Raw genomic sequence first — 116,369 nt, 5'->3', positions numbered from 1 at the left:
GAGACACCAGGCTGGTCCAACCCCTCTGGGGAGCTTCAGGATCACCCTGTGTCCTCTGCCCCAAGGAAGCTCAGGTGTCTGAGTAAATTTCTTTTAAACCCATGCCTCTAAATCCATGTATTTGGTCTATAGGATTCAGTTTACTTCCCTTCTCAGAGGCACAGCTTTGTCAGCTCTCCTGATGAGCTTTTGTTTGACATTCATAATATTGTACTTTGCTGCTTATCTGGTGGAGCTGTGCGGAACTGTTCGGGGGGGCTCTGAAATGTGGCAGCCCACATGATGCTTTTTTAGGCTTCGCAAGCCGCCTCCACGAGGCACAGAACACGGATGGGAACCGCCGCCAGAACAACACCGGTACGAATGCCTGCCGTGGTGTAGCTGTGCTCTTCAGGAGTCTGTGCTTTTGTTGTATGCTGGCGCAGGGAAACTTACAGCCTGGAAGAAAGGCAGCACCGTGGATGTAGACTGTTCATCCCATCTGGCTCTGGAAACAGCATAAATACTGAAGGAAAATATGGCAGAACCTGTTCAGTCCATGCAGAGACAGTAATGTTCAAGGGAGAGGAAGAGATGCCCCTTCCCTGCTGTCCCACGCTAACAGAGAGCAGCATTCGCCCTATAACAGACTTCTGCTCAGCATCACTGCTGAGCTTCTTCTGGACAACCTCTGGGTTATGGAGAAAAAAGCCAGACATTTCTGACTTCTGCTTACAGATGAGCAGCTAAACAGTAGGCAGTGTTTTGGATGATTGTCACTCCTCTTAAATTCAGATTTACCGTGATGCTCGTCTCACTTTTCCATGAAAGCAGAGTGCAGGGCTCACCTTTGGCATCTTTTCCATGCAGAGCAAAGGAAGCTGAGTAAGTGGTGCATTCTTCTCACTTCCTCACGGTGGGCAGGTTCTTTGTGACTGCTCTGTATTCTCATCCTTCTTCAGAAGGGGCTCAGATTACCCACGTTACCAAAGCAGCTTCGTCTCCCAGATGAGATGCACTGCAGACCCTGCTCACTTGGCAGTGTCTGCCGCTGGGACGTGGCTTCCCCTGAAGCTGCCTTTCTGTAAGACGAAGGCAAACTTCAAGTTTATTGCTCGTTCCATTCATAACGAGAAGTTCCCCTGACTTGCCAAGCTGCTGAATCAGCTCGGGCACCTCACCCTTGAGTCAGCAAAGCCCGAAATAGAAACTCGCTCTGTTTCCGAGCACAGGAAGCACCACTGTTGTCTGCAAACACAGCCACATCCAACATGGTTTTTTATAACTCCAGCTCCTCGCTGGAGGAACTTGAATGACATCCTTAAAAACAAAACAAAGCGAAACTGTTTTCTTACTTGCAGTGGGGAAGTTCAGATCGGTATGAATGGAACTGCACGGGGTGGAAGCTCTGAGGAGCGAGCAGTGGGAGGACAAGTGGCAGGCAGGGAGGCCAGCCAGCATCAACCCCCAGCGTGGCTGCAGCTGTTCTGGATGGTCAGAGCTGGGGACAAGGGACAGCCAGGCCAGAGCAAAGCCCCAGGCCATTGAGGAGTGGTGGCAGAAACTGAGGAGCTACTTGGAGCTCAGCTGTGCAGATGTCCATCCGAGATGCCCTGAGCAGAGCAGAGTCTTTCCCTACCAGGCCACGACGATAAAATAGCTAAAAGCAGTGATCATGACCAACACTTGCATTCAAGGGGTGTGGGCTTACTTACCTGTAAAGTCATCAGCAGGACTTCCATGAGTAGGTGGCAGGCAGTGAGAAGCCACGTACAACCAGTCTGTGTGTGCTGCACTGGGGAGGAGTTTCTATGACTCCAAGTCAGGCCACTGAGAAATATAATCCCAGTGTTAATTCACATGTTTTCCCTTCTCAAGAGGCTGAGCTCATGTTTTACTTTGCAGATGCACCATTAACCATTTCCAGCACACCACAAGAGAAAAATGGCAAACAACACCTTTCTGTTATCGCAGCTCGCAAATTTGAACAAGCTGCCGTCACAGAATCATCATAGAATCGTCACAGAATGGCCTGGGTTGAAAAGGACCACAACGATCATCCAGTTCCAACCCCCTGCTACCAGGGGGTTCCAATCCACCAGACCAGGCTGCCCAGAGCCACATCCAGCCTGGCCTTGAATGCCTCCAGGGATGGGGCATCCACAGCCTCCTTGGGCAGCCTGTCTTCACTACACGGTTTCTGTGGGAAGAATCCGAATGGGTAAAGGAGCTCTGCTGCATGGGGAGGACCTCAGAGGGCATATCAACCATTCACATTCCCAATAGGCAGTTTCCTCTGAGCGTGGCACTCAGGGCAGAATTTTCCTGTATTACTGTGGAAGAAATGATAGGGATTTGGGAAAAAATATTGTCATTTCTGCAATGCGGTGTGGAACTCAATTCTGTCATTTTCTGTCTTCTGCAACGGCACGACTGCAACTTGCAGCGCGTCTTGTGTTTGATGCTTTGGATTATTTGGCTGAAAAGAGGTGGGGAAGAGAACGTGCAAGCACAATTATGGCCTTATGCAATCCTCTTGTGCACACTGCATGGGTTTTGAAGAAAGACCTGCTACAAATCCAATGAAAATCCTAGCTCCGGGCCTGAGTGCCACAGGGAATTACACAGCTTAAACCTCGGTGCAACATTTGCTGTGTGCACTGAGCCCTTTTCAGAGCGCAGGTTTCTGAGGATGAGGGAATCACGACGTGCTGCTGTTCCTGAGCATTCCCATCTCCTCGTACGGCTGCTTCATCCTTCCAATCTCTGAATGTCACAGTGTATTTTAACTGCAAATCTGTTCTGCTGTGGCGTGGGTGCCAGAATCATGGGGAAAAAAAACAACGAGAGAGAGAGAGAGAGAGAGATCCGTGGCAATTTTCTGTATCTATTTTGCTCAGAAAAGATAGGAGAGAGGCACCTGCTCTGCTCTGTGCAGGATTTCATGGGCTGGCTGTGGTGTTCTGGGCACACAGGTGGCACATGATGTCCTCTGCTCCCCTGGGGCAGACAGGTCTATGTGGCAGCGCTGCGTGCTCTGCCAGCCCACAGCGCTGATGAACGCTTATTGCTGTGACCGTTTCTATAGGCAGACATTCCATAAGCTTGGAAAGAGCACGTTTCTACTGTCCTGAAACAGTTTATGTTTGCCCAAAACTTCACTTCATTGCATCTGAAAGCAGAGCAGGTGGGACACAGGTGTGTCTGTGTCCACAGGGCAAGGTGGGAAGAAAATGATACTGCAAACACGAATGCACAGAGCTTTGGTGCAGATGGTGACCCTTGGATGGGTGAGTTGGGGAGCAATAGGTACTGAACTTATACTGAAAAATGGTGGAGTGAGAAGTTACAGAGTCTGGCAATGACTAACCAGATGCAGGTAGAATCTCAGAATGGGGCCCTAATCCTTTTATAAACAGGGAGCTGGTTAATGGCAGTACTGACAGCCACACGTGATAAGGAATCATCAAATAATCCCCGTGCTCAATGGCACGAACCCAGCTCTGAACGGCACAGTCAGAAAGCCCATCACCTCCACAGGCTTTGGGGACACCGAGGGGTTCCTCCAGCCTGCAGCTCTGGTGGCTGCATGGAGGATTTGCACCCACAAGCAAGGTTTGGGCTGCGTTGGCTGGGTCAGGACAGCTGTGCTGATGGCCGAGGGCTCGTGCGCCCTTCAGGCCCTATGCTCCAGCCCAGGCTGCCCAGCCCTGCTGCGCTCAGGCTAGTGGTGCTAAGTGGCTTTTTCCTGCCTGCTGATTCCTCCTCTTTCACCCTCCTTCTTTCAGTTTTGGCTCTGTGGAGGAGCAGTGAAAATATCCTGTTCCTCTATGCCAGCCGTTCAAGTAACACAAATTTATTAAATCTCATTTTGCGATGCCCCAAAGGCACAAAGGGTAACGAGTTCCGTGTTTTAATTTCAGATACCCCTCGTTAGCAGAGCAGGAGTTTCCTATGATCTTTCTGGCTACTGACGGGACTCCAAGGAGAAGCGGGCAGGTGATGGTGACACCTGGACCACGCAAGAAAGAAGTGCACCTCACGTCAGCCCCTGAGCCATGAAGCACTTAACGAAGAACCTCCCTTAGTCAGGATTCTCACTTCCCCTCCTCAAAGCGCCCAGCTCAAATCCCAGGACTGGGCTCATCGCAATGGAGGTGTGCTGGGTTCTCACCAGATGCTCCATCGTGCCCTGTCTCCTCCGTGCAGAGCAAGGAAAGCTCCAGGAGCCTTCTGAGTAAGTGGGAGAGTTGATCCATTGATTAGCAAAACGGCAGGATCAGCTGGACGGAGGTGTCTGAGGGTCTGAAGAGCTGCCTTTAAGCAGCTTTGTGCGCACAGTAGATTCTGAGCTGAGTTAAAAGGGCAGAATGTCCTCGCTGAGAAATGCAATTTAGAAGCCCGACAGCTTGAAAACAGCTGGAAGGCTTTGGGACTTCCTGGGGAGAAAAAAAAATCACCTCTGGCTCAATGAGACGTGGAGGATTTCAATCCCACAGTGGAAGTTTTTGGAGAAAGTTAGGACTAATGAAAATGGAGGATTACAGTTTCAACTGTTTTGCAATCGTTGGCCTCGGTCCTTCAGACACTTTCACACATGCTTAACTTTAAATGTGTGGTTAGCTTTGCTGACCTGAATGGGATTATTTACACGTGTAGATCTGAGGACATGCGTAAATGTTTACAGAGTGGCGTTCAGACTGTAGCATTTGTCACCAGAAGTGACACCAGGCCAAGGTCTCACCATGGGCTCACAGAGATCCTTCGTGCTGGAAAAAAACCCCACAGTCAAAAGCTGGGAAATCCAGGAATTCCAATTCCTGAGCCCATCTTAAATCTGCTCTCATGTGAATGGGACCTTTTGTTGTGCCACATCAGGGCGCCGTGCCACCGACTTGATTTGGCTGCTGTTAAACATGCACCCTTGTGCGTTCTGACTCTATAGGAAGATGCTGCGTGCCCAGATCTGAAGGATGTCAGGGCTGGGGGCTGGGAAAGGACACCTGGCCACTGGTGGGGCACAAGGGGTTTCCTCCCTGATGGTTCCCCTCCCTGATGAAAGCAGAGCATCAGAAGTGTTTCTTGGAGCACAGGAGCACGTTCTACCTGCTGTGATGTGATCTGCTGAGAGCCTCCGAAACACCCATAAATCACCTCTGCAAACTGCGCCTCTAACATTTATCGGCTTGTTTCTGTCTGCAAGCCAAAGTGCCATTAGACTGACTCATATTTTGGCATTTTGTGTTTGTATACAACAAGATGATGTTTGCAAGCAATGGGAAAAAAGAAAAGAAAACACAAGGAAACCCTTCTTGGGCAGCACTGCCATCCCTGCAGGCCTGGCCTTGCTCTGCAGTGTCCCCAAGGAGCAGAGCTCAGCACCTGCCCCTTCTTTTCTTTCCCTTTCCCTTTCTTTTCCTCTTCCTTTCCCCTCCCTTTTCTTTTTTTCCCCTCCCCTCCCCTCCCCTTCCCTCCCCTCCCCTCTCCTCCCCTCCCCTTTCCTCTCTCCTTTCCCTTTCCCTGTCTTTTCCCTTTCAGTTTCCTTTCTTTTCCTTTTACTTTTCCCTTTCCCTCCCCTTTTACTTTTCCCTTTCCCTCCCCCTTTCCTTTCCTTTCCTTTCCTTTCCTTTCCTTTCCTTTCCTTTCCTTTCCTTTCCTTTCCTTTCCTTTCCTTTCCTTTCCTTTCCTTTCCTTTCCTTTCCTTTCCTTTCCTTTCCTCTCCTCTCCTCTCCTCTCCTCTCCTCTCCTCTCCTCTCCTCTCCTCTCCTCTCCTCTCCTCTCCTCTCCTCTCCTCTCCTCTCCTCTCCTCTCCTCTCCTCTCCTCTCCTCTCCTCTCCTCTCCTCTCCTCTCCTCTCCTTCCCTTCCCTTCCCTTCCCTTCCCTTCCCTTCCCTTCCCTTCCCTTCCCTTCCCCTTCCCCTTCCCCTTCCCCTTCCCCTTCCCCTTCCCCTTCCCCTTCCCCTTCCCCTTCCCCTTCCCCTTCCCCTTCCCCTTCCTTTCTCTCTCCTCTCCTCTCCTCTCCTCTCCTCTCCTCTCCTCTCCTCTCCTCTCCTCTCCTCTCCTCTCCTCTCCTCTCCTCTCCTCTCCTCTCCTCTCCTCTCCTCTCCTCTCCTCTCCTCTCCTCTCCTCTCCGCAGGGCTCAGCCAAACGCCAGGCACTGTGGGTTGGTGCTGGGAGAAGAGCAGTGTGTGGGGCATGTGAAGGGGGAATGCAGCAGCCACCGAAGCGGAAACTCTCGGATGCAGATGTGTGTGGAAAGCCAAAGAGCTGACAGTTTACTCTTCCTTCCTCCCACAGCAACACAACTGCAATGATTTTTTAATGACAGGTAGGACAGGAGGTGGGCTTCTGGCTTGAAATCCTCTGTCCTGCTGAAAAACACCAGATTTAGGAGCAGCAACCATTAACCACGGCATCGAGAAGCATCGGGCAGCACCCTCGCTCCTTGGGTCACCTGCAGGGGATGCTGGCACTGCAGAAGGTCCCGCAGTGACTGCAGGAGCAGATCTGGTGGCTGCTGCCATGCTGCTGTGTTTTTCCTGTTCCTCCCACTGCTACTCCCGCTAATATTAGCAGCACTAATTGCTCGTCGCATACCATGCGTGTGCATGTTAGCGTTTCAGAACGGCTAATCGTTGCTTTCTGTAATTAAACGGCCACTAATGAACGTGCTGCAAAAGGAGCAGCCTGTTGGGTTGCACCCTGGCTCCCTGCAGGGCGCCCTCGATCCTGCTCTGATGCAAGGCACTGAGCCGCCAGCTCCCCATGCACAGCTGGCTGAGGAAAGGCAGGCACCCTTCCATGGGAAGCCATACCTGGAGAGCCATGGGGCTCCCTTCACTGCAGGGAAAAGTGTTGGCCTTGTGCTCACTGTGAGAAAAATAGACTGAGTTATAGGCGCTGCTCCTTGCCTCTGCAGCATAGAAACAGAAACGACATCAACCTCATAGCAAAAAGCCACTGGTTTGGGCTGGAAGTGGATGGCCCTTCGGTCCCTTCCAGCATAAGCCATTCTATGATTCTGTGATACTTTCATCCCTGAAATGCAGCAATGCCGGGGTGCACGAGGTTACAGGTGCTACTCTTCAACAGGCAAAATACACAAGTCTGAGGGAAGCTTGTTCTGGGTTCCCTTATGCAGGGAGCAGCCCATCAGCTCCACACACATCAGAGCAGGTGAAGGAGACCTCAGGGCACTCCACGGGGCCAACAGGGCAGTGGGACCATCGCCTTGTGCTGAGTGCCAGCAGTGCCACTGCTGAGCCCTGGGCTGCAGCATGGCGAGGCTGGGAGCAATGCTCGTGTTTTCCATCCAAGGGATGCGCCAGAGCTGCTGCCAGCACTGCGTCTCAGGGGAATCAGTTTTCATCCTGCCAGGAGCATTAATTTCTCATGATTCACATCTCTAAAGCAGCTTTGGAAAGAAAATGTGCTTTCGCTAGTCAGACCTCCACGCACGTCAAGATGCCACAGTTTTTTCCAGACTTTCCAAAGGAAGCCACGGCTGAGCGAGACATTCCTCCTCCTCCTCCAGCTTTCCTGCAACAACCCTTTCAGATCAGTGAGCTAGACAGATTGTTGGAAGGACACACAGACAGAGCTGGGCAGCAGGTCCCCAGGCAGGTCAGGCACCGACCCAGGCAGTGCTCCAGGGGCAGAAGCCACAGCCATGAAAGATGTTGGCTGGTCACACACATCCCTGGGCTTTGTGAGGGGGGACCCAATGCTTGGGGGATCCTCTGTGGGTCAGCACTCCTCCTAGCCCCTCGGAAGGAGACACAGCCCCCGCTGTCTGCCTACCTCTTCCTCAACCACAACAGTTAGAAAAACTAAGCAGGCACCCATGGGGAGTGAGTTTGGAAAAGATCAGGATTTATTAGACAGGCTGATGTTCAAACTGACAGTTTCATCCAAATGCACATGATCTGGGCATCTACACAGGCCTGTACCCCAGCTATGCCACTCCCAACAGCATCTGCCCAGCACCCTCTCAGGATAGACGCCTGCAGCCCTGGTACTGGGACATAGAGACTTGGGGTTTCTAAGCAGAACACCAAGGTCTCCACACTCCCCTTCCCACAGCTCCCAGAGCTCCCCTAACACAGCTGAGAGGGGCTGGGCTGACTGATCCCACAGCTGGGACCGGCTCAGTGTCACCTGCCCCTCCAGCATGGGGCCAAGGCAGTCTCTGACATTGGGTCTGTCTGCCATCACTCTCACGTGGAGTGCTGTGTGGGGCATTGCATGGAAACCACAACATTCCCTACTGGGGAGGGACATTGGAGGGACATGGAGGAGCCCCATCTGGGACCCTCAAGCTCAGGGGGTGCGTAGGGCGTGAGGATGGTGGAGAGAGGGGTGTAAATAGGAGAGAAGGCAATGAACGCCAGAGACAAGCTGGAGCAAAAGGAAAGGGTCTGGGAGAAGGATGGGAGCATCCTGAGAGCAGAGTAATGCTGCCTTCGGGCCCAAGGCCATAGGGAAAGATTGGGCTCCTTATGGGGCCTGAGGCACCCCAAACTGAGCCCACCAGCTCTGGAGGGCCAAAGACCGCAGAGAAAGAGATGGCACAATGCAGCACTTGCAAATAGAAAGTTTGCTTCTCTGTGCATTGCTTACCGTGACAACGACACACGGTGTGACAGCAGGAACAGCAACAACATCAGCACATTTCTGTCAGTGTTTCTACTCCATTAGCTCCTAAGAAAACCATGCAAATTCGCCTGGCCGAGGACAGTGAGAGGCGAGAAAGTGGGTGAGACAGAGAGGGACGATGATGAGCAAAGGGATCACGTATAAGAAGGAAAAAGGAACAGAGTGAAGGGAGGCAGCAGCTCTGGGCAGGTTTGAGATCTCACAGCACTGACTCATGAGTGCATCACTTCTCTCCAGGCTATCCTGGCTGCGTCCTCCAACACTTCTCCTTGCCTTCACTCATTACCTGCAGTCCCCTCCCATGAGACGTGCCCCTTCCCATGCCTGGATGTGGAGATGTCTCCTCGTAACCAGTCCAGCTCCAATCCCACCACTATGCAGAGGCAGGGAGCGTGGGAAGTCCCTGGGTGCAGTCCCACAAGCCCACCACAGTTCAAGGGACCTCCTGACAGCACCCAGCCCCACTGCCCAGGGACATGGAACCCCATGGATCTTCTCTTCACCCACATCCCATGGGGCAAGGGAAGACAAGGGGTGCTGCCCTTCACACCCTTCTCATCACAACAGAACCTTCCATGTCCTTCATTCTCTTTCCTTCATTCAGAGCCTTTGCCTTTTTCTTGCCTCACCTGGCACCTTCATGTCTTCTTGTTCCTAACAAAGGTAAGTCCTCCAGCACCAGAGCTTTCCTGGAGAGCAGCATTACTGGTCATCCATTGGCAGATTGCTGGAGTGCTCAAAGGCACCATTCTCCATCCAAGCCTGCCTCTTGGTGGCTTGCACTGGGCTCAGCGCCAGCCATAATCTCCCAGCCTTCACTGCTGGGTTTCCAGCTCAGCTCCCAGGGGAACATCACCTTCTTGAAGCAGTGCTCACTCTCCCATGGCTGCTGGGACTGAGCGTCGATGCACAGAGATGAGCCAAGAAAATCACGGCTAATGTGGGTGAAGTCTGGAGAACAAGCCACAGAAACCTGCCTGGATTGTCCTGGGGAGAACAGGTCAGCAGAGGGAGAAAAGAACACGGCTGGTGATCCTCCATTCCTGTTTCCCTCCGCAGAGCACAAAAACATGGGGGTTTGACTCAGAGAAAACGTTCAACATGGACTGAAAAAGGCCTGCTGACACTCAGGCTTTGCTCGCCAGTAAGGATTTTTGAGGTTAATGGCAGGAGCAGGCACTAGTGCCTCATCTCTGTGCTGACTCGGGGAAGGAAGAGCTTGCTCACAGCCCTGCAGGTCGCTGTGATTTGGGGTGCCGTCCCTGTTCCCCCAGCACAACTAGGCTGTTTCCAGCAGCTCCTTTCCAGACCACTCCTTGCTGTGACATGGACTTGCAAATCTCATCACGACAACCCGTCTGGAGACACAAATGCCCCTGCAAACACCCAGCGGGGGGGGACCGAATCCCTTCGTATGGCTCACATCCAGTGAAGGCTGCAGAATCAAGTTAAGCTCAGCTGTTACATGAAAGGAGAACTCCACCAGGCAACCTAAAAGTCTTGGAAGGAAAACCAGGGTCAGTATTTGCAGGGATTTGCAGGATGTTTGTGCTGTGCCCCAGGGCTCCTGCTGGTGCCTCCGGTTTCTGTGTCACTGCTGTGCTCTCACGTCGTGCCCTCATTCTTGCTCCCTGCCAGCTTCACATCTGCAGAGGTTGAAACTCCTGTTCGCCCATCTCGGCACCAGTGAAGAAGCATCTACAGTTCTACCTCACCACACATTTCTCATACTTACAGCCTAAACATTGCCTTCTACGCAAAAGAACAAAGATAAAATGTCAGGAGTTCACAGTTTTTATTCTCTTTCTTATGCCCACCCATCTTCCCCTGCCATTGATGTCAATGACTCAAAGTCCTCATCGTACAGTAGCCTTTGCCAGTGTGGCACTCAAGGGGTTAACAAACCATGGCCTCTTGGACAGATAAGACATAAGCTCATTCACCGGTAGGAACACGAGGATGGTTATGGTACTGAACACCTTATGGTTTCTTGTAGCGATTCTTTGGGGTTTCGCCACAGCCGGTGACGTCGCAGGAGAGAACGTTGGGCTTCTTCCCCAAGCCAATGCTTCCCAGCAGATCGGGAAGCTCACGAGTGATGGCCTTCTCGATCTTCTCTAAGTAGCACCCTCCCATGTAGGAACACTGCTGAGACAGCAGCTTAAAACCAGTGATGGGGTTGATGCCAAAGAAGTCCTTGTAAGCCTCGCGGTTGGGGAGGTCAAATTTGCTGACGTTGGTCTTCGCCAGAATGGACTTAAAAATAAAGAACTTGTCAGGATCTTCCACAATGTCTCTGAACACCAGTTCTCCATCGCTAAAGAAGGTCATTTTGTCCTTGTAGGTCTGCAGATAGCGATCGACCAACAGGGCGTGGATGCGCACCCGGATGGCGTGTTGGCGTATGAAGGCAATCTTATTTTCCATCCTGTTCTCAATCACCTGGTTGAGATCTTCCAGGAGCGATATCTCTTCTTTGAGGAACAGGTCTTTGTGGGTATCTGGGTGGTACTCGTGGGGCCAGAAGGAGCTGACGTACACCCTGGGAGGCTCCGTGACGTTGATCAGAGGAGCCAGGCTCCAGAACAAGGCTCCGTAGACCCTCATAAGCTCCTGGGTAGCCAGGCTGTCGGCTTTGTTCAGGATGATTCGGATCTGAGACTCGCGGCCCTTCAGCTGGCGAAACAGCATCTCCAGCTCCAGGCCCACGTCCAGCTTCGTAGGGTCAAAGACAACAAAGATGAGATCAGCTCTGTCAATGAACCACTGGCACACGTCGTTGAACGGGTAACCTTGGAGAGAGGAAAGAGAAATCCAGCAGAAATGGCCAGCAGGGGGGAGTCCCTTCTGATTAGGGGATAGATAAAGCTTGCTGTCTCACACCCTGTCTGGCTTAGACGAGGTGTGAGGCACAGAAGACCTCTCATGCAGCACAGAAACTGTTTCATAAGTGCTAAAACACTTCAGAGCTTTTTGGCAGGAAAGCTCATTCCCGTGTCTGAGCCTGTGTGCCTCCCTCAGCCTCACCTCTCCAAGCCCTTTCTCTCCAGGGAGACCTCGTAGTGGATTTCCAGTACCTCAAGGGAGCTTATAAAAATGATTTAGAGCAATTTTTTAACAATCTGATAGTGACAGGATGGAAGGAATGGCTTTTAACTAAAGGAAGTGAAATTTAGGTCAGATGTTGGTGGAAATTCTTTATTCACAGGGCAGTGAAGCTCTGGCACAGGCTTTCCAGAGAAGAGAGGGTGCCCCATCCCTGGATGGACCCATAGGCAGACTGACTTCTCCAGCCCCCACGGTGTAGGAACAGATCCCTGCTGTAGCCTAGGGCTCTTCCTCAGTGTGTCAGACATCTAGGCTACCCTACATATAACAGCATCCTTCCTGGAGCCCTTTAGGTGAAGGCAGAACACCCCTACCTCGTTCTTGCTGCTTGCGGTTTTCAATGATGCCTGGTGTGTCCACAAAGGTGACTCGCTCCAGGAGCTTGTGGGGCACCTCTATTCCAATCAGCTTCTCCAAGAAGTTCTGCCCGAACTTCTCCAGGGGAGAGAAGGAGCGCGCGCTGTCAGCAGCCATCACGATGCCCTCGATGGTCTTCAGCTTGGGGCCATGCATGATGACAGTGAATTCAGAGGTGGTGGGTTCTGCCCCTGTTCAGCACAAGAGGAGCAGCAGAGATGTGAAACCCATGCCAGGCCCTGGACATTGCAGGCCCAGGACGAGGTGGGGATCTTGGAAGCATCCCTTGCTTGACAAGAGATGCTGGAGGAACATGGGAACTGGGGCCATGACATTGTTGTCAAAGCTCTGGGGAACATTACAACAGGGCTGTTTTCTGCAGGGACAGGTCCTTCTGGAGGTGGCGTGGCTGAGAAGGGTGCCCTGGAGAAGCACTTTCTACTCAGCTCCCGTGGTACAAGTTGACATGGGTGGGAGCAGAGAGGATTGGGAAGGGCTTTTCTCTTGGGAGGCTGAGTGCATTGGCTCCTGGTGGGGAAGGATGGGGAGAAGATGGCGAGGTGCCCTTGCTATGACTGCAGGGTGGAGGGCTGTGGTGAGCGAGGTACCTGTGTAGAGCTGGTAGGGAGTGTCATCCAGCCCGAGGAGGTAGTTTATCATGGAGGATTTGCCAACGCTCCACGGTCCCAGGAATAACACCATCGGCTTGGAAGTGATCTCCCCATCTGCAGAGAGGGGAAATAACAAGAGGAAGTGAAGAAACAATGGCTGTGGCTGCTGTGCGCCGTGCATTCCCTGCTGTAATGAGCATCCCATCTGAGCAGCACGGCGATGAAGCACTTGGGGAGCCGTCTGCTCTCCCAGCACTGCTGCCACTGCTTGGTCACACTGAGCCGTGGCACTGCCCAGCGAGCCCCGTGCTGGCACTGCAGTGAGATCAAAGCCTGTCTGCCCTGCTCCAAGCTTTGGCCCTCATGCTATAGAACAGCTGGAAGGTCCTTTTGTTATGGTCTCGCTTCAGTTTGAGTTCAGTTGGAATGAGCACAAAGCTGCAGGAGTAGTTCTGGGGAGCAGGTGTCACAAAGCACCGGACATGCAAGGGATGTAGCCATGCTGCAGTCAGGTGGATGCCTTGTGCAATGGAGCTGGGGTGTTTGAAGGGTGCGGGGCTCCAGCCCAGCACAGGGAAGGCAAGCTCAACTAACAGCCCTATTCTGTGCCTGGGAAAGATGGGAGGAGAAATAAGCACGGTCCCCATTCAATCCTGCAGCTTGCTGGGAGGCTCAGAGAGCACGGATGAAGGCTGCCACGGGGCCCATGAGGACCTGTTCCCACATGTGATATCTGCCTACGACCAACCCCTGCTCCAGGGTGCTGGGACTGACTGCTACCATCAGCCCACGCTGCCCAGCCCCACCAAGCCCCTGTGGTGCCAGCCTGCAGGCTGTGTCGAGGGAACGTGCTGCAAGCCCAAATCAGGACAGAAATGGAAGTGAAAACAGAAGGGTGAGCTCCCATTTCTGGCAACCTTCCCCATACCCTCTTCATTTCCAGGGACCACACTGCTCCATGCTGCCACCCAGACAGGAGCAAGGAACCGCACCAGCAGGCAGAGCAACCATCTCCACATCAAGGGAGCCCCAAAGCCAACATGATGATGAGCTCTCACTTCCAACGGTGGTAGAGGACACTGCTTGGCAGCTTGGCACCCAATTCATCCAACGGCACCCCCATCACCACTGGAGAAAAGGAACAGGCTGGGGATGTCTCTCCATGGGGCACAGCCTGTGGCTATGCGACTTACCCCCTGCCCAGGACAAGGCATCCACAGTAGGACCAGCAGGACTGGCCCTGAGCCCTGCTTGTTCCATGAGGCTGCGCCAGCCAGAGCCCTGCAGTGGGGTCACAGCCCCAACCTGGGGCAGTCAGAACCAGCCTTTCTCTGCCAGCAAACATACAGCCTGCCCACTTCTGCCTCCCTGGAACATTTGGGATCTGACTTTCTGTTCCCATGAGGGATAAAAACAAGTGTTGAAACCTCAGGCTTTTCTTATTAATTATTCCTCCGTGCCGCTGTATCGCTGCTCCTCTGTTTGCTTGCTGGCTTTAATTGGGTTTCGGATTATTATTGTGATTATCCCCTGTGATGTTGTGCCAAAGTTTTGGGGCGGGTCCCCACGTGCTTTTTCATAACAGATTCCTGGCCAGGTGCGGCTACACGCAGGCTGGAGCCGGCAAGCTCCAGCTCCATGCATGGACCACAGGGTTCCTCCAGGTGCCATCCTCATATGCCAGGGAGGCAAGGGCTGTGCCAAGGCAGGCAGCCCCTCTGCAGGTCACCCAACCCCTCTCCTGCTTGGCTTTTGGAAGCTGCCGGGCCTGGAAAATGTCACCTCATGAACAGTCTGTCCTTGCTGCCTCCCTGGACATGGGAACAGGGAGCAAAGTGTGTGTCCCACCATGCTGGTGCTGGCCTGTCCCCCAGTCTGCCCCTCCCGTACGGGTTTGCGATCACCTTGAAGGGGCTGCCAGGGAAAAAAGGGCTCGGGCAGCTGCCAGCTCCTGCACATGATGACAGCAGCTCCGCCGTGCGGCTCTCTCCAGCCACCAAGTGGCTGCTCGCTCCCAGCCCAGCTCACACTGAACTCTGCCACTCGTCTCAGCTCATTGCAACTCATCCTGGTGACTTCTGCAGACCTCACACCGCTAGGTGATCAAGCCCTGCATGCAAGTGGGGGAATCCTTGTAGCCCTCTGCTTTTCATCCACAGCTTTGCTTAAATCACAGTAACCACTTATCTAAACCGATAGGTTTCTGGAGCACAAAGCATGCTGAGAACCACAAAGCACCCAGTGAACAGAGCTAGGGACCCTTTGCAGGGACTGTGCTTGCCCTTAGCCCACGTCCCGGAGCACTGTTGCCCCTGGAAGGGCTACTGCCCTAAAGAGGAGTGCAGAGAACTGCTTCTCTCTGTTATGGAGGGACCATTTTCTACAGCAATGGCTTTTTGGGAAGTTCTGTGCTGCTTCCAAGGCCAGAATGCCCTCAGGAGGCAGCCCTGATGCTCTGGGGCTGGGATCCCCTCCTCACTCTTCAGCCAGACAGAGGGATGGCTCAGCCTGTGGGGCAAGGATGACCCTTCCCAAGGTAAAGCAGAAGGACAAAGCCTCCCTGCTCTCCTCGCTCAGGTTGCCCCAAGCGCCTGCCCTCAAACCGTGTGGGTTCAACCCCCTGGGCAGGCTCTCCCAGCATCACTCCCTGCCAACCACCCCTGCGCCCAGACACCACCAGTCCCTCCTCCAGGGCAGGAACAGCACACGTGAACCCACAGCAGCCACCGGTCTGCGCGTGACACACATACCCCAGGATGCAGGGAAAGCCACGCGTGGATTCTCACCTCCATGTCATGCATTCACCCCCACGTGTGCACACCCACAGCAGCGCGTACGCATGTGTGCCTGCAGTGAGACGCAGCGAACGCAGCTATCTGACATGCTGTTTATACCTGCACTGCTCCCCACTGCCTGCACGCTGGCATCACAGTGAGCCAGCAGCCCCTGGGCTGCACCGGGGCTCTGCCGTGGTACGGAGGAGTCTTTTTGGGCAGGGGCTGTGGGTAGGGCACGAGGTGGGATTTCCCTGTCGTTTTGCCGCAGTACGTTGCAGCAGGAACGCAGGAGGAGGGCAGCGCTTCTCAGCCTCCCTCCCAGCCCCGCTCCTGCGGGCGCTCCTGCCGGGGTCCGGGCGGCTCAGCTGGGCACGGCACGGGCCAGCGGGCAGCACCAGCTCCCAGGAGGGCTGCGGCCGCCGCGCAGGGGCCGGGCGGTGTTACTGGGACAGCTGCTGCCGGGTCATCGGCTTAAACTGCAGCCAGGGGGATCAAGGGGAAGCATTCGGGGAAGTTTGTGCACGTAGCGGGGCCGAGGGTGGGAGGAGATCACCCCGCAGGGCGGGCTCTCTGCTCTGACCCACGGGTGTGAGATGGACCCGCAGGTCCACCGCAAAAGCTTTTGGGTCGTGCATCGGGGAGCTTACGCCTTCCTGAGGTTTATGCAAGAGGGAAAGGTTTTAAAAGCCCAGGGGAGGTGAGCGCTGCGGGCAGCGTGGTGCTGCTGAGCTCTGTGCTGGGTGATGTGGGACAGAGAGCTGCTGAACCACGGCTCTGCTGGGGTGAGGGAAGGGGAAAGGCTGCTGAGGAGCTCAGGCAGCGCTGGCAGCATGCAGGGGACGGGCAGCGATACCAACCTGTGGCAGAGGAGCCCAGGGTGCGTCCGGGGTAAGCTGTTAGCAGGGGACACGGGGAGAGAGAAAAGGTACCGTGAGTCGAAGAAGGGATGCGGCTGCCTGGGTCTGGCCCGGGCCGGAGAGGGAGCTGAAGAGCGGCCCTGGCCTTCTCGTGGGTGGGACAAGCCAGCAGACGGCCACGTTTCCAGCAGGAAAGAAGGAGTTACAGTTCGTGAGCAACGAGACCCGCAGCTACCAGGACGAGACTCCAAACCCAGCCTGCCCTGCACACAGGCAGCACTGCCACACCAGCGATGCGCTGCTCCCAAACCTGCCCCTCTCAGCTGCTGCCTTCCCTGGCAGCGCTCACCAAGCCAGCGGAGCTGTACAAGCCACGATCAGGACAACCAGCAGCCCAGACATGTGCCCCAGCCACGTGGCAGTGCAAGTGCATCCATCCCTGGTGATGGCAGCTGCCATTCCCCACACAGGCGTGCTGCCTGGCACACGCACAGCAGTCAGGGTCTCTGGAGCGCACCACAGCAAGCTGCCCATCACCGGGCTGCAAACTCAGCCAGGAGTAGGCATGGCACAGCAGCCCAGCCGTCACCAAGCACACAAAGAGAACCAGCACATAAGTGCAATGACAGAGCAGACAGCCTGCACCGGGCTGGGGATGGGATGGAACGTCCCTGCTGTGAGCACAGGGTGGGCGAATGCTCCGGGATGTGATCAGACCCCAACACATCTCAGCCAGGCTCATGGTGCCTACTGTGGGTCCATTAGGACAGGTAACATTTACTCAGTACCGCAGCAGGGAGACCCTCGCTGGGGCCAATGAGGAGCAAAGCTAGAAGAAAGCAGACAAAATGGAGGACTGCCGTGTAATGGAGGGGTGAAGGAGAGCGTGGCAGCACCCCTCTATATTGGCTTACACTTCTAAAGGTCAGGCATATTCCATGACACTGCTGCCCTACTGCTTACCCAGCTGTCCTGCTCTTCCCAGCCAACTCAGCCTGCAGCTTTGTACCCCCTCTACACTACAGGGGATTCCCTGCAGGGTGGCTCAGGGCATCTGGTTCACAGGGACTCCCCACCCTAACACCAGAACCCCCTTTAGATGATAGGCAGGGTTAGGGCTCACCTCACCACGCAACAGAAGAAGCTCAGAAGGCTCATCTTTGTCCTCACCCATCTCACAAACCCAAGAGGACTCCCTCAGCCAACCCTCCAATTTATCTGTAGGCTACTCTAATTACACTGTTAATGAGGGGTTGGGAAAAGCTGTATCAATGGTTATAAAAGGCAAACAGCTGGGGTTGTTTGGGGGGTAGAACAAGCAGCTCTGATAGAAAGAGGGCTCTTATAGCTGCACTCTGGCTGAGCTGGGGGGCTGCAGGCAGTGTGGTGTCCCTGTGCTAGGAAGCTCTGACTCCAGGTTACTGGCTTTGGTCATACCTGTGCAGCAGTGCATGGTGAGAGATCAACCCAGGGCACCTGTCGGCCTGCAGGATGCACTGGGGGTTGTTCCTCATGGGGAGAAGGAACAGGCTATGGAGCGGTGGGGTGAGATAAGGCTGTTGAAGAGCACCAGAAGCTGCCCTGATGAGACCTGCTGGGTTTGAGAGGGGCACTGCCTTATAAAGCGTGAGGTTTGGTGGGTCCCAGGGGCCCTCAGCAGGGACTGTTAGTGCTGTCCCAGAAAGGAGCAGAGAGGTGCCTGCTTTTAGCCATAGGATGGCTCTAGGGCACACTGAGATGTCCTGAGCAAGGAAGCAACCTGTACACTGAGAGCTGGAGGCTGCATCTTCTGGAGGTGAGCAACAAAGACAGGGTAGGAGGCTGAGAACCCACCACCTCCAGCCATCTCCTAAATGCAGTGCCCCACAGTGAGCTGGCAGCAGGTGCTGGTTGCTGTGACCCCCAAGCTGCCCTCCCACGTGGCAAGCAGTGTGAGGCAGGCCCAGGCAGCACAAAGGCAGCGACACAGAGCTGGCTGCAAGAGCAGCAGTGCACGCCTCATGTTGTATGAGCCCTACACCCACCCACCCCACAAAACCCACGGGTGAATGGTAGCCAGTGCCAGGGTGTGGGAGCAGGGCTGTTACTGAGGGCTCTGCAGCCCTGTTCCCTCCCCATCCTGCTGTCCCCCATGAGTATCCTGTTCTTGCTCCTGCCTCTCTACTGGGTTGGCAGATGTGCTGGCCTTCCTACAAAAGGCCAGAGGTCTGACACTGGCCTAAGAGTGGCATCTGGGCTATAGTGGGGTCCCCTGTAAAACAAAGGTTATTCTCTCAGGGGATGTATCCCATGGGTTTGCCCATACAGGCGTGGGACCCATAAAGCTTGGAAGGAAGGTCAGGGCCATTTCCAAGGCATGGGGATATGTGACTCCAGCTCAAGACAGGGCTTCAGCAGAGCTTTCACCTCAGTGCACTGGGGCCTCGGACTGAGCTGGAACCACTTGTCTGGACAATGTCCTCAGGATCACCAGAGCCGATGTCAGCCTGTGGTTGTTCACATCAAATGGGTCAGAAGAGCCTCCAGATCTGTGAGCATCCTGGGGTTGGAGCTGCACTTGCCTCTTCTGGAGGGACACATTTACCACTGGGGCTCAGCCCAAGCCAATGTCCGTAGCCGCAGGGACCTGCTCACCTGATCCAAAGTGCCTGTAGTTGCCAAGGGGTGGAAACTCTAACTCCCAGGATAAAAGAAGGCTTGAGCTTGAGGGATACCCAGCCCACATGGCTGTGTCCCATATGGAGCAGGAAGGATGCCAGCTCCAGCCACCACCAGGAGGCTCAACCCCAGCCTTGAGAGGTCCTAAGCTTCCTTGCCAAGCCTGTCTCACTGGGCCATGATCTCTGCTTGGCATGGGTACAGAGCATTGATGTTGAGCAGGTGGAGGACCCAAACTAGGCAGAGTTCAATGTTCAGCCTACACAGATGGTCCTGACAGCAGATGAGCTAAGGCAGGAATGCCTGCCTCTGGGTGCTGGGTTCACTAGGGCATGTCCTCCAAGCCCAGCATGCTCGTGGCCTTCTCGGGGAGCTGTAGAGGAAGCCAAGCCACCCGAGCCTTTCCATGACCTGCTCTGTGTGCTGCTGTCTGAATGCATCCCAATGACCTGACGGTGCCAGAGACCTGGGTGCCCACAGCATTACCTGTGATCTCGTGCTGCCTCAGCTCATTGTATCTGTAGGACTGCTCCAGGGGCTTGATGGAGGAGTGGTAGATCTTCCTCAGCCGCTGCAGTACTCCTGGAGGAGCAAAAGCATGCACACTGGTGACAGGCAAACCCCATGCACCCCTTCGCATCCCTTCTAGGTAAGATGCTGGACATTCCCCGCAGACCTTGAGGATGACTCAGCTGTAAATAAAGTGACGCATCTCACACTTGAAATCCTGCGCAAAATGATCCAAGTCACGCATCTTGAAGCCCCTGCCCTGCTGATATTTGTGCTGCTCTTGCCAACATGTGATGCAGGAACCTCCCTCGTTAATGCTGTTTAGCACTTAACACCCATAATCCCCAAAGCCTTCCACCACCGTGCCCAGGGACCTGGTGGCAGGCATTTCCCAGACAGTTATCTTTCTAGTTTTCACTGACAAAGGGACCAGCAGAAGCAAGCCTGATAAGAATAAACCACAATTCATAATCAGAACAAAAATCAAAACCTTTTATCACAAGTTGCCCCAAGCTTCTCTGAGCAGCAGGGAGCAGCGTGGCTGCCTTGGGCCAATACACCAGTTACCAGCCCCCTAGTTGAATGTCTCTGTGTGCCCTCGTATGTCAACGTGGGTCCCCTCACCTGAGAAGTCATCTGCAGGTTTGTCTTCGTTCAGCTTGAGGGTGTTCTCCAGGTGGGACCGGTCGCGCTTGGTGGGCTCGCTGGCATCCTCAACCTCTTCTGGAGGGAAAGAGAGAGAGAACTGTTATGGTGGGGGCTGATGGCGAGGGGCTGTGCGGGCGCTCACACAAGCTGTGCTGGGGAGAGGCTGCTGGGGAGCACGCACATCCCGAGCCCACCCTGCCCGGCACCCACAGCTTCGGCACACCGCTTGGTTTCTGTTCCGCAAATGCTCCTAAGGGGTTTGGTCAGAGCCGCCAGGGGAAGTGTTGTGGGCAACTGCTCTGCTCCGAGGAGGGGCGGTGAGGGAGAGGCGAGGGCCGGCGCCCATGGGGAATGCGAAGGACGTGCCTGGAAGGGGCTCTCGGGTGCTGGGAGTGCTGGGTGGGAACTGCGGCACCTGCTGCCCGCGGGGCCCCTGCCCAACCCGCTGCTCCCCGACAGCTGCAGCTCCCCTCGGCTTTGGGCACTGTGCTCTGCCTCTCTCCCTGTCCACTCCTCAAAAGGCTTGCAAGGTTCTCTCTTGCTTCTCCACCTCTGCGTCCTGCCAGGCTGCAGCCCTCCATGGGCACATGCTGTCCCTGCCTCCTTGACTTGGCAGCGTGTGGCAGGAGGTGGCCCTGGACTCGCTCCCCAGTGTCCCCATGAAGGGGGACAGAGGTGTCCCCAGTCCGAATGTGCTAGCAGAGCCGGTACACCAAGGGCCCCAAGGGCTGGGCTATGGGGGCAGCACCAAGCCCCACGCTGAGCCTCAGGCTGGGGTGCTGAGGAGGACCTTTTGACTTGCCAAGTACAGCCACCGAGACCAAACTGGGTTTTCCCTCTCGGCACAAATGTAAACTTTTTGAGCTTGGATGTTACAGAAGGAAGCAAAAAAGAATCAGCTGGGTCCAAAGGTTGCTGCCTTACCTACGGGGCCAAAGTCCGCAAGCATTTCTAGTAAAACATGGCAGGGGGGATCACTTTTCCTGAGCTAGCTGCCTTTGGCTGATTGGACACACCCTGCCCACGGCCAGGGCAACGCTTCAGCAGCTCAGCAGTCTGAATTAGCTCTTTGCATCTTCCCTACAAGGCAAGGGCTGAGGGCCAGTGGCTGATGGACGCGGGGCCCACCAGCCTGGGCAGCGTCCTGCCTGTGTGCCAAGAGAGCCGGGTGAGTGAGCTCTGCGGGCTGATAAATGTCCTCTAACAGCTTTGCAGCTGCTGAAAGGGATTGGAGGGAAGAGAGATTCTTATATGTGTCTGCAGATGAGAAGAGAAGTCATGGGCTTAAAGTGCAGTGAGGGAAATGTCGGCCAACCTCGGTATCACCGCAACGAGCGCCGACGTCTGCAGGCTCCCACCTCGCCATCGCTGCCCACGGCACGGCCGCCCACCCGTGCAGGTTAAGGGCAGGACAGGAAGCACAAGCATTAGGAGAGGGCCATGCATTAGGCGCAGTTTAATGTGCCAAGCTCAGCTCCGCCAGGTTTGATAGCAGGTCACTCTCGATGCCCTCTGCTCGCTATGTTACAGCACACGGAGAGAAAAAGACTCCAACCTATCTGGCTGCGCCGGGGCTCAGCGGCAGCGGGGCGGGCACTGGCTGGGCTCTCCATTTCTGCTAATGGTGCCTTGTCTGCCGGGGGGTCTCCCACTGCTGCCGGTGGGTCTTCTGCTGTTGGAGGGTCTTCTGCTGTTGGAGGGTCTTCTGCTGTTGGAGGGTCTTCTGCTGTTGGAGGGTTCTCCAGGGCTGCTGGTGGGATTTTGACAGCTGTTGGTGGGTCTTCTGTTGCTGCTGCTTCTTCCACTGCTCTAGATGGGTCTTCTGCTGCTGCTGGGCTGCTGCTGCCAGAGCCAGGCTCCACGTCCCCACAGGGTGGGTGATGGCAGCTGGCAGGGCCATTCCTCTTCTCTCCCTCACGGCCGGCTGCTGCCTTGCCATGGCTCTTTTCCCCTAATGTCTCTTCTTTGTCAGTTCCTTCAGCTCCATCCTCCAGCCCCTCTGGACTGGCACCATCCTCCTCAGACTCTCCCTCCTCTGACTCTGCTTTGCCTTCATCTTCCTCAGACTCCCCCTGCTCGTCATCTTCCTCTGAGCTCTGCTCATCCTCTTCCTCTCCTCCCTCGGGAGCAGACACTCTTGGCTCCTTTTCCTCTGAGGCCACTTCCTTGGTGTCGGCCTCCTCCTCCTCCTCCTGGCCACCATGTTGTGTTCCATGCTCTGGGGTGGCCTCTCCCTCTGCTCCAGGGCTGCCCAACGTGGTGTCCTTCCCTGATGACCCGTCAGGCCCCTCCTGGCCCTGTCCTGCAGCCTCGCTCAGGCCTCCCTTCATCTCTTCAACCCTCTCACCACCTCCCTCTGTGGTTCTGAGCACAGAGGTGTTGGCAGCTCCACCATCATCCTCCTCCTTGGGGCTGCCACTGACGGCCATCTCCTCCCCATAGGGCTGTGCAGCAGACAAGGGGCGTTGGGTGGCATGGCCGACATCTTCATCTAAACGATGAGAACAGCTCGGTCAGTCTCACCCACGCCCGCCCATGGCCATGGGGGACAAGAGAAGGCTTGGATGCCATCACCAAGATTTTAACTCCTGCTAAAGCATCTCTGGCTCTGGCTCGCTGTCCTGGCCATAGCAAGAAGCTGGGCACAAAGAGGCGTCTGCGGGTGGAAGCGCTGATGCTGCCTGGATAGGGGACGTGGCCCCACGGCTGCACACCACAGCCACCCATGGCCGTGCAGCCTGTGGGGTGCTGCAGAAGCTCTATGGGGTGGTGAAGCGGCTCTGAGAGAGGACCCAGCTGTGTGGGGAGCTCTGAAAGCTGGGAGCGAGAGGCCAGGGGTGCTTGGCAGGCAGAAGGGTCCTCCCCAGCCCTGCACAGCACGGTGGGCTCTGCCTTTCCAGTGCAGGGCCTGACCCCGCGGCGGGCATGGAGCTATTTATTGTGCACGTCCCTTCATTAGGAAAACATTTGCCACTCCGTGCAACTGGCTGGAACACAATGAATTTGTTCTGCGGGCTGGGAGCAGGCATCTGTATTTTCCATAGGCCTCCGACTGCAATTTAACATTAGTCAACGGATGCCAAAAATAAAATATCAACAGCTATACTGTCTCCGTTACAAACAGTTGCTGCTCGTCTAAATAATCCCCTGAAAACTCGAGTGCCTGCATACCAGGGAAGTGTTTCAGAGGAAAATAATGCCTTTGTACTCCAGCTGGCAAGCAGATGCCAACCGGGAGCAAGGCCACCGCTGCCCAGGCTGTGGTCACGGCCAGCAGCTCAAGCATTGCACACAGCATGGAGCCAGCCCTCTCTTGTAGCCTTGCACGTGGCATCCCACACCTCTGTGCTGTGCCAGGGACCCACAGGACCCTGCTTGCCATGACACCCACTGCTTTGGCAGCACGATGGCATGGGTGTTAAACCACCCTCCAAGCCACCTAAAGGGGAGAGCTGGCGTGAGGCGTGCTCTGCTCACTGCACCCCAAGGATCCCCATGGCGGATGAGGACAGGGATATTCTCAGCGTGGCCCCAAAATAACCAATGAGCCAAAGGGCTGAGAGGGAAGTGCTGCTTCCAGGGCAGGTGTTTGGGGAGGGTCAGGGCTGGTGAGGAGAGGCTGGGCAAGAGTATGCAAAGGAGAGCTCACTGGGGATCCCTACGTGTCCCTTTTGAGTGGATGCAGAGGACAGATGTGTCCCCTGGGCAGTGACATGCTGCATCCCCTGTGCCCAACTGTGGGCCACATACAGGGCACAGGGAGAAAGGAAATGTTCTCCATGCTCTCACACTGGGATATTCCCTGCCACGGGCTTCATTTCCCGTGACCTTCATGGAATTACATAAAGCCCCTCTCCCTCTCCTTCTCACTCCTGTTTCCCCTACATGGTCTCCAAATCCATCGCAAGGCAAATTGTGCTGATCTGCAGATGGCCGGCTGGTGAGCACCGGGTGGCTAAATGGGCCGAAGGTTACGGGCTTAACACCCTTCTCCCATCCTCTGCGGGCTAAAAATACATCCAGCAACTGTATAGTGGGGTCAGCAGCAGCTCAGCAGGGCAGGGGCAGCACCGGACCCTCACTCTCAGGCACCCACTCGCTCATCCCCGGCCCTTTGACCAAGGGTGACACCCTCAGCCAGGATCTGTCTGCAGCCCCGTGCACCCCAGGATGGAGAGGGACAGCAGTGATGTGCAAACCTGTTGCAAGGTGACATCAAGGCTCCCCTTGTTCATACCCTGCATTATGCCAGGCAGTGTGGAAGAGAAGACCTTGAACCACTCACTTTCAGAACCCTTGGTCCCTGACTGGGAACACAGCAACCCCATCCTCTGCTGTGACAGCAAGTCATGGCACAACCGCAATGGAAATCCACCAGTGGGATATGGGACACCGGTGCTGCTGCCACAACAGCCAACATGGGAAGCATGGGGACGGTTCCCCCATCCTACAGCTATGATGCACGCATCCCTTCCTGCTGCCGTGCCTTCCTGCCTTCCTTACCCTTGCATGGGACTGTATGGAGCAGTAATGCCAGAATGGACACCGAGAGCCTACCTCTGTGAATGTGAACACAGAGAATGTGGACACAGAGAGCCTACCTCTGTGAATGGCATCAGGGCTGGAGACAGCCAGGAGGGACAGATGGGCACAGGTGGCCCTGGGAAGGACATTCTCTCCCTCCAGCAGAAATAGGAGCCCCGAGCGTGGGGACGGCAGCGCGCGGTGCTGCAGGGATGGCTTTTTGCACGCCTTCTTCCCCTGCCCGAATCCCAGCCCCAGCAGCATGCAGGGAGTTATTTCTGACGGCGGCTGTTTGGGGGATCAGCAGTTCTGCAGTGGGAGAGTGCCCCGGGAGTTGCAGAATGCCCCAGGGGAACCAGATGCCCTTAGGGGTGCAGGGCCATGCACGAACCCTGGCTTTGCCCTTCCCCAGTGCCCTGTGCTCAGCACTGGGGCTCCCTTCCTTGCTCACGTTTTACACCGTGGGGAAAAGCGAAAAGCCAACATTAACCAAGAGGAAAAGCCAGCATTAACCAAGGCAGCCTGGTTTCTCTTCTGCTCCTCAAGGCATGCGAACCCAACCCAAGGGAAAGCTCCAAAATGGGTACCAATAGCCAGAGAGGGGACAGCCACCATCTCCCACTAGAGTGGCTCTCCCCCTGCATTGCCAGTGGGGCTCAGGGGGATCCCACACCCCGGGGTGCACATCTGATCCGGGAGCCGTGCCCATCCTGGTGGCAGTAGGAGTGACAGCAGTGACGATGGCACGACCCAGGGGGACACGGGCACGAGGAGCTGCACGGGTTGAAAGGAAGCCAAGGCCAGGTCCCAACTGCCAAAGCAGTATTTCTTGCTATCGCTATTTTAACGAGGCCTGGTCAAAGAGATGTTCTGGTCAAACTCACTCATTCACTTAGAGGAACGTCTTGGTGCTATGAAAGAAAGACGCACGTGTTTCCTTGTGGGGAATTTTTAGCAGACCCAAGGAAGCCGCTCACCTGTCTCTCCTCTCCTCATTGAGCACAAGTGAGGCCGCACTGAACCTAAAATCTGTGCCCGGTCCTGACAAAGTCCTGCAATGGGCCAGGAATGTAGCTGGGCTCAGAACCACCCAGCACCTCCTGGGATTCCCCCAGGAGACAGCGGCCACACCACAGACCCCCTGCAGGCACCTCCTGTGTCACGCAACATCCCTGCCCGGTCTGCCCGTGCCTCAGTTTCCCACTCCATGCACCCCCTGCAGCCCTGGGGCATTTTTCCAACAGTTTTGCAGGAGAAATCCCTGTGTGAAAGCTTCCTGCACACAGGAGGAGATGTCTGATCTATGCGGATCACAGCAAAGACATAGGAAACTATGATGACTAAGATGAGCAGGGGGCTGGAGCACCTCCCCTATGAGGACAGGCTGAGGGAGTTGGGCTTGTTCAGCCTGGAGAAAAGAAGGCTGCGGGGCGACCTCAGTGCAGCCTATCAATACCTGAAGGGAACCTACACCCAGGAGGGGAGTAAACTCTTCAGAAGGGCTGACAACAGCAGGACTAGGGGAAATGGATCAAAGTTGAAGGAGGAAAGATTTAGGTTGGATGTTAGGGGGAAGTTCTTCACAAGGAGAGTGGTTAGGCCCTGGAACGGGCTGCCCAGGGAGGTTGTGGATGCCCCGTCCTTGGACGTGTTCAAGGCCAGGTTGGACGGGGTCCTGGGCAACCTGATCTGAATGTGGATGTTTGGTGGCCCTGCTAGGCAGGGGGGTTGGAACTACATGATCCTTGAGGTCCCTTCCAACCCGGGTGATTCTGTGATTCTGTGAAACAGATTTGTCAGGCTAACTTGACCTGGTTTGTGGAGGAGATTTCAAGTTTAGCTGGAAAAGAAAATTGGCTGTTGATTTCTATAAATAGTGGGGTAGGGCTGCATGATATTTTGATTAAGAAAGCAGGGTAAGGAAACCTCAACGATTAAAACCAGGCTCGGGGCTTGCTAAATATAGAGAGGAAAAATGGGGAATGGTTTCTGTGGGGTGGTTTTCTGATTGCTTCCCACTGGGGTGTTCACCCCAGGGTTCCTATTGGAGCCTTGGAGGAGAACCTGAGCCTGTGACCGCTGGCTTGCAGATGGCACAAAGATGAGGGAAGTGGTGAAGGAAGAAGCGAGATGGGAAATTGGGGTCTGCAAGCGAGCAGCCAGCGAGGAACAGCTTGGATTTTGGAGCCAGATGGTGCCTTGCCCCACATGATCCCTAAACTTTTGGGATTGTTCAGATGGCGCCGAGCCCCAGCAGTGGGACAACAAGCCAAATTCAGCTGGGTCTCTAAACCAGGGCTTTTTTCTATGGGTGCCAGCACCCGGCCTGGCTCAGAGTGCCCACCCGGAGACTCCCCAGCCTCTCCACCAGCCCCTGCTAGCACACGAGCACACCAGCTTCCTCGGGCTATCACTTACAAGGGAAATGTCCCTGCAGCTTAAAATAGCTCAGCAGAGCCCTGCCAAGCTGCCAGCACCCACTGCCATGCAAAGAATGGGACAATTCTATGAGCAGTTTGCTCACCCTCAGACCTGCTGCCTGGGTCTGGATTTGGGACCCCACAGTGCAGCAGGCAGCATGCAGGTCTGCAAGCAGAGACATGAGGTTTCCTGTCCATCCACCCTGCCTGGATGGACGTCACCTGCATGGCATGCCAAGAGTGCTCCCACTGATGTGGGGTCTGGTGGGACCAGGAGTCACATCACACCAGTGTGTCCAATATCTGCCTTGCTTTGCTCAGCCCATAATGTGGAAGAGAGTCAGGATACCCGTGGGGATCAGGATCTCTACTGTACAAGGAGATGTGACAGGGATGTAGGTGGCACAAAGGACCGAGAGCTGTGGCATCCCACATACCATGTGTCTGCACCAAACAGCAGTGGTGCCCACAGTTGTGCTGATGCTTGGCTGGAGTACAGTGACCCCACAGCTCTGGGGAAGCTCAGTGCCCCTGGAGGGCAGCTGGATGGGATGGAGGTGGAGGGTGCCTGGAATGGCAGAGCTGGGGTCACCATTGGGGCGGTGACACGTGGCAGGTGGAGGAGCTCACCTCAAGGAGTCACATCCTGAGAGCTGGGGCCTGCCCTGAAGTGAGAGCCCATGTCAAAGTGACATGTCCTGGGTGATCACCCTGAGATGCCATGAGGATGTGGTGGTGGAGCTCACCCTGAGGTGACACGTCCCAGGCAGGGGGAACACGGCGGGGTGCTACGTCCTGAGAGATGGGGAGCGCCTTAAGGGTGGCAGAACCCACCACAAGATGACACTTTCCATACAGATATTTCCAAACAACACTTCTGAGGAGGGCTTCATCACAAGGCTCATCTTGGGGTGATGGGGAATCACCCCAAGATGCCACAAGGAAGTGGTGACAGAGCCTGCCCCAAGGTGGCACATTCTGGACTGAGGCAGGATGGGGAGTCCCAGGGCACGGGGGTGGTGGCCACGCTTGCTGTCACAGGCAGAGCTCTGTGCCAGCCCCGTAACACCCTCGGCACTCACTGCAGAAAGGCACAAGTGTGCCAGGGTTTCCCTCAGCTCCTTGCCCAGCTGGAGGTGGGCAAGGTCCACGGCGGGGAGCTCTGCCAGGCCCGGCCACGTGGGCCACGGGCCCTTCCCACCCTTGGGAGCAGCGACAGGGCCCCAGCAGCCCCAGGCATCACCAAACCAGCGTGAAGTAACAGCCTTCAAAATGGCAGCGGCAGCCGGGGTTGCGGGGCTAGCTGGCAGTCAGCGGGGAGCACATCCACGAGCCAGGCTCTGCCCAACCCATCTACCAGACACCGGTCCCACAGAGCTGCCATTGCACCCCACAGCACCAGGGTGAGCCCAGCGCCAGCCAGGCTGGTCACCGTATCCTCCAGACACCCTCGCAGGGCCACCAGCCATGCCCAGAGAGGACGCCTCCATAACTCACCCCCATCCACAGAGGCACCCTGCTGCCAGCAGTACACATCCCTCACCTCAAACCCCTTTTATTCACCGGAACGGTCAAAGATGCCCTTAAAAGGCTAAAAGTGCACTGGGCCGGGGCTGCGGGGCTGCAAGAAGGCAGCAGCTGTGGGTGCTGCCCGCGGGGCCGCGGGGGCCAGGCAGCCGCAGGAGCACAGTGTCCCCTTACACGGCTGTTTCCATACTTAGCTGCCCCCCGGCAGCGTGGCTGCCTGAGCCCGGCCAGGCAGCGAACCGGCCCAAATTAACTCAAGGGCAAACAAGGGTAACGGCGGTGCCCCAGGGGACGCCACGGGACCGGGTGAGCAGCAGGGTCTGGAGGTTACCCCAACGTCTGCCAGGTCCTCGGCGGGTGAAGGTCCTGTGCTCGGTGCCCTGGAGCCCTGCAGTCCTCATGCAGGGGCTGCAGCCTGGCAGCACCGAGCTGTGCCAGCACCCATGGGTGACGCTGCCCCCAGCACCCCGGCTGCAGCACAGCCCCTGTGCTCACATTGAGTGCAGAGCAGGGACCCCAACCTATGTCCCTGCCAGCCACTCCTGATCACACACTGCCTCGGTTCTTCATGTCCCTACAAGTTTTGGGGGTGCCAGCATATCCTGCTGGGGGCACCCACCTGGGGTCAGGCTGGGCTCACCAGCCACCCACAGCCCTCTGGGCACCCGCAGCCCCATGGGCGCTCATAGCACCGCGCACACCCTCAGCCCTGCTGGGCACCCAGAACTCCATGGGCACATGAAGCCCTATAGGAGCCCCCAATCCCTCGTGCACCCACAGCCTCACAAAGCACCAACAGCCCCAACGAGCACCTACAAACCCATTGGGCACCCAGAGCCCCATAAGCACTCACAGCTTCTCAGGCACCTACAACCCCAACTGGGCACCCACAGCCCCATAAGGCACCCACAGCCCCTCGGGTACCTGCCGTGCCGAGGAGCAGGAGCGAGGCCACGCAGCAGCACAGCAGGTTGAGGCGCTTCATGGTGGCTGCCAGGAGCTCTCCGCCGCTCGCCGCCCGTATTTATACGCCGGGCCGGGGGCCGGGCTGCCGGCTGTCGGCTCAGCCCTGCGCACACGCCGCTGCCTCCGCTCCCGGGGGCCGGCAGCCGGGGGACGGAGCGGCAGCGCTGCGGTGCTGATGTCGGGGAGGGGTTGGCACGGCGGTGCTGCCGGTGAGGTCACACCGTCCCACGCCTGGAGCCGTCCCTAAGGATGGGCGCAGCCGCTGCGCAACGCCCCGGGGACATCCGAGGATCGGAAGCCCGCTCGCATAGGCTGAAAGCGCAGAGGGTGGCGGGGCTGAGGATAACGGTGTGGAGTGGAGGGCACAGAGGGAATTTGGGATCCTTGCCAGGCTAACCCTAACCTTAACCCTAACCCAGTCATCGTGAGTGGGAGTTGGAGGGACCCACAGCCGCAGCGGTGCCCCCCAAAAGGCAGTGGAGGGGATAACTGTTCTCAAAGCCCAGGAGAGACACGGCGATCCCGATCGGCCACCTGCTGGGGGACACCGGGTGGGCGCAGAAATCCTCGCTCCTCCCATCCTCCAGCCGAGAGGTGTTATCAGAAGCGGCCCCACAGCCCCCCCCAGCGCGGTGCGGGTGAGCCAGGCGCTGCCCCGTGCGCCCCGGACCCGGACCCACCCCCAGACCCCACAGAAGTAACGCTGGGCCAGAGCTTCTAAAAAACAAAGTACAAACTTTATTTTGTTTCTTTACAAAGGCACAAGCCTCTTTTTTTTTTTTTCACTTTCTTAACAAAATATAATAGCTTCTCAATGAACACAAAGACCTGAAAATCGTAAAAAAAAAAAATACAAAAAAAAAAAAATTAAAAAAAAAATGAAAGAAACCGAGAGAGAAACAGCTGTGGCTGGGGAGGAACCTACCAAATACCAACAAGGCTCTACACACGACTGGCCTAAACCCTACAGCCAAACGGGGGGAGGTCGGGGGGGGAGGGCAGAAGTGGGGCCCCCCTGCCCACAACAAAAAGTAGAAGCGACACAATCACGAAACAGAAAAGCTCTTCTGACCTGACGAACCCCGCAAACCGGATTAAGTGCTTAAAGGAAGGAGGGGAGCAGGAAGGGGAGCGCGGGGGGTGGGTGCTGCAAATGGAGCCCAGGACCCCCACGGCACCGACGCTGCGGTCACTGAGTAGTGCCCCCCTGTTCCCCCCATGCTTAAAAATGAAACTTTCAAACAGAATGAAAAAAAAAACAAAACAAAACGAGAAAAGGAATCAAAAATCCCAACCGCCCCCCCCACAGCGTCCCAAGGGAAACCCGGCTGGCTTTGGTTCTGCAGGGTTTCCTGCAGGCAGGGGGGGAGTTTGGTGGCACCAGGGGGAGCTCCGACCCCCCCCCAGCCCTAAGCCCCTTCCTGAAGCCGCTCGGCTGCACCCCGCTTCCAGTTCTGTCCCCCCTCGCTGCCCCCCCCCGCCCCAGCCCCCCCTTCTCCCCGCTCGCTGGGAGCTGAGCACTGAACGGCGCCCGCTTCCAGCCTTACAGTATTGGAAAAAGGTCATAAAAGAGACCCAAATCGCGACGTATTTTTTAAAAATTTCAGCATATTCTCTGGCGTTTCCCCCCTTCTCCCTGCTCCCCGTCCCGGCTGCCGGCCAGGGGGTGTCAGGGCAGCTCTCCTTCCCCCAAAGGGTCTTCTTTGCTCTGGTCCATGGAGTCACTGTCGTTGCCCTCCGTGTCGGAGGCGGTGTCGGAGGCGGAGGGCTCTGCGCAGGCACGTGCGGGCGTCACGATGACGGCACGCCGCTGCTCCTCTTCCTGCAGCTGCTTCTCCTGCGTGCCCTCGATGTGTTGGATGGCCTGATGGGGACAAACAAAGCCGTCAGGTGACGAACCCCCCCTAAGCTTTAGGACTCCCCCCACACACACACACACATCCCCCGCGGCACTCTCTACCTGAACGATGGTGTCCAGGTTTTGCCGGGACGTGGAGACTGTGTTGATGACCGAGGACGGGCCCATGGTGACCACGGTGACATGATGGGAGGGAGGCGGTGCTGGTACGATCACAGTGGGGTGGTGGGTGGGCGCTGGGGGACCGTGTGCTGGCAGGAGCTGGGGACAAAGCAAACCCTTCCATGAGCCTCCGGGACACCCAGCATGGGGCGGTGGCTCCGTCCCCAAACTCCTCACCCGGAGGAGTGAGGCTCACCCATGAGCAGCAGCCCCCCAAGGTCCCCACACCCCAATGCGACCTTGCTGTCCCTGTGCCATTGGGGATGCCGCGCCACTGTGCCCAACTCAAACATGAGGTAACGGGCTCGGAGCAAGGAGAGAATCAGGAAAGAGGCAGCCTCAGGGCTGTGGAGCCCCTGCACCTGGGTAAGGCAGTGATGAGGAGAGCACTGAGACCATAGAGCTTCACCAGCAACTCAGCTGCTGCCCACCTGCCCAGCACGGACACATGCTAAACTGTGACATTGCTTTGGCAGAGCAAGAAGGACAAGGCTGAACTCAAAGAACTGCCCATACCCTGAAGCTTTGGACTTTCGAGAGGCTGAAGCCAAACCCCAGCAGCCCATGCACACTAACTCTGATCGGCCAGACCCGCTCAGCTGGGAATGCACCGCACCCCTCGGAGCTCCCTGCTAAAACAGCGGATGCAAAGAACCGCCCTAGCAGGAGGCTAAGGAAAGTTCACCTAAAAATAGGCTGCACTTCCCCGGGAGGGATCCTGCGGGGAACATCCCTGCAGAAGCCAGACTGCAGAGGAAGCCAAGCTTTGTCACTGCCTTTTAAGCTCCCCACACTGGGATCCTCCAGCTGAAGGAACCGCTCCAAACCAGGGCGGCAGCGCAGTGCAGACGAAAGCACAGGCAGCATTCTGGCACCACACTTGTCTGCCTCCTGCCCCAGGCACAGGGAGCACAGCCTGGAGCTGAGTGTGCAATGCAGCACTGCACCAACCCCTTCTCTACTCCCTAAAAGAAGGAGTTTTGCTGGGACATCACTGTGCATACAGCACAGCCTCCCATAAGCGCCGAGAACATCACTGACCTGCTCTAACCTCTGTACATCATTCCTTGCTCATCCCACAGGAAAGCTGCAGGGACAGGAGGAGCAGTGGGGTGCACCCACACTCACCTGGGTTCGGATCTGCTGCTCCCGCTCCAGCTTCTCCTGGTGCAGCAACCTCACCTGCTCCTGCTGCTGCTGGAGCTGCACCTGCTGAGCAATCACCTTCAGCTTCTCGGGGTACATGTGGGCCTCCAGCGAGCGAACCTGGAACAGAGAGCGACCCGGTGAGCTGTGGGGAGTGCAGCCCATGCCTTGCACACACCCCGACACAAGCTGGGCTATGCCTGTCTGCAGGGTCACGGTGTGGGCAAAGTGGGGACAGAGAGCAGGGCTGAGTGTGGGGACATTCCTTACTCACAGGGTGGTGAGGCACTGGCACTGCTGCCCAGAGCTGTGGGTGCCCCACTCCTGGAAGTGACAAGGCCACGGATGGGCCCTGGGCGGACTGAGCCGGGGGGGCACATCCCACACCACGGAACCAGATGGGCTGTGCGGTCCCTCCCAACCACCCTATGGCTCTATGGTTCCATCATCCCCACGGCACAGCCCGCTAGAGGGCGAGCCCTCCCCACACACAGCCACGGCGGTGCTGTGCTGGCCCCACAGCCTCACCTGCTCCTCCAGCATCATGCGGACCGAGCGCTCCTTGTCCAGCTGCTGCCGGAGCTCAATCATTTCTCGCCGCAGGTCCTCAGCCTTCTCGTCCTCCCAGATGTCCGGTGAGCCGATGCCCTCATCTTTGTCCTCTGCTCGTCGCCGCTTTGGGGAGGAACCGCTGAACTCCTGCCAAAGGGATGTGGTGTCAGAACGCAGGGGTTCCCCTCAATCTGGACTGGGGGTGGGCAGTGCCATTCTCATGGCCATCCCCAGTGTCAACCCCACAGCTGAGAGCTCCTGGGGAGAGTGAAACCCCCACGGCCATCCCAACATGGGGGTCGCAAAGAGAAACACCTCCTGGGGATATGGGCAGCATATGGAGCCAATGCCTCCATCTGCTCCCCTGGCCTCCCAGGAGGGCGTGAAACACCTCCACCCTGCAGTTACTAGGATGGGGTCTCACCCAGATCCCAAGGAGAAGCAGTGGTGCTCTGAGCCCACCCAAAGTTGTGGCCATCCCTTCCCTGTCTGCACAGCACCGTCCCCTCCCAGCGCCCAGGGCAGCACCTGGATGAACCGCTTGAGCTGGGTGTTCTGCTGTAGTAGCCGGGTCTTCTCCTGCTCCAGGGAGAAGATGTACTCAGCCGTCTGCTGGAGGATGGCCGCCTGCGGAGGAAGCCAGGGGCACGGTGAGGCAGCACAGCCCGACTCCGAGCCAGGACGCAGCCCTGCTCCCACCCAGCATCTCTACTGGAGTTCCCTGCGAGCGCCACACACAGCACAGCCTCCAGTCCCTCCTCCCAGCACAGCTCACCCAACGCATCGCCCAGTGCCGTGGCCCCGGCTCCCCGCTCACCTTGCTGAGCTTCTCCCCGTCCGTGTGCGGGATGAGGGTTTTCAGAGATTGGAAGCCAGCATTGATGCTCTGCATCCGCCTTCTCTCGTTGCTGTTGGCGATCTCCCTGCGTATCCGCCGCTCCTGGTCCCGCTGGGTCTCCGGAGTCAGTGGGATGTTGGCCAGGCTGTGAGAGGAGCTCCGCGTTAGGGCTGGGGGGACCACCTCGCTCCACAGCAAAACCCATCCCTGGGCAGGATGGGGAGCGGCTAGATGGAAGCGGGCTGGGGATAACTCTACACCCACAAGGCAGCTCTGGAATGCTGGCAGGAAGGGGACCAGCAGACGCCTCACCAGCAAAGCGGCATCTCCGCGGTGCCGCGCTGTGCCCACGTGCTGGCTGGGACCGCCGGTTGCGTCCCCGCGGGGCCACCGGCGTGTGTGGCCCTGAGAAGGAGGCTCTCTCCGCCCTGCTGATGGCTTCCAGCTGACAGCTCCCGGCGGAGAAGCCCCCGTCCCGCCCAAAGCCGCAGCTCCCGCCTGCTTCCTGCGCACCCTCGCCCCGCAGCTGGGCTGGGAAACGCCCCAGGGATGGGGGTCCGGCTCTGCGCCCTGCTCGGCTCCTGTGGGGGCCCTGAGTCAGTATGGCGAGCTGAAATCCCAGCACGACAAGCAACGGGTGTGCAGAACGAAGGGGATCTGCAGCGGGAGGGGAAGGGGCAGCACGTGGCCCTGCATCTCGTCTGACCCCACGCAGAGGACAGCGATGTGGCGGTACCAAGCCCTGGCTTTGCCAGGTGACAGCCGGGCACACAATGACGCACACTGCAGCCCATCGCCATGGCACAGCCAGGGCCACACAGAGCCGCAGACAAAACAGCAGGGGCAGGCGGCCGGCACGGGGCAGATAAGAAGCGCTGGTCCCACACGGTGCATTGAGATGTATCCAGGTGCCAAGTGGTGCCAAAGGCCAGCGGCACGGCACAGTGACCCTGCCAAGGGGTCCCAGGGACACCGAACCCCCCAGGGCCCAAGGATGGCTGTGGGGCCGCCAAGGCCAGCGCCCAGCTGCAGCCCCACATGGGGAAGCAGCCAGTCCGCCAGGGCCAGGCAGCATGGAAGCAGCTTCTGAAATGGAAAAGGAAGAGGAAGAGCCAGCTTCCTCGGTGGTGGACCTCTCGTAACCTTCCCCAGCTGCTCTTCCTGGGGAGACTTAAAAAGTGACAGCTAAATACAGAAAGGAGAAAAAGAAATGCCTTGATTCAGAAGCTGCCACGCCATGAGTGGGTGCTCGCCCCACGTGGTGCCTGGCCACTGCCCACCTGTAACTGGCCATGGTGCACAACACAGCCACAGTGGGACTTGCTGGCAGCTCTTCTGGGTGCTCACACCCTAAAGCCAGGGCAGGCAAAGCCCTGGAGCGTCCACAGCTCCATCCCTGCACACAGCACATGTGGACACAAGGTGAGGGCTAGGCAAGTGGAACTGATCTCTCCCTGCCTGTCTGTGCAGAGGCACCATGGTGCAACCCAGCAGGATGTCATGCTCACCTGGACCTCAAGGCAAGCAAAACTGCAGAGGGTCAGAGCCAGCTGACCATCCTGATCACAGGGACACTGTGTGCACTCATGGGCATGGAGGGTATCCCTGAGCACCCCGAGCTCTCAGCGGGGTGCTCTCAAGCTCCCTGAGCTCTCAGGCATGGCAACGCTGGGGCTCCCCAAGCTTGCAGGCAATGCAGGGTGACACCGGGCTCACAGGCAAGGTGTACCTGGGCTTCCCAGACTGCAGGAAGGGCAGCGTGTCCCTAAGCTCACAAGAGACCATCTCCAAGCAGAAAGGGATCCCCAGGGCTCCCGGAGCTCGCAGGCAGGGCAAGGCGTCCCTGAGGTCACCGGCAGGGTGCACCCAGGTCCCCAGGTTCACAGGCCAGGTGTCCCTGAGCTCACAGGTATGACATCCCCAGGGCTTCCCAAGCTCACAGGCGAAGCAGGGTGGCTCCGGGCCTGCAGGCACGCTGCTCCTGAGCTCCCCGTGCCCACAGGCAGGGCGTGCCCGGGTTCCCCACGTCCGCAGCCAGGGCAGGATGACACCGAGCTCGGCTGGGCGGCCCCGAGCACCCCAAGCTCACACGCGGGGCGTCCCCGAGCTTCCCGAGCTCGCAGGCAGGGCTTCCCCGGGGCTCTGCAAGCCCTCGGGCGGCGCAGGCTGACGCCGAACTCCCACGCAGCACGTCCCCGGCCGGCGGGCGGTCGCAGCGCACGATCGCAGCGCACGGCCCCGGGCCCGCAGGGCGCTCACGAGCCGGGCGGCCCCGAGCACGCGGCACCTCGCCGCCGGCCGCGCTCGCAGCCGCGGCGCGCCGTTCCGCAGCTCCAAACCCGGCCGCCCTCCCGGCTCGGGCTCCGCTCGGCGCAGCACGCGGGGCTCCGCTCCCTCGGCCCCACGGGCGGGGCGGGGCCGCCCCACGCTACGAGCGGGCCGCGAGAATCCGGGCGCGCCCCGCAGGCCTCCGCCGAGCCGCGCGGGGACCCGGCGGGCCGCTGCGGCCCCACCCGCGGCCGAGGGCGGAGCGCCGCCGGGCATTCCCTGCCGGCCCGCGGCCCGCGCTCGCTTTGTGCCGCGGCGTGGCCCGGCGCGGCCTAGCGCCGCTCCGCCGCACTACATGTCCCGGCAGCCCCGGGGCCGGCCCGCCTCCTCCGGGAGGGCTGCAGAGTCACGGCCAGGCCCGGCAGTAAACACACCCCCCCGCCGCACGCCCCCCGGCAGCGCCCCCCGTTCCCGGCGGGCCGCTCCCGCCCCCCCCTTCCCCGCGCCCCCCGAGCCCGGCGCCGTGAGATCCCCCCTAACCCCCCCGCTGCGGGGCGTCGCGGGGCCGCGGGGCCGCGTGGTCGCTGTCGGGGCCCGGCCGCGCGGCCCCATGTGCGCGGCGGCGGCGGCGGCCCCGGGAGCGGCACCCACGTGCGGGGAGAGAGGAGAAGCGGGGATCGGGGTGGGGGGAAGCGGTGCGGAGGGGGGAAGGGGGAAGAGAGCGAGGAGGGGGGGGGAGGGATAAATAATAAAATAAAAAAGAACGGAGGAAAAAAAAACGTTATTTTAAAAGGTTTTAAACAAAATAATAAATGCATTTAAAAAAAAAAAAAAAAAAGGTGGAAATGAATAAAGCGCTGCGGAATACCGCTCGCCCCCACCTGCACAGCCCGCCGATGACCTCCTTCTCGGATTTCCTGAAGTGCTGCAGGGAGGGCATCTTCTGGGCGGGCACCACGAAGTACTCCATGCCGGGCGGGGGGCAGCGGGAGGGCTGCGGGGCGCCGCTGGGCGCGGGGCCGGGCGCGGAGCGACTGCGCCGGGGCTGGAGCGGGCGTGTGTGTGTGTGTGCGTGTGTCTCAAGGCGGGAAACAGCTGGTGCGAGCACAGCAGCGCTCCCTCCCCCGGCGGCGCCGCCTCCGCCAGCCACCGGCCCATGTAAACAAAGGACGGCGCGGGATTCGGCGGGGAACGGGGCGGAGGGGGGAGCGCGGGGCCGGAGGGGCGGCGGGGCGCCGCTGGATGCGGGCGGGCGGCTCCCCGCGGCGCCCCGTCTGTGCCCGAGCCGCGGGGTGCTGGCCCGGATGGTCCCGTCCCGGCGCCGGCCCGTCCTGTGCCGTCCCGTCCGAGCCTGGCCCGTTCCGCCCCGTCCTCTCCCTGCCTATCCTATCTCGTCCCGTTCCGACCCCTTCTCTCCCTGCCCCATCTCATCCGATCCTACGCTACCCTTTCCCACCCCCGTACTGTCCCCGCGCTGTCCCCGTCCCGACCTGTGCCACCCCGGCTGACCCGGCTCAGCCCATCCCGTTCCACCCCGTCCCGTCCCGTCCTATCTCGTCCCATCCCGTCCTGTCCCATCCCGACCTGTCCCACCCCCATCCCAACGCATCTGATCCCGCCCTGTCCCCACCCCAACCTGTGCCACCCGCTCTTGTCCCTATTCCATCCCATCCTGTGCCACCCCTTCTGATCCTACCCCATCCCATCCCTTCCCATCCCCATCTTGTCCCATCCCATCCTCTACCACCCCTCCAACCCTGTCCTCATTCCATCCTATCCTACCCCTGCCCTATCCTATCTCATCCCATTCCATTCTGTTCTATCCACATCCCATCCCGTTCTGCCCTCTCCCCATCCCATCTGATCCTACTCCATCCTATCCAGTCTTCCTATACTGTCTTCTCCCATTCCCATTCCCACCCCATCTGATCTTGTCCCCATCTCAACCTGTGCCATCCCTTCCAACCCTAATCCACCCCGTCTCACCCCATTCCATTCCACTTTGCTCTGTCTTGTTTTCTCCCATCCCATCCCATCCCATCCCATCCCATCCCATCCCATCCCATCCCATCCCATCCCTGTCCCACCCTGTCCTGTCACCATCCCACCCCATCTGTCCCCGCCCCATCCCAACCCATGCCATCCCACCTGTTCCTGTCCCCACCCTGTTGTGTCCCATCCCTATTCCTCCCCATGTGACCCTGTCCTCATCCTGTCCTGTTTCCATCCCATTCCGTGCTATCCCATTTCATTTTGTTCCATTCTATCCCATCCTGTTCTGTCTCATCCCATTCCATTTTCTTCTACCCCTATTCTATCCCATTCTTCCTCATCCCACCCATTGCCATCCCCTTTGATCACACTCCACCCTGTCCTGCCCTGTTTCCACCCCATCCTGTGCAACCCCCTCTCAAGCTATTTCATCCCATTCTGTTCCATCATTGCCTCATCCCATCCTGTACTGTCCCCATCCCATCCTGTGCTATCCCATCTCATCCTATTCCATCCCTTCCCATTCCCATCCTGTCCCATCCCACCCCATTTGATCCTATCCCTGTCCTATCTCATCCCATCCTGTCCCATCCCCAATCCGATGCTTTCCTCATCCTTCCCTGTCCTCATCCCACCTGTCCCATCCCATCTCGCTCTGTTCCATCCATCCCATCCTGTCTCATCCCATTCCATTCTATCCCTGTTCCATCTCCACCCTGTCCCCATCCCAACCTGTGCCATTCCATGCCATCCGATCCCATTCTGTCCCATGCCATCCTATCCCACCCTGCCCTGTCCCACCCCATTCCGTGCTGCCCTGTCCAACTCTGCTCCATTCCATTTTATCCCATCCTGTCCTACAACCATCCTATGCCACACTGCCTGACCCTATTCTATGCCTTCCCATCTTCACTCTATCCTCTGCCCACCTCATTCTGTGCCTCCCCCTCTGACCCTATTCCCATCTCACCCCATCCCACTCCACTCCGTTCTGCTCTGTCCTGCCTGATCCCATTCAATCCCCGTCCCCACCCCACCCATCCTCCCCCACCCCCATCGGGGCCGCAGAGCTCACAGCCCCCACGGGGCTCACCTATAGGGCCGTGCCCTCGGCCCGGACCCCCCCCGAGGGGGGTGACGGCAGCCCTCCCCCCTCTCACCCCGGGGCCGGGACTCGGAGCCCCACGGTGGGCGGCACGGGGACAGACGGCTGACAGCTGCCGGCGTGCCGGGCGGGGCGCGGCCGTTGGGCGGACGTCCCCGGGGGTCCGACGGTTCCGCCGCGGGGCTGCGCCCGGAGCTCAGCTTCTTCGCCCACCCGTGACCCCCCCACGCGTGACACGGGGCGGCGCGCCCCAGCCGCGGGCAGCCCACATCCTGCCCCCGGAAGGAGCCCCGGGGACACCCCCCGCCCTCCTCCCTTCCCCCGCGGGGGGTGACGTCATAGGGAGGCCCTGCCAGGCGTGACGTCACGGAGCGGCGCTGCCGTCACGCGGGACATTCGACCCCCCCCCGCCCCCCCACTCCCCCTTAAAAAATACATCGAAGTTAACCAAGAGCGGAGGTTTGGGGGGGTTCCATCACCCCACGCGGGACACCCCGCGGTGACCCCACGCAGCGGGCGGGAGAGATCCGTGTGCGGGCTGTGCGGCGGGGGATCCGTCCTCCTCCCACCCGTGGGTTTTTCTTTTTTTTTCCCCTCTCCAACCCCCCCCCCCCCCACGCGGGGCGGGCCCAGGCATGCGCTCAGCTCCCACCCGCGAATGGCTGCCGGGGCGGCGGCGCGGCGGGGCCGGTCCTAGCGGGGAGCGCGGCGGGGCGGCCATAAATCACGGCGGGCAGAGCCCCCGCCCCGCCCCGGGGCTGCCGGGGGGGGCCCCGCCGCCACCACCACCGCCACCAACACCGACACCACCACCACCGCCGGTCCCGGTCCCGGTCCCGGTCCCCGCGCAGATGTGGTGGAGCCGCCCGGTGTCCCATCGGCGGGGGGGTCCGCTCCGCCGCACCCCGCGCTGAGCCGCCCGCAGGTAGGGATGGGGATGGGGACGGGTCCCCAGATGGGTGACAGCTCCGCCTCGGGGGGTGGGTGGGTGAGGGGGATGGTGTCCCCCCGCTTTTCTCGCCTTTGTGTCACCCACCCGTGACCGCGTCTTTGCGCTGTTGGCACGGGGAGAGGCCCCCCCCCCCCCCCACTGTCTGGGTGGGGGGGTGATGCTTTTTATTATTTTATCAATGGGGAATCACTGATGCCATCGGGTCGCCGGGACCCCCACGGCCCCCCCCGCTGCCGGAACCGGCAGCGGGGGGGTCCGTGGGGGTCCCGATGACCCACGGGGGATGTTTAACGGGGGGGGGCCCCCGCCCCATCGCGGCTCCTCCGCATTCCTCAGCGTCTGCGCCGAGCTGGAGCCCGGCCAGGGTGGGGGGCCCCCGGGGCGGCGGCGGCAGCACTGGGGGGGGGGCGAGAGGGAAGCCGTGTGTATGTGTGTGTATGTAAAAACCGACGGGGGGGTTGGGGAAGGAGAGGTTGGGGAGGGGGGGGGGGGGACCGGACCGTGCCACGTGTGCTGGGTGCGCTGTGCCCCCAGCCCGGCCCCACGGCCGCAGGAAAAGGGATGGGGGCACCGAGGGTGGGGTGGGGTGAGGAGGAGCCCGGGGGGGGCCCCCCCGCAGCAGCCCCTGCGCGGCCCCCGGCGGGGAAGGGGCCCCGGAGGGGGGGAGGAAGCCGGGGATGGGGCCAGCGCTCTCGGGTCACGGCGGGGCTGGAGCCGCCGCCGCCCTGGGAAAGGGCTCCAGAGGGCGGGCGGGCTGGCGGGGGGGGGTACTGTCACACCCCCATAGCGCAGTCTTTCCCCCCCCCCCCCCTCCGGGGGCCCGCAGCTCCCGCACTGCCCTTTGCCCGCAGCGGAGGTAGTGGTAGTTGTTGTGGGGGGGGGGGGGACAGCAGCTCCGTGCCAGCGCCCCGCGGCCTTGAGTCCTCGCCAGCCCCGAGGGAAGCGGGGGGGTGGGGATGAGGGTGGGGGCATTGGGGGCTTTACGGCCGTGCGCCCCCCTCCCCCCCGTACCACCACGCACGCCTTTACAGCAGCACCCCCCCGCCCGGCGCCATGCATTCGCTGGACGAGCCGCTGGACCTCAAGCTGAGCATCTCCAAAGTGCGGAGCGCCCGAGAGAAACGGGAACGCGGCCCCCCCGGACCACGGCCCCGCGCCGTTCCCCCCTCCGCCGCCGCCCCCCCGCCGGTCGGGGAGAGCCGGGGCTCCGCGCGGGGGGGGCGGCGGGCAGGGCCGGGCCCCGGGCTGTTGGCACACTCCAAAGCGCTGGAGAAGCGCTTCCCGGCCCTCCCCGTCATGGACCTCAGCCTCTCGCCCCCCCCCGGCGTAGAGTCCCCGGGTGGCGGCAGCGCTTCGCTGTCCCCCGAGCGGCACAGTGACCCCCCCGTGCCCGCCCTCCCCCACGTGAGTACGGCCGCGCGTCTCCTCCCCCTCGGTGCCACCCCGTCGTCCCGGAGAGGAGCCGCACATCGGCCCTCACCCCCCGCCCCGTCCCGCCGTAGGATTTCCAGTCCCTGCGCTACATCGACGGCATCCCCGGCTCCTTCCAGTTCTTCCTGCCGCTGGGCGCGGGGGGGGCTCTGCACCTGCCCTCCTTCCTGCCCCCCCCCAAGGACAAACGCCTTTCCCCGGAGCTGCCCCTCCCCAAGCAGCTCGTCTGCCGCTGGTCCAAGGTCAGGCGGGGGCATGAGGCCGGGAGGGGGTGGGCTGTGGGGCTGGTGGGGGAGGGGGGTGCGGGAGCTGGGGCGTCTCCAGTCTTCCCTCACCTCCAGCGTCTCCTTCCTGCAGTGCAACCAATTCTTCGACCTCCTGCAAGACCTCGTGGACCACGTCAACGACTTCCACGTCAAACCCGAGAAGGACGCGGGGTATTGCTGCCACTGGGAGGGCTGTGCTCGCCACGGCCGCGGCTTCAACGCCAGGTGGGTGCAGGGGGGTGGGGGGCAGCAAGCCGTGCTGGGGCTGTGGGGGTGGATGGCGGTGGGCGATGGACGGCACCGAGCGGCGGCGCTGGGTGTCCCCTTGGGGGCTGCGGGGGGGCTGTGGTGCCGTTCTCGGCTCCCCCTGATGGTTCTGGCGCAGGTACAAGATGCTGATCCACATCCGGACGCACACCAACGAGAAGCCGCACCGCTGCCCCACCTGCAACAAGAGCTTCTCTCGCCTGGAGAACCTGAAGATCCACAACCGCTCGCACACCGGTGAGCGCATGGGGCGGGTTGGGGAGGGGTGGGGAGCACGGAGCTGCCCTCCGCGGGGGGCTCAGACGCAGCGCTGTGCCGTCCCGCAGGCGAGAAGCCCTACATCTGCCCCTACGAAGGCTGCAACAAACGCTACTCCAACTCCAGCGACCGCTTCAAGCACACCCGCACGCACTACGTGGAGAAGCCCTACTACTGCAAGATGCCGGGCTGCCACAAGCGCTACACGGACCCCAGCTCGCTCCGCAAGCACATCAAAGCCCACGGGCACTTCGTGTCCCACGAGCACCACGAGATGCTGAAGGCCCACGCGCCCCCCAAGGGCTCTGCGGACGCACCCTACGCCAACGGGGCGCAGCTCCTCCTGCCCAACCCCGCCGCCCTCTTTGCCCCCCACGCGCTGCCCGCTCTGCCCCTCCCGCTGGCTCCGGCCCCCCTCGACCTGAGCGCTCTGGGCTGTGGGGCCGGGGGTTCGCTGCCCGCCCTGCCCGGCCCCGCGCTGCCCCTCAACGGCCCGCTGAACTTGGCCAAGGGTCCGCTGCTGCCGTCGCCCTTCGCGGCCGGCGGCCTGGGGCTGCCCGTCATGTCGCTGCTGGCCGGCGGGGCGAAGGCTGAGGCCGACGAGGCCGAGGGGCGGAAGGGCGGCAAGGAGGGCCGCAAGGCGGGCGGCCGACGGACGGAGCCGGGCCGCCTGAGGGTCCCCCCCGAGAGCCTGGCGCTGCTGCCGGGGGCCGTGCTCGACCTCTCGACGGGGGTGGGCGCGGCGGGCAGCCCCCCCGAGGCGCTGCCGCCCGGCTGGGTGGTCATCCCGCCCGGCTCCCTGCTGCTCAAGCCGGCCGTGGTGAATTGAGGGCTGGGGAGGGGGGGGGAGGCAGGCCGAGACCCTGGCGTCACCCCCAGCATCGCCCCAGGCCCCGGCTTGCGGCCACGTTAACCTTCACGAAAGAAGAACGGACTCTTCTGAGAATAGCAATAATCCCTCGGCGACCCCACGCTGCCGCCCCGGCTCTGGGGGGGGTGCGCCTGGGGGCTCTGCCCCGCGCCGGGCAGCGGAGACGCCGCTATTTATTTATCGCCCAGACCCCCGCGCCGACGGAGCCCCGCTCGGGCTCTTCGCTCTCGCTGACTTGGCGTCTCCCTGCCCCGGGCCTCGGCCCCAACGCTGCCGGCTTGGGGACCCCCAGCTCCACGGCCGGGCCGCCCCGTGCCGCCACCCCGGCCACCCCCGTGACAAGGCACACGGCCGCGTGTGCCGCTCGCCGTGCCGGCTCCGCACCGGGGCAGAGCCACCGCGTTTAGCTACGTTCATACCTAAGCATGTACCGCAAGCGCACGCAGGCAGCGCGGGCAGGGCTGCGGGCAGCTGCGCGTCGGCACCGGGCGGCTCAGCGCTGCTCAGCTCTGCGCCCGCGTTTCCAGACGAGCACCCGGAGCCGTGGGGCGACGCTGACGCAGGCTGGGCTCTGCGCTGCCGGACCCCATCCCGGCAAGAGGGAGAGGTTGGGCGCAGCTGGGTACGCGGGGCCCCGCCCAGCGGCACCGAGAGGCAGGAGCCTCGGAGACGGGGGACCCCGCAGAGGTGCCCCAGGGCTCCATCCCTGCTCCCGCAGCCCGGACCCTCCTTTTCTGCGGGACCGCCCTCCAGCACGGGGCACAGCCGCCTCCCTCGCCCCGGTGCGCGCAGAAGGTCCTCCGTACCTCGCCCTGCCCACAGCTTTCTCTGAACCGAGGGTCTCCCTGACCCCGACCCGGCTGCAGGGCTCGGGAAGGGCCCCCGGCAGTACGCCCCGCGGGGAGCAGGTCTCCCCACGTCACTGTCCTCGGGCCGGGGTGCGGCGGCCGCCCGGCACTGCCACAGCATGGCATTTGCCATCGACCAGGCCTCCCCGGCCGGTGTACGTTTTCTTGTTCATTTGTTGGTTTGTTATTGCACATTCCAGGTCATCAGTATTTTAACGGTCTCTAAGTGCCTTTCTATTGTAGTTTCTGGGTTGTTTTTATTTTCCTCCTGTTGGGCTCCATCGCTGTTAGCATAGAGTTTAAGGACTACAGAAGCAAGAGATAAGCTAACGATTATAACACTATATTCCTCCATGGGAGAGGAAGTTTATTAAGAAAACAATAAAGTGAAGTTGAAGTAAGTTCCTGTTTCGGTCTGCAACCACGCTGCCCGCCTGCGCCCAGGGCCCAAGGGCAGCAAGGAGCCAGAGGTGGGGACAAAGCACTGAGCTCCTGCCAGGGAACAGAGGGGAAGTGGGTGACACGGCTGCCATCACCTCAGGGCTGAGGGCACAGCTGGCCCTGCCTGGCCTCCCGGGGGGAATGCAGTTGGGGACAGCCCTGCCGTGTCCCCACGAGGCTCCTCACCGCCGTGCCCGACCCAGCGCCCGCCCCGCTGCCCGTCTGCACGCAGCTCCCTGCTCTCACGTGGTGCAGAGCCAGAGGCATGCGTGCAGTCGGGCTGCGAGCATCCAACCCCCACTAAAATAGCTCTTGCGGCCTCCCCGGGTGTGATTTGAGCCCTGGCTGCCCTGAGGCCAAGCTGGGGACGCCCTTCCTTCCCAGTGCCACCTCCATCATCTGCAGGGCAGAACTCAGCCCGTGCCGGCCCCCTGCGCCTGGGTCAGGTTTCTGCACTGCACACCGACAGCCGGGCACAGCACCAGGGCAGCAGCACGGCTGGGGCCATCCCCTGTCCCTCCCAGGGAGCAGAGCAGCCAGGCCAGGTGGTGGAGGACACGGCGTTTATTGGCCACCTATAACTTAAGGGAGAGGGAAGCAGGGATACGAGTGACAGGAGTCACGTCTCGGCTTTCCAGCCTTTCTCCTTCTCGTCCTTGGCCTGGATGCGCAGCTCCTCGTCCAGCCGCTCCTTGGCTCTCACCACCTGCAGGATGAGGGGACGGGCTGATGCACAGGGCAGGGATGCACCCACGCCTCCCTGCCCACCAGCACCGGGCTCTGAGTCCTTCAGCAGGACTCTGGAAGGGGTTCATCCATGCCGACTGCTAGTACTGCGGGTCCCTCAGCTCTGTGCTACCCCACAGGCATCCTCAAGCGCTGGAGGGCCTCCAGCATGATGAAGGGTGGGGATAAAACCTATCCCCAACCCTTTTCTGGCACCGTTCTGCTTGATTGGTGCCAGTAGCCACCATTCCCTCCCTCAACAGCCAGGAAGAGGCAGCAAAGCTCTCCCTTTGCAGCCCAATGATGGGTTCAGCCCAAGCAGGAAGTGGTACTGTCCCAAAACATCTGTTTCTGGAAGGTTCCTGCCCAATCAAAGGTAGCTAGATGGGCTGAGGGCAGAGCTGGGAGACTCCACAGCTCTCCTTCCTTTACTCACCTTGGACTGCAGGTAGAAGGAGCCTCCCACCGACTTGTCATTCACCTTGAATAAATGGTCGTAGTTCTGTCAAAGGAAAGCCTCCGTCAGGAGCTGCCCGCTGCATTCGCCCTCCCCAAATCCCAGTGGCCTCTGGCTCCCGGAGGTGAGGCTGCTTCATGCAGTGGTGTCAGGTGCCTTTGGAGGAGCGCGTGCCCCTCTCCAGCAGCTCTGCTGGGCAAACCGTGCTGCAGCTGGAGCAGGGAGACCTCTCCCAGGATGAGCCATGCCCAAGGACTGTACCCACAGACTTCCAGGTGCCCCCAATACCCTGTGCCAGCTCTCCGCAGCCGCGCTGCTCTGAAGGAGCCTCTACCTTTTGGATCTCCTCCGGGTTGAGGTTGGAGACGTTGAGGATCTGCTGAGCTTCCTGGAGGCTGATGCCAATGATCCTGGAGGCGGCGGCGGACTGAGGCCTCTCTGAGCGGCCCCGTGCATCTGCTGCAGCTCGGCTCGCTGCCCAGGGACACCGTCAGTCCTCCACCCACACCCCCAGAATCCCCACAGCCACGGGGCTCCCAGGCAGGGCTGAGCCACCCAGCCCCATCCACGCCAGCCGCCCACTCGTTCCACGGGGTCACCCAGCTCCCCTCCCGGCCCCGAGCCGGGGAGGTGGCAGCAGGAGGGAGGTGTCCCCTCCCTGCACGAGGGGCCGGGCTCAGCTCCTACCTGCGAACTCCTGGCGCAGCGCTCTCATGAAGGCCCGTCCGACCACCTGGGCCCCGACCAGGATGATCTGCGCCAGGTACTTGGCCTGCGGGGACCGGCCGTTTGTCACGGCCCCGCCCAACCGGAGCCCCACAGACATCTTGCCGCCCGCCGGGCCCCGTTCCCCCCCCGGCCGCGGCCCAGAACCGCCTCCGCCTCCCCTGGCGCCGCCGCTCCGCACCCGACCTCGTCCCACGTCCGCTATCCCCAGACCTCGATCCCCGCGCAGCTCCCCGAGCCCTGACTCACCCCCTCCGGCCCCGTCGCCCCGTCCCAGCCCCGCCATCCCTTCCCCGAGCTCTGCGTCCCCGTTGGGGCCGCATAACGACCCCCGACCTGCCGCTCACCATCGTCCCCTCCGCCGCTTCCGCTCCCCGTGAGGACGCGGGGTCAGAGAGCGGAGGGCGCGGGGCGGAGCGTCGCCCTCCACCGGGCGACGGCGCCCCCTGGCGGCAGCGCTGAGAAGGGAGGTCCAGGCCGCGGGCACCGCGCACGCGCGCTAAAGAGGCGGAGAGCGGCCGCCATTTCCCCCCGCCCGTCCGCCTCCGTCCCGTCACACAAGCACAGGAGCCACGGGCGGGGTGCAGCGGCTTTAATGGCGGGGCCGGTGCCCTTGAGATGGCTCCTCTCCGGCGAGGCCCGGCGTCCGCGCGGTGCCGTGAGGTCCGCCTGCGGCCTAGTCCTGAGGAGGCCGGGCTCGGTGAGGCCCGGGCCCGGTCCTCGCGGCCTCCCCCTTATCCCCGCCTCGCTTACCCACTCGGCCTCATCCACGCCTTCGAAGGAGTCCTGCGGCAGCGGGTCGCGGCGGTTCCCCAGCCGGGCCACCATGGCGCTGAGGAGCTGCGGGGGAGCAGGGCCGTGGGTCGGGGCGTCACGGGGCTGCGGTCCCGCCGTCCCCGCACTCACCTCCTCCTTCTTCTGCTCGTCCGTCTTCTCCCCCAGATACGCGGCCGCAGGGACAAACTTCCGTGCCGGTGCCTCCCTCGGGGCCTGGCTGACTGTGATGGCAGTGTGATGCGGGCCGGTCCCACAGCCGGGGGGGTCCCACGCCCGCGAGGCCCCGCGCACCCACCTGGCTCCATGCCGGCAGGACGGAGTTCAGCGCGGCCCTGCTGTCCCTCCGCTCCCCCCAGCCAGGCGCCGGCGCTCAGGGCCGGCTCCCACCACACGCGGGTCGGAGGGAAGATGTCCTCTTGGAAATACTCTTTCTGCAGGGCGCGGCGCGGTGAGGACGGCCCGTCGCTTTGTCCCCCACGCGGCCGAGCCCGGTGACTACCTTGACGCGAGGCACGCGGAAAGCCACCGGCTCGAGGCTGCCCTGCCCCAGCCGCAGCGCCCGGGCGAACTCCACCTCCCGCACGTCGCACGCTGTCTTGCGCAGGAAGACGAAGCCCTGGAGGAGCAAATGTGTGAGCAGGCTGGGAGCGGGGCAGGCGGCACGGCCCCGGAGGGCCCCCCCTCACCTTGTGGGGGTCGCTGGAGGTGAAGCTGTTGCACTCGAGGAAATAGGGTGGCTCGGGAGTCACCTCGTAGAGAAAGACTCTGGTGTCACCCTGGAACAGTGGAATGGGGTTGGTGTGAGGGCACGAGGACCCCATACTGCGGTGCCCTGTGTGAGGAGCCCCCTAGAAACAGATAAGCTCCATCTCACCTTGCCGGTGAGGAAGACAACACTGGTGTCCTCATCGTAGAAGGGCAGGAGTGTGGACGGGGCCACGTCGAGGCCGAGAACGGAGAGGGGCCCATCAGGCAGGGCCTGTGCACGGTACAGAAGGATCTTCCTCTCGCTGCGGCTGTGGGGGTGAGCAGGTGCAATGGCAGAACCCGGTGTGTCCCCATGGTGGGCACTGAGGAACGCCTCATCTCCTGGGGACCATGCCCACCCTCACCTGTCAAAGCCGGACACGAGGAGGAAATCGCCTCCGCACACCCAGACCACACGTGCCCCACGGCCTCCCTCGGGGCCGGGACCCTCCTGTAGGGGAGAAGGAGGTGTGACTGGCAGCACGCCCTGCCCAGCAGCTCCCCATGGTGGGATCTGTCCCCCTCAGCTATCCCATCCCGCACTGTGGTCCCACCTGCTGGGGCTGGGGGCTGCACCGAGGCTCATAGAGCCGTAACCGGCCATCCTTGCTCACTGTCGCCAGCTTCCTCCCATCGGGGCTCCAGGCCAGGCTGAAGATCTGGGAGATGGAAGGTGCCTCTGTCATAGATCTGTTCCCCAGTGCTTGGCTGGCTTAGGGAGTTGGTGGCCAGCTATGTTGCCTTTTAGTAGCCTGAAGTCACTCTCTCCCGGCACCATCTCAGCACCATAATTCAGGAGCCAGCTTCAAGCTGCCATCCAGCCGCACTGCAGTGTGGTAGCCTCGTATGTCTGAGTGCCGCGGCCCCCCTGTAATCCCTTCCCCTACCTGGTCCGTGTGTCCCTGCAGGCACAGCACCTCCTGCCCAGCACCCAGCTCCCAGATCCGCACCGTCATGTCGTAGGAAGAGGAGACGAGGAGGTCGGCTGCCACAGGGTGGAAGCGGATGGAGTAAATCTTCTCCGTGTGCCCTGGTGAGAAGAGCAGAGTGCCAGCACTGGGACAGGGACACCAGCAGACCCACCTGTCCTCACTGCCAGTTCTTGAGCTGTGTCCCTGCACCACGCTCACCTCTCAGCACGGCCTCAGGCTCCTGCAGTGTGTCCTGCAGCCCGCCCTCAGGCACCCGCCACAGCCGGATCTTGGCATCCTCCCCCGCTGCAGCACCGACACAGGCAGAGAGACACAGGCAGGGGGTGAGCAGCAACGTGGGGCACAACCACCCATGGCAGGGTGCTGGTGCCAGCGCGTACCGACTGCAAGGCGCCGTGGGTCAAAGGGGTCCCAGGAGAGGTCGGACACTGCTGCACCATTCTGGATGGTGGGCACAGCCATGTCGGGGAGACGGCCTGGTTTGGAGAGCTGATGGAAAGCAAAGCATCACCCGGGGCGTCAGGTGCCAACGCGCTGCTTGCAGTGATGGCACCAAGAGTTGCTCCTGACTGCAGTACCTCAAGGACAGCGATCTGGCCACCAGCAGAGAGCAGTGGGAGGGCAACTCGCTGGTGGTTGGCGCAGAAGCCGTCGCTCTCGCCCGGCGTGGTGAGGCTCAGCCCCCGCAGGTTGGTGATGTGGGTGTCACGGTGCAGCACTGTGCCCTGTGCGTGCCGGAAGCGGGAGCTGGGCCCTGTGTGCGTGGATGCTGCTGAGTGCCACGGCTCCTCCGGCCACGTGGACCGGTGACGCCGAGCCCACCCTGCTGCCCGCTCACCCAAAATACTCTGCAGTGACTTCTGGCTGGGGCTGCTGATGAAGCCACTGGAGGGGGCGGTGCTGGTGGAGAGTGAGGCGCCAGCGCTGCTCGGTGAGGTCAGCGAGCCGGAGGGCGAAGAGTAGCCACTGCCCTCCTACAGGAGACAGCGGTGGGCAGGAGGTGCCCCCCAGCTCCGCCGGCCCCGACCCCCTTTTCCCTGTGCTCACACTGCGCTCAGTATCCACAGGGCCGTCACTGGGCAGCTGGGTGCTGTGCACGGCGGCGATGAGCGGGGAACAGAAGGTCTGCGTGGGTCTCCGTGCTGGGTGCAGGCTCACCCTGCCCACCTGCCGAGCAGCAGTGCTGTGACCAGCAGGCATCGGCAGAGGAGAGCCTGCCGCAGCATCCCAGCTGCTGCCTGTGTCAGGGAGCTAGCTGGTTCATCCCCCACAAAACCTCCTTTTTCTCCCCCTGGTTTTGTAATCATCCCCACTGAAACCTGCTGCTTGTGGTGTCTGGCTTATGGGGGTGCTCCTGATTTGCAGGAGGCCTCTCTGGCTCACAGCTTTGGAATCCTTAAGTGGTTCCAATACACATTTATAGTGTCTCAGAATGTCTACATTTTTAAGGAAGGTGGAGGGGAATGCCTTTTCTTGATTAGATTTTTACTCTTCGCTGCACCTAGATGGAAATTAGAGCTCAGCTGACTGCAGAAGAGCATTTCAGAGCAGTTTCTTCCTGGAAAACCATTTTAAACTGGGTGGGAGCAGATGAGATCTCCTGAAGCTGCGTCTGCATTCAAAGCCAACTGCTGCAGCCAAGGTGCAGGGCTGTGCGTCTCGTCCTCAAACGCTTTTCCCACTCCACAGTCAGGAGGGGGCACACAGCCCGTGTGCTCTGCCACCCCAAAAACTCCTTGGCTTTTGGCAAACGTGCAATTTGTGTAAATCTCCACTCCCCTTCCATGCATGTCCTGGCCCCGTCCCAAGGCAGTGCAGTGGCTGTGCCAGCGCTGTGCCCAGCCCCAGGTGCCGCCACCCACAGGGACTCCTCCTGGCTGCCACTCACCTGCTGACTGTCCCCTGCCCACCAGGACTGGGCATCTGTGGCCGGCAACATCCCAGCACAGTCAGGGAACAGATCCTCGTGGAATTCCTGGTTGGACTGCAGGAGAGGGAATGGCAAGACTGGTGTACTGAGCCGCTGTGCTTGCCCGCACATGGTGGGACGTGAGCTGCTGCTCCGCCTGCAGTCCCTTGCTGTCACTGAGCACTGGTGGCTCCACGTAGGAGACCCCTGGGCACCCTGGTGGTGCAGAACCTCAGCCCCAGAGCTGCATGCTGGAGCCTGTAGGTGTCAGATGCTGCTTGGCTTTGGGCTGTGCTGGGCACCCTGGGAGCATCCAAGTTCTGAAATGCAGCCTCCAGCTGCTGGCCTGCGGCTCCTGGCATTGCAGCTTTGAGCACCAGCCTCTGCTACCCAACACCAGCACCAGATTTCAGTTCCCAGCCCAAAGACTTCAGCATGTAGCGCCCAGGTTTCATCCCCCACAGGTTTCTCTCACCTTAGCCTGGAAACCTGAGTCTCCCCTTATCCCCACCACACCTGGCTGCTCTCCATTCCCCAGCAAGTGAATGGTGAGGTAGTACCCATGAGATCGCACCAGGCACCCCACCATTGTGCCACCCATGGGGTGAGGGCAAGGGGATGAGTTGGGGGCTCCAGAGTGAGTGGTGGCTGTCTCCATTTCCCCAGGGGCTGAGCCCTGCCTGTGGCAGTGTCCCTGTGGGGGCAGAGCCCTGGTCCACCCCAGCCCGTGGCCGCCCTGCAGCAGTGCTTACGCTCTGTTTCTTTTTTTAAACGTGGGTTTTTCCATAATAGTGTCTGTTTACTGAAAAGGGCATTTTCTTAAGCTGCCACCCTGGTGTTTTTTTTCTGTCATTCAGAAAAATGTTTCAGGGGAATGATGCCAGTGGAAGGAAAAACCTGAGCACACTGGGAGCACCTTTGCCCTGCATGCTGTGGTGAGTGACAGGGAAAGCACCAGGGCATGAGGACGTGGGGTCACAGGGACCAAGCTTGGAGCTGAGGCTCTGTCTGATGGCCCCACACGCGCTCACCTTGCGAGGCACAATGTAGCTGACAGGGACAAGGAAGGTGTCGGTGAGCTGCAGGACGCGGAGCACCTCGCACGCCATGACATCCAGGGCCAGGCGGGGAATGGTGGCCAGGCCCCGTGTGTGTCCCTCCATCAGGCACTGAGTGACTGCGGACAGGCAGGACAGCCTTGGGGTGGGGCAGGAGTGGGGGTCGAAGCACCCCAGTGTAGGATGCGTTCTGTTTACCTTGGGTGAGGGCAGGCTGAGCCGATGCCGCCTCCAAGCAGTACAGGAGGCTTTCTCCCTGGCACAGATGAGGATTGCAGTGTAAGCAGGATGTAGGATCACACTGCTGCGTCCCGCCGCCCCGGCTCCTTACCTTCCCCGCCAGCACCAGCAGCCCCGTGTCGGCGTCATACAGCGGGATCACGGCCCTACAAGGAAAGGAAGGTGCTGAGCACTGCGGGATGGGGCTCAGCATCTGCCCTGGCATGTGGCAGCACCCCGATAAAGGCAGGGCTGGATCCTGCCCTCTTGACCTGTTCCCCCATGGCACCCCAAGCCCAGTCCCATTTTCCTGGTGGTGCCAGCAAAGTACTGGGCAGGGTCCAACCGTGGCCATGGCAGCAGGGAGTGCTGGGTGCCCCGGGTCTGGCACATGGGAACGGCCCTTGGCATCTCCCCCATTTACAGCTTCCCACGCTACAGCCCTGCCACGCTCAGCCCCACTGTGACAGCTTTATGGCAGCAAGACCTTGGCGGCAGCCCACAGTTCCTGAAGTGTACCAGTGTGTGGCACGGCACTGAGGGCACAGGGCATGCAGGTGCCACCATGGATGAGGGAACCCGGGGCCCACCCGGCCCTACAGGCACAGCTCTGGGCTGCCCTGGCCAGCTTGGCCAGGCTGGGGTGGGCACGGAGCCACGGGGTGCAGCCTGCACACCACACACCTCACTGGCACACGCTGCCCCACCAGTCCTGTGGTTGGGGCTGCCAGCTGGGCTGGCTGGCTGCAGTGTGCCTCATCCCTGTCCTTGTCCCTGTCCCACCCTGCACCCGGGGGATGCTTGGTGGCCGGAGGGGACATGGAGCACTGAACACCTTCCCTTCCTTCTCCACGATATGGGTGTGGAGGAGAAAAACTCCAGAGGCAACTTTCAGGAGAACAAAGGGACAATATATTACTTTCGGGTTGACATTTTTGTGGTTGTGCCGGCTGGGGGAAGGGAGCACGTGCGGTGCCGGGATTTTACACGGATCGACTTTGAGGAAACATAGCCAAACAAAGGCTGCTCGGCCCCGCAGCCCTGCAGCACGGCGGGTTCCATGGCAGGGACAGCGTGGGGCAGCAAGCTGACATCAGGGGAAGCCCCAGCCAGCATGGCGCAACCCCAGCCCGTGTCTGTTGGCACGACGTGGACAAACAATGCCGAGTGGCTGCGGCAGGCACGGGGATCGCTGTCGTCAGCCCTGCACTGCCACCACCACCAGGGGCAAAGGCTGGGACAAGGGCAGCTCCGCTGCTGGGACGTCTCGGGGTGGTGAACGTTATCCTGCAGTGCTCAGTGCAGCACTGCTGTCACATGGGCTTCGCCCTTCAACGACGCGCTCAGCCCCCGTCCCTACTGCACAACGGCAGTGTGCCCCAAAGCACTCTGATCCCTGGCCGGGCAGGTAACAGGGTAATGGGGTAGCATGGCACTAGGGGTGCTGGAGACACTGGAACACAGGAGGCTGGGATTCCCAGCGGCCATGGGGCGACTGGGTCCCATACTCGGGTGATGGGTCAGCTAGGGCATGCTGAACAGGGGTTGCTGGGACGCCCAGCCCTGATGCTGCAAGGCTGTCAGGGTCTGGAGGTGCTTGGGGCACACGGGTGCCGCACAGGGGGAGATGCCCGTACCCACACCGGTACCCGTACCCACACCCGGGGTGCCGGCGGGTCCCTGGGGTCCCCCCACACCGGGCCCCAGGTGCGCAGGAGGCGGAGCCTACTTGGAAGCCCCGCCCCGACCCTCGCCCCCTGGTCCTCACAGCCAATAGGAAGGCGGCGGGAGTGCTGGCCCCGCCCCCCAGCGCCAGACCACGCCCCTCGTCCTAAAAGCCGCCCCCCGGGCCCGGCGCCGCCAGAGAGGGGAGCGTCCGCCCGCCGCCATGGAGTGAGTGTCCGGCCCGGCCCCGCCCGGCCCCGGTGAGTGCCGCGACCACGGGCCGGGAGGGACCGGCAGTCTGTGCTCGGCTGTCCCTGCTGGGTCACAGCGTGACTCCGTCTTGGCTAGGGATGGAGTCTCGGCGGCAGCCCGGTGGCGTACGGGGACGAGGACGCTGGTGGCCGGTCCCCAGCACGGTGGCCTCGTGGGTCCCGTCCCACGGGCAGTCCCTGGTGCGTGTCCGGTGCTGCCTCATCGTGGGGAGGGGTGAGGTGCGGCGGGGGGGACTCCTGCTGCCCCAGGTGTCACTGCTGCTGACTGGGTGACAGTGACCCATCCTGCCAGCAGCCAGGCTCCAGGATACGTGTGGGACCCGGCGCGGTCCATCCATGCGTGCCAATCCCAACGCGGCAGCAGGGCTCGCTGCTCGGGAGACAGCAAGCAGGGAGCCGCTAGCGTCCGATAGGGAAGCGTGCCAGCAGGGCCGCCGGCCACGGGGATGCCCCACCGGCTTCCTGCTGCGCCTGCTGGGGTGACCCCGGAGCTGCCACCCTGCCGGCCGTGACAGGGGCTGAGCATCCCTCACTCCTCCCTTGTGCCCGCCGAGCCGCCAGCAGCACCCGGGCATCCCAGCGGGCGACGCTGCGGTGACAGCACCGAGCAGAAGCGCGTCCCCGTCCTCGAGTGAGCCTGTCCCGTCCTGGTGGCGGCGGCCTGGCCTGACCGAGGACCGGGTGCTGCCCACACGGCGCTGGGCCGTGCCGCCGTGACGAATGACACTAATTACTATTTTTCCTCGCACCACGCCAAGCCCGGTGGCCCAGCCGGGTCGCCCTGACGCAACGCTGCCTGCCCGGCTGGCTCCGCCACCCGACGGGACGCGGCGGGAGGAAGCGCTCGGGGACAGCACGGCCACAGTCAGGCCGCAGGAATCCGCGCGTGGCAGCGGGGCGGCACCGCCGGCTCCGGGCGAAGCGGCTCTGCTGGTTTTTCCCCTTCCCGGCACCTGAGAGCGTGGCCGGGTCACCGGGGCAGGAGCGGGCCGAGGGGCTGGCGCGGGGGGAGGCAATAAGCAGGCCTGCATTCCTCCCTGGCTGCTGCGGAAACTTTAATTAAATAGGGAGGGAGCGCGGGAGGAGGTGGGAGCTGCGGCGGAGGGCGACTGGAAGGGAAAAGGAGGACTGGGGGCTGGTCGTGCAGCTCCGCTGGGCACGGGGAGGGGGCGCGCACTTACACGGGTGTGTTGGGGGCGTCAGGGAGGGCCCCGCGATGCTGGGCTCGGAGCCGGGGAAGGCCCCGCATTCCTGTGCGCGGGGCCCGGGGCGGCGGTGGGGATGGAGCTGTGTGTGCCGGTGCCCACCGGGCTGGCTGCGTGCCGGCAACAACGGCGGCTTTGTTCTGCACGGGGAGCCGAGTGGACATGGGGCCTCACTCACCGGGCTGGGGGGACAGGAGGGGTGTCCTGGCTGTGCTGGGTTCAGGAATCCACTGTGATGTAGGGTGCGATGAGAGCTTGTGGGACTGCGCAGTCCCCTCCGGCTCTTAAGGCCCAGTCCTGGGGTTCAGGGCACCCTGCGCTCGCCACCCTCTGAGCCAGTTGGGCACAGACCCAGGTGAGCGCACAGCCCTGCAGGCACTGCTGGTACCAGGGATGCTCACCCAGTGGCAGGGCCACCATTAGTTTCCTTGTGGCAGTGTGGAGCTCCAACTGCCCCCTCCTGCCCAGGTGTCACCCTGCAGCTTAGGGCTGGGGACACACTACTGTCACCACAGCAGCCGGCGCTGCCACCTACCCTGTGCTGTGCCTGGCTGGCATCGGGCTCTCCCTTGGGCACAGAAAGGGGTGCCATGTCCCCGTGTGCACCAAGTGGACACCCAGCTGCTCAACCCAGAGAATGGGAATAGTGCTCCCACTCCCTCAGGCTGGCAGGGAAAGGCTGTGCAAGAGGGGGAGGCTGAGCCTGGATCCTCCTGCAGCCGGAAAATATGAATAATTCGGCAAGTATCTGCGGTGCAGGCCTGGGGAGCTCAGCCAAGGAGCAGCGGGCCGCTGCCAGGGCAAGATGGCCAAGCACCTCTGGGAGAACCACTTCTCCCCGGTGCGGCCGTGCTGCCCCTGCCAAGCTGCCAGGCTCCAGGCTGGGCTCACCTCTTGGCCCCACGTGCCCATTAAGGGGCTGGGCAGCGTGCTGGTGTGTGCCGCAGCAGCACGATGGTGCTGGCAGAGCGGTGGCAGAGGTGTGGAGCCACAGGTGGAGCGCGTGGTGCCCGACCGGCAAGGCAGGATGCTCGGCCGCGGTCACGACCCAGCCCAACCTGCTCGGGGCCAGTGAGCGGAGCCTGGCAGCTGGGGAGGAAATGCCAGCATAATTAAAGGGCTGAGAGGCTCAGAGTCAGCAGCTGGTTGCAGCACGGACACGTCAGCGAAACCCGACCCTGGCATTGCAAAACCAGGTCCCAACCCAGGGCCTGTGCCCCGCCGGCACCATGCTGCCCACCCCGGCAGGCAGTGCCCTGCACCGTGCTGCCCTCGAGGCTTTGGCTATCCCAGCGTGCCTGCTGTCCCCGCTCAGCTGCCCCATGTCCAAGCTGAGGGTTGGTGCTGTCACCTCCATCCTCCAGCTCAGTGCTTAATGCCAGCAGTGTCCCCCAGCCACTCGAGGCTGCATGATGCTCTTGTGGCACAGCCTGACCACCATGGCTACGGCTCGCTGGGTACCCTGCCCCAGGGTCAGCCACGCATGGGGTGTGGGCTGGGGGCTCAGTGACCCGTGACCGCATGGCCACAGAGCGGCTCCTCCCAGTGCTGGTGTCCCTGGGCCAAGTGACTCAGGCGGCTGTGGTGACCCTGCCCAGCGGCGCGGGCGCACCCCACCCTTGGGCGCACCCCAGGCCCACAGCCTCCTCCTTAACCCTGTCCTGCTGCAGGCGAGCGCGGTGATCCAGGGGGATTTGGGGTGTGGTGTTGCCCCTTGCAACAACTGGGGCTCAGCACAGCCTGGCTGAGGCCCCCCGTGGCGGGGCATGGGGCGGCCAGCAGCACGTGCTGCTGTGCTACCCGGTAGCCCCCCGCGCACAGCGGGGCCCCAGTGAGTTGCAGGGTTTTATTTGCCTGCAGTTATTAACGACTTTCAGCAGCCCGGCAGGAGGGGAGGAAGTGATTGGTGCGCTGGGAAGGGGCTGCTAGGGCCATGCACCCTGCGGAGCCCCCCCTCTGTCACCCCATGTGCCCTGCCATGGGGTGATGAAGGAGGCAGGGCCCTGCCCCTCCTGCCCTCAGCCCTGCATCTCACCCCTTGCCTGCACTAATTAGGGCTGTCATTAAAAGGGCTGAAAGACAGGGCTGAGAGACGAGCCGTGTCCTGAGCAAGGACATCAGCCAGGATGTCTGTCCCTGGGACATGGGCACAGAGGAGCTGGAGCAAGGCTTGTTCCAGCCCTGCTCACACCAGGAGCATCCTCTCGTCGGTCTCCTCTGTCCCCAGTCAGTCAGTGCCAGAAGGATGGGGATTGCAGCCCAGGGACTCTGTGACCCAACGAGGCTGGTGCTGTGCCAGAATCTTGGGATGCAACAGAGGAAGCTTTTTGGGATGCAAAGTCGCCACATACAGCCAGGGATTTGGGAGACAAGAGCACTGGAGGTCTGCCAAGGGCTGAGCCCACTGCAGGGTCACAGCTTGGCCCAGGGCCCTTGGAGCAGGACAGGGCTGGGCAAGGTCTCTCCATGGCCCATCAGCAGTGCTGCAATCCCCAAACTGTCAGATCCCACTCTGCTTCTTTGCAGCCGTGTCCCTGAGCCCCAAGCCACCCTGCTGGGTCAGGGACAATAGCTGCTTTGTCCTCACACCAGCAGCATTTCATTGGCCCGGGTCACCTCACGCCGGTGCCACTGCCACCACCAGCTCCTGTGCTTCCCTGGTGTAGGTGAAACCTCCAGCTCTGGTTGCTGTAAACAGCATCACCATCTGAGTACCTCAGAGTACCGACAAACTCCCCAAAACGCTGTCTTGGGTTTCAGCCTCGTGCTGGGGGCCACACACCCAACCCATACGGGCCACCTCACAGCTCTTATGGGGTGAAGCAATGGCAGGGGCAGAATCCTATGGTGTGGGGTCCCGGGGGGCTCAGGCGGGTGGCTGCTGCACGGACGGCACAAGGAAAGGGTTAAGTCCTGCTCGGCTGCGGGAAGCAGGGCTGGCTCCCACCCCCTTCGCTGGCGGAGGCCGAGCCGGGTGCGTCTGCTGGGATGGAGGCGGCGCGTCCCACATGTTTGGTTTGCACCCTGCCGAGAGCAGCCGGGAAAGGAGGGGCCCTTTCCCTGCCGCCTGCCATGCGGGTCGTGTTGCCCCACGAGCCACGACACCACGCACGGAGGAGCTGGGGGTGCGTGGCTCTAAATCCAGGGGATGTGGGGAGGGGGACAGCGGAGCGCTTAGCAGCCCGTGCACTGCTTTGTGCATGGGGCAGAGCAGCAGCAGAGGCCTTCAGGCTCTGCCATGGTCACTTTGGGGCTGGGGTGTCCCAAGCAGGGAAGGAAGGGAGGTGGGCAGCCAGTGGTGGCAGGGCTGAGCGCAGCTGTCTCTGCCCCACCAGGAGCCAGGTCAGGGGTTCCCACACCAGCCTGGCCTGGGAGCAGTTTGGAGCCAGCCCCTTCCTGAGCGCTGCCCAAAATGCTGTGTGCTTTGTGTGTGAAGCCATGCGTGCCTGGGCGACGGTATCCTCATGCAAACCTCTCTCCCCACAGAGCTGACACCATGAACCAGCTAGTCCTTTGCACGCTGCTGCTGCTGCTGCTGTTGCTCCCTGGGCAGCCGGCACGGGCATGTCCTACAGGCTGCCAGTGCCAGGACCCCACGACCATCCTGTGTGCGGCCAGGCGGGGCCACACTGTGCCACGAGGGCTGCCCCCCAGCACCCTCTCCCTCTATGTCTTTGAGAATGGTATCACGATGCTCAGCGAGGACAGCTTTGCAGGGCTGCCTGCCCTGCAGCTCTTGGACCTCTCACAAAACAAGATCACTAGCATCCAGAAAAACATCTTCCAGCCCCTAACAGAGCTCGTCAACTTGGACCTGTCCTCCAACCAGCTGCAGGAGATCACCAACGAGACCTTCCATGGGCTGCGGCTGCTGGAGCGGCTCTACCTGCAGAAGAACAGGATCCAGCACATCCACGCCACCGCGTTTGACACGCTGGAGAATCTCCTGGAGCTGAAGCTGCAGAACAACCAGCTCCGGGCCGTGCCTCCGCTGGACCTGCCCAACCTCCTCCTGCTGGACATCAGCTGGAACAAGATCCCCACCATCGCGCCTGGCACCCTCCGTGCCATAAACATCGAGTCCCTGAAGATCGCAGGGCTGGGTCTGACGAGCTTGGACGAGGAGCTCTTCCAGCCCCAGAACAACGTGCACGAGCTGGATGTCTCTGACAACCTGCTGGAGCGCGTGCCGGTGGTACTGCGGCGCCTGGGCAGCCTCACCAAGCTCAGCCTGGCGGGCAACGCGCACATCTCCCAGCTGCCACCTGAGGATTTCCGTGGCCTTCACAACCTGCAGGAGCTGGACATCAGCAACCTCAACATCAACACCATCCCTCGGGACTTCTCCAGGTTCTTCCCGAGGCTCCGTGCCATGACAGCTTCCGGAAACCCCTTCAACTGCATCTGCCAGATGAGCTGGCTCGTGCAGTGGGTGAACGCCAGCGGTGTGCTCCTCCGGCGGCCCGAGGAGACACGCTGCCACTTCCCCCCGAAAAACTCAGGGAAGCTCCTCCACCACCTGCAGTACGCCGACTTTGGCTGCCCCACCACCACCACCACCACTGCTGCCACCACCTCCCCTCCACGCACCACTGCGCCGCGACCGCCTGTGCCCATTCCCACCGGCAGCCGCCCGACGCCGGAGCCCAGCACCACCACCGCCACCCCGCAGCCCCGCGCCGTCCCCTTCAGCTCCACTCCGGTGCCCTTCAGCCTCACCCCAGCTGCCAGCAGCCCCCCGCCGCAGCTGTGCCCCCCACGCACGTGTTTGAATGGTGGCACCTGCCAGCTGGGTGCCCACGGTCACCTGTGGTGCCTGTGCCCACCAGGCTTTGCTGGGGCATTCTGTGAGGAGGAAGAAGAAGAGGAGGAAGAAGAGGAGGCGGCGGCGAGGGGCACAACGCTGTCCCCAGCCACACCAGCAGCACCTCCGAGCCGGAAGATAAGCATCACACAGGTGAGCAGCACCTCACTGCGGGTGGACCTGCAGAACTACTTCCAGTCCAGAGCCCAGCTGAAGGGCATCCGGCTGAGCTACCGCAACCTCTCTGGGCCGGAGAAGCGCCCTGTGATGCTCCGCTTGCCGGCTTCTCTCTCGGAGTACACAGTGCGGGCACTGAAACCCAACTGCACCTACCGCGTGTGTGTGGGGCCGCTGGGGGAAAAGGGCTCCAGGGAGGAGTTCTGCGTGGAGGCGCACACCTTGCCGGCGAGCCACCAGCAGCACTCACCTGTCACCCAGAGCAAGGACAACAACCTGGCCCTGATGATCGTCCCCGCGCTGGCCGCCGTGCTGCTGCTGGTGGTGGTGGTGACCGCAGTCACTTACTATCGCCGGCACCGCCGGGCCAAGGAGCACGCAGGGGGCGGGGTGGAGGCCGGCCCGCTGGAGCTGGAGGGTGTGAAGGCGTGCCTAGAGAACGGCGAGAGGGGCGGGCACAGCTGCCGGGGGCCTGAGAATGCGGTGCTGGCGGGTGGCCCCGAATGCGAGGTGCCGCTGATGCAGGCGCACTACCCCAGCAACAACAACGGTGCGGCACTGAAGCCCTCCTACTTCTGAGCCGGGAGCGCGGCGTGGCACCTCCAGGCCGAGGAACGGCGGGGAGTTAAATGAGCCGAGGCAGAGCCCAAACCCGTAACGTGCAATTCTGAGGGGCTTACACACGTGGGGAGCAGTCACCGATTGCACCGCTCGGCCTAAGCGCCTTGATTCCCGTGACCCGACGCAGAACGCGGGCAGCGAAGGTTTTGGTTTTTAACTCGGGTTTGGGTCGGCCTTCTTGTTTTAGCGAGTGCTAGGAAGGAAGACAGAAGGAGGACGGCGGTGACTCGGCTGAGGGGCGGCGATGTGCTGGCAACAGGGGCCCCTCAGCGGAGCGTGGCCGCGGTCCCCACTCCCTGGAGCTGATGTGAGCGGCGTGGCCCGGCTGAGGAGCTGTGCACCTCAGCACTGCCGGGCTGAAGGACGCGCCGCGCGGGCGCACGGGGAACCAGAGCTTTACAAACTCAGAGAGAATATTTATACGCGGTTATTTCCCATTTCTTCTGGGAAAACTTTTTCTAGTACAGGTTTTGTAAGGCAGACCAGAAGGATGTCATTTTGTAAAAAAAATAATAAAAGAATAACAACAACAACGAGAAATCCTGCCCAGAGTTGGCAAGGCGGGGGCTGCAGGACCCCCCAAAGACTGTGCAGCACGGCTTGCCCCAGGGCCGTGCCCGTGTCCCCGTGTCCCCTTGTCCCCTCCTTGCTGTCAGCAGATGACTCAGAGCACAGAGGGTGGTTTCCCCCATTCTGAGGAGGATCCCCCACGAATCCACCCCCCACTGCGAGTGCTAAGGAGGTGTCACCAAAACAGAGGCGGCGAGCTCCGAACGCGCCCCGGCCCTGCACATCATCCCGCCTGACTTCATCGCGTGCGCTGCCAGATGGCTGCGGGGCGGCGGACACACAGCCCGGCCCACCCCGATAACCTCCTGACGTCACCCTCCTCCTCACTGCAGGGCTGAGGGGCTGCGGGGGGCTCTGCTGGCGCTGAGCCTCCAGCCCTGATATGCCTGGGATGAGCGTGGCCAAGTGCAGCCTGCAGCATGGTTGCAGCCCGCAGCGCGGCCACTGCCCCCTGCCCAGAGGCTGCGACCACGGCCAGGGCTGGGGTAGCCACGTTGGCCCCACTCCTGTGTGTGAACCCCTGGCCACGCTCGTGTGCTGGCTGCGGCGGGGGCTTGGGGCCGGCACTCGGTTCCTGCTGCCAAGTGCTTTCTGTTCCAACCTCTGGTTTTAATCGTTTTCCAATCCTTTATCTTTCGGGCTGGAATTTTCCAGGTTGGGTCCCTGCCCACAGAGGTATGTTTTATTTGGAGAAAGTGAGCAAAGCAGGCTGAAATGCTGCCACGGCCGGCTGCCGAGAGGGCTGCGGAGCTGGGAACCCCTCCTCAGGTGAGCGCCCTGTAGCCCCCGCCTCGCTGGGCCCCCTGGGTGCACCCATAGGGCACGGCCCCGACCCGGCCTCGTGTGCTCTGGATGCAATTAGGGGCGTGGGGCGGCTGCGGGGCCGTCTGCACCCCCCCGGCTCCCAGGTGGGTTTCCGGCAGGGCTGGCTCCCATTAGGGCCGGCACAGCGGCGGCGGGGGCCCCTCTCCGGCGCGGGCGGGCAGGCGTGAGGGCCACGCTCGCCCGCTCAAAGGGCCCATTGTGGTTCTCTCCCCACAGATTTTTCAAATTAACATCCCAAATTCCTCTGAAAATTGCTGCTGTGTAAATATTTTCACTGCAAGCTTTGTATATTTTCCAGCCTTGCAAGGAGAGCAGAAAACTCCCTGGCGGAGCTCAAGCCCCGTGCCGGCGAGTGGTGGGTGCTCCCTGTGTCACCACTGTGGCCCCAGCCAGGACTGGCTATGGAGCCCCTTCCCTCTGTGCCCCTTTCTTTTCCCTTCCCATTATTCCTACGGGCTCCAGGACCCTGCTGGTTTGGCAGCTTTCAGCAGCTCTTAAGCACTGTGCTGGCACAGCGGTGCCACTTGGTCCCCATCCACCCGTGCCACAGCGTCATCGTGGTGGCATACAAGGATACTGCTGGCACATGGCACAGCTTTCATCTTGCACTTTGGGGTTTCATTCCACAACCCTTCTGCTGCCACCTCCCTGCTTCCTCAGCACATAGCTGCTGTACCAGGGTCCCCTGGGCACCATGCTGGGCACTGTGGCTGAGCACAGCCCTGGCATGTGGGAACACAGCAGCGGCAGCAAAGCATGCTGCGCTGTGGCACTTGGATCCCGATACTTGGCACACACTCCTGAACCCACATGACTGCAAGAGGTCAACTGCACCCAAAAAGTGCTGTTGCAGCCCCAAAATTGCCCTCACAACCCCAAATATGCAGCCTCAAAACCCCCGCAGTTCCCTACACTAAGTGCAGAGTCCCCCCGCCTTCTGCCAGCTCCACTGCAGCTCAGAGCAGATGAGCACGGCACATTGTGCGGCGCTGCTAATTCCTCCGAGCTGAATCAGCGCAGGGAATGGATTGCAAAACCCCCTGACATGAAACCAAAAAAAATCCCTTTTGCTGTTCAAGCCCACAGGGTGGTCATCGAGTGCCCTGGGGACAAAGCACTAAGGCTGGGGCTCAGCAGGCAGTGGGACACATCACGGTGTCCCCAACACCTGGCAGCTCATGCTGGATAGCCATGGCTGCAGAAGAGCCCTGGACACACGGCTTAGCAGGGCCACAGCAGGGGTGCCAGGGTCCCCAACCCCCTGCCCCAGAGTGAGGGATGTCCACAGGGAGCTGGAGGAGGGTGGCATGTGTGTCAGTGTCCTGCAGCCCCCGCGTATTGCGGTGAAGCCTTGGCTGCCAGGAGGAGCTTGTGGAAAGGCAGAAATATTGCCGGCTTCCTGGAAAGCTGACGAGGCCAGGGCTGGGGAGCGGCGGTCGCCCGCAGAGGCGGCTGTGGGCCAGCACGAGGCTGGGATGGGGCTGTGGCCCATCTGGGAGCGATTTCGGCAGTGACGGAGCTCACCACACTCCCGCCAGAGCAAGGCACAGGGCTATTTTTACACGGCGTGAAGAGCGGAGCCGGCTGCGGGGCCACACGGCGTTAACCCCTCCAAGCAGCAGCGGGGACACCTCCATCCCTCCCTGTGCCAGGCGCGGGCACCAGCAGCTGGCAGGAGAAGAGAGAAAAGCCTGGGGGTGAGGGTGGGGGTAAGCAGGTATGCTCCTGTTTTGGAGGTGGGTATGGGGACAGAGATTCATCCTGCTCAGGGCTCTGCCACTGAGGCATTGCTGATGGGGTGGGTGTTGTTGGAAAACCCCAAAATGCCCCGGAATCATAGGAAATGGCTGCTAGGTGCTGGGACAAGCCAGCACATACGGCCCAATGGCCACGTCAGGACAGGGGGAGGTCCTGCTGGAGCCACTGCATGGGGATTTGGAACGGAAATAACCCAACGGGGGATGTGTGCACCCTTAGGTTGAGTCCCATTGCAGCGGGGAGCCTTGAGAAGCTGAGGCTGTGGGGATCACATCCAAATGTGCATTAACAGTCCCATCACAGCCAATGAGTGGGGAAGTGACAGTGTGACACTGGAGGCGTGTGCCTTGGCATGCACAAAAGCTGGAGCCCTGCAGCTCGGAGATGCCGAGTGAGCAAATCCTCAGTCTGAGCTCTGGAAGGGTGATGGGCAGTGAACTGAGCCTGTCCGGGTCAGCATCCCTGGGGGGAACCACCCTACACATCTTGCAGCCAAACAAAGCTTGAGCTCTCTAAAACTGCCTTCCTTCCCTGCATGTGCCGCCCAGCCCTGAGGACTTCACTCCACGCAGGGCCCTGGTGCTTGGCCCTCCCAAAAACTGTCCCTGCTTTCATGGCACCTGTGCAGCACAATGGGAACGTGGTGGCACTGAGGGGTGTGAGGATAGGCACCGTACAGGGATGCCAAGCAGATGGGGCTCCTGGCAGACGCTCCTGTCTTTAGAACCCAGCTTCCAGCATTTTTGGGCTTTTGGGGACACTGTGCAGACCCGGTGGTGCAGCACAACAAGGCACCACTGTTCTCATTGCCGCCGCCGCGTGGAGATGGCACCAGGCTGTGGGCTGCTGCATCGGGTCTGGCCACTGACCCCGCAGCTGAGCCCGTAACCCAACCCCACCGGTGCTGGTTACAATTTAGGGCAACAATAACCTATTGAGGCCTATTCCTGCTGCTCCTTGATCTAATTAAAGAGGGCCAGAGGGAAGACAAAACCCGATTCAAAGGGAGCAACAGGCGGCATGCTGGGGATGGCGACATGGAGTGGGGCTGGGGCCACCCACGCCTCCTGCCACAGGGTTTGGGCTGTGCCAGGTGTTGCTGCCCCATGCTTTCACAGCAGGGTTTCTGCACTTGCACAGCTCTCACCCACACAGGTGAGATGGGCACCCCCAAAACACACTTAAAGATGTAGAAGAAAAACTGGGCTGCCCCTTCCCCAGTGATGTTGGGCAAGAACACAACTACCCATAGGGCTCAGTGGGGGCACGGCAGTGTGTCAGGGCTGGGCCTGCTGCAGCTGTTCTCTATCTGCTTTGGGGTGCTACTGGGTACGTGAGGCCACACAGGCGAGGGGCCCAAGGCATGCTGCATGCTCCCCTTCCTGCCATCCGGCGTCAGTAATGAATGGTATGAGCTTCCTGCCCGCCCACTGATTGCTTCCTCAATGAGCTGCTGTGCGCGGCGCAGCCTGCATGCTCAACACCGGGCAGCGCTGCTCGATAGCTGTGCGTGCCCGTGATGGAGAGCCAGGGCCCGGTGTGCCCGTGTACAAACTCCATCATGGGCAGCGGTAGGATGGAGACGGCGCAGCGGGGAAAAGATGGTAGCAACGAGCTGGGGGGCTGGCAGCTCTCAGATGGTGCCTGAGAGCAGCTCCTCCACACCCGGCCCCGAGGTGGCCGCATCCCCAGCTGCGGTGGGGATGGGCTGTGTGTCTGTACTACAAACACCTCCCTCTGCTCACTGCTCCCCAGAGCCAGGCCCCGTGCGCTCCCGGCCCCTCTTTGCCGCCGCCTTATCAGCACCGACTGCCATGCAGCTGCAGCCTCACGAAGCCACGGGCTGACACACCATGCGCTGCCTGCCAGCCACATTCCTGGCGGCCGATAAAGCCGGCAGCCAAAATAACTGCAGCCTGCGCAAACGGGACTGAGCGCGGCCCCATGTCTGGATCCAATTTAGATGGGCTGGCTCACCCCAGCTGAGTCCCTGTGTGCACAGGGGCCGAGCAGTGGTGGGCTTTGGGGTGATTCCTGCAGGCACTGCACAGCTGTGGGGTTGTGCATAAAGGACTCTGAAGCATCCCATTAGCCGTGTGCCACGTGCGTGGATCCCCTGGAGGAGGTTCACTCTGGGCACTAATGGCACACAGGGAGGTGGCTGCAGCCACAGCCCGGGAGCACCCTGCTAGCACTGGGGAGGGAGTGTTTTCCCCTGCAGCAGTCTCACTCTTTTAGAGGCACAGCCAGCTGAGGCTGCCTCTGCCTATTGTCCCAGTGTAACCAGCAAGCCCCGAGCCCTTGAAGCTTGCAGAAGATGAGCGATTCTTTGAAGCCTCCTGCTCTGCCACCTCTGGCTTCTCCCTGGCCACCATGCTAGGCTGACCTTCCCAGCAGGGACATGCCAGCACTTTCACACCACAGCAGCGAGCATTCCTCTCCCCTCCTGCAAGTCCCAATTGCTGTCTAGGGGCTGATTGACATCTCATGTGGGGACACAGTAGGGCAGCCAAGTGCTGCTTCTGCTGCCACAGCTCACTCAGCTCCTTGCCAGAGGCCATGTACCAGCACCCAGCTGCTCCAATCACCTAGCCTGCTCCATCACTCTGGCCTGTGATGGAGCCAGCTCTCTGTGCTGTGAAGGTCCCAGTGTCCCTGCTGCTTTGCCAGCGGCTCTGGGGAGAGCCAGAGGCTTCCAGCACAGCACAGCAAGGGTTCTGCCCCAAGCCTCCATCACTCTGGCGGGATGAAGACACTATCTTCTCCTCCACCTGCCCCTTTGAGTGGCTCCCATCTTCCTGTGTGCACCATGGCCAGCTTGCAGGGGTACATGGGAGCAATGAGGCCAGCCCGACGGGGCATTTGTCACCCTGATAGCCCCAGTGGTGCCACAAAGACAAAAGACATCATCATCACACCTTGAAAAGAAGCGCTGACCCCTTACAGCCCTGAGAGCCATTGTACCACTTCCCAAAGGGATGCCCTGAAGGCAGCCCTTGTCACTGGGCAGCCCTGAGCTGCTGCACAAAGTGTCTAGCCCATCACAAGCAAAGGGCGGGGGCCAAGCTGTGCCAAAGGAGTTCACCCGCATGCAGTACAGTGTCAGAGTCCTGGCTGTTCTCAAGCAACATATGCCACCCACAAAACACGCAGTCACTGCCAGCACTGCTGTTGCCTGTCACAGTGCTGCTGAGGACACAGACGTACTGCCCCTGATACTGCCATCTCTCACCCATCCCAAGTGATTGGTGCCAGGGACAGGGCCGTTCCATCCCCAGGCTGGCCCCTGGTTTTCTGGTTAAATGCTGCTGATGCCAGGGGCCACTCACCAGCTCCTGTTGTGCTCACTGCAGGTCCCCAAGCACTGGAGTGCATCCCCGCTCAGCACCGCTGTGCTGCTCCGCGTCCCCCCTCTGTCACCCCGCGTTAAGTCCCCATCCCTACCCAGATGAGGTATCCAGTGCCAAGGTGAAAGTCGCACCACTGAACTTCCGTGTGTCCCAGAGCTTCACCTCCCGCTCGCGCATCTGCAGGGACAAAGACATGGACTGCATCAGTGGCTGCTTGCCTCGCTCCACGTCCTTGCTTTCCTTTGCTTCCACGTGCTGCAGCACATGGCCAGCCTGCTCCTGCTACCAGGGGTGACACAGCTGAATGCACTCAGCACCTTGGGCTGCAGGTGCAGTGCAGGGCGGGCAGCAGAGGGGCTGTGGGTATGAGGGCCGGTGGCTGCTGTTAGCAGCTCCATGGCCGGGAGAGCCCAGCACGGCTCGACATGGCTGCAGCCAGGGTTCTACAAGGACAGGAGGTGGCTGGAAGCTCTGCTACCCATAGGGACAGAGAGGAGATTTCCTCCTTTCCCAAGCCTGCTCTTATTGAGGCAGGTCCCTCTAAAAGCCCCTGGGACTGCCCTTGCCTTGCAGCCATCATGCTGGATGGGAGCCCCATCCAGCGCTGCAGAGATCACAGGGAGGCCGTGCTGTGGCCTTGGCACAGGGTGGGAAATCCCGGCTGGCACAGAGCTGCCCTCCCAGCGAGGCCCGTACCTGGCTGAACCCCACGGAGATGAGGCAATCGCTGGCTCCCATCCAGAGCAGCCGGGAGTCCTTGTTGTTCTCATGTCCTGGGACGCTCTGCAAGGCACACAGCAGAACAGCCATCAGCACTGCCACTGCCCACACCGTGCAGGACCATGCTGTGTGCACAGTACAGCGTGACCGTGAGCAACTGCGGGGCTGAGTGAACGGGGCAGAGCTTCTCCCCACCAAGGGGTGCCCAGAGTGCCCGTGGAGTGGGGATGGCCTCCATGCTGGGACTGTCCCTGTGGGGTCATCTCGGTGATGTTGATATGGTCACTGGGGCGAGTGGAGAGTGGAAGCAGGGAATGTGAACGTGGTGGGATGGCTTCTGGATCCCACCACCACCCATGGCTCTTCCTGCACCAAATGTGGAGCCTGGGGTCAGCGTGCCAAAAAGCTGCTCCATGCTGGCAACAAGACACATGAGCACAGCCACTGCCAGGGTGTAAGAGGGACTTACTTCCCCAGTTGTATCCTGGGCTCTTCATCCGTGCCAAATCCCAGCTCAGGAGGCAGGTGCCCCACGTGTGTCCAGAGGCTACTGAGACACTGATGGTAAACTGAGCCCAGCAGCCCCTTTCCCCTTGTGTTGCTGAGAGGCCAGGACCCCCAGCGCACCCAGACTTCGCCCTGTCCTCTGCGGCACCATCCCCAGTCCCACTGCTGGGCCCTGGTGCAGCTCTGCTGAGGACAGGAGCAGAGGAGTTACAGTGCTGGCTCCCACGTGGTACCCAGATGGGCCCTGCGGTTCCGGTGTCCCAGCGGGACCTTGCAGCAATGCTTGCTGTGCGACACAGGAGGTGCTGGAACTCCCTCACTCTCACTTAACCAGCGCCAAGAAAACAGCCCAACCACCAATGCTTCCAGAGCCATCACGGAAAGGCAGAGCTGAGCTGAGTGCTGTACTTCCAGCACCACCACACAGCCCAGCACTCCTGACTCTGCTCCCTGCAAAGCATACCCAGGGTGGGACGCACGTGGGGATGGCATGTACACGCTCTCCTGGCACCTAGAGGAGCTGTGCCCCACAGAGGTGCTGTGCTTCTGGGAGAAGCCCTGCCAGGAGTCCCCTCAAGGCTCAGCAGGATGCCTGCCCTATAGAGGAGCTGCTGGGGCCCACAGCCAGGTTGGGAGAGGGCACAGGGTGCCAAGCACATCCCCTGCCAGGACAAACACAGCCACGCCAGCCAGCATGGCCCGTGAGGAGCCAAGCCAAGCCTGGTGCTCCCTGCAGCAGCAGCAAGATGTGGGGCAAGATCCAACGTATCTCCACTGGCATTGGAGACCTCCCTGGTGAAACAGACCCCCGATGTCATTCTCCTTTCCTGCTAGATCCTTCCCTCTGCATCCTGCATGGCTCCAGGACCAGCATCCCTTCAGCCCTGTCCCACTTTCAGGTTAAGCAGGTGATGTGTCCCCTGTGCAGTGTGAGGGCTGCGCCACTGCAGTGAGGACAAGGAGGGCCCCAATGTGGGGCAGTGAGGTAGATGGCTGGGGGCTGCTAGCCCTCCCCGCCAGCTCAGCACCTTGCTGCTAGACAGAAGGATAGAGCCAGTATCAGTGCTGAGAGGGGAAGGAAACCCTGGGAGCCAAGGCCAGGAGAGCTGGAAGCCCAACCCCAGCCAGGATTGTCGGCGAGGAGATTGCTTCTGCACCTGAGCCACACGGCTGTGGCAGCCAAAATTTGACAGCTGGAGATTTGAAAACCTCATGTGCCGGCTCTGCTGGCTCCCAGTCCTGTGGAGCAAGCAGCACCAGGGGAGCCAGAGATGTCAGCCCTGGTGGTACAGCTGGCAAAGGGCAGGGAATGCTCGGTGGCAGCGCCCCTCTGCAGCACACGTAGCTCAGCGGGAGCTGCGACACTCCTGTGAGCAACGTGGTGGAGCCACGGCTGGTCCCCAGCTGGGTGGGATGGGGCAGAGCATGCCAGAAAGCGCCTTCGGATCACTGTGCAGAAGAGACGGTGCTGGGACCCTCGCCCAGCCCAGCCCAGTGCCCTGGCGGGGCCTCGCTGCTCACAGCCCACGTTGCGCACGCTGCGGCGGGGAAACATGTTTTCTGCATTAGTTCCATCCCGGGCTGAGCAGTACGTATGTCAGCAAATATGCGGGAGGCTGGGGCCGGGGCGCTCCGGTTTCGGAGGTGGCTCAGACACCAGGCTGTGCAGATGTTGCCAGAGGTGAGCATGCAGGGCCAGATGGCGCGCGTGCCGCTCCACCTAGCGGCAGCCGGTCCCGGGGGGCCCCCAGGAACCCCCCACCTGTGTCCTGTGCAGGAGGCAGATGCCGAGGTCAGGAAGGGGTGGTGTGAGAGGGGTGCTGTGGTTGGGTGAGAGTCCCAGAGTGGACGTAGGTCCATGGGGCTGCCGGAAATGGGCAAGAACGCAGGTTTGGAGACAAACGATGATGGCAGTCTCATTGTGCACACACTGATCAGCTCATCCCCAACACCTTCCTGCTCCCCATCCTGCCCTGGCACTCACACCAAGTCCGTGGGGTCCCCAGCCCTGAAGAGCCCCAGGGACGCTGTGGGACACGGGGTGGCTGAGTGCTCCACACCATGGGGAGCATGCCTGGCGTGTCAGATGCAGCTGTTGGCAGCACAGCCACAGTGGGTCAGCGTGAGCTGGCAACAGCTGCCGGCAGATTTCGGCTCCTTGGCTGCCTAGGAGAGCCTGACACAAAGCAAAAGCTGCTTCTGCACGAGGGTGATCCCAGCCTCTGCCTGGAATATTTACCTTTGGCCAGGGGCTGGGGAGCCTAGGGCAGGGCTAAGCAGCAGGGGGAAGCCCCTGAGCTCCCTTGGTTTTGTCATGCCCACAGCTGGCAGACTGCAGGTATCCAAACCCTGTGGAGAAAAGGATGGGGAAAGCAATTGCTGCCACCAACAGGCACGAGCCCAGGGGGCAGAGGAAAGGCTTCCAGGGGAGCTGAGGGGGTTAACCATGGTGCATCCTCCCCGCAGAAGAATGCGATCTCCCCTCGCTGCCAAATCCCACTCACTCAAGAGGTGGCCAGGAGTGCAGAGCAGCCTCTGGCAGGCCGGCCCACGTCTGCAGAGCAGCTCCTCCAACAGAGGAACACAGGGAGGGGATAGCACAAGGCTGGAGGGGCTGCTTGCCCCCAAAAGGTGGCTTTGTGTTCAGAAGCTGCACTCCTCCTGAAGCAGAGAAAGGAGGTGCTGGAATTCAGCACAGCCAGCCTCTCTGAGCAGCCGCATACGAACTACTCTGCTCTGAGCCTCACGGCTCTGCTGAGCCTCACCAAACTACAGCTGCTGGGCATCCAAACGGGATGGCAGACAGAGCTTCTCTGCAGCAAAGCTCCAGCAGCCCTATGCCAGTCCTGATAGGGGAAGACTGGATTTAGTTTGTGGTTGCCACAGTGGAGAGGGACCAATGTGGCACCCTCTACCCTCTGGGCAGTAAGCTAGGAGGCTCCCATGACTCCCCAGCCCACATCAGCAAGCAGTAGCACAGTAAGGCTGTGACCCACCAACCCCACACGGCCTGTATGCCTGCAGGACAGACGGGCACCCAGCGTAGGGTGAGCTCTTTGGCCCACGTAGTGATGCTGGGACTCGGCCCGAATCCTCCTTGACTTCCCCATATCTGCAATACCAGCGGCATTCCTGCGAAGGATAGCCGAGGGGGAAGCAGAGCAGAGGAAATATAAACAATCCCGTGCAGTTACGCTGGGGAACAGAAGCATGAGAGCGCGGAGCGCGCAATGCTATAAATAGGCAGCCCAGAGCTTGGCCAACTTTTTCAAAGCTTCCCACGGTCTCCTTGGGAATGTGGGATGCTGCAGACCTTCCCTCTGCCCAGAGGAAGCTGCTGCTGAGGCTGGGAGTCAGGTACCCCCAGGGTGACCCCAGCGTGGGATACCACGCTGCTGGGGTGGGGAGGCAAGCAGAGAGCCTCCCACGTCCTGGTGCTCCTTCCCCTGCTGAGCGGTGCCCAGCTGGACCAGCAGCCAGGGACAGAACCACCGCCAAAGGAGGATCCAGGGCAAAGGTGTCACATCAGGGTCTGCGGGGTCCAAGTGGTGGGCACGGCTGGGTGGCTCCGGCCTGGACATCCACCTTGCCCTGGCACTGCCCTGCCTGTGTGGCCACGCTTGTGTGATGCAGAGCCAAGGCAATGGCTGGGGGAAGAAGGGCTACAGGGGAGCCGCAAGCAGAGGAGGGCACCCCCAGATCCCCACCTTTCCCCATGACACGGCCTGCAAGGCAGGGAAATAACCCTCTGTGAGGATGAACACACCCTGAATTGTCCCCAGCTGCCCTCAGCCCCGGTCACACAAGCATTGTGCTCCAAGGGAGCACTATAAAACGTGAGCACAGGCGTGCACTCGCCCGGCGCGCGCGGCCGTTCCCTCGCCCCCAGTTCTGCCAAAACAGCGTCGGGGGAAGTTTCTCGTGAGAACAAGCACAGTTCCTCTCCATCCCACACTGGCTGCGCTCAGCCGTGGCCCCGCAGCACGGCGTATCGATGGCGCCTGCCCCAGCCCCATAATGTGAGCCAGGTGCCGACCAGATGCACGCAGCCCTGCACATGCCATGCAAGAGCGGGGGTGGATGCGGGACCCCGCATGTGGGAGACAGGGCTCTGCTGCATCAAATCAGGATGCTGGGAAAGCAATCAAAGGAGACATCACCTCCAGCACTGCCAGTGCTGTAAGCCAGATGCCACTTGGTGCCATTCCAGTGACTCACCTGCAGTGCTGGTGCTCTTCTGGCACCCTGACCCCAGCCTGGCCCCATGATCCCAACACTGTCCACACTGCATGAAGGACCACAACTACTGCACAAGCAAACCCCAGGCTTGGTCTAAGCCATGCAGGAGTGCCTGGGGGCAGGATGCTTCATGTCTAGTTGCTACAGGTTGGCAAAAGCAGGAGGGGAGAAGCACCTAGCCCTGCCACAGCTGCAGCTGGGAGAGATGGGATGAAATCTTCCAACACAAAGGTCAAGGCAGGGAGGGAGACAGCAGTAATTATTACAGCAGTAATAAGCCCCGAACCCGTGGGAGGTGAGGGAAAGGGAGGAAAGAGCGGCCTTGGGAGAAGTCAAGACGGCGGATGGGACATGCAGGACCTCACAAAAGGACAACACCCAGATGGAGCAGTGCGGGAGGCACGATGCGACCAGCTGCAGCAAAGAGGTGACCGTGGGCCCCATAGGGCCAAGCAGCCACTGCCTGGGGCTCCTGGCCACTCCCAAGGACAGCTTGAGGTCCCAGGCGTGGCTGCAGAAGGCAGGCAGCCCACATGTCCTCTTCACCATCCCGTGGTCCCTGACATTGCGTGCACTGCACCCGCGAGACCCAAGAGTGACATCAGCCCCGCAGCAGCCACCCCTCCTCCCTGCTCCTGAGGCTCCACTTTTAGCTCCTTCTCTTCCTTTTCCTCTGCTCTAAAAAAGGAATGGTTTAATGAAGCAGGCTTGGCAAATTAAGAAAACCAGCCGGAGGAGCAGCTCTGTGCTGAGCTTTGCTTTGTTGGAAGCACGCTGCAGAGGGATGGAGCTGTGCTGGCAGTATTGCTGAGCCTGCGGCCACGACTGCAAGCAGAGCCGGCTAGAAACCCATCGCTCACCTCCTTCACCACAGCGAGAACCAGTGGGCCTCAAAGCTGGGTGCTGGTGAGGCACTGGCACCACTCAGTGGCCCTGACAGCCCTTGGTTTTGTAACCACGCTGCCCCCAGGGAGCAGGAGCCCTTCCAAGCATCCTGGCCCTCCAGCAACAGGGGGAAAAACACAAAACACAGGAGCGTTATCCCTCTTGGCTAAGCCAGCTCTCTGCAAACTTCCAAAGGATTTATAGCATTTTAAAGTTTTCCCCTTCAGCACAGTACTTCTCCAAGACTAAACATCTTCATCAATTCTCAGCCGGACGGGGTTATGGCTGCGGCGCTGCGCCTCGCGGCAGCAAAGGTGCATATTTCTCTTGGCAACCTCCAAGTGCCGGCAAGGGCTCAGCGCCGGCCCTGGCCTGGCTCAGGAGGCAGCGGAGGGAAGTGAGCTGCCTGCTTTGAACAGACACCATCATTCACACGTTATTTTTAATAGCTCAGCTAGACAGAGTCCACCCGCCCCAGGAGATTTGGCTGGAGCCCACGGAGCTCACAGCATCACAGAAACACCGTTATACAAAGCAACAGAACTGTCAGGGGAAGAACCAGGGGGCAGGGAGAGCAGGGGGGTGATGTGCAGTGAATCTGGGAGCAGAGGCTGGCTCCTCCCTGCAAGGTTGAGCAGCTCCCCGAGCCATTCGGAGGGCTGGGAGTGCTTCATCCTGGCTTGTTTGCATGTATAACTGCTGGATTTATGCTGAAATACTGTGTACTGCTGTATTTACAAAGGCTGCCTCAAGGCACCTCTCACACCTGCAGAGAGCACCTGCGGACATTGGAGGCTGTTGGTCTCCAGAGCCCAGGGGCAGGCACACGCTGGTGCCAGGAGCACACTGCAGCCATCCCATCCTGCTCTCTGCTGCTTCCTTCCCCTCCCAAAAGCCTCCCACCCCTTCTGCACGGGGAAACAGCGGCTGTCAGCAGCCAGAGCCCCGAAGCCACAGGAAGCCTCTAATAAGAGGCTGTTTAAACTTGATGTGGATGGCAAGACCCAAGTCATCTACTTATTTCCTAATCACTGTTATTTTGCTGAGCTGCACAAATCCAGCTGCCCAACCTCACCCTTGGCAGGATTTTATTCCCAAAAGCCTTTTGCTCAGCTCCAGCATGGCAGCACAAAGCTCAGGAGCCATTCTGGAGCCCTCATGCCTGAATGGTTTGGGACTGCTGCCTGCAGGGCAGGTAGGCAGCAGCGCCAAAGCCCCTTTGTTGTCCCTCCTGCCAAGTGAACTGAGGCAGTTCACCAGGTGGGTGAATGGGAGGGCAGGAGTTCCACGTGTCCACAGTGGGCTCCAGCAGACAGCCTCACTGCGAGCGGGGCCTCCTGCAACAATGTGAGCCCTGCTGGGGCTGGGTGGGTTGGCTCACTGCACACCCCAGGTGGACAGGGCTGCCTGCACCGTGCTGCACAGTGCAGCTAGGAGGGACAGTACCTGGGATGCAGCCGGGCTGGCTCGAGGGTCAAAGATCCGCAGTTTCTTGTCCTGTTGAGATAAAAAGAAAACAAAGAAGGGTTAAGGACCCTGGGGCCAGCAGGAGGTAATGCGGCATTATGCAGACAGCTGGAGGGAGCCTCCCGCTCCTGCCCCTCCCCCAAAGCCCACTCCTGTGGCTCACAGCATCCTGCAGGTCCTGCCCCACGGCTGGGCATGGGCACACCCCACGGCCTCACTGAGGCCATGACACCTTCAAAACTGCTCCAAAACACTCTCAAAACTGCTCTGTCTCCAGAGCAGAGCCAGGGTGGCTGGAATTGGACCTTTCAGCCCGATCCTCCCACATGCTCCCTAGCATCCCAAGGGCATCATAGAGAGCCTTTCCCTGCCTCAGCTCCTCAGCCAAGTGCCTCGGGAAGGGTTGGGTATGTCCTGGTGCTAGCCCTTTTCCACGGGCATTTTGCAGGGACAAAGGAGCACTGGGAGCCTGGTCTGTGTGCTTGACCTGCACACGCCTGGTCCCATCTCAGTACCATCTCCTTGCTTGGCATGCAAGCTCAGTCTGTATGCTCAGCTGGGCTTGCACAGTCAGTCCTTGCTTGGCCTCTACACACAGCCTGGGGCCTGCCTGTGCACTCAGCCTGCATGCAAGGCCTGCACATGCCCTGCATGCTGGCGCATCCAGCACCGTGCACAGCCGTTGAGCAGCAGGCGCCATCTAGTGCTGCCATCCCACCCACCAGCCCCAGTTCTGCCCTTTCTCCCCCAAATGGGGTCACCATTCCCACCCCACGTTCCTCGGGTGTCAAGCAGATTTATGGTCACCAGAGACATCCCGTGTAGGTGACAGGGTAGGTCAGCAAGTGCTTTGCCAACAGCCTGATCAGCATCTCGCTTAAGGCAGTCAGAGCCCAGCAGGTGGCAAAGGAAGAGGGAGAGGAGGAGGAGGACTGCCCACTCAGAAACACAGTGCACAGCAACGTCACCATGCACAGATGAGGTTCCCAGCCCCATGTGTGCTCCACTCACCTTGCAGGAGGTGCCGAGCAGGCGGCCGTCATGCTTCCAGGATATGCTCTGCAGCTGGTCCCCATGGGCCTCCAGTGCTGGGAGGGGAGAGAACGGTCAGAGCCTACCATGGGCTGGCACAGGTTCTGTCCTCTGATGTACAGAGCAGGCCCTTTCCTGCCACCCTCTGTCTGGCAATGCTTTCCTCGCAGCGGGAGCTCTGCTTGGCACCATACTGCCAAACCATGCTGGTTTTCCACCTGAACAATTTGTTTTTGCCAAAAGAAATCCTTCTGCTTGAGAAGAACGCCACAGTCAAAGCAGATTTCTCTTCCCCAGATGGACCTCATGTTTGTCACACAGATCACAAGGCCACCGCTGGTTTTCTAAATTCAAATCCTTTTAGTCCAAAACACAAACTAGGACAGTGCTGGCACACTGTGCCTGTGAGCCTTGCCCACATGCCCACCACCTCACACTGTCCAGAGAGCAGCACCCTTCATCCAGCCAGCCTCCTCTCACAACCCTTTCCACTGAACCTTCAAGACCCAGAGATCTCAGGACGCAACCCTCCATTACCGCAGAGCTTCTCAGGTGCAATGCTTTGGCCTTTCAGAAGGGCCCACAGCAGCCAGTGCAGACGTCAGGGCCTGCTGAGGGCACAGTGTGAGCGTCCCCACAGGACAGGAGACACCAGGCCAGGTTGGCTCAGGCACAGTTTCTCTGCTCCCACACCCATGGGGCTGTGCCTACCTGTCAGCGGCTGCTGCTGCCCCATGTCCCACACAGTGACCCGCTTCCCCACGCCACTGGTCAGGATGCCATCTGCCGTTGGGTGGAACTGCAGCATGTCCACTGGGCCCCCGCCAGGACCCAGCGTCAGCCCTGCACTGCTGGGCAGCTCCTGCCCTTCCTCAGGCAGGCGCCAAACCTTCACCTGCGGCACCAGAAAACACGGTCAGAGCCTGGAGGCCCATCCCATCTGAACCCATCTCCCCCCACCCTGCAGCAAGGCCCAGGGACAGGCTGGGGAAAGCCACATGGCGCTGCACCTAGCACTCACCGTTTCATCAGCAGAGCCCGTGGCCAGCAGGAGCGGGTCAAAGGGTGAGAAGTCAAAGTCTGTCACTGCATCTGGAAGGTGAGGAGAAGAGACTCAATCCCCAGGTCACATGCAGACAACTCTGGGCCCTTCCCATGTGCATGCAGACAGCCGGGACAGAGGCATTTCAGGGCAGCATGCTTTGCTGTGACCCCCCCACGCTGACCCTCAGGGCCTCACACTCCTCTGTCCCCACAGGCAGAGCACACCAAGCAACTCGCAGCTGCATTTCTCTATTTAAAACAGCTTTCATTTCACAGCAGGCACCCCCACGCCAAGCCCCCGGCAGTGCAGGGTGGTAGAAGTGCCAACGGTGCGAGGGCGCCCGCATCAGCCCCATGCACCCAGCAAACAAGGCTCCTTTGTCCCAGCCCTGTGCGGCGTCAGCAGAGCCCCCACAGGAGCAGTGCTGGCACCGCACTCTGCAGCCCCTCCAACGCGTTCAGCACCGGGTGAAAGTAGGTCACTGTGTACTTTTCCGCTTCCACGAGGCTGCTGAGATGCAGGCCCCGAAGGCACAAAATGAAAGGGATGTACTCTGGCTCCTGACTTATCTGCTATGTTTGCCCTGGGAGGAGAAGAAAATCCCTTCTCTGCTTTGAATGCAGAAGGGAGGCGTTTCCCAGGCATCATCAGCTTCAAAGGGCTTCTGCTGAAATCCCATTAAGGGCTGCGTGGCTCCACTGGCCCCTGGAGCGCTTCTCTAGGAGCACGGGCAGCTTGGTGGCACAGGGACACCCGCCAGACAGGGCAGAGATGGAGCTGGGCAAACAGCTTCAGGAGGGCAACGAGCCCAGAGGTGATGGACTGAGTCCCAGGAGGGACGTGGCCTGAACCATAGCCCAGGGTAGCTGGGAAGCTTCAGGCTTCCTTGTTTAAGTGGCAGTTTGGCTGCCCCGGTGGCTGTGATGGTGACAGGGCACAGCTCGAAGCCACTGGCTCTCCTGCAGCAGGAGGCAGCACAGAGAGGGCCTCAGTGTCTGGCTAATCTCCCTACCTTGGCTCACCTCACTTACAAAGGGAGACTTTCCATCCGTTTGCCAGCAGGATGCAGCTCCCATCTGCTGCACCCCAGCTGAGTGACTAGAGGGGCTGCCATGCACAGTCTGAGACACGGTGGAAACAGCACAGCTCAGGCACACTGTGTGCTCCTGCAGCCATGCCAAAGCACTGCGTGCACAAAGGCAGTGCTGGGACTGGCTCAGCAGCCTGCTCCCATCTTGTCCCTCTCTTGCAGTTTTGGAGAAATGGGTGCACACTGCACTCTAGACCCCAGAAGGGTGCCCAGACTCCCCCGTCCCCAGATGCCTTCTGCCTCTGTGGCACACACTGCGCTGCCAGCAGCAATGCTGCCACCAGACCATCCTTCTCCCCTCATCACCAGGTAAACCCTGCTGCAATCACAGCTCAGTATGGGCAGCCACACTCTGCCTCAGGGCTGCTTGGCAGCTGCTGCTTCACGGGTCTGCTCCAGGTGCCTTTGTGCAGGGTGCTTGGTTTAAGTTAAGGATTAGAATTATGCTCCCAGAGTGCTTTTTATACTGGTCTGCCCCACTGACATTTTGTGCAATGAGTAACACGGTGAGGGTGTGCTAAGAGAAGCTCCCCAAGAACTCAAGACTGTTCTTTGTAGGGACTGGGATTAATTTCTTTCCTCTGTAGAAACCTAGCCTTGCCCAGCTTACCTGAGTGGCAGCAGAGCTGAGACACGGTCTTCTTGCCTCCATCCCTGCCCTCCAGCAGCACAATGCCCAGCACACCTGCAGAGAACACAGCAGCAGCTCACTGCTTGCCCGACAGCCTGGACATCACCTATCAGAGCTCCCAGGAAGCCCCCACAATTTGGGACACTTGCAATTCAAGAAAAATGAGGAGACTGTGGGGTGGACAGCACCTTCAGGGGACTTCAGAAAGAACCAGCTCCAGGCCACACGGGCCTCTCGTGCCCCATGCAGCTGGCCTGGCACCCAGCTCTGAGGACAAAATTACACCACCCCCAGGCACCTCACCTGCTGCCTCAGCACTGAAGGCGACCCAGTGGCAGCTGGCCTTCACATGGTTGCCATAGGATGCAACAGAGCTGGCTCGGAGACCCCCGATCCAGGCCTGGGACGGAGAGAGAAACCTGTGTTAAGAGATGGCACTGCTTCGGGGGGGCGGTGTTTGGAAGGCTGGAGAGGAGAGCACAAAGTGGTGACACCGCATCATGGACAGCATCAGTGCCAACAGAGCCCCTTCAACGAGTTACACAGCAAGACCTGGAGGCTGCTGGAGGCACGGCCACGAGGTTCTGCCCTACAGGAGGGATGGAACAGCGCGGCCGTTTGTGCCCCATGGGCACAGTCATGACCCCTCTATGGGCTGGGGTTTGGGGCCAGCTGGAGGTTAGGGACAGCGTTGCCACCACCCCGCAGAAACAGGGATGGGAGCAAGCAGCCCCACTCTGAGTGCTGCCCCTCCATGAACCCATCCCGGGCCTCAACTGTCCTGTGGTGAGAAGGGCTCAGGGGTTTTGCATAAACCAGTGGTGGGGAGTTAGGGATGTTGAAAAGGTTTCTTGGGCTATGCTGAGTGAGGCACTGGCAATGGCAGATAAACCCCTTCGGCAGCACACATCCTATGTGGGGACACAGCCAAAGGACTTCCCCACAGCTCCTGAGCCAAAATCTCACTCTGCTACTCATTTTCCAGCATCAGCAGGGTGCTGAGAAGCCTTGTGACACCAAATACAATCACAGCTCCATGCCCAAGGGCCAAATCCAACTCTGCACAAACCTGACGCTGGGCATCATGCAAGTGTCCCCATGGCTGTAACAGAAGCCTACAACAAGTCCTGCAGCTGTGCAAAGCCATTTGCAGGATAGGAGCTGCATGGCCTCAGATGAGACCTGAGCTTCCTCTCCTTGCACAGCTTCCTCTTGGGGCCCGACAGAGCAGCAGTTCCTGCAGCACTTCCTCTGGTCCTTGTCACAGCTCACAGCATGGTGGCAGGCCTGTTAACCCTTTCTATGCCAAGGGGAGGCTCCTGTCCTCAGACTGGGAGGGTGAGTCAGCTGTCCCCAGCCACAAAATGCCTAGAAATGTCACAAGAACACACTGCCAGAGGGGAGAAGCAACCAGCTGCGACCCTGATGCCACATCACACTTTCCTATCCAGTCAGGTCAAGTGTCCGTCTTTGCCTCAGTAAACAAGCAGCTCTGCTCTGCAGGGATGCAACGACACCTGAGCCTTCTGCCCCACGGAGCGGGGTCACGGCTCCCAGCTCCCGGATGGGAAATGCCATTCAGAAGGCTCCTTCATGCACAGCCCACGTATACATACACAGCAAATGACTCTCTGCACCCTGTCCTCAACGTCTTGCAGAGCACCCCAGCACTGGAGTCAACAGCACAGTGCCAGGGATGTGCCTGCCTGCGGGATGCTGTAAACTCCCAATGCCAGACCCCCAGGCCCTTTGGAGCTATGACAGTCCTGATGCCTGCATGCGCTCCCTGATTTGGTGCAGATATCACCATGATCCTTCTTGTAGGACAGGCCAGCCTTGCACAAGGATGGTTCGAATGGGAAGTTAAAGGGAATGCGAGTGCTGAAGCCAAAATGCCAAGAGCTGAACATGTCGGTGGCCAAAAACAACAGAACCAAAAGACTTTCAGCAGTATCACCCTCCCCACTTCTGGTCATATAGTCTACACCACATTCTGCACCCATCTGTTGCCAAAGCACAACGCATAAGCAGAGTGGTTTGCACCATGCCACCAGCCTGCTGGCTCCAGGTGCCCGGGACAAGCTGCACACGCCAGCAGTGCTCAGTGACACTCAGCACAGCCCATCCCTGAGTGAGCATCTCCTCCCCTTCCCTTCTGAGCGTGTAGGGGATGGGGATGCAGGGACAAGGGCAGAGTGGGTCCTGCAGCCAGCATGGACCACGCCACTCAACAGGGCTGGTTGTCCAATTTCATCACGGGGCAGAGGCCTTGCAGAGCCCAGTGCCGGGCACCGTGTGGCTGCACACCACACGCAGAGAGGATACAGTATCACTGACTTCGTGGGTGCTGGGACCCGGCCCCAGCCTGCAGCGCTTCCTCTCTGCCTGCGGAAGCGGGGTGGCACGGGCAGGGCGCGGTGCTCAGCGCCCAGTATTGCACACTTCCCTGCCTGATACACACATTGCCCGGGCAGGTTGGGCACAGCCTTACTGCTGCCAGCCGGGAAGCACAAGCACGGCAAGCGGCACGCACCAGGTGGGCGGCACGCCTCGCCTCCGCCTGGGTCGCGGGGTGGGGAAGAAGCATCGGGGAGCCTGCGATGGGCAGGAAGCGCCCGCGGCCGGGAGCCCGGCTGGGCATCTCGTGGCTGCAGAGGAGGAATCGCTTAGGGGATGCCGCCTGCCCCGGGAGACGGCACACGGAGCACACGGAGCGCCCGGGCAGCCCCGGAGCCGCGGGTACCGAGCACGGCCGCACACGGTCCCGCCCCGTTAGAAGAGCCCCGGCTCGCCCCCGCGTCCCCCGGCACGGGCCGGCGGGGGGTGCCCGCCGCGCTCACCTCCCTGCGGGGCAGCCGGGCCTCGGTGTGCCGGAACTTGGACGCCCTGAAGCGGTTCATGGTGCGCCGGGACCGCCGCGCCGCGCCGCCCTCAGCCCTGCCCCGCCAGGCCCCGCCCCGCGGCTCGGCTCGGCGCACGGCGGGTTCCCGTTCTGGCAGAGCTGCTCCACACAGCGCGATGTCGGCAGGCCGCCGCTCCGCCCCCAGCAGCGAGCAGAACCGCCGCGTGCGGCTGTCAGGGAAGCGGAGCCCCGCACCCGCCGCGTCACCCGCCCGTTCCCGTCCCGTCCCGCAGCCCAGTTCCCGCACGGCGCTTAAAGGAGCTCCGTTAGCATCCGCACGGCGCAGCGCGGAGCTCCGTTAGCATCGAGGCACGAAACCGGCACGGCCCTGAGTCGGGTGGCCGAAGGAGCGCAGTGCGGACGGCGCTCTCCTCAGGAATCACGGAACGCGCCGGGCTGAAGGGAGCCGCGCGGCCGCCATCTGCCCGTCCTCTCTCAACCGCACGACCGGGCCCACGCGGGCCTCGTCTCGCAGGGCACCCCGCGGTCGGAGCCAGTACCTCTGCGAAAGCGCAGCCGCTAACGCGGGCGGAGAGGGAACCGGCAGCGCGGCGGCGTTTGGCGCTAACCACGGAGCGGCCGCCGAGGAGGAGGAGGAGGAGGAGCGGGTAGGAGCGCGACTTCGCCCGCCTGCCGCCCCCTCGCACCTCCGCGCCCTCCTCACGCGTTCCCGCCCCGGCTAACAGCGCTCCGCGCACGCGCAGCACCGCTCGCCCGCCGGCCGCTCCCGCGCACGCTCTCCCTCCTCGCGCACGCGCAGCCCGGCCCGACGTGGCGCAGGCGCAGAGCCGCGCGCGGGGCCAAGATGGCGGCCGGGAGCGCCTCGCGCTGGCTCGGGGCCGCCGCCGCCGCCGCCGCCGTCAGGAGCCGCGGGCCGAGGGACGGGCGGCTGCCGCTGGTCTGGATCGTCCGAGGGCTGGGCGCCGCGCCCGGCCCCGCCGCCCGCCGCCTCCTTCAGCCGGGCGCCGGGCCTCAGCACGCGGGTGAGCGGGGAGGAGAAGCCGGGCCGCGGTGCCGGTGGTACGGGCTGCCTCACGGCCCCTCCGCTCTGCTCCGTTCTGTTCTCCCGCAGGGACGAAGCGCCTTCCCGCCGCCTCCTTCCACAGCAGCGCGGCCCGCAGCAAGGAGGACTACTACCAGGTGCTGGGAGTGCCGCGCTCCGCCACCCAGAAGGAGATCAAGAAGGCGTACTACCAGGCACGGCACGGCGGCTGCAGCCCCGCGGCGCTGCGCAATGACGGCAGCCTTGCCGGGATGCCGAGTGCTGGGCTTTGCCCCGCGTGCGCTAAACGAAATTGATCCCGTCTCTAATGCTTCTTTTTTCTCCTTCAGCTGGCAAAGAAATACCATCCGGACACAAACAAGGACGACCCTAAAGCTAAGGAGAAGTTTGCACAGCTGGCAGAAGCCTACGAGGTAACGTGCAGCATTTTGCCATCGTGACAAGGAGAGAAGGTTGGAGCGGCACTTGGATTAGATGGGGGGAGATATTTCCTCCTCTTGCTTGTGTTTGCATGCACAGTGTCAACGTGTTCCATTTTACACTTCAGCAGCTCTGCCCCACTCATTTCTCCAGCAAATGATCTCCCCCACATTTCCAGTGTAGCTAAACATGCTTTCAGCTCCTTCCATTTTGTCTTGCTCTTAGCAGAGAGTGATTGGCATAGATAGGAAAGATGGTCACTGCAGTGGAATTACATCTTAAATGAGCAAACAAACAGAACAGTCAGCAGGTAGTGGCTCTTTGAGGAGGGTCCATTGCACTGTGCTCTTTGCCTTGCTTTGTGCTGGCTGTGCCTCTCATGGGCTTCCAAATTCACCCAAGCATTCTTAGCACCAGCTTCTAAGAAATACACGAATGATCACGTATGTAAAGTAAGTTATCCTTGCTTATCACAAACTGGTAAGAGCTTGCCATTTTCCTGATGACAAGATAGCACAGAAGAAGGGGCTTTTCATTAACTCATCTGCTCACAAGAGTGGAATGCTCTTCATAGAATTACAGAATGGCCTGGGTTGAAAAGGACTTCAAAAATCATCTAGTTTCATCCCCCCTGCCATGAGCAGGGTCGCCAACCACCAGACCAGGCTGCCCAGAGCCACATCCAGCCTGGATCTGGTTCAGGCTCTTCCTAATGACACCAAGGTTTGAGCATCGTAGCGTTGGTAATGCGGACAGCTTGGAGCTCCCCTGGGGCTGCCTCTGTCCCAGGCAGTGTGCAGGGCTCTCTGGGTTGCCTGGGATCTGAGGAGTGTCCTGATGGCATCGTTCTTTTGCCTAAAGGTGCTGAGTGACGAAGTGAAGCGGAAGCAGTACGATGCTTACGGGACAGCCAGTTTTGATCCTGGTGCAGCAGGTGCTGGTGCTGGGCGCCAGTACTGGAGCAGCGGTCCATCGATTGATCCCGAGGAACTCTTCAGGAAAATCTTTGGAGAGTTTTCAGGATCCTCCTTTGGTGACTTTCAGAACGTCTTCGACCAGCCGCAGGAGGTACGAAACGGGTGCAAAATGAAAACCACAAAAGCTGGAGTGTGACACTGGGCTGTCGCAGAGCGAGCTTCAGCAAAGAGTTTGCTTCTGAGGAGGTCAGCATGTGAGCGTCCTGTTGTAAGGGTGGGATTGTTTTTGGTAAGCCATGGGATGCATTCTCCACACCGGTATTTTTTTGTGGGCTTCATCTGGTGTTTATTCACACTGATCAGTGCTGCCAAACAGTTTCTATCGTTGTAAGGCATCTTTCCTGCTCTGATTTGTTTTACATGTCTGCTTTGTAATGCAATGCTGAAAACCACAGAATGCCTTTAAACTATAAAACGAGCCTTCCAGCGTTGGATTTGACTGCTTAATTGGCTGAATTCTTCAACTTAATTGGCTTAACTGCAGCAGAGCTCATTTTAAAACCTATTTCTTGTTCTTTGTACTGCGGCTAAATGCTATTTAAGCACTGACAACCTTGATTCAGGTAAAGCCTTCAGAAATGCTTGGTATTCAGTACTTCTATGTTGACTAGAAATGACTTTTCTATGATAAACAGAAATTCCTGTTGCAGAGTCATCTTTGCTGATGACTTTATTTGCTGAGTAAGGAGCTCATTGAGGGAGAGCAGATGCTTTCATTAGGATTGAAAGCCTCTACCTGTCCCCATTGCTGTATTCCCTTTAAATAAAATGCTTGGACGTATTAAAGGCCTTTTCTAAGAACAGAAAAACACAACTTCTGCTTTCCTCTTCTCTATTAAGCCATTCCTTCTACAAACTGGTATAATCATCACTGCTGTAACATTTGCCACCCTTTTGTGTCCCTTCTTATTCATATGGAACAGACTCTTTCTTCCCAGAACGAGGCAGAGCACTTCTGCATGTTGTGCACCCACCTGTTTCTTCTCCCTTCCATTACGTGGATATAATTTAAGCACTGATATTTGGCCAAAACCAATTCTGCTTTGCTTAAGATCCCATCACACATCGGCTGAGGGCTGATGGCAGTGTTTCCTGTACAGTACATCATGGAGCTGACGTTCACACAAGCAGCAAAAGGCGTGAACAAGGAGATCGTGGTGAACATCAACGATGCCTGTGAGCGGTGCAACGGGAAAGGAAACGAACCTGGCACCAAAGTGCAGCGCTGCCACTACTGCAATGGCACTGGCATGGTGAGTCTTTCTTAAGAGACAGCTTCTGCTAAGCTTTTCTTGGCACAAGTCACTCCTTCCACAGTTCTTCATTAACATCATCAGCTTATCTTGAGTGAAGCCAGGCTAACGTGGACTCGATGTCATCTTCACTGGGGATATTTATTTTAAAAGTGTGCTGGCAAGCTAAAAGCAGGACCAGGTCATCTGGCACTGCGTCCAGCCAGCCATATTTATGTGATGTAACAATTCTGAAACTACTTAGGGCTTAAATAGAATACTTTGAATTGAGGGGGTGAGGAGAGAGGAAAGCAAGGATAGTTCTAGGGTAACCACTGAATGAGAAGTCGCTTGCTGCTTAGAGTAAGTAAAGAAATAACCAAGCTTCAGCCTTCAGATTCCTGTGCTTCACAGCGGGAACTGGCAGTCAGCCTGTGACCAGAGTAGGTTCCTGCACAGAGAGGGTATGGCTGCTCAGAGTGGGAGGCAGGCTTTTCCCACTGTCTCCTCCTGTGTTTCAGCCTGAGGGCTGCCTTTCAGAGTTGGGTCCATAGCTTAGCCTCCATAACTTTTTCCTGGATGGTGGCTGTGGCAATCGGACAGATCAGCATGATAGGAAGAGGTGTTTCACCAGAAATGTAATGACCAATGGATCAGCACAACAAAGAGGTGCTATAAGGGAAAGGAAGAAAATGGCTTACCTGTATCAGAAGACTCCAAGTTCACAGGGGAAAACTCCACCAAGAAGGGCTCTCCATAAAGAGATCCTTCCTCAGAGGCAGTCAGCCCCTAAATGAGGTCTAAGAGAGGTGCAGCCAGGCTCCAGCCCTTCCCATCACGCAGCTGAATTGCCTTCACCTGTGCTCCCTGGGCTCACTGGTCCTTTCCCCAGGTGCTCGATCAGTGACCCTGGCTCAGTTACCATACAGAGGTAATTCATGAAAGTGAATTGCCCTCAGGCTCTTTGGAATACAGATGTTTGTACTGCCTTGTGAATCAGCACTGCAAGGAGCTTCATTCTTGCTTCTGCCTCAAACCCTAGAGGTGAATGTTGTCTCACTTCACCTGGCCATGACGTGCTTGCTCATAGTTGCGATGGTTTTCAGTGGAAGCCAGATATGAGTCAGCAGTCATAGCAGAATCTGACCCAGCTTCTGACAAGTATCTTTGGATTTCTGAGCCACTTACCTTCTCCATCCCTACAGTGGATGTCTATCACTGTGCAGTGCTATCAGCGAACTGCCCTATCAGGTTTGTGCTATCAGCAGAGCCCAGATATGCTTGCCCAGTCGCTGGTGTGGAAGTGAGAAGTACCATCTTGGTAGCAAATATCCGTATGATCATTTGTGACCTGTTTTCTTCACTAGGAAACAATAAACACAGGCCCTTTTGTAATGCGCTCTACGTGCCGAAGATGTGGAGGTCGTGCTTCCATCATCACAACTCCGTGCGTGGTGTGCCGAGGGACAGGGCAAACCAAACAGAGGAAGACAGTGATAGTTCCTGTGCCAGCTGGTCAGTGTTGCATTGGTGTGCTGCTGTCTGTTATGCTGACCACAGTTCTTTCCACGAGGCTGTGAGGCACTTACCTGTAAAGCGTGGCTTTCTCTGCCAGCTGCGGGTGTCAAAGCAATATAAAGATGTTTTGCTTTGGAGAAGTTACCTTAAGAACAAAGCAGACTGATAGCTTGGTCATTGAAAGTCTTCATGATGAGAAACTTTCTGACCGTGCATTCGTACGTGGTAGATAAAAATGTTTGCCCCTTTTGGAGCTGAAGTTCTGGTTCTTGTATGGATCCTTCTGGACAAGTTTTGAAGAGTGAAACTTTCAAAAGATTTGGTCAACTTGCATTTCCTTTTGTTCTGGATGAAATTAGTGGGGATGGGAATCTTGAAAGCCTTCGCTTAGCTCAGAAAAGTTTGCTGTTTGCTTTTGTCAGCGGAAAGTAAAAAAAGAAAAAAAAAGGAGCAGTGGGACTGAAGGCTTGATGCCTTGGGACTGCCCTGAGCGGCAGCATGGAGCTCTCCAGTAGCTTGCAGAGGCTGCCCAGTGTGCCTCAGTCTGATGCATTTCCTAGAAGAATTCTGTAGGGCTTGAGGTTACGAAGCTGGGCAGGGGCACCCCTCTGCTTGGCAGCAGCAATCTGAGCACAGCTGTGTGCTGCTGCACCTCCCAGACTGGGGCTTGCTGTGCTTTCTGCTGGCAGTTTTGTGCCTCTGCTCCTCAGGTGCTGCTGAGGTGGGATGGCAGGGAGCAGAAAAGCTGCAGGAATTGCAGTAGCACGTGGGTTACAACACGAAATAACTTTCCTCTCTCTCCCCTCTTCCTGCTTGCAGGTGTTGAGGATGGGCAGACAGTTCGGATGCCTGTAGGCAGGAAGGAAATTTTCATCACCTTCCGGGTGCGTATTGTTACTAATGCTGTATTTTATTCCCTTCACAACTGTGAGGGAAGTCTGGCAGGAGCAAGCAAGTGATCCTTTGAAACAGCTGAGGTAACGTGATCCATGTGAGCTTGCAGAAGATGTGCATTGTAATGTTCATTCTGCTCCTCAGCAGCTGTGCTGCTTGTTCCAGGATGAGGCCTTCATGGTCGTGTGCATCAAAATACAGAGCAGGTTCTCAGTGCTGTGAGATTTCGATGTGGAGATCTGAAGCTTTCAGCTTGCAGTGCCCAGCAGGGCTGCAGGAGTGCACACAGGAGGCTGGGGGGTCAATTGTCCTTTTGCAGATGTGCATTAAGTGCTGCTTTGCACATTCGTTGTAGCTGGGGCCCTCTTCTCCTGCAGGTGCCTTGTTATATGCACCTCTGTCTATGAGAACTTTTTCCATCACCTTCGTGGTGCAGGAGAATTGAATTCTGTTCCAGCTTGTGAAGCTACTACAGAAGTTCTTGCCTTCCTTCTCTGGCTTTCCCTTTTTCAGGGTCCTGGACAAGACAGTGTCATCTTTGTCTCTGCAGAATGGCACTGACTGTAATGAACTAACAAACAGGATTAGTGGGGGAGTTGCAGAGATAAGCAGACATACTCCCAAATCTCTGGCTAATTAGAGTTATGTAATGATCTGTGTTTTTACAAAAGACTGAACATTAAGCTAAACTTCTTTGTCATGACCATGGATGTTAAGAATGTGATTGCTGCTTTCTGGTATGTTTTCTGCTGAGATCTTTCAAAGCAGTTTACCTTGTTAGCTTTGTGTTGTTCTGCTCACTGTGTTGTGGAATTACCTGCCTTTTAGGTTCAAAAAAGTTCAGTGTTCAGAAGAAATGGAGCAGATATCCACTCTGACCTCCTTATTTCAGTAGCACAGGCTGTTCTAGGAGGGACAGCCAGATGCCAAGGCTTGTACGAGACAATCAATATCACAGTAAGTAGCGTGGAAGAGCTCTGCCATCAATCAGTGTGGGGCATCAGAGCCTTTTCCTTTTCTGTAAAGATGCTGTAAATCTGAGTCTATCAAGATCAGCTTTCAGACTTGTTAAGGACTGAGTGTCAGGTAGTTTGTGACCTGCTTTGGTCACACCTTTACAGCTCGCTGTAGGGAAGGAGGGGCTGGATGGATTGCTGGACAAATCCCATCTAATACCTTCTAAACTGTGCTGGGTTCTTTTACTCTGTCCTGAAAAAGCTTTTCCATCAGTACTGATGGAAATTCATCACTGATGTACCAGGTCTGCCATCTTCTTTTGAATCTTGCTAGAGAAATAGTTAATTATGATAACCATGTAATAACTATATACATGCATACAGTGGAGTAATGAATGTGGCACCTCTGTGTTCACAGATTCCCCCTGGTATTCAGCCAGACCAGAGAATTCGAATGAGTGGGAAAGGCATCCCCAAGGTTAACAGTTATGGCTACGGAGACCACTACATCCACATAAAGATCAAAGTTCCTCAGTAAGTAATGCAAGTTTCTGTGAAGATTTTATGAGGATTTCTCACTGCTTTATCAAGATCTGTTTTGAGTCTTCCTTGGACAGTTACCTTAACTTCTCTGCTTTTTATTCTAACGTGAAACAGATTCTCTTTTGTAATTGTAATTTGGCAACCCAGCTGTAAACAATCCTAAACCCCAGAAATATGGAGGTAGCCCCATACCTGCATGGTGTTGGTGTTCATGGAGAACTGCCAACTTCTGTCTGGATCCCAGTGACGTAGATCAGCGTTCTGGCTTCTGACACATCTGTGCTCTTAGAACTATGGCTTACAAGTCCTCAGAAGGTTGTTGCCTGACACTGACTGCCCTCTGCTTGTGTAGCAAAGCAAACTCTTCAGCTTACGTTGCGCTAGTCAGCCGAGGAATGGATTCCCTGAGCTCTGCCCTAAGATGTTCCATTGCAGCTCCATGCAGTTCCTCTCAGCACTTCAAGAGATTTTGGGTTTTTGGTGAAAAGCAGTGGGTCACATCCATCCCACTGGGCTGATTATAGATTGCTCACATGAGAGCACCATAGGGATTCTCAGTGAACGCTAAGAGTGTTCGTCTCTATTTCCAGTAGCTGCCTCCTGTGCTTGCTGCCAGAGGAGCCTAAGGAAACGTGCAGATAGATTTGTCTCCAAAGGCAGCCATTACCAGTGCTTCTGTCTTTGACCTGCAGGAGGCTGACGGATCGCCAGAGAGCCTTAATGATGAGCTATGCTGAGGATGAGACAGACGTGGATGGCACAGTGAATGGAGTCACAAACACAGCATCAGGTGAGCTGTGGGAATGAGCGTCCCTTCCCCATGGAGCTGGTGTTGGTTTGCTCAGTGCCTCCTGAGGGCTCAGGCCCAGGAAGGTGAGCTGAGGTGGCGTTCAGGCGGCGTTGGCAGCACAGGCTGCCAAGCATGTTATTTTAGAAATCATTCCAGTGTGATGCTGATAGGCTGCAGCATAAAACAAAGAAGCAGCCTCTTCCCAGGAAGCATTACTCTGAAATTCACTGGGCAGAGTCTTTGTGACCGAGGAGTAGGTATTGAAATACTGCAGGGTCCCAACAAGATCTGGTGAGTCTCACTACAGTGATGGACGCCTTCTACTGCCTGCTCTCACCCCTGTGCCAGTGGTAACTTCTTCATTGCAGAGGAGGAGAAGGGAATGTGCTTCAGGCCAGCTCTCTGCATAAGAGAATCAGTTCTTCTCAGTGCTTGCTTCTGCCTGCAGTGGGATGTTTCTCCTTAAAGCTGAAGGGCAACATTGCTGTCAAGGTTGCTCCGAGCCATACTCTGTGCACATGGGGAAGCCTTGGATAGAAATGTTCATTGGTGCTGATGTTGGCTGTAGTCAGCAGGCAGCACCAAGCAGGTAGAGATCGTGCAGTTAGCTGAGAGCTTTGTAAGGCTGCATTTTCAGCTCCAGATTAAAAAGCTGGATCCAGCAATTGTGTCTCAACTCAATAGGTCTCCACTGAAACCTATCTGGCATCAGTAGCAGCTGTTCTGCTCACAGAGAAGCAAAGTCACTTCTGACACGTTCTTGGCAATATCAGGCTAAGTATCTGCAGGCAGACTAATAATCACATACAGAAAGAAGAGTTGAACTCACCCAGCTGATCAAGGAGCTCCCTGGTTACACAGCACTCTTCAGGAAGCAGCCAAGGTCCAGGGGATGCTCTTCCTTTAATGGCTGGCCCTTCTATGAGCCCTGGAGGGATCTGCCCTACCTTGGCCCCCTTCTGGTCACATAGGAAGCACAGGTGCAAACAATTCCTGTGCTCCCTGGGCCAGCTACACCCCTTCACCAGGTGCTCAATCACCAGTTCAAGCTGTGGCCTTGCAGTTTCCTTACAGCAACTAAAGAAAAAATATATGTTGAACAGTCAGGAAAGGCAAGGTTTGATCTTTTCTGCTAACAAACCAACGTGTTCTTTGCTCATACTGGAACAGTGAGCTTTTTAATGCCTGACAGACTGTGGTTTGTTCTTGTATGAAACCAAAATGGGCATTTATGACTGTGTGCTGCTAGGCAAAGGAGTCTGTGAAAGCTGCCTGGATCCTGGAAACTCAGGTCTTCTCAGCATCACATGCCAAAACCTGAGGATGTAGGCTGAAGTTCAGGATATTGGAAGGTGCAATGAACTACACTTCCCAATCTTTTATAGTGCTTTGATAGCACAGAACTTAATGGGATTGTTTTTTCCACTGCAATTAGAGATCAATCTTGAGAGGAAGGGCAGAGATCTGTTAAACACAGTTAAGCAACAAGTTGGATTAAAAGCAGTGCCAGTAGTTTGCAGTTTAGAGGCAGGCTGCTGCTGAACACTTATCCTTGTTCAGGGAGGCAGAAAGTGCCCGGAGCAGATGGAGGCACGCTGTGCCACAGGCCTGAGCATTTCACAGCATTGCATCAGCGTGAGCTCGAGAGGCAGCTGGGGGAGGATGGGGAGGGCTGGGCTTTGTGTCCTCTGCGCAGAGAAAGCTTGAGGAAGATCTGGGTTTTTTGTTATTGACGAACTGTAGATAAATCAGAGTGGCAAATAATGTTGGGTGTTGGTGTTTTTTTCTTGCTGTGGCCACTTCTCAGGACTCTTTCTAAATAAGAAGGACTTGCTGGCTGCTGCCAGTAAGATTCCTTATGCAGACATATGTTCTGAAATACCTGTAGCCTTCTTCATTTTAGCCTGAGTTCAGTTTCTCCTTGAGGCACGAGAATGGTTTGTGACAGGCTCCCGCTGTGGTTTCACACTGCTTTGCAGCAGTGATGGCACAGGCAGTGAAGCGTGGGGACACAGGCCATTGCGGGGGCTGCCATGCAGGTCTTTGTTCCGTTAGGCGACGTCCATCTGCAGTGAAGTCACCAGCTTGCTTTCAGGGACAGACTCTCACTGCTTCCACGCTTGTGTTCACAGCCTGTCCGGCCCCTGGCTTAAATGTGCAGCACAGGAGTTCCCTTGCTGGTTGGAGGGCTGGGAAGAGGGCAGGGACCAGGGTCATTCATCTCTCAGAGTTCTGGGCTCCAGGCTGTGCAGCACTTTTCACTGCAAGCGCTCCCAGTGCTGCTGCTCACTGCCAGGCAGGTGCTGGTGGCCCCGCATGGTCAGAGGTGTCCAAGCGTGAGCATGCTGGCAAAACCAGGCGGCTCGACCATTCCCAGTCTGGAATAACTGTCTCCCTTTGTCAGGGGTGTTGGCTGCTGGTGGGAGGTGGAGCAGGCTGAGGAATGTTTCTGACTGCAGCCCTTTGCTGTTTGTGTCCAGGTGGCAGGGCCACGGCTAGTGCTGACAGGCCTGAGGCTGAGGAGAACAAGGAGGGATTCCTTTCCAAACTTAAGAAAATGTTTAGTTCCTGATACCCCATCTGAGGTAGGAAGGCTCTTACGTTTTGTCGTCGTCTTTCCCCCACACTAAGCAGAATTTGCCGTTCTTGAGAGGTAGAAGAAGCAAAAGTACAGCATTGCTTCTTACTTAGCCTCAGGCCTTCCAGCCACTGATGTGAGAAGCCCTAGCTGTCCTGTGTGACAGGAGAGAAAAGCCAGAAACCAAACTGCATCATTGCTGCACCAAAGGGGAAATGCTGGATCCATCCACAGGGAGGTGGTTGGCCTCTCCTGCAGCCCTGCTTCCACGAAGGGCTGTGCCTGATTCATTGCACTGGGGGTGTTTTGGTGAGCTGGTGAACCAGGGCTGGGCACTGCTGCTGCCATGCAGGAGCTTGTTGGGAGGCACGGCTGGGCCTGCAGTGCTTCCAGTGCTGGTCCTCAGGCTGGGCTCACCCCTACTGGGGACTGAGAGCACCAGAACCTGCCAGGAAGGATCAGCTGTCCTGGAAAGCTCAACAAAGCCCATGTGACACAAACAAGCAGTGTTGTAGCTTGGGGCCCAGCTACCTTTAATTGGTGTTGGGGTGCTGTAAGGGAGCTCTGCAGGCTTGAAAACATCTCTTCAGCCACAGCAGACTGGTGTTCTGGATTCCAGGGTCTCAGCTCAGCTTCCTCTCACTGTCAGCTCCAAGTTCATCTTAGCTGTAACTAATGAAGCGTGACTGCAGTTTGTGTGTGAGGTGCTCTCACTCCTGTGCCTGTAAGACAGTCTGGAGGGGCTGTGCACTTCAGGCTGATGCGTTCAGGAAAACCTTAGCGTTTTGCTTGCTTCACTTGCAGGGAAACGTTCTACTGGAAACTGAGAGCCTGCAGCAGCACATCATCTAAGCAGTTGGGGATGAATCCTGGCAGCAGGCATTGGAGTGAAGGATGTCAGTCAGTAGCACACTGAGAATCCCAGCTGGAGAGGCCACAAACCACTGAGGCACCAACAACCATCATGATACAGAAGCAACCCGCTGTCCTAGGAAATGGTAACGAAGGAAAATGCCAGCTCTGCAGTAACGGAGATATTTCTTGAGGCTGCTCCACTGTCCCTGATGCCACTGGAAGTTCATTTGTTAATAATAGTAAAAAATTGTTCAGAATCCAAAGCAGTGGAAATGTGAAATAAAAATTGTCCATCCAGCACAGAGCAGTTTGCTGTATGGAGCCTGAGATTGCTGCTGCTCACTCAGGTGCCCTCATGAACGCTGGATGTGCTGTGTCAGCTTGGCACCGTGTGTTTTCTCCTAGGAGGTTTGGTGCATCAGTGACTTCTAACAGTGTCTTCCTGACACAATCTCCCTTTTGCTGGGCCTGTCAGAGCCCAGCTGCCCTGGCTTCCTCAGCAGCTCTGGGGGTTCTTAGTCCTGCTCATTTCCTGCAGTGATGGAATCCGTGCTTTGCCTCAGGTTTCCTTCCACACCCGCCCCAAGTAACTGAAGTCACAGCGCAGGCAGCGTTGCTCCTGAAAGGGTGAAAGTTAATCACCGACCTCTTTGCCAGTTTGTCCAAACTATTTTATTACATTAGCACAACACCCACAGCATAAATGATTGGTCAAAAAGTCATTGTTGCTACATGTGAGAACAGAGGTGGAGCGGATCGCCCCTGCAGGCGGAGTTGAGCTCTTGCAGTGAGTATTTTCATGGTTAGTGTAGCCTGCTGTTTGCTGTGCTGTGCAGGCACCATCACCCACAAACTGATCGATCAGTTCAACGAGAACGTCGCAGCCCTGCCCTTAATTTGCTGAAATAAAGCACGCGTTGCCTCCTGATTAAACTGCCTGTAAAGTGATTCTGTATTCATGTAAATAAGATGGACTTGATAAAGATATTTAACATTCGCCGTGCTTTGCTGCCTTGTTTACTCTTCACACCTCCTTCCTCTGCTGGTTTGGCTGTTATAGGGCTGAGAGGGCAAGGCTAGATAACACAGCATCTGTCTCACGGCTGCAGCTGATCTTAAGCACAACAGCCATGTCCCAGAGCTCTAATCCAAGTGATGCCTTTGGGGGGAGGGTGAGGAAAGCTTTGTAAATGAGTCTTAAATGTGAAGGTTGGACCATCTGGCAGAAGTTCTACTCGGCATGGTGTTTGAAATTGGTCCTGGAAGCCCAGAGGCCAGGCTGCAGCTGCTGAGAGCTGCCTAGCTTGAGGAATTCGGCTGTCGGCAGGAGCCTGGCAGCACAGCTGCTGGGTTACACAGCACAGCACCCTCAGTGCTGGCAGTGAGGCTAAGGACACCTCTTTGCCAGGGTGATGCTAACACAGGGCACCATCTCTGCAAGTGTGCTGCAATTCCTGCCGGCTCACCTGTGGTGTCTGAACGCGGTCCAAGGAGAAACCAGAGCTGCTTTTGGGTACCTGGAATGTCTAAGAGAAGGCACTGCTTTTCTGGGCATAGAGCTGCTGGCATTTGAGTGCACCACGCTGTGCTTAGAGCTGCCTAGGAAAAGTGATCCTGAGAAATTAAGCCACCACCCCATAGACAGGAAAACACCCCAAATCACTGAGCACCTCCCTGAAGATAGCATGTAAAGTAGTGCTTCTCCCACCTGTCTGGAAGCAGTTTCCACCAAGCAGGGTGGCTACAGGTGCAGCACAGCTCTTCCCACCTCTCCCATCAGCACGCTGCTCCTATGGGGCAGCCCCCAAGCGCTAAGAGTCAGCTGCATGGCTCACGGCCAGGATCCTGCTGTGGCTGGAGAACAAAAGGTCAGAAAGCAGCCTTGTTGTCTGCCAGCCACTGCTGGAAGGAGCGGGCCTTGGGGTTGAGTTTCATGGTCAGCTCCACATTGCGGTCTGGCTTCAGGGCATAGAAACGGAACATTTCAGCCAGCTCCTTCGCTCCAGAGAAGCCAAGTTTCTCGTACTCCTCTGGGGTGATCTGCAAAGAGAATTGAGCAAAAACAGTCTCCATAAGACAGAGTCTGCTGGGGCCTTACACCATGCAGGGAAGCTGAAGAGGACTGCGTCAATTTACACTGGAGAGGGGGGATCTGCTGCTCAGCAAGTCCATTTAGTTAAGTTTGTATAAAGCAAACGGCAGCCCTGTGGGCAGAAGAAGGAGTGTGTGTAGGGAAATCATGCAGCACAGATGCTCAGGCACCTTCCACGTGCCCCAGCTGCCTCCCAAACCCACAACCATTCGGCAAAGCAGCGTCACCGAGCCCAACCTGCTCAGTGCCAGCACAGCCAGTCAGGGCTGGGGGTCAGTGCAGCCACCAGGAGCTCCTTCCTGCCCCAAGGCCATGGCTGAGCCCCTCTAGAAACATTGCTTGGGGTATCTTGGGAGAGCCCAAGCACCTCAGGCTGCCAACTGGTCCCACAGGACATGCTGTCCCTGCCCGAATCTGTTTCTGCACTGTGCTGAAGCCTTTAGGTGGCCTGGGAACAAAAGGGCTGCTCGTCTGTCCCAGGGAGAGGAGAATCTACAATGAGCATCTGAGGTGTTCTGTCCTCCAAGCAGAAAGCTGCTGCATAACCTGCCTGTTTTAACAGCTGCTCAAGCACAGCAGCACAGCCGAAGCACAAAGAAATAAAAGAAAGCTCAAGAGGCACTGAGAGTCACCATGACAGTGCAAAACAGAGGCTTTGGGCTAAGAGGTGCTGAAGGGAGGGACAAGCAAATACCTTTTTTCTAAGTGCCCAGCCCCAGTAACAATCACCCTACGGGGGGGAAGCGCCTGGAGACCTCACACCTCTGTTATCCCTCAGTCAAGCAAAACCTGCCCACAAATGAGTCATCACAATGACAGGGCAGTTTCAGCCCTAGCACGCATTCCTAGCGGCACACGGACAGCAGGGCATATCCTGGACTGAGCAGTGGGCTGTAACAAACCCATACAGGGGGCTGTAAGGGCCCTCCACCCCAGCAGCTCTTGATGCTGACACAGGTGAGGAGCTGAAACTGTGCCAGGGCAGGGGCAGCAATTTGCTGCAGCTGTCCATGGTCAGACCCTCATCCAGAGCCCACGCCATTCCATGCCCACAGGAGAGGCTGAGTGTGCTCCTACACCACCACCATGTCTGCCAGCAGCAGCTCGGCTGCACAGACACAGGCTGCACGCCGAGGGACACTTCCTACCTTGGAGTCTTCCACGGTCTTGCCTGTCTGCTGGGAGAAGGCAGCAGCATACTCTGCCACAGTGAGCTTGCCAGTGCTGAGCCCGATCACTTGGCCTATGTACTGCTCTGGGGACTTCAGCAGGCTGAGCACAATGGGCCCCAAATCCTCCACCGCCATCCCATCCATGGGGGTGTCCCCCATGGGCAGTCCTGTAGGGGAGAGATTGATCCCAGTCAGAGCAGTGCCAGGGAGCCCAGGATACACAGCCTGAGATTTTGGCACCCGGCCTCTGAACACAAGGTGAGAAAAAGCCAATGCACTGGCATTCCAAACCACAGATGCACCCGCTGGGCTGAGCAAGGAGATCATTGTCCCTACAGCCAGAGCAGCATCGTGACTTGCCTGTTAGTGCAGTCTGCCCTCCAACCTCCACAGGTCACAGCAGAGGGTGCTGGGGTATTCCACGACACCCTGGGACCTGCAGAGAAGCCCCCAGCTCCTCACACAGCACTGGGGTCTCACTCTCTTCTTGCAGACCTCCAAACAGGCCCAAAGGACCGCAGAACAGCCACAACTTGCTGCTGTCAAACCAGGACATGCCCCTTTCTGCTCCCCATCAGTCTGCAGTGGTGCTGTGAGTAGCCTAGCAAAACACCAGCCAACAAGACACTGTGGCACATACTGGTGCTCAGATTTTCAGCTTCCATGCAGGGCTGGACCACTGCCTTGGGTAAATCTCCAGCCAGAGGGGGCAGAAGCACACAGGGTTATGGTCACGCTGCTCACTGCGGAGAAGCCCACAGGAGGGACAGTTTCTCCAGCCCAGGGAGCGTGGCGCACACTGGAAGCACTAGAGATCTGAGCTGCAGAGCTAGTGGTCCCATCTTACCCAGTAAAAACTTGCCTCCCTGCGGGGCCTTCTGGGGTTTGAAGCTGGAGAGGAAATTCTCAAAGTAGAACGGCAGTCGGACGGTCGTGGTGGGCACACTGACTGCACGGAAATATTCCTCCACCACTCCTTTGCCATCGAAGTGGAGCACCTCCAGGTGGCCCTTGGTCAGCTGCTTCACGTTCTCCAGGCCGCTGTACACCACGTGCTGCAAACCCAGGCGCTTCGACAGGTCAGCAAGACGCTTCCCCTGCGTGAAACCACAGAGCCATGAGGAGCGGCACGGCTCCCTTGGCGCACACACAGGCTCTCATCCCCACACACCTCTTTGCTCTCCGTTGCACCGGGCAGGAGGACAGTGCCCAACACACCAGCTGTGCAAGCTCCTCAGCACCTGCTATCCTGAGCTGGCAGCTGGACACAGGCCTGAGCACAGCCAGCAGCCTGGCCAGGTGGAGCTGAGTCCTCTGCTAACATCACCCTGCACCACGAGGAGCAGGAACCTCTGAGCTCCTCCAGCAAGCACACAAACACCAGCCCTGAGAACCTGCCCTAGCAAATCTTATCTTCCAAAACCATAAGCCTGCCCTGGGGTGAATTCCTCCTATTGGGAATGGCTTTGGGATTTCTGATTCTACAGCACGTTTTGGCCCCAGCTGCAAGTGCAGCAGAGCACAGACAGCTGCGGCTCAGCACAGGGAGGCTCTGGAGGCAGCCTGCCCACCCCTGGGCACAACTATGTACCAAATCTTGTGGCATCCAGCTGCTCCCTGATGGCACCAGATCTTGGAGCCACAGCTACGAGGAAACAGAGGAGAGCCCAGCCTTGCACAGACCGGGACCCGATTCCTTCATGAGCCCTCATCTCTTTCCCAGCCCGGAAGCCCACATCAGGGCAAGGCCGCACCGCTCTCCCAGCCCGTGTTAAAGCACGCCGGTACCTGCGCGATTTCCTTCTCCTTGCTGCAGTGCTCCCAGAAGTTGGTCACCACGAAGGCTCCGTACGCGCCCTCCAGGGCTTCCTCCAGACTCCGCTCATCGTCCTGGTCCGCCCGCACCAGCTGTGCGCCCCGTCGCCGCAGCTCCACCGCCTCCTTCCTGCCGGGGCTGCGGGTCACCGCGCGCACCACGAACGCGCCGTCCTCCAGCAGCGCCCGCGCCACCGAGCCGCCCTGCGCCCCTGCGGGGAGAGCCGCGCAGTGAGGAGCCGCGCAGCGAGGAGCCGAACCGCAGCCCCGGCCCCGCACTCACCGGTGGCTCCGAACACCACGATCAGCTTCTTGGCGGCCATGGCGAGCAGCGGGGCGAGAAGAGCAGCCCGTGTGGGACCGAGCCTTCCTCGGCGGCGCTGCTCCGGGCACGGACAGCGAGGCTCGGCGGGACGCGCACCTCGAACACCGATCGGCTCGATGCGATCGGCTCCGCCCGGCTCACGCCCTGATGCTTTCGTTCGGCTCCGCCCGGATACATTCGGCTCCGTTCGGCTTGGCTGGGCTGCTTTCGGCTCCGTTCGGCTCGGCCCGGCTCGGCTGGGCTGCGTTCGGCTCCGTTCGGCTCCTTTCGGCTCCGTTCGGCTCGGCTCGGCTGTGCTCCGTTCGGCTCCTTTCGGCTCCGTTCGGCTCTGTTCGCCTCGGCTGCACCGCCTTCGGCTCCGCTCGGCTCTGCTCGTCCCCTCCCGGCAGTACCTTCAGCTCCGAAGACGTTCTCTAAGCTTTTTCAGACATTTGACCAAGTGAATGCTTTTGGTTCAGCTCGCAGTACGTTTCCTTAAAGTTTAAGCAAATCTTGGCAGAAGTGATTTCGTCCTTTATTTATTTTGGCAAGTGCTGAAGTCTGGTATAGAAAGTTGGAAAAGAATAATGGAAAGAGTTGCTTTTTGCATGGCCAGATGCTGTGTGCACACAGGAGTTGGCCCTGCTTGAGCCCTGACTTGCTGTCCTCGCTCCTATATGTGCTAGGTGTGCCTTCACCCTCAGTGCTTTTAGCTTTGGGTGTGCAGAGCCAGCGATTGGACCCCATGGTTCCTGTGGGTTCCTCCCAACCTGGGATATTCTCTGGTTCTCTGATTCTGTCCCAAAATCTGGGGTCCAGCAGGAGGGCTGCAATGGGCTGACACTGGTGGGCACACACTGCACTACCAGAGCTGCTGGTGGGACTTGGGGCAGGCTGTGGGATGTGCAGCTCCTTGGGGCTGGCATGGAACAAGGTGTGAGAGCTGCCAGGGAGCAGTGACCCGGCCTGGAGCGTGTCCTGGCTGCTCAGAATAGAGCACAGTATTTCAAATAGACACCACAAAATAGAGTAGATAAACCTCACTACACTATGGAATCACAACTTGGGATTGTTGGAATCACAACAGGGACCTCTGGAGCTGCCCACCAAAGCAGGTTCCCTTCAGCAAGTTGCACAGGAAAATGCCCAGGTTGGGTTTTGAATATCTCATTTCAATACAACATTTTGAATATTCCCTTCCAGAGAAGAAAACTCCACAACCTCTCTGGGCAGCTGGTGCCAGGCCCTGGGACCCTCAAAGAAGTCCTTCCTCCTGTCCATATGGAATTTCCTGCGCTGCAGTTTGTGCCCCTTGCCCAGACACTGGGCAGCGCTGGAATGAGCCCAGCCCCATCCTCCTGACCTGCCTTTAGGTATTGATCAGCACTGATCAGATCCCCCCTCAGCCTTCTCTTCCCCAGCTGAACAGCCCCAGGGCTCCCAGCCTGTCCCCATCAGGATGTGCTCCAGGCCCCCCATCTCTGCACCCTTCATTGGGCTCTCTCCACCAGTTCCCTGTCTGCCTGGAACTGGGAAGCCCAGCCCAAGGTGCAGTGTAACTCCCCAGGGAGAGCAGAGAGCACCTCCCTCACCTGCTGGCCTCTCTGCAATATCCTCCAGGGTTCCATTGGCCTTCCTGGCCACCAACCTTCCACGGGCAACCTGCCGGCTCACGGTCAACCACTGGACAACCATTGGTCCACATGGCCATGAGGGCACACGGCACTGGGATGCCCCAGGGCTGCAAGGGCCTTTGAGCAGCAGCAGCTCCTGGGCTCTGCCATCACCGGCCGACCTGTGGTGTTGCATTTGGGGGGTTTGTTTTCATTTGGACACGGCTCGGCCGAGCTGTGGCAGCTGTGGCTGTGGGTTTCTTTCTAGGCCTGCAGTTGATTTGCATGCACAGCAGTCACAGGAAGGAAGATAGAGCAAGACCCACGGCAGGAAGGGGAGAGGAGAGAGCTGAGAACGACGAGAGCAGCGGGGCTGGCGGGGTGCCGTGCGGGGTGCCCACCTCCCCAGGCGCTGCTCCCAGAGGGGCAGGAGCACAGCTTCCATCCTGCACCTCGTGCTCCAACATCTGGGCAAGGAGAGTGCGAAGCTCTGGGGCCATGGAGGGGCCTCGGGGATGCTCCCACCCGCAGTAGGATGACCTCCCTGCACGGGGACCTGGAGAAGGTGTCACAGCGCCAAGGTAAGGCCTGGGGTACGTGGGGACAGAGGCATTCACCTCTGTCTGTGGGGACAGAGGCTGCCCGGTGTGGGGTCAAGATGCTGCAGCCCTCTCTGCGGCAGCCATTTGCTGTGGTGCCGGTTTTGCTGTTCGGGATGTGCCAGCTCTCTTCTCCCAGCCAGCGATGGGGAGGTTAGAGAGCATTCCTACGCACTGAGGCACCGATGGGGACCTGTTCCACGTCACCAATCCCGTTCCCTCGTTTGCTGGGTGTACATGGAATCAGTGCATCTTGTGCAGCGTGGCTCTGCCCCCATGTTAGAGATGTTTAGATGAATTCATTCCTCTTCAAAAACAGTCAAAGAAATGTAGCGTAAATAGAACATGCTATTTACATAGCATAAACAGGATGAGATAAGGATCCGTAATTTCATCATGCTGCTTTTGAGCCTGGGGCATCAAAGAGCAAGAAAGGCTCCTGCAGCTGGCTTGAAGCCCGATCAGAACTTGAAAGCTGAGCTGCACCCATGTGTCCCTCCTCAGGGGTCCCTGCAGAGCTCAGGCGCAGACAGCGAAGCCGAAGGCTCAGCACCCAGTGCCTGCTCAGGCTCTTTTTGCCCATGGGGATGCCCAAACCCAGTGTGTGAACCTCAGGCACCAGGGCAGGTCGAGGTGACTGGCTCAGCGGTGTGGCTGTGCCTGGCGTGCTGTGCTGTGGGTCGGGTACCACCCGGCTGCTGTGTGAGACTTAATCCTGCTCTTATGTGAGCACTTCAGAGCACGAGCCCTGGAGGTGTGGGACAGCCAGGGCAGGGGCTGGCTGCTGTCATCACTGTTGCAGCACCTGTGGTTTGACCATGGAGTGGAAGGCTTACCTGAGGGCAGTCGCATCATTTGGGGTGGGCTGGGGAGATCACAGCACAGAGAATGTCTGACGTTGCAGAGAAGTTTCTTTCTGGAGAGCTTGCTTGCTTGCAAACCCTAAAGGTTTGGGGTCTGCATCTTTGGGCAGGCACTTTGTGACCAAAGCCTGTGGCTGCTGCCCCCAGGGCACAGCACCCGGAGCTCTGCCTCCCTGTCAGGGCTCAGCCTGACCCTGGCCTCGCTGACCTTGCTACTGGTGCTTGGTGCTTGTGCTGATGTCCTGAGAGCAGATCCCCTAGACAAGAGGAGCAGGGACTGCTCACAGGGAGAGGATCTGCTTTTCCATGAGCTGTGCATGCGTATGTGCTGAAGAGTGTCCTGGGCCATGGTCAGGTCCCTGCAGGACATCACTCTGGTTGTTGAGAAAGTCCTCCCATGGTGCAGGGCTGGCAGGAAACTCATTCTATAGGTATAATAGTTTTGGATAACATGAAATCCAAACAGTAAAATTAAAATAAGGCAGCACCTTAAAGCCACGTGTAAATTTAGGTGGGTGAATCACCTGCAGGTCTGCAGGTTTTGTCACTGGGTATGATGCCGAAGATGCTTCGTTGCTTCAGTGGAATTCTTTTCCATTCTGCCGAAAGGTGGCAGCCCACCTCGAGCCTGAGGATTTGCTGAAACCATCAGCAGGAGAGCGGCTGCAGGCACCAGCCTTCTTGAGGAAGCTGCCCTCCATCCTCGGTAACTAAACAGCAGGAAAAACAGAGCATCCAGCGCTGCTCAGTGATGTATTGGTGAGGAGACCTCCACTCTCACAGCAAGAGTTCCTTGCACCTCCCGTGTTACCTTAGCAGGAGCACTTTCCTGCTTCTAGCTTTTGAGCTCATCACTGGTTTTTCCTACTGCTGTGAGTCCCTGGGATCACAGGGTATGTGACCCTCCCTCGAGACCACAGGAGCAGGATGCCACTGAGACATGCACCAGGAAATGGTGGGAGATGGGCTGCCTGCTCTGCTGCTGTGCCTGGGTGAGGGTGAGCATGAGAGCAGCAGGGCTCGATGCAGGGCCCAGGGCACTCATCCTGCCTGCAGCTCACTTGCAGTACCCAGCAAGGCCCAGCGCGGCAGTGATAAGATGGGAGGGCATAGAACTGTAGAATCACAGAATTGTTTGAGCTGGAAGGGACCTTTAAAGGTCATCTCCTCCAACTCCCCTGCAAGAGAAGCTTTGTAACGTACCTAAATACTGCAGCTCAGCCATTTTCCATTGTTTCCCACGTGCGGGCAGCCTGGTGCCTACAAAGGCTCTGTGCTGCACCAGTCCCTCCCAGCAGCACGGAGCAGCTCCCCAGGCAGCACAGCTCTGCACCTCGCTCACTCAAACCACACACACAAGGCTCTACCAGGCCTGCTGTGTGCGCAGGAGCCCCAACCCCTGGTGGGTGCGCTGAGAGCACGACCGCACACTGACAGCATGGCTGTTGCAGGAGGGTTTGGGGCTGAGCAGTGCAGCCTGGAGCTGCAGGGTTTTATGGCTTCGATGAGGCACGCAGCATCCTGCCTCTACCAGCACAGAGCAGCAAGTGGCACCCTCGTCCTGGGGCAGGATGGGTGCTGCATCCCCATCACAGGAGGAAGATCCTGGAGGCCAGGAGCAGCAGAGGCTGCTACCTCCAGCCGCCCTCCTGCTGTCACCATCCCAGCCCCGTCCCTCATCACGAACCCTTCAGAGAGTTTTTTTAGTTCCACACTGGCCTTTCAGGAAGAGGAGTGTACCTCCACAGAGCCAAAGATGAGCAGAAGCAGGCACGTCTTGCTCACACGTTCTGGTGCCAGGCGCAGAATGCAGGGCACTGAGGTGTGGCAGCAGTAGGGCTGCTTTGCTGTGTCCCTCTGCTCCCAGGTGTGATGTAGGAGGTACTGCCTGAGCTCTGCTAAGAGAACAGACAGGTATTGACCAGACATCCTCAGATGAATGAATTTTCCGTGGCAAGACAAGCAAACCACTCCACACACACTGCTGTGCCCCCAGATTGCCAGCAGAAGCATCCCCACACATTGCCTCCCCGCTCACCCCAATGGTCCCTGTGTCCCCAGAGCCCCATGTCTGGTGGTTCCCCTCCTGGGACACCTCCCAGCAATGCAGGATCCCTCTGGAGGCAGCACAGCCCCACGGCATGGCTGGGTCCCCACTGCTGCAGCTGTTTGCAGCTTCCTGGCCCATGTAGATACGTATCGCTGTCACCTACCTGGGCCCCAGGAGTGAACCAGCCCTGGAGCTGCAGTCACGGCAAACTTTTATACAGAAAGTAGAAAAAGAAAAAAAAGATGCTGCCTCTGCATCATTTCTTCTGCTGCTTTCTTCTTTTTGTGGGACGCCTTCAGCTGAGCTGAGCCGCGGCTGCTGGTTTGTAGCAGCAGGATTCCATTTTGATGTAGCACCAGGAGGCATGATTAAATAACCTCTGGCCTTAGAGCAAGTTCTCCCCCATCAAAGGGCTTTTCTCAGCCAGCCAGCCATGTTTTGGAGGATGACAAGGAAACATGCCTGCAGGCAGCAGAAACCCTTTCATTTTGGCCACGTTGCTGGGTGCAGAGTGAAGATGAGAAACCCAGGGACTGCTGTGTGCAAAGATTTAATGGAAGCTTCCAGGCCGGTTAGAGACCAGAAGACATTAAAGAGTGATAATTTCACAACAAATTCTCACTGAGCTTGTTTAATTTATGCCAATATCTTAATTGATCACAGGGCTGCCAGGGGGATGAAAAGAGAGGCAGCTGAAGAAGGGGGACCAGCGGGGAGCTCTGCAGCCAGGGGTCAGAGCTGGGCAGCTCAGGAGGAGCATATAAATCATACATGGATCTCCTAGCAAGAGGATGAACGGGAGAGACTGCAAAGAGGGTGCCCCGAGCATCCTCACTTTGTACTGTGGATGAGAAACTCCACCAGGTTCTCTTGCTCTGAGCGACATTTATGCTTTTCCTCTGGAAGAGGTCAGGTTTGTTAGAGCAAAGAAAATGAGAGCTTGCTGTGCCTGCTGGCAAGGCAGCATCACTGAAGTTTGCTCAGGAGTGGGTTTGGGCAAACACAGCTCCATCTGCAATCATCCTGGCAGAGCCTGGCACACTTTGGGGTGAAATGGCACGGATCTGCACAGCCCTGGTGCACAGGGCTGCCATGCACTTACAAACCAGCAAGAGGTGAGTGGTTTGGCACTCATCTGCGGCAGAGAAGGGAGAGGGAGCAGGTAAGTGCTGCTCTGTGTAGTGATTCACCAGTGCTGCTGACATTGAGTGTCTGCAGAGCTCTGCAACAGGATGTGGTGTTTGCCACCGAGCTGCTCGCTGCGATGCTGGCCCTGGACGTAGGTAGCTTTGAAACTGAAACGGGCCCTCTGTCATTCTGCTGCTGCTGCCCCACAACTTCCTTCACAACACAAAGGAAATTCTCAGTTTGCAGTCCTGCTGGCCTGCAGGTGATGATGCTGGCACCCAGACACTTGCCATGTGCTCTGCAGATGGCAGGGAGCTGTCACTGTATGAGCAGTTAGCACAGCCACAGCATGCCTGAGAAAGGCACCTGCAAAGTGGTGCTGGGGAAGGCACCAAGCCTGTGGGATGCGAGGTGTGGGCAGGCAGGCAGGGATGCTGCAGCATGATGGGCTCTGCCCTGGCTGAGCACACAGCAATCTGATCTCCTGCTTGACCCGAGCCAGAAGCCAAGACGAATGCTGGTGGATTTTAGCATCGGAGGACGACGTAGGGCAAAGCCAAGCACAGGCATGCTGGTGGTGGGGAGGGCAGTGCCAGCTCGAGGCGGCTCCCCACCGTGTTTCTCCTCTTGTTCCTGCAGCAGGATGGATAAAGGCTGAGTGTGGCAGCAGGAGCCTGGGCTGACGTGCTGCCTGCCGCACGGTCCATGGGACGGTGGTGGGTGCAGGCTGAAGTCTGCACTGCTGTGAACACTGTGCTCGTCGCCCCAGCACCGCCGATGCCACGGGACGCCTCTGATGGAAGGTGAGCGGTGCCCAGGGCAGCAGCACAGACATGGAAAGCTGCTGAGCAGCGTGCCCAGGGATTGCACGAGCCGCTGCTCTCCTGCTCTCCTCTCCTGCAGAGGCTTGGATCAGTCGCTACCGGAGGCAGCTGATGAGGTCCATCTCACCACAGTTCCTGGAGGAGATCATCGGCTACCTGCAGAGGCTGGACCTCCTCACAGTGGAGGAGGCTGGCCGGGCGCAGGAGGCGAGCTCCCTGCCCGAGCAGGTGAGGGCCGTGGTGGACATCCTGGCTGGCAAGGGCAGCCATGCCTCCCAGTCCCTGCAGAGCTTCATCGAGACCACCAATTCCCAGCTTTACCTCCACATCACTGTCTATGGTAGGCAGCCCACGACAGGTGGGATGTGGGGTGTCAACGTGCCTGCCCTGGCATTTGCTGGAGCATCTTGAGATGCACACGGAGATGACAGGAGCCATGCCAGGCCTCAGGGACTATTCCTCCCGCCCGCTCTGGCACGCTTCTCTGAGCAGCTTGAGAAGGGGGGAAAGCAAGCAGAACATCTCAGCAGATCTGCTGCCTCCGGGCTCACACCCTAGCTCTGAGACATCTCTGCTCCCTAATCGGAGCTGGCAGCCCCAAACACCAGCTTCTGCTCCCCCAGAGTCCCGTTTCACATCACACTTTTTGTCAGCATAAATAACTTGCTGGGGTTCGGGTGGTGATGAGGCAGGGCTGAGGTTGAGCCACAGGTCAGGATCAAGGCTAGCAAGGACAGCCAGAGTCATGAAGAGGCCAGTGACCACCAGGTGAGTGCACAGTGATGAGGTGGGTCTGAGGACAAGCTGGAAAAACAGTCCATGGGTCAGGATCCAGACCAGCAGGCACAGCTGTGATGGACCTGTAGATAGGCACTCCTAAATGTAGCTCAGGCAGGTGTTAGAGGTTCAGGCCTGAGTTTAAACGGGTTTCTGGACCTATAGGGGTGAGCAGAGGCTGAAGGTGAGGCTGGTCAGATCCCCAGCACCTTCCTGCCCAGGTAAGGGTCTATGAGGTTTCCCCTCCTCATGGGAGTGTCTGCATCTCTCATCTGTGGTTCCTCTCCTCCTTAACTCCTGTTTCATTTCTCTCTGTGCAGAACCAATGGTGCAGAAACATCTGGAGAGCCTCCAAAGCTTCTATGAGAACAGCTTGGAAATAGGTTCCCTCCAGCGCCTCACAAACCTGCTGCTAGTGGAGGGCTTGACTGACATCCAGCAGAAGGAGCATGACATCCTGCAGATGGAAATGACCAAAGGCCTACAAAACGTATCCAAGAGCATCCCTTTAGAGAAGCTCTTCTTGCCCCTGTCCAAGGTCAGCATCCCCCCGCGGATCTCTGTGACCACGGGGGTGGCTGGGATCGGCAAAAGCACGCTGGTGAAGCTGTTTGTTGGTCGCTGGACAAAGGGCTTGATCAACAGGGACATCATGTTTGTGCTGCCACTCACCTTCCGGGAGCTCAACACCTACGAGAAGCTCTCTGCCGAGAGGCTCATCCGCTCCTCGTTCCCCCACATCACCGAACCCAACTGCATCTCCACGGGAGCTGCCAGGACGCTGCTCATCCTCGACGGCTTGGATGAGTTTAAGACCCCTCTGGATTTTTCCAACACGGTTGCCTGCACCGATCCCAAAAAGGAGATTCAAGTGGACAACCTGATCACCAATATCATACGAGGCAACCTGCTACAGGAGGCTTCTGTCTGGGTCACCTCTCGGCCCGCGGCGGCCAGCCAGATCCCCGGCGGGCTCATAGACCGCATGACGGAAATACGGGGCTTCAGGGCTGCAGAGATGAAAGACTTCTTGGACCAGATGTTCCTTGACAACAGAGACTTATCCAGCCAGGTTCTGCATCACATCAAGGCTAACAGATCTTTGCACATCATGTGCACAGTTCCTGGATTTTGCAGGATTTACGGCTCTTCAATTGGTTATTACCTAAAAAACAGCACCGGTCAACCCCAAGAAATGCCAGTTGCTCCTAAGACCTTGTCAGAAATCTATTCCTATTATTTTAAAATGGCTTTGAGCAGCGACTGGCCAGAAAGGCAGAGAGAAACCCTCAGGATCGAGCAAGCTGTGAACAACAGCAAGAAAGTGATGGGCAGCTTGGGCAGGCTGGCCTTCTATGGGCTGCTCAAACGGAAGCACGTGTTCTACGAGCAGGACATGAAGACGTACGGCATAGACCTCTCCTTGCTGCACAGCAGTTTGTGCAGCAGACTCTTACTCAAGGAGGACATGCAATCCTCCACGGCCTATTATTTCTCCCACTTAACCATACAGGAGTTTTTAGCAGCTATTTATTATTACACCGCTGCCAAGCGGGCGATATTCGACCTCTTCACGGAGAGCGGGATGTCCTGGCCCAAGCTGGGCTTCCTCAACCACTTCAAGAGCGCCGTTCAGAGGTCGCTGCAGGCTGAGGACGGGCAGCTCGATATCTTCGTGCGGTTCCTCTCCGGGCTGCTCTCTCCGCAGGTGAACCAGCTGCTGTCCGGCTGGCTCCTGGTGAAGGATGAGCATAACAGCTACAGGAACCAAGCCATCAGCTTCCTGCAGGGCTGCCTCAACACAAACTACGTTATCTCCTCGCAGACGGTGAACACCGTGCACTGCCTGCACGAGATTCAGCACGCGGAGATTGCTAAGGCTGTGGAGGAAGCGATGAAGAACGAGAGCCTGGCTGGGATGCTCACGCCAGTGAACTGCTCTGCCCTGGCGTACCTCCTGCAGGTCTCTGACGTCTGCGTGGAGGAGACCAACCTCTCCAACTGCCTCACTTACAACATCTGCAAGAGCCTGCTCCCCCAGCTCCTCTTCTGCCACAGCCTCAGGTGGGTCGCAGTGGAACAGAGAAGCGAGCAGGGACACTGGGCTGCTCCACGTGTTGCTCAAACTCCCCGGCGCCTGTGGGAGATGCGGGCCCACCAATGCTGCTCAGCAGCAGAAAGATGTCCTGGGGATGGCACTGTTACAGCTCCGCAGTCCTGGGGAAGTCAACTCTGCTTCTGCACCTCAGTTTTTCCACCTAAGGGCAGATGTCACAGGACAGCTGTGTCCCCACGCGGTCACAAATAGTTCTTTCCTCACTTTTTGTTTTCTTTGCTTTTTCTCTTTCCTTCCATTTCCTCCAGGCTGGACAATAACCAGTTTAAGGACAACGTGATGGAGCTGCTAGGCAGCGTGCTGAGCGTGAAGGACTGCCAGATCCAGAGGCTCAGGTAGGACCTGGCCCAGGTGGAACGAGTAATTGCAGAGCAGAACCAGGGCAAGGGGCCACCCAGTCGGCTCCCACCAGCTGCTGGGTGAAAAGGACAGCCCTGCCCCTCAGCCTCCTTCACTTCACCCCTGCTGTCTGCTGGTTCCCCAGCACAGCTGCCATCAGCAGCCCTGCACCCACCCCTTGTGCAGGCTGATTCATCCCAAGCCCTGACCGTGCCACCCACTCCAGCTATTTTCAGCCAGCCTCCTGCCTCCTTGCTGTTCTTAAACCTGTAACTTGGGTAGTAAGTGCAGATTGCTTATTCTGATACACCACTTCCTGGGCCTGTGACTGTCTGCTGGGCACCCCGGGCTCAGGTTAGACCAGCTGATGCCTGGAGATGTGTTGCCCCCAGCAGATGTGTCTCCAATTTCCCATCTCCCCTCCTGTGTTCGTGGCTGTGCATAGAGCCTCCAGTGCTGTGATCTGGGCAGCTCCCTTGTTCACTTCATTAATTAATGTGAAGTTCAGAAACCCTCCAACTTGTCCCTGCAATTCCACTCCAGCAGAGCACACCTGCAAGTGATTGCAAGTGTGGCTGTTCCACAAACCAACCTGATGCTGCCCTCCTTGCAGACACACAGGGGTTGTGAGAGCCTCTTTCCCCCATGACAGACTCTTGCTTTCTTTTTCTGGACAGCCTGGCAGAAAATCAGATCTGCAATAAAGGTGCCAAAGCACTGGCCAGGTCGCTGATGGTGAACAGGAGCTTGACAGCGCTGGAGTAAGTGCTACCCCTTCTGAACCACATAGCTCCTGTAGAGCCACATCCCACCTGGCCAAGCTGGGAACGACACCCAGCTGTGTCCCAGGGCAGCAGAACCCACTGGCTGCTCACAGTCCCTTCATGTGGGCTTGTTAATAATATCAGATTGACAGCTGGGCACTACCAGCCTGGGGGTGAGGGGAAGTCAGCCCTGTGGTTGAAGGAGCAAACTGCTGGGACATCCCAGTGCAGGCAGACAGCTGCTGCTCTTGCTTCTCTACCCCCATCCTAACCTCATCCTTTCTGCTCCTCTCTCCCCTGCCTTGCTTCAGCCTGCGAAGTAACTCCATCGGCCCATCGGGAGCGAAAGCATTGGCTGATGCACTGAAAAAAAACCAAGTCCTGCTCTCTTTGAAGTAAGTCTGCAGCACCAGCAGGAGAAGAGGCATGGGACAGGCTGTCCACAGCCCTCATCTTGGTGTTGTGAGTTGTGGGATCCGGGCACAACCTCAAGCCCTCAATCAGAGGGGTCTTAAATCACCACTGGGATGCAGGGCAGCACAACAGGAAAGCAGACCCTGTTGTGCACAGTGAAACTGGGAACCCCTCAGTGCAGCAGCAGTGGGATCCTGCTCACCCAGCACCGCTCCAGTCCTGGGCATATGTGTGTGTCCAGGTGGGTGCTGTGGTTACAGAGATGCCTCCTGCCCAGCACTCACAGCTTGCTCTCTCCTTGCAGCCTGCAGCACAACCTGATCAAGGAGGAGGGTGCCACAGCCCTGGCTGATGCTCTGCTGACCAACCGCAGGCTGATAACCCTGCAGTGAGTGACCCCCTGCTCCCCCAGCCACCAGCAGACCCTGTGCTGGTTCAGGCTTGGCCACGTCTCCCTGTGCTTTTCCCCAGTTTACTGTCCCCATGCCACCCTTGATAGCAAAGAAACTGTCACAGCCTCGTGGACCAGTCCTTCAGGCACCTATTTCCCAACATGAAATGTCCTCAGGGTGCACGTAGGGGGGAAGAGCACTGCCAGAGCTGAGAGCAGTGCACAGGGGAGGGAGGGGACAACGTGCCACTGATGGAGCTGTGTCTGGGGCTGGCTGATGCTCCTGGCTCCTCTCCCTTGCAGCCTTCAGAAAAACTCCATCGGTGCCCACGGTGCAAAGAAGTTAGCAGAGGCACTGGCGCAGAACTGCAGCCTCAAGGAGCTGATGTAAGAGCTGCGGGGCAGCACAGGGCCAAGGGATGGCGATTCCAGCGCTGTGCTCAGCTGGGATCCACGGGCACAACCCTTGGCAGGGCTCTGGGCTGTGCTTTGGGGCAGCCGCTGTAGGTGGAGGTGGGAATGGCAGCGGAGCGCCTGTTGGATGGGCCTGGTGCAGAGATGCTTCACGTATCTGGGAGGGAGCAGGGTGCCAGGCAGTGAACAGGGAGGCCGAGCCCAGCAAGGAGAGGCCCACAAAGCTGCTTGGGTCCTGGGCAGGGCAGGGCTGCAGACCCCACGCTGCTGGCAGGAGCTCTGCTTGCAATACAGCTGTCGGTAATGCTCTCTTGTCCTCATGTCTTAGGCTCTCCAGCAACTCTGTAGGAGACAGCGGCTCGGTTGCCTTGGCTGAAGCCCTGAAGGTCAATCACAGTCTGCAAAGCCTCGAGTGAGCGCTCCCTGCCTGGTAGCCCTGCTGCCCCACTGCCCCTTCCACGTTTGTTCCTTTAGCCTTGGCTCCCCGCTGTGGGAGCTGCCAGCTCCCCGGTGAAACACGGCCTCTCACCCCAAACACAGCCCCACAGCGATGGCTCTGCTGTCCCATCCTAACGCCTCCCTCTGTCTGTGTCAGTCTGCAGAGTAATTCCATCAGTAACACTGGGGTCGGTGCGCTGACAGCAGCTCTCTGCTCCAACAAGGGACTCATCGACCTCAAGTAAGTGATGGCCCCACTGGCCACCCTGTCGGATAGCGGCTCCTGCAGTGCACAGCTCTCACGGCAACCAGGACGTGGGGATGCCAGAGCTCCTCGGCATGCAGGGCTGCGCCTGGCTGCTTCCACAAGTGCTTTCAGATGCTGAAAGCAGCTTTGGTCCCTCTGATGGCTGAGAGCTCTTTGTGCTCTTGACTTTCTCCCCATGAGACTGTATCAGTGCAGCCATGTCGCAATGAATCGCAGTGGGGGAGGCTGGGAAAAAAGCCTGATAATCCTACAGTGTTCACATGTGCTGGATGTGCAGGGAAAACTAGCAGCTCCAGGGAGCGGGGCACATGTGGCAGCTTCAGCCAGCTGACAGCCACCCCAAATGCACAGGGGAACACCAGGCAGCACTGCTGTGCTGTGCTGGAGCCCTGGCACAGGCTGCCCAGGTGCTGCAGGGTCTCCTCCTCAGAGCTCTCACAAAACTGCCTGCCCGTGGGGCTGCGCTCTGCTCTGGGTGTCCTCCTGGGGCAGAGCTGGGGCAGAAGGACCCTGAGGTACCTCCAACGTCAGCCATCGTCCTCACATCTTAGGCTCTCCTAATAGATTTGGCATCTAGTAGTAGTTAGAGCTCTAGGACAGGGTTTTTGTGCACAGCCCCGCACCACAAAGCCAGCTCTCAGGCTTGTCTTCTAGGAAGGGATGAGGAAAGCTGCGGTTTCTGTTTCACTGTGGACAGCAGTGCAGGGAACAGAAATGCAGATGGTGCTGGAGATGCTGTTGCAATGCATGGCTGCAGCCCTGGAGTGGGGCCAAGGGGTGGTGGGGAGCAGACGGTCCCCCCATGCTCCTCCCCAGCCCTGGTGTTTCCCCAGTTTGCGGGAGAATTCCATCAGCAAGGAGGGCGGCCCCGCCATCGCCCATGCCCTGCGCACCAACTGCACCCTCAGGAAGCTGGAGTAAGTCCACCGGGCCCGGGGGGCACCCAGCCTGCTGTGCAGGGCCGTCCCAACCTGTGTGTGATGATGTCTTCTCTGCCTCCAGCTTAGCAGCCAACCTGCTGCACGATGAAGGCGGCAAGGCCATCGCTTTGGCCATGAAGGAGAACCGGGCACTCACATCCCTCCAGTGAGTTTCCAATCGGACCCGGTGTGTCCCTGATTTGCTCTCCCACAGACTGTGCCATCCTGGATGCACCCACAGGGATTCACAGGGTGAATGGGTGCTGAGCACAGAGGGATTGGGCCATCCCGCAGCCCGCAGCCACGCACTTCACACCTTGTTCCTCTCGCAGCCTGCAGTGGAACTTCATTCAGACGCAAGCAGCCGTGGCCCTGGCACAAGCACTGCAGTCCAATGGCAGCCTGGTCAGCCTTGAGTAAGCATGGATACGGTGGGCAGGTTCCAGCACCTCTGGGCAGCATCCTCCTATGGGCACCAGCCAGGAGCTAGCTTTGACCTTTGCCTCCTCCATGTGCCCCATCCCGTCCCCATCCCCGGTCCCTGGTTGGGGGTGCTGGATGTGTGTGGCCCCCCAAGCACTCTGGCACACCACACCCCATTCTTGATGTGCTTTGCTGCCCATTTCCCTGCCCCCATCTGCTCAGGGCACACACAGTATTTGCTTGTCTCAGCTTGCAGGAGAACGCCATTGGGGATGAGGGAATGGCCGCCCTGGCTGCTGCACTGAAGGTCAACACCACGCTGGCAGATCTCCAGTGAGCACACAGGCTGTGGCAGAGCCCTGCCACTGCAGCTGATCTGATTAGCACGTCTAATTAGCACACAGCAGCCGCCTCGGGACACACACTCAAGGACTCTGTTCTCTTGCAGTCTCCAGGTAGCTTCCATCAGTGCAGCCGGTGCCCAAGCCCTAGCGGAGGCCTTGATGGTCAACAACAGCTTGCAGGTCCTGGAGTAAGTGCTCAGCAGGGCAGTGAGCACCCATGACTGTGATGCTGCTCCCTGGGGTGTCCGAGATCCCCATGCTGGGCTCAGCACCGCTCGCTTCCCATATCACGTCCCCCTGCTGGCCCAGGGCTGCCCTGTAGAAGATGTGGGTCCTCCTGATAGCCTGTCTTGCTTTGCAGCTTGAGGGGAAACTGCATCAGCGTGGCAGGGGCCAAGGCAATGGCCAAGGCATTGAAGGTGAACCGCAGCCTCCGCTGGCTCAAGTAAGTGTCCCGCTCCTAGGGATGAGAGGCAGGAGCCTTCCAGCCCTCCTGACCCCACTGCCCACCGCAGCCTGCAGGAGAACTCCCTGGGCATGGATGGGGCCATCTGCATCGCCACCGCGCTGAGGGGCAACCACGGCCTCACCTACGTCAAGTAAGTGGTGGTGAGCACTCAGCTGGATGGGGAGGCTGGTGCAGGGCTGGGGAGCTTCTCTCACACCCACCGGGGATCCTGAACCGCTCTTCCTCCCTGCTCCCAGCCTGCAGGGGAACCGTATCGGCCAGTCGGGAGCCAAGATGATCTCTGACGCCATCCGGACCAACTCACCTGACTGCGTGGTGGTGGTGTGAGAGCATGCAGCTGTGCGAGGAGATGGCTGGGGGGCAGAGGACATCCTTTGGCTCACTGCCCACCCATCGAGGGGAAGCTGGGGCAGGGAGAGCCCAGCAGCGCTCAGCATGGCCTCACAGGAGCTCACAGCTGCTACTGCATCCCTGGGCTCTGAATCAGCAGCACAGGAGGGTTAGAAGCTGGGGAATGCACAGTTTGCCTGTTCGCTCAGGCACGGGGGAGCTTCAAGGCTGCATAAATGGATGAAAAGAAAATGGGAGCGATGAGGGGGCAGATCCTATAGGGCAGGTCCCACAGGCACATGGGTGACTTGACTCCATCATAGGCCAGCAGCCCTCCCCTGCTGCAGTGCTGTGCCCACAGGCTGTTCTGCACCAGGCATATCCTGACTGCACAGGAGCTCTGCTCACAACCCACCTGAAGATGCTGTAGGCAAATGCTACAGCACCCCAGCCTGGTCCCAGCACACTGCTCCAGTGCCAGCCCTTCTCTGTCTAGGTCTGCTAGGGATGCCCGGAACACTGCATGAAACAGCAGCCCCTCCTCAGGCAGCCACACAGCCCAGTCCTGTAGGATGCTGCTGAAATCCTACTGAGATGAAAAGGCTGACGTTCCCTTGTCCCTGCAGAGCAGGGGCTGCTCCCTGTACAGCTGTGTGGTTTGCCATGCCCACAACAACACGTTGGCTTTGGCTGAGCAAACACAGTTCTCGAGTGTTTGGTACTGCTGCCCTACATCACATCCTCTTGGAGGAGACAGGGATCTGAAGGCACAGGAGTACAGTCACTGAGAAAGGCCTTGGGAGGAAGGAAGGAAGGAAGGAAGGAGCAGGAGGAACAGCACTGCATGAAGATGGGCCACCTGAGGCAGGAGTGCCTCAGGACAAAGTTCTGTCCCTCAAGCTGAGGACCACTGGGCTCCCTGCTCTTGCCGTTGGGTCACCTTCTAAGCAAGTGGCTGCCGAAAGCAGAGGTGCCAGGTGATGCCTCTGTGTGTGTGGCAGGTGTGGTGGCTCTCAAGAAGGTGCTGGGTTCACAACTGGAGCAGCAGCCACTCTTTGCAACCCCTCCCGACCCCCACAGCCAGCAGCCCCTCTCCCTTCACCTCCCAGAGCCGCACCTGGACACGTGGAGTCAGGGCAGGGAGCAGCTGCTCTGAGCACCTCTGTGAGCTGAGCCTGGGGGAACGCTGGGGTGAGCTGTGCCATATGTACATGCTTGGAAATAAATGAGATCCTAGCTGAAAACACACTTTGCACTGCCTTCCTCTGTTGGTTGTGGGTGATCACATAGGACACTGAGGTGCACTACCTGACCTGTGTCCCTCTGCCTGGATGGGGACCTCACACCTCTTCCAGTGTGACTGTTACATCTCAGGAGCTGGCTCGCTTTCTCCAACAGGAAATAATGACACTGAAATCCTCCCTCGGTCACCAATACTTCAGAGCAGACAGGCTTGGGGCCAGCTCTGCCTAAACCCATTTCCCAAGGTTTGGGAAATGTTCCCCAAAATGTCAATGGGAAACAGCAATTGGCAATCTCAAGCCACCTCCTGTACCCTGGGGCTCCAGG

General features: G+C 59.0%; 8 protein-coding genes across 23 annotated transcripts; 4 read left to right on the top strand and 4 right to left on the bottom strand.

The window, feature by feature from the left end:
• Positions 1-7,829: 7,829 nt before the first annotated feature.
• Positions 7,830-29,721, bottom strand: SRL (sarcalumenin). Of its 4 annotated transcripts, XM_052679699.1 has the most exons (8): positions 29,555-29,719; positions 21,715-22,650; positions 20,136-20,234; positions 19,488-19,583; positions 16,344-16,379; positions 12,707-12,823; positions 12,056-12,289; positions 7,830-11,425 (listed from the first exon to the last, which is right to left on the bottom strand). In XM_052679699.1, exons 1-8 carry the CDS (start codon positions 29,613-29,615, stop codon positions 10,614-10,616), a joined length of 2,391 nt encoding a protein of 796 aa, XP_052535659.1. In that variant the 5' UTR covers positions 29,616-29,719; the 3' UTR covers positions 7,830-10,613. The 4 variants fall into 4 exon arrangements, with proteins under 4 accessions (XP_052535659.1, XP_052535660.1, XP_052535662.1 ...); XM_052679700.1 differs by lacking the exon at positions 16,344-16,379 and having other exon boundaries at positions 29,555-29,721; XM_052679702.1 differs by lacking the exon at positions 21,715-22,650 and having other exon boundaries at positions 29,555-29,684.
• A 1,363-nt stretch (positions 29,722-31,084) lies between these two features.
• TFAP4 (transcription factor AP-4) lies at positions 31,085-37,502 on the bottom strand. Of its 3 annotated transcripts, none has more exons than XM_052679735.1 (7): positions 37,302-37,502; positions 34,132-34,297; positions 33,843-33,941; positions 33,291-33,461; positions 32,745-32,882; positions 31,557-31,715; positions 31,085-31,460 (listed from the first exon to the last, which is right to left on the bottom strand). In XM_052679735.1, the coding sequence occupies exons 1-7, from the start codon at positions 37,388-37,390 to the stop codon at positions 31,266-31,268; spliced, it is 1,017 nt and encodes a 338-aa protein (XP_052535695.1). In that variant the 5' UTR covers positions 37,391-37,502; the 3' UTR covers positions 31,085-31,265. The 3 variants fall into 3 exon arrangements, with proteins under 3 accessions (XP_052535695.1, XP_052535693.1, XP_052535696.1); XM_052679733.1 differs by lacking the exon at positions 37,302-37,502 and adding an exon at positions 35,433-36,330; XM_052679736.1 differs by lacking the exons at positions 31,085-31,460; positions 31,557-31,715; positions 32,745-32,882; ... (2 more) ...; positions 34,132-34,297; positions 37,302-37,502 and adding exons at positions 34,304-35,337; positions 35,433-36,368.
• A 2,817-nt stretch (positions 37,503-40,319) lies between these two features.
• Positions 40,320-44,811, top strand: GLIS2 (GLIS family zinc finger 2). 2 transcript variants are annotated; one of them, XM_052679719.1, is made up of 6 exons: positions 40,320-40,442; positions 41,501-41,873; positions 41,972-42,142; positions 42,258-42,391; positions 42,552-42,670; positions 42,760-44,811. In XM_052679719.1, exons 2-6 carry the CDS (start codon positions 41,523-41,525, stop codon positions 43,518-43,520), a joined length of 1,536 nt encoding a protein of 511 aa, XP_052535679.1. In that variant the 5' UTR covers positions 40,320-40,442; positions 41,501-41,522; the 3' UTR covers positions 43,521-44,811. The 2 variants fall into 2 exon arrangements, with proteins under 2 accessions (XP_052535679.1, XP_052535680.1); XM_052679720.1 differs by having other exon boundaries at positions 40,322-40,442; positions 41,504-41,873.
• Positions 44,812-45,400: 589 nt separating this feature from the next.
• LOC128078944 (mitochondrial import inner membrane translocase subunit TIM16-like) lies at positions 45,401-82,804 on the bottom strand. Of its 6 annotated transcripts, none has more exons than XM_052679696.1 (31): positions 82,668-82,804; positions 79,569-79,665; positions 79,245-79,319; positions 77,521-77,591; positions 77,211-77,394; positions 76,479-76,555; positions 75,447-75,497; positions 68,346-68,432; positions 67,744-67,826; positions 52,515-52,569; positions 52,382-52,439; positions 52,157-52,302; positions 51,105-51,200; positions 50,264-50,383; positions 50,055-50,190; positions 49,795-49,970; positions 49,597-49,705; positions 49,415-49,501; positions 49,172-49,314; positions 48,839-48,943; positions 48,650-48,735; positions 48,412-48,553; positions 48,224-48,313; positions 48,037-48,153; positions 47,833-47,968; positions 47,667-47,758; positions 47,514-47,600; positions 46,722-46,806; positions 46,369-46,508; positions 46,014-46,079; positions 45,401-45,557 (listed from the first exon to the last, which is right to left on the bottom strand). In XM_052679696.1, the coding sequence occupies exons 5-31, from the start codon at positions 77,305-77,307 to the stop codon at positions 45,471-45,473; spliced, it is 2,754 nt and encodes a 917-aa protein (XP_052535656.1). In that variant the 5' UTR covers positions 77,308-77,394; positions 77,521-77,591; positions 79,245-79,319; positions 79,569-79,665; positions 82,668-82,804; the 3' UTR covers positions 45,401-45,470. The 6 variants fall into 6 exon arrangements, with proteins under 6 accessions (XP_052535656.1, XP_052535653.1, XP_052535655.1 ...); XM_052679693.1 differs by lacking the exon at positions 82,668-82,804 and adding an exon at positions 82,106-82,238; XM_052679695.1 differs by lacking the exons at positions 49,795-49,970; positions 50,055-50,190; positions 50,264-50,383; positions 82,668-82,804 and adding an exon at positions 82,106-82,238.
• VASN (vasorin) lies at positions 54,247-62,002 on the top strand. 2 transcript variants are annotated; one of them, XM_052679706.1, is made up of 2 exons: positions 54,247-54,327; positions 59,031-62,002. In XM_052679706.1, the coding sequence occupies exon 2, from the start codon at positions 59,041-59,043 to the stop codon at positions 61,102-61,104; it is 2,064 nt and encodes a 687-aa protein (XP_052535666.1). In that variant the 5' UTR covers positions 54,247-54,327; positions 59,031-59,040; the 3' UTR covers positions 61,105-62,002. The 2 variants fall into 2 exon arrangements, with proteins under 2 accessions (XP_052535666.1, XP_052535667.1); XM_052679707.1 differs by lacking the exon at positions 54,247-54,327 and adding an exon at positions 58,518-58,669 and having other exon boundaries at positions 59,031-61,673.
• DNAJA3 (DnaJ heat shock protein family (Hsp40) member A3) lies at positions 82,284-94,930 on the top strand. The gene is given in 14 exon segments (XM_052680356.1): positions 82,284-82,432; positions 82,854-82,965; positions 82,967-83,150; positions 83,240-83,364; positions 83,500-83,583; positions 84,452-84,658; positions 85,668-85,820; positions 87,167-87,314; positions 88,137-88,201; positions 89,040-89,168; positions 89,586-89,701; positions 90,403-90,500; positions 92,981-93,085; positions 93,883-94,930. Coding segments are annotated over 13 exon segments (1,662 nt in total). The 3' UTR covers positions 93,073-93,085; positions 93,883-94,930.
• NMRAL1 (NmrA like redox sensor 1) lies at positions 94,862-99,534 on the bottom strand. The gene is made up of 5 exons (XM_052679737.1): positions 99,296-99,534; positions 98,986-99,224; positions 98,045-98,294; positions 97,174-97,364; positions 94,862-95,973 (listed from the first exon to the last, which is right to left on the bottom strand). The coding sequence occupies exons 1-5, from the start codon at positions 99,333-99,335 to the stop codon at positions 95,803-95,805; spliced, it is 891 nt and encodes a 296-aa protein (XP_052535697.1). The 5' UTR covers positions 99,336-99,534; the 3' UTR covers positions 94,862-95,802.
• A 1,715-nt stretch (positions 99,535-101,249) lies between these two features.
• On the top strand, positions 101,250-116,044 carry NLRC3 (NLR family CARD domain containing 3). 4 transcript variants are annotated; one of them, XM_052679689.1, is made up of 19 exons: positions 101,250-101,510; positions 106,212-106,372; positions 106,473-106,733; positions 107,491-109,234; positions 109,535-109,621; positions 110,303-110,386; positions 110,701-110,784; positions 111,108-111,191; positions 111,498-111,581; positions 111,937-112,020; positions 112,204-112,287; positions 113,148-113,231; positions 113,317-113,400; positions 113,567-113,650; positions 113,907-113,990; positions 114,106-114,189; positions 114,363-114,446; positions 114,517-114,600; positions 114,707-116,044. In XM_052679689.1, the coding sequence occupies exons 2-19, from the start codon at positions 106,366-106,368 to the stop codon at positions 114,795-114,797; spliced, it is 3,282 nt and encodes a 1,093-aa protein (XP_052535649.1). In that variant the 5' UTR covers positions 101,250-101,510; positions 106,212-106,365; the 3' UTR covers positions 114,798-116,044. The 4 variants fall into 4 exon arrangements, with proteins under 4 accessions (XP_052535649.1, XP_052535648.1, XP_052535652.1 ...); XM_052679688.1 differs by having other exon boundaries at positions 106,209-106,372; XM_052679692.1 differs by lacking the exon at positions 106,473-106,733 and having other exon boundaries at positions 106,209-106,372.
• Positions 116,045-116,369: the final 325 nt, after the last annotated feature.

Source organism: Tympanuchus pallidicinctus, unplaced genomic scaffold (assembly GCF_026119805.1).
Source record: "Tympanuchus pallidicinctus isolate F22 unplaced genomic scaffold, pur_lepc_1.0 scaffold18, whole genome shotgun sequence".
NCBI lineage: Eukaryota > Metazoa > Chordata > Aves > Galliformes > Phasianidae > Tympanuchus > Tympanuchus pallidicinctus.
Note: the sequence above shows the minus strand (reverse complement) of the source record. Positions and strands in the feature narration are given on the sequence as shown.

What these genes read in the sequence shown, in the direction of transcription:
- TFAP4 (XM_052679733.1), bottom strand. Translation starts at nt 35,563, where the DNA reads ATGTGCTGTGTGCAGGGATGGAGCTGTGGACGCTCCAGGGCTTTGCCT. An exon ending in AGCTCAAGCGGTTCATCCAG is followed by an intron (nt 33,462 to 33,842) that starts GTGCTGCCCTGG and finishes TCCCTTTGGCAG; the next exon opens with GAGTTCAGCGGTTCCTCCCC. An exon ending in ACCTGGACACCATCGTTCAG is followed by an intron (nt 31,461 to 31,556) that starts GTAGAGAGTGCC and finishes TGTCCCCATCAG; the next exon opens with GCCATCCAACACATCGAGGG.
- LOC128078944 (XM_052679693.1), bottom strand. Translation starts at nt 82,165, where the DNA reads ATGAACCGCTTCAGGGCGTCCAAGTTCCGGCACACCGAGGCCCGGCTG. An exon ending in GCAGCAGCAGCCGCTGACAG is followed by an intron (nt 76,556 to 77,210) that starts GTAGGCACAGCC and finishes CTCCCCTCCCAG; the next exon opens with CACTGGAGGCCCATGGGGAC. An exon ending in TGCTGGTGCTGGCGGGGAAG is followed by an intron (nt 52,440 to 52,514) that starts GTAAGGAGCCGG and finishes CATCTGTGCCAG; the next exon opens with GGAGAAAGCCTCCTGTACTG.
- GLIS2 (XM_052679719.1), top strand. Translation starts at nt 41,523, where the DNA reads ATGCATTCGCTGGACGAGCCGCTGGACCTCAAGCTGAGCATCTCCAAA. An exon ending in GGCCGCGGCTTCAACGCCAG is followed by an intron (nt 42,392 to 42,551) that starts GTGGGTGCAGGG and finishes GTTCTGGCGCAG; the next exon opens with GTACAAGATGCTGATCCACA. An exon ending in CCACAACCGCTCGCACACCG is followed by an intron (nt 42,671 to 42,759) that starts GTGAGCGCATGG and finishes GCCGTCCCGCAG; the next exon opens with GCGAGAAGCCCTACATCTGC.
- NMRAL1 (XM_052679737.1), bottom strand. Translation starts at nt 99,335, where the DNA reads ATGGCCGCCAAGAAGCTGATCGTGGTGTTCGGAGCCACCG. An exon ending in CGTGGTGTTCGGAGCCACCG is followed by an intron (nt 99,225 to 99,295) that starts GTGAGTGCGGGG and finishes CTCTCCCCGCAG; the next exon opens with GGGCGCAGGGCGGCTCGGTG. An exon ending in GGGAGGCAAGTTTTTACTGG is followed by an intron (nt 97,365 to 98,044) that starts GTAAGATGGGAC and finishes TCTCCCCTACAG; the next exon opens with GACTGCCCATGGGGGACACC.
- SRL (XM_052679699.1), bottom strand. Translation starts at nt 29,615, where the DNA reads ATGAAGCGCCTCAACCTGCTGTGCTGCTGCGTGGCCTCGCTCCTGCTC. An exon ending in GCCCCGGCGCAGCCAGATAG is followed by an intron (nt 20,235 to 21,714) that starts GTTGGAGTCTTT and finishes CTTTCCCTCCAG; the next exon opens with AAGAGGTTGAGGATGCCAGC. An exon ending in ACCTGCAGATGACTTCTCAG is followed by an intron (nt 19,584 to 20,135) that starts GTGAGGGGACCC and finishes TTGCTCCTCCAG; the next exon opens with GAGTACTGCAGCGGCTGAGG.
- VASN (XM_052679707.1), top strand. Translation starts at nt 58,533, where the DNA reads ATGGAGGCGGCGCGTCCCACATGTTTGGTTTGCACCCTGCCGAGAGCA. An exon ending in CACGCACGGAGGAGCTGGGG is followed by an intron (nt 58,670 to 59,030) that starts GTGCGTGGCTCT and finishes CTCTCCCCACAG; the next exon opens with AGCTGACACCATGAACCAGC.
- NLRC3 (XM_052679689.1), top strand. An exon ending in AGGAGCTTGACAGCGCTGGA is followed by an intron (nt 110,387 to 110,700) that starts GTAAGTGCTACC and finishes GCCTTGCTTCAG; the next exon opens with CCTGCGAAGTAACTCCATCG. An exon ending in CGCAGCCTCCGCTGGCTCAA is followed by an intron (nt 114,447 to 114,516) that starts GTAAGTGTCCCG and finishes TGCCCACCGCAG; the next exon opens with CCTGCAGGAGAACTCCCTGG.